This window comes from Erithacus rubecula, assembly GCF_903797595.1.
Source record: "Erithacus rubecula genome assembly, chromosome: 4".
Lineage (NCBI taxonomy): Eukaryota > Metazoa > Chordata > Aves > Passeriformes > Muscicapidae > Erithacus > Erithacus rubecula.
In genome coordinates, this window is record NC_136686.1 from 56,087,203 (window position 1) to 56,211,159 (window position 123,957).

The 123,957-nt window shown below is 37.7% G+C and overlaps 1 protein-coding gene across 8 annotated transcripts; it reads left to right on the plus strand.

Moving 5' to 3' along the window:
- Positions 1-5,903: 5,903 nt before the first annotated feature.
- ATXN7L1 (ataxin 7 like 1) lies at positions 5,904-117,633 on the plus strand. 8 transcript variants are annotated; one of them, XM_079303715.1, is made up of 12 exons: positions 5,920-6,213; positions 6,707-6,775; positions 43,645-43,749; positions 85,745-85,967; positions 93,566-93,849; positions 98,668-98,750; positions 99,607-99,863; positions 101,817-102,009; positions 104,332-104,453; positions 106,951-107,902; positions 111,776-111,850; positions 114,523-117,633. In XM_079303715.1, exons 1-12 carry the CDS (start codon positions 6,099-6,101, stop codon positions 114,529-114,531), a joined length of 2,487 nt encoding a protein of 828 aa, XP_079159841.1. In that variant the 5' UTR covers positions 5,920-6,098; the 3' UTR covers positions 114,532-117,633. The 8 variants fall into 8 exon arrangements, with proteins under 8 accessions (XP_079159842.1, XP_079159841.1, XP_079159840.1 ...); XM_079303714.1 differs by having other exon boundaries at positions 114,970-117,633; XM_079303716.1 differs by lacking the exon at positions 43,645-43,749 and having other exon boundaries at positions 5,904-6,213; positions 114,970-117,633.
- Positions 117,634-123,957: the final 6,324 nt, after the last annotated feature.

A 123,957-nucleotide genomic window follows, 5' to 3' on the forward strand; every position in this document is an offset into this window, starting at 1 on the left:
TTTCCAGAGAGAAAATATTGGCAACTGACATGGGTCAGAAACTGAATTCTCTGCTTCTGGCTAAAACCTGAAACTGTTGCAGAAAAAAAAAAAAAACAAACCAAAACAAAACTGTTTTGCTTCTCTGAAGTAATTGTTAAGTCCTGGTTTTCAGTGAGGATACATGCCTGCACTGCACAGAGATGGCCAACAGTACACTGATAGTTACCATAGCCCCTTTTGGTATCAGAAATACTCCAGCTATGGCAATAAAGTAGAGAAGAAAACTTATCCTCTGGAAAAGACAGGACAGTAGTAGGTTAATGCATTTAGCTTACAACCAACACATGAGAAAAATTGTTTAGGCACTGGAGCAAAAGGATGTGCAAGTTTTTTCACACTGCTTGCATAACTCTCTAGGGTTTGAAATGTGCTTTAACTTTTGTTTCCATCTCTAGTTCATAGCCTTATTTTTGGTATCATTTTTTTCTTTAAACTTCCCAAAGTCCAATGTAATGTTACCTAATTGTGCATTGTCTGTTCATAAACCTGTATGGTGCACCTCTTCTTTAGACCTCCCATATCACCTGATCAGTGTTGCTGTAGTGTTTCGAGCATTGCTTTGTTTTGTGTGAAGCAATTTGCACCCCTTTTTTGAGCAACATGTTTTTGTAGGGATACAGGAGTATCTCACTTTGAATTTCTTTTTCAGTTCTCCATTTTTTCTGACTGCTTCTTTTTTAAGTGCTAGTTTCCTTGGCTAAGATGGAACCAAAAGCATAATTCAGATTTTTTTTTTTCTTGTGTTATTTCAGAGGACATTAAAAATAGATTTTTCTGCTATAAATGTCTATTTAATACCATTTTCTAGCTCAAGTCTGCTATGATGGTACTCACACAGTGTTTGAGACACCTTCTGAAATTACAGAGAAATCAGAAATAGCACAGAGACCACACTTTTGGCCAGAGTGGCTCTAGGGAGACAGGCTCATAGTGGCTTCTACATTCGGCTTGCTGAGCTGTTTTAATGGGCATCCGGTACACATCTTTCCACAGAAACCTAGATATAGGGCTTTTTAAAAAGTATCCAGTAAACTTAATGAATTCAGTTACTCTAGTTATTACAAAGCATGCTATAATGTTACATTGTATTTTTAAAAGTTTCAGAATCTGTTCTGATGGAGAAATGCAGAAAGATCCATTTGGTGGATTTTGCACCTTCTCAATACAAACTTCTCTGGTAGCCTGAGGTGTTGCTGTAGCATGAAATAGAAATTTATCCACTGTGGAAAGAGAGACTGCAAATAGATGACTACAAATAGATAATCTACAGGTTTCAAACCGGCCCGAGTGTAAAAGTCCACCATAAAAACAGTTTGCACACAAGTAAAAATACAAGTTAGTTTTGCACTCCTCAAAATGCTGAAGGATTAAAATTTCTGCACCCCTGGGATTAACAGCCAGCTACTCTGCTAGTGCTTTTCTTATGCAAACTCCATCACTGACTATCTGTAAGAAAATCTTATGATTCATTTACTGCTCCATTTGCACCAAAGTAGACACCTGAGTTCATAAAACTGTCTGCTATGTAATAATTTCTGCAATATAAAACAAAACCGCCATTGTGGTAAATCCATTGCAAAACAGGATCCTGGGAAGTGTTTATGAACCTCCTGCCAAACTGCTTAAATCATGACTTTGTCACAAGCATCATATGTTTATAATCTTGTTATGATATTGAGGCCTTATACAGCTGGTTTATTGTAATACTTTTGTAGCCAGTTTAAAGCCATCTGGTGCACGTGTTGCCAGGTATAGGTGATTTTGTTGTTGTGACTACACATGCACTCTCAAGCACTCTCATGGTATTTTCTCAGTGTATGACAGTACAGTTGAAGTTAAATCATGTCACTATTTATTTGTACATGGTGACTACATATGATGTTCCTGACAGCCACATGTGAGAATTGCTGTTTTAATTTGTCATGTCTTCACATTCAGATCCTGAAAATTATACAGAAATGTTGTATTGGTCTACAAACAAACCAAAGATTGGTATGCAGCTTTGGATCCCTTTGAATATCATAACTTTTGTTGTTCTTTTATAAAGTCCAGCACTTTAACTATAATTCTAATAAGTAGGTATAGGAACATATGATTTTAATCTTCTGGTTACTTGGCAAAAGCTTTGCATTTGGAGATCATCTTATTAAAAGACCAATGATATACGGATTAAAAAGATTAGAGTTGAGGTTTTATCTCTATTTTGCCATTTATTAATTAAAGGCCATAATTTGCTTATAGTTTACTTTTTGAATACCATGTTATGATTGGATCACTGTAGTATTTAGAAGCTGTAACCAAAATCAAGACAGCATTACCTTGAATTCTGAAAAACCACACAGGAAAACAAAGCTTCTGCTTTTCAATTGAAATTTTTAAAAAAATCCTCAGGGACCAGAGAGGGAAAGAAGGACTTTTTCTGACTGACTTAATTATTTTTCTATGGCAGAGTGACTTGTTCAAGGTCATAGAAGAATTAAATTCCTGTATTAGTGAGCAGGTGGAAAAAAAACCCAGAGGACGTTTAATCTGCACTTTCATGTGCAGGGGTTTTCTTACTATTTCCTAAGGAAATAAGTCTTCTGTGACCATGTTTGTGAGTTTCCCTCACTTTTCTTCCTCTCCAACCTTAAATTTTGGCCCAATTGATTAAGAAAAAAAATCTGAAAGATGAATGAAAGTCTTAAATAGGTTTGTCTTTGTATGAATTTTGTGGAAGCAGATGCCAGGATAAGGGAGAAGAACCCAGCTAAATGGTCTTGGTACAGTAAAGCTGCACCTCGAGTTCACATTCACAAGACAGAACTACATACAGTCCTAATAATGAGAAAACCTATTTTGCTCTAAGGCTCTGGAGCACAATCACAGCTGTTTATGCAACAGACACTAGTTTATTTGACACCAGTGTGGTGTGAAATAAGAGGTGTTCCTGGGAAGAAGTTCTGGTGCAGAAGTGAGGATACTTTTCTGCATCTTCAGGACTTGCACCCTACAAGACAATGGAGACAAACAGATGGCTGGTTTGCTCAGGGATGGTGTTATTTCTTCTTGCAGATCATAAAGGCAGCATAGATGTAATCAAAGCAGAAAGATGTAATCAAAGCACTACTCACACTCTTTAAACAAAAGATGCTGATCACAGGAAAGCTAGACATTCTTGTAGATATGTCAGGTAGGGACATGTTTCAATGATGGAATTAGAATTAATGGTTGGACCCAATCTTAAAGGTCTTTTCCAATGTAAATGATCCTATGATTCTGATTGTGGAACCATTTAATGATAATGTTGTTCTTGTATATACATATGGCAGGGAGGAGAAATTCCTTGGGGAGGGCTTTGGAAACCTTTCTCTCAAACTGTAAGTCACTGGATTGTTTCTTTTTAGGAAGGGATTGGTACATCTTGAATCTTTGATTTTATGCTAATTTTCCTTCATATGGTCTGTTTCTGTTAAAAACGTAGACTGTAGTTCTGCAGTGTGTCATGGTAAGCAGCATGTAGATCAGTGCCATGTGTTAAAGCTGGAAAGTTTATTCACTTTTCTTTTTTTTAATTTTTCCCCCCTTGGTTCGAGGCAGCTTGAGGCAGCAGAATTAAATACTTTACCCCATCCCTTTCTTCTCAGTTGTATGGTTAGGAATTGCTTTACTACTTGTGTATCCTGTGTCAGTGTTTAATATTAGTTAGACCTTTGGCCATCCATACTTCCCTGAAATCTAATGTTGGTTTTCATTGATGGGGATTTCCTGGGTGCTCACGTGCTTTCTTTTGTATCTTCTCTCCAGATACACATCTTGGGTAATCACACCGGTGTTATGGTATAAACTGTGCAGTTTAACTCCTCTAATTATGAGACTATTTGGCCACTGTCAAGCCATTTGTTCAATTACCTTGCAGTGAATTTGAACACAAGTGTCAAACATGGTAGGCAATATTAAGTTAAATGTATCATTCCTTCTAAGGAATTCTATGTTGCTACTCTTGACCAAAGACTTTTTCAGTTTAGTGGGCAGAGTTTCAACCTCAGTATAAGCAATTTATGTCTACTCTTTATTTTTTCCTCCTCATTGATGATTAGGTGTCCTTATAATTAAAAGCATCAAACATATGTGCTACCAGCTGAATTTTGTTAGACTTAGTAAAACACTCCTCAAATGATCAAACCTTAATTCCTCTGATCTTTCTCATAATACTTTCCACACTTTCTTTTTTGTGTAGGAAGATTAATTTTAACTGGTGGATGGAACTGCACATAATATTCCTGAATAGATCTGGGCTTTGTATTACATCACAACTACTCTTTCTCCTTCTGGAAATTCCACATGTAATCTAGGAAAGGTCATGCAGCCTATGTCTGCTTCACAATGGTTGCTAACAAGCCTGCTGTGATTGCCTTGTTTTATTTGAAGGGTATTTTGGTGAGCTTTCTGCTTCTTTGATGCTGTTGCTGATGTTTCTTGTAGCTAATGTTTACTTGACTGGAGGCACTCTGGCTAGGCCATATGGAATGAAAGCTTTTAGGCTCACCTCTGGGTGTTAGGGATGGGACTCTATATCCCAGCTACTTTTCAGAAGAGGTGGACTGTGTTGGCAGTGTACATAAGGCAAAGAGTGCCCTTTGCCCCAAATCTTTAACCATTTTTGCACTGTAAAGAGCTTAGTCCTAATGAAGTTGTGGGAAACTTACTTAAATCTAATCTAGACTGCAGCACCATACACCCTTCAACAGGCAGAAGTGCTGACTTCAGCAACTCCTGTCCTGATCCTCTGGCCACAGATCCAACTTTTGAGCAGGCCTGAAATGTTTTGGTTTGGTTTTGGTGGATTTGTTTTGTTTTGTTTTCTGTTGTTGTGTTTCTTTGGGGACTGAGGGTTGTTGTTTTTTGTTTCTTTGAGTCCAAAATAATTCCATGGTCTATTTCAGTATTGCCTCCCAATGGTTTGAACTAGCAAATAGTGAACGAGTGTCTGGGAAAAGATGCAGGACGGGAATGGGATCACGGAAAGTTCACATCACTACTCTAAGAAGTGTCTGTTGAACCATTAACTTCAGTCATCACCACCCCTAATGGGGCTGCAGAGCTGTATGAAAGACACTACATGAGAGATACGTGAGGCTGCTTAAATGAAACCAAGTCCTTCATTGGGAGCATTTATATTTGGCTTCAGAGACGTGAGCTGAAGCAACAGGTTTATGCTGAAACTCCTAATCCAGAGCAGGTATATCGAGTATAAACATTTCCACGGTTATTTTCTACTCTTACCTCAATGTTGAAATACGCAAAAATTGTACTATCCTAAATTAAAAGCATGTACGTCCTATAGGTTATGTAGAGCGAGATGAAAACCTCGGTATTGTTTGAGAGTAGCCGGACCTGCGAGTTTAGAGCTGTTGTGCCTTCCTAGAACACCAAAACGAGAAAAATCCCATTTGCAGACAAACGAAGCCTACTACAGAGCAGGCAGTATTTGGACAACAAAATGGCTGTGGTTGTGGCTATAGGTGATCCACAGGAGCGCAGCTGGGAGCAGGGAGCGGGTGAGCCGCAGCCCCGCACTCCGGGTCCGCCCGGCGGCCGCGCCGGGCGCGGAGGGGCCGCGCCGCAGCTACCGAGAGCCCGTCCCGGGGACTTACTGCGGGGCGCTGCGAGACGCGGGGCGCGCAGCCCCGAGCGCACACGGCCGGCGGCTGCGCCTTCCCGGCGGGGCTCCTCGGCCGCCGGCCCCGCTCCAATCCGCTCCGCTCCGCCGCACCGCACCGGGCCGGGCCGGAGGGCAGCGCGGGGCTGCGCGGGTCCGGCGCCCCTCGGGGCGGGCGCGGGCCCGGTGCCGGCGGCGCGGGGCGCAGGCGCGGGGGGCGCGGGCATGCGCGCTGTGCGGCGGGGAGCCCGATCTGATAGGGAGCAGGGGCTGACACTACCCCCGTGTGGGCGGCGGAACGTCCCGAGGATGACGTGCGGCGTTCTCGAATCCCGTGTCTCGCTCGCTCGCTCGCCGCCGCCGCCGCCGAAGGAAACGGGAAAAGCAACAAGGAGGCAGGAGCAGGCGCGGCGCCATGGCGGCCCTGGAGCGGCCCGTGCCCAGTCCCGAGGCGTTCCTGGGCCAGCCCTGGGCCGCCTGGGTGCGGGAGGCCGCCCCCCCGCACGCGCACGGCGCCGCCCCCCCGCACAGTAAGGGCAGGGACCGGCCGCGGTCCGGCTCCGCACGCCGCTGCCCCCGGAGCCGGGCCGGGGTCCGGCCGGGCCGCCCCCCCCTCCGCTCCGCTCCCCTCCCTCCTCCCGCCGGGGCCGGGAGGTGCCGCCCCCCCGGGCGCTCAGCTGACGCTCGGCCGAGCCCCCGTGCCATGTGTGCGGGAGGCGCACGCCGCGCCGCGCCTGCCGTGCCGCTGCCCCGCGGCGCTGGGCCGGCGCCGCGGTGGGGGAAGGGGGCGAGGGGGAGGATGCGCGGAGGGGCCGGAGGATGCCGCGGGCGGGGAGGGAGGGCCGGGGTGCTGCCGCGGGGGGCCCGGCGGTTCCGCTCCCTGGCAGATGCTCCGACCATTGTGCTTTGGCTGTTGCAAATAGAAACACTGCTCACCTCCTCACCTCTCCTCCTCCCCTCGCCAAACAATAAATGCACACCTCGGGGCCCTCGGCGCTTCCTGACTCTGCTTCTCTTCTGCAGGTGTAGATCTGGAAGAGACTGGAAAGGAGGGTGGAAAAAGCAGGGAGGTTATGAGGCTTAATAAAGAAGGTAAGTGGATAGTGCTGGCACACCTCTTTACCTGTCTGTCTCTTGGTGGTTGTGAATGACTGTGGTTTGGCCTTGACAGGGTTGTTTGATAGCGTACGGATTTCCCTGCCGTGAAGAACGTTTCAGGGTTGGATACGTGCAGGTGACTGTCACTGTGTCAACTTCTTTTGAAGTACGGGTATAACAGGTGTATACATGAAACTGACAGACGTGGTAAAAGATAAGACAATTTTGAGGCAAAAGACAACTACACATCAGTGGCCATATTGGATTTTTTTTGTGGACCCTGTCCCTTGGTGCAACGTTCCAGTTGTTCCTGTGATGATAAGCGTATAAACTTTAAACATTATATTATTATTATCAACTTAGTGGAGATGTTTTCCATTGCAGTGAGAAAGAATTTCGTAAAATCTTTGAGTTCATTCACTTCAGCTCAAATCACATTTTATTCTTCATTTGCACTGCTGAGTGTGACCTACAGTCAACTGAACTGCCAGCATCAAATATTATCTGAAGTTACACTAACCCATGCATATTAGGCAAAAACAAATAAAATTAGTCATTTGGGCCATAAGTTCTTATGGTACCATCAGTGTGAACAGGCAAATTCCAGTTTAGTGGTATTTGCCAATATTCCAGGCCTGTCACAGCTCTGTCAGCTGCGAGAGGAGAAACATTTTGTTTGTGAAGTGTGTCATGACCATCATGCTGAGGTAGCACCTAGTGCAACTAGTGAAATGGTTCAAGAGGCTTTTCAAGTAGCTTTCTGTTTGTTTCTGTTTCCTTAAGAAAGCTCCTTACATACACAACCTCTCTGTCTTGGGAAGTCAGTTCATAATGAAAGATCCCATCATAGTGAAACTTCGGTGTGACTTACTCATATTGAGAGAAATCCTATTCTTACCTATAATATTATAATATATATTCTGAAATTATGTTAAGTTTGTCATTACAATTACAGTTGTCGCTACACGGGCGTTCGATTTTGGGCATTTTGGCAGCTCAAAGGAATCTTATGTTTTCTAAACAAGCTCTTGAAAAAAGAATGAATTAAGGAGTAATGTAGATTTGTGTGATAAACTACAAAAATTGCATGGAGTACGCATTAAAGTTATTTAAAATAGCATAAAACTTCCTTTTTGAAAGACCTTTACAGAGATGCCAAGCTTGACTGTGTTCCTATCTTGATTCTTCCATGCCTGAACCTCTCTATTTTGTCAGCCAAGGATAACTTAGCAGCAGAGCTGGGATTTTAATTTTGTTATTTATAGGTAAAAGGTTCAGGCTCTGTACATCTATCAGTAATGTTGATTCAGAAATAATTGAACTAAAATTTTGCTGCTTCAGCTGTGCCTTCATAAGGAGCTTAATTTGTTGAGATAAAATGTTTCTTGCACAGAAGTACTTGAACACAAGTTTCTATTATGAGCTTGGGACATAAAGATTGAAGCGTCTCTACTCCTTAGTTATACATAATATGCAAATTGTTTCCTAGAAAGATTCAGTGTAAATTATCAGTTGCAGTCTTGTTTTGTTTTAGGGGGGGATCAGAGACTCCATCAAAGGAGCTCTATTTAAACTCACTAAGCAGAAAAATTACTTCCAAACAGAGCGTAATGTCATTGCTGACATTATGATCATGACAGGTGTGAAGCACCTACTGGCTTTTATAGTACTTATGTCATAATACCGTGTAAAAAAACCCAAAATTGACTGTTATATTTAGAAAATAAAAAGCCTTAGGGACGTTCTTGCTTTCAAGTAGTAACTTGTGTTAGATCACTTAGAAATAACTTCCATGAAGTTTGAATAAATTAGGATGTATCGAAATATTTTTACTGTATCCACTTAGGCAGTCTGTTAATACAGGTGTTTTCACCACACCCATCTGTGTGTCTGAGCATACACTGTAAATTTTCCCTGAGCCTCACAGTCCTTATTAATAAAGATAATAAAGGTGGGGAAAATTTTCAAGATTTGATTGGTCTGCAGGAAATATTTCTCATGTATTTGCAGAAATGCTTGTGTTTTTACTCTGATCTTGCTCGCATGTTGTGTGACACATTGAATTTTTTTGCCCTCTCTATTCATAGAGGAGGGTTGTAGTTATGATAGGTCTGAATACAAAACCCAACTCCTTTTTTTACAATCTTACCAACTGGAGTAGACCTTCTTAATGGCATCTGTGGTGCCAGGAGATTGTAAGTGGTGTCTTAGAAAAATCAAATGTCACTTGTAACCTACTTGTATCAAGCAGTGGGGGGGTGGGGGTGACAGACGGACAGGATTTTAAGTATCAGAAATTAGTGTCCTATTTGATAAAGACAGTGTAAAACCTGATCTGTCTGCACTTCATCATATTTAGTTCATGGGAACAAGTTTATGCGGCCATTCCTTTGTAAGCAGTTTAGCAAAAAGACTTTTTAGATGAGTGAAACTGTGTGCTGAGCATGGTGGGAGCTCAAGAGTGGGAATATGTTGGTCTTCAGACCATGACACGGTGTTTCACTTTGGTTTTGTAGAAAAACAATGGTTTTGGGTGGCAAAAAGTGCTTCCAGTTAGCTTGATCTCTGCTTTGCTGCCTCCTTTCTGGTTGTGTACAGTGTGTTTAGAGTGGTGGGCTGCTCTTCTTCCTTGCTTTGGCCCAGCAGGGGATGAGGGAGGCAGCATTTCCTGGAGGTGGGGGGAAGGAGCACTGCCTGCCAAGTCTCTGCCTGGCTGAGGGGTCACAGTCACAGTCTGACTGTGCTGTTCATTTCTGTAGTGCAAGAGATGCACCAAGGCCATGTGCCCCATCTTAAGGGTCAAAGTAAAGACACAGAAGTATTGCTCACTGCTTTCCTTTATTCTGTAGTGTATATGTAGGCAGCATAGAGAGAGAGAAATTTCCTGAACGTTTGTTCGGTTTTCTAGACAGAATTGCTTTTTGCATACTGACACTTACTGAGTTTTCTTGTAGCAAATACAGTCTGTCCAGGGTTGACTTTTACTGGCATGTGGATTTGTAGAGAGGGGACTACAAACTTACAAGTGTTCACAGAAAATGAGAAATTTTATACATAAATATTTGTGCCCGAAAAAAATACCCAAAAATTTATCTGCTTATCTAATCAGGAAACAGAAACAATATTGTGTAACTTATCTGACAAATCACTACCAAGCAACCGGCTTAGCTAAAAGAGGGGTTATCAGAATTAGGGCAGCATTTAGAATTTATGTTGATTTTTAAAAGGTTGAATGACATATTTGAAGAATTGAAGATTTTCTTGCAGATAGCAGGCGTAGTAAAAGAAGTCTGTATTTGAGAGTTTGTGTTCTGTAAAATATCACAGTTACTGTGTGCCTGAGGCAGATACAGTGTTCTGTTATTAACAGCCATAACCTGTAAATGGTAATAGATTAATTTTGGAGGCTTGTGTTTTACATTAAACAATATTTGGGGAAATAATGGAATAATGGGATTTTTTTTAGTTTCACTACAGAACTTGTATTAATAATGGGAGTATTAAAGTGCAAGCATTGAGTGTTTGTAGGTAGATACAGGTTGTAAAGGAGCAAAAGATACCCTGTGTATCTTTGTGAATTACAGCAGTTAAATATGACCTGTGGTCATATTATGTCTGTGTCGGGATACTTGGTGTCATAGTCAACTTCAGTTTCCCAGTTCAGTGGCTTTGTATTATTGAAGTCTCAATCTAATGATGTGTGTGTTTTGTCTTAGATAATCTTTTCACTAACCATACTGATTCATAATTGTTTGACTTTAAGAATGTTATGAAAAATTCTAATTGTTTTTCTGATTTTGTATTTAGAGATTTTTATTGTTCTACCCTAAACTTGACCATTTTACTTTATGCAAACTGAGGTTTTAAATCTATTGGATAATTGTTTACAGTGTATTTTTTCCTATTTTGACTTCCCACACAAATATCTCATGGAAAATTTTTTTATAAATCCTTTGGCAACATAGGAACAAAATTAAAGGGATACTGACTAGTTTTGCTTTCAGTATATTTTTAATTCCACAGAAAAATATCTGAATGATTTTATCATTCTTCTTGGAAAAATAAGAAGTGAAAGAGGTTAGGTGGTGGTAGGGAACACCTTTGTAGGGGGAAAAAGGATGTGACATACAATATTCTACTTTATGAAAAGTAAGAGAAAGAGAACTAAAATTATTTTGGGGAGATTGTGAGAGAAGACAAAAACAGCTGGTAAACCTAAGCATAGAGATTGGAGTTAAGTTTAATTATTATTTATTTGCTTTGTTTACTAGTGGTTTGCCTGTGGTACTATTTGTTTGTTTTTAAAAAACATACTAAACAAAAAAGAATAAAACCATTCTTACTTTACTTACCACCTTCATCTTCCACCTTTGTGTAGTAGGGAATGTTAGAAAGGGCTGAGAGGGGAAGAAAATTGCAACAAAGTTTTAAACACATACTTCTAAATGAAGTGAGGTTATTAAATTTGGACCACCACAACTGGTGAATTGGGATTGGTTTTGGTTTTGCAAAATATAGGGTTGAATGTTGTATAATTTTTTGTCTCTTCTCTGTAAGCTAATACAGTCTTCCAGAGATAGTGATTCTTAAACACATGTAATATTCTGTGGTGCTTGATGAGTGAAAGAACTGAGGGCACTAAACTGGCTGTTTTCAAGAGAAACTTTCTTACCATTCTTATCTTTATGCTGGGAATAAGAAGAGTCAGCAGAGATCCCCATAGGGTATGACAGTGGGATTGAATTCTGGTGTGCACTCTGGTGTGTAAGTGACTGATCAGTTTTATATATGATGTCTGGCTCTGATATTTTTATTTTTTTTTATATGGACAGTTTCTGGAAGGGGGTGGCATGTCTCCTGGTTATGGCTGTCACCTCATTTAGTGTGTTTCAAGGAATGATGACAGAGGAAGAATGAAACATTATGCATGATAGTGCCCAGAAAATTTAGTCAGAATTGTAGTTTATCTTCATAGTTATTTTCTGAAACCTGTCCTTTAGTTCTTCATCCCACACACTGGATAAAAGGAGTGGAATAATGGTAAGCCTCTCTGATCAGACATTCTGTGTTTTGAATCAAGATGTTGATGTTTTTTGAATATGTATCTAAAACGGTTGTACTGTGTATGACTTCATTAAAAAACCTGGTTTTGTTAGGTGCACATATCTTGATGAAGTGCATTATTTGTGCATCAGTTGTTCTGAAGTGGTTAGATCTCCTGTTGTTTAAGGTACCTTTTTTTGATTATGTGTGGGGAAACCATGTGTGATTCCCTGTCAACTGCCAGCACTGTCACTAAGGATCTGTCTGACATTCCTTCTACTAGTTGTAATTTATAACCAGGCTTGAGAAAGAGGGAAATTTATGTATTTACTAGAGGGTACCCCCAAAGCCTTGCTGTCAGTACAGAAAGTAAAGGACTTTGTGTATCTAATTTTGATTTAGATATAAAAACACCTGTGTGTCTTCTTGTTGATCTGCCTCTGTATGTAGTTAATAGATGAAATACATATTTCTGTGTTTTAAAAATAGACTACACAAGGGTTGAACCATTTCCACTATGGAGTAATTTCTTTGAAACAGGCCTTTTTTTCCTAGTTAATTAAGAATTGGGACATTATCAGGTTCTGTTTTACCTTTGGGCAAAAAAATACTAGCCATTTAACCAAGGCTGAGGTGTATGAATTGGATAAAAGCAGTGGAAAATCCTATAGAAAAGTTTACAAATTACATTTTAAGTTGTGAATCATAGGCATCCTGTAGGCAGTAGGCATAAATTTCTGATAGTCAAAGTGAAAGTTTCTGGTAGTCACTGCATGCATTACTGAGAAAAATCACCTCCAGTAAAAAAAAATCTTGTTGCTATGAGTGTTTCTTAGGGTTAACTCCAATGTAAATTTATCTGAATGCTGTGACTATTCATTATTAAGAGTGATTTTGGAATAACTGGCAAGAAATATTTTTTGTTTGTGTGGGCATAGATTAAGTTACTGGAACTTTCTGTTTTCCAAGTTCAACTTGATGCATAAGTTCCTCAGCTTGTCTTTCAAAAAGCTGATTCAGGAGTTAATGGTACAGGATACCAGGGGGAGCTGGTGTCTTTAAGTAATTAATATGCAGCAAAACCCTTGGCAAATGCTGTCGTGACACAGTAAGGGTGTTTGACAGAGGTCTATCAGCAAGTCTATAGCAAGAAATCTTTGATGGTTCTCTAGATGGATTGAGAAGGGTAGATGCTATGAGAGTAAAAATGGCCCAGTTTTCTATAGCAGTGCTATGCAGCTGACTAAGCTGACTCAAAGTGAAGGAAGAATCCAGCACAGCTACTTGAAACTGGTATGGAAGAGAGGAAAATCCACTATGGCATGAATAATTTTCTCTCCTTTTCTGTGCCATTTTCTGTTGTTGATTTTAAGGGACTGGTTTTGTCATAACTTTTTGTATGGCTTATTAAAAATCATGCCTGAAAGCCACTGATGTTGCTGGGGAAGTCAGATTTCTGATTGCTCTTGATCTTGTACTCGTAGAAAGGTCTTCCTTTTTTCTGAAATGTTTTGCTTTTTATTTAGTAATTTAATTTCATATTTTACTAAGTTGTATAATAATACAGTGCTTAAGCCCAACACTATTCCTGTCTCTCTGTTTACTTGACAGCAATTAGAATTTACAATTATTTGGTCGTGCAGTTTTTTGATTTCTGTGTTCATGTGTTTACAAAGTATGTGTGTTTGGCAAAAAAGAAGGGAAGTTTTCCCAGATCAGAAAGAGCATCAGCCAGAAGTAGCAGAGCACTTGCTGATGGAAGTTCCAGGTTCTGCACAACTGCTGGTTCCAGTATCTGTCTAGTGCAGTTTCACTTAGTCCATGCCCCTCCTGAATCATCTGTGAAACGGAAGCAGTTGTATTGTGACAGAGCTGTGCGTGGTACACAGGGGGTTAGGCTGGCTTCCCTTTCCCTTCCCTGGGAGCAGGTGTTCAGCAGAAGAGACAGAAGAGCTGATGAAGTAGCATCAAGACATAAGAGTGACTGGCAGAGGGCAAGAGTTCATGGGTTTGATTCTGTGTGATCTTCTTTATGTTCTTTATTTTGTTTATATTTGTTTCTATTATACAGTGTTGTGTTTTCTGTCCAGTCATTCTTTCTCTTTTCCTACTGCAGGGGACTAGACATAGGGGGCAGGCAGAGTCTGGGAATTTGAAGTTATGTATGGGTTGAACACTGCTAATGTCATATCAGTAGTTATTGAGAAGTTTACTGGTTCAAAATTCTCTAGCAAGACAAAAGAGGATGGGACTGGACCTCTTCAGCTATAGAATAAGGTGACTTGAGCTTGCCATCATCTTGAGCTAAAATGGTCAAAATGGAAACTGAGATTCAGGGAAGTGTAAATCATTATTCACTTTTTAATCTCTGATAAGTATCCTGTCCTCAGGTGGCTTTCAGATTGGCCACTTATTATTGTCTAGATTAGGTAGATTATCATGTGATAGTATATTCAGTTGTTTTTTAAGCTGCTCTTAGTTATGTCTTACTGAGACAGGATGATACAGTGATTTACATCTGAAAAGTTTGTTGAACCATGCCAGCAAACACTGACAGAGCTAAAACCTTGTTTGTTTGGGTCTGATAATGGAGATAGATCAATTACTTATATTCTTCCAGATCATTGTCTTCTGACTTTTACTGCAATGACTGGGGAGGCAGTATAATTATTTGCATGATCCTAATGCCTAGCAGCCCCATCAGGCACTTGATGTTACTCTGCAGGGCACCAGCAAAGGGAGGAAGGGTGTGTGCTTGTATGTGTTGTGAAATTGTGCTGCAGAGAACTAATTTTTTAATGCATGACAAAGCAAGAGTTTTAATATTGACAAACAAAAGCACTTAGTTGCTCAATGTGATAGATGGTTGACTTTAGCCTAAACTGAAGGGACTCTTAGAACTGTAGCAGGGAAAGATTTAAGGTGGTATTTGGATGGCAATGAAGTAATTTTGCAAGAGCTTGGAAGGTATCCTGACTCAGGTGTGGAAATTGGCCTGAGTGAAAATACAGGCTCGTTGTTGAAAGCTTCATGAATGGATACTGACATCATGAACCAACTAGAAATGTGAGTAAATGGTGTCACAGCAAGTAGGATGTGGACAGTTTAGTGTATATAAGACAGAAGCCTGGAAAGCAAAGATGACTTGTTCCCAATATTTAAATTTGGAATGGAGGATTGTGCATAGAAGGATGCAGAGAGTAAAGCAGTATGACAGTATTCAAGAAAGAACTTTTGGAACAGTGTGAAAAAGCAGGATAATATTTGTCAGCACGAAAAATAAGAAAATACAACTAATGTGAGATGAAGGCCCACACAAACCTTTAGCACTGAAGATGTTTAGAGCAGACTGTGTCCTAGTGATGCAAGGCAGGAAGAAGCATTTAGATGTAGATGTAACCTGAATGAACAGTTTAAGAGAGAAGCTACTGGCAAAGATGACATAATAGTTTATTTTATATCCTAATGATGGACAACTTGATTATGCTGTCCAGGGTGATCAGGAGAGGAGGTGGAGAAAAGAGGGTAGGAGTAGTGAGATCTAAATTCTGTTCTGGCTGTATCGAGCTGAAGCTATCAGCTACTCAGTGGCAAGAGGTGTCAGATAGAATGGGATTTTTTGTTTAGATGTATCTGCTGTATTTGAGACCTGCTCTCAGGAACTGAATGCAAATTCTCAGACATAAAAGTTGCAGCAAAAGATACAGCTCAATGGAGACCTGCTAGAAGACTAAGGAAGAATAAGGAGCCTGCCAGTACTCTGTGAAGAGATTGGTGCAGGAAGGATGGGCAGTAGGAGAGGGGAGAGTCACGGAAGTCAGAAACTGAGAGTGAATGCTTCAGAAGGATAAAAGCATTTAATTTTTCTGAAGAATATACAGGGTTATGGGTGATGGAAATGATTAATTTGTGATGTTGCAATAGTAAAAGATTTTTAGACGTTTTAGTGAGAATAGTTTCACTATTGCAAGGGACAGATGAAGGAAACTCACGCTGAAGTTAGAGACAAAAGTGTAATTTTTTTTTTGTCAAACAGAGCATAATAAGCTTGGAGGTGAAAGAAGGACCAGAAAAGTAGTTAGAGAATCAAGGGGTCAGAAATAGATTTCCAAAAACAGAAAAGACTGATTGGCTGTCCTGCTGTCCTGTCAGAGTGGGAGGAGAAGGGAGATGTGAGGTATGGGGTGATATGAGTGAGGCAAGGAGAGAGTGGGACAGATGTGTTTTGCTTCTATTGTATGAGGGAAGAAGGGAGAGCTCTAAGGGAGAGGAAGAGAGTGGGAAGGGAGAATGTGAAATGGTTATTATGTTTTCTCGCTTTCTCTTGGAATAAATATTTGCATTCTATTGCAGAGAAAGAAATAGATACAAAAGAAAAGGTTTGAGGAGTGAGTCAAAAGTAGGAAGAAAAAAGGCTGAAATTGCAGGTGTGGGTTCAGCTCAACTGGAGGAATGGCACAGATTAGTAAGCAGCAGGAGAGAGAGAGAGAGAAAATGTGCAATAACCTCATTTTCAGACTGGTTCTCTTTTCCACTGCAAATTCTAGGACAGGCGAGAATATAGCAAAGAAAATGGATGTTTAAGACAAGTGTGAGTTCAGGATTGGTGGAATTGGACCTAGTAGTGGAAAGCAGAGCAAAAACCATCACCAAAAGAAAGCTCTTTAAGGAGAGAAGAGTGTCTGGTCATATCTATCACATAGCATGATGGACATGAAAGTAGTAGTTCATTTCCTTGCAGTGCATCACGAGTAGATAATATGTCTGCACGATTTGTTACATACTGATACTGACTTGTGCTTCCTGCTTCCAGAGCTGAGACAAGGCCACGGGATTGGTTGCATTATCGTGGACTGGGCCCGGGTAATGTCGTACTGCTCAGGGGTGTCGTGAGAGCTCGGGCGCGGTGCTGCGGGGACCATGGTCGAATGGCTTTTGCTTGTCTTGCAGGGCAAAGCAGCTTGTTCCTGTCCACATGCTACAGGCAGGCATGCTTTATGATACAGCACTTTTTTTTTTTTTTTTTTCTCTGAGAAAGCAGGACCTAGTAATTTTAGAGGGGTTACACGGAATGGCTGTCATTCATGTCATTCAGTGCGTAAGAAGTTAATCTCAGGTTTTCACATCTCTTTAGTAGATCTAAACAAGTGTTTAAAGAAGAGGAAAATGCTGTGGGAGAGATTTGTTCCTTGACACGCAGAGCATTGAGCTGATCCTTTGACTTGGAAGGCTTTATTCATTACCTTGCCTGCCTTTCCCAAGCAACTTTCTGCATGTCCCTGTATGTTATCAATGTTCAGTCATCCCAGCAGCTTATACACGTCACCATGCAGAGGTGCTGAGAAAAACAGGGAAAGAAAAAGTCTTCAGATTTTCTCTTCAGGGTCTCTCAGGTGGTTGTTTTTTTTTTGTGCACTATCATGAAGTTTTGTGGTTCTGATTGTATTCATGCTTTTGCTGTATTTTTGGCTTTGTAGAAGACTTGGAGAACCTTGGGCAAATATATTAAGAAACTGAATGCATGGCAATGGAAAAACATGAGGAGAAATGGGAGGAAAAATGTTTCAGCTCTTGAAATTATGGTGAGCTGTGTGTATAGTGCTTTTAATAGAGTCTTCGAACATTCTGTGCTTGGTGTAAGTTTTCTTCAGCTTCTCTCATAACTCACAACACACTGGGTGTGAACATTACCAAGCCTTTTAGGTATTTAAATTTTGAAAGAGGTAATGCAGCTTTACATATTTTTGGGTTTCTTGCTCATCAAGAAAAATTATTCTTGACTGCATTGCTCAAGGAGGGAATGCTACGAGTTTTATTTTGTGGCATTTATTATTCTTTCCAGCTTTTCAAGATACCTGTTACTATTCTGACTGTTTGTTTTCCAAGCTTCATGGCAAATCAAAGGTATTGTAAACTTTTATCACTTTCCTGGAAGGTAAGAGTGTATCCTCTGTGGGAGTTCTTGTAGGCTTTTCATTTGTTTTGAGTTTTTTAAAATTCCTTGTAATTAAGCATGTATTTGGGAAAGTTCTAAAGGATGTCATATATATGTTCAAATGATGTAATGTATATAAGTGTTAGCTTTAAAACAGGCAGATATGGTCTCTATTTCTGAGAGCTTCCAATACATTTCAGACAAAACCATAAGTAGTGTATGTTGTGAAGATAAAAATTAGTCTATGAATGTTGAAAATTTTCATGCAGTAAGCTATTTTAAGGAGGAATTTGAAGGAGGTAGAGAATAATTAGTTGATGTGGAGGAAGGAGGCATCAAAGCTGATAGTATAGCACACAGGAAAGTAGCATACAGCACAGATTTCTAGTGAAAGCAGTTCATTTGTAAAAATAAACTCTCCCCGTTCTGTTAATATTGTCTTACTGTCTCGGCACTGGAAAGCAAAACTAATTGTAATTGCCAGACTGCAAAAATAACATAAATATTGAAAGATAAATCTTAATGTTTCTTAACTTTGTTCCCTAAACATGCCCTCTGTTCTCCAAATACTTAAACATTGCCTTTATTATTAGGCTTCAGCTTCTGTTCTCTTGAATAGTGCCCTAGTTTTGCCACTCTGCAAAAAGTGAAGAGAATCTAACACATTGTGTATGCAACATTTGTTGTTCTTTTACACTCTTGCATTCTTTTTGCTTTTTCTTCCGTATTAGTTTTTTTCTGCCTATTTGTTTGTATATTACAGGCTTGAAGGGTAAGTGACATGCAAAATTCTAAACAGTCTTGACTCTTGCTCTTCACTGTCAACCTTAGAATGAGCCTGTTGTGTCCAAATTTTTTTTTTTAGGAGAACCCCTTAGATGTGGGCTCTCCATGACAGATTTCTGACATACCATGTTGTGCCATGGAAATACACAGAACAAGTGTATTTGAAAGCTTGCTCATTTTAGTACTGTGAGGTTATGAGAGAGACTTTCCCTGTGTTCAAAATCATTATATTGAAGCTGCTTTGAGTAATAATCAGGACATTGGGTATATATCTAGAAATATATGGGTATGAAATAGGATTCACATCAAGGAAATGCAGAGAGAATGAGTGGATGGGAAGAAGTCATGAGAAGAAGTAAGTTTATAGATCACCTCTCTGTAAAGTGGCCCAAGGTGTCCTACCAGCTATATGTAGAAATGTTTTTGTCACTGAAATAGGATAGGCAAACATGGCTGCTGCTCTGAAAGACCAAACATACCTGCACTGGAATTAACTGAGAGAGCACTCTCCACTGATGGGGTATAATCCAGTCCTCACTGAAGTATGTTATTGCATAACAGTTTCAAAAGGAAAGGAACAATGCCTTATTTCTACATTAAAAAGAGAACACAGGTACATAGAATGTATTTATTTATGGGGGAAAAAGAAAAAGCAAAGTACCTGAGCACATTATCTTACCCTATGACAGGCTTTATTGACTAGCACTCTGTTTACTGTTTTCTCTTAAAGAACAGTTACCCAAGCCACACTTAGAAGAATAGGTCAGTTCTTATTACAGCAAAAAGCTGCAGTACTTCATTATATTTTAGCAAGTCACCATATATTCTAGTATGGTGCTTTTCAATAATTTCTAAATTACTTAGACAGAATTTGATGTTACTACTACTTTTCTGTGCAAACATTACCATCATCTTTTCTGCACCTGCTCTACCAGTGAGGACCATGGACTTTAGCAGATATGATAGGATATGATCTTGTAATCTCTAATTGGATTTTTTTTTGCACTTTTCTTTTTATTATGTTGTGAAAATGGTCATCCTAGATAGTTCATGATTTTACTCAACTTTCTTTTTCATCCAGGATAGGAAGGGGAACTAGCTGGTGATACAGTAATAATTGAAGATTATAACTGGCAATTAATTTTCACTACATGGGTAGATTTATAACATTAGGAAATCCTCCATGACTAGCTTGCAGCTCTGCCTTTTGTCTGGAAGAACACTGGCTTTAGCCTGAAGCAATTTTTTGTTGTGCCCACCAGATTTTGCTGAGAATAAAACCTGCTGTGACCACCCAAGCACCTCAAGAGGTGAATATTCAGAGCACCATAGTGCAAAATAGGCTGGGAATGTTGAGTTTATTGAATGAAATAGTAGTTTAAAGAGGGAGCTTTAAATTGTGTAACTATTACATGATTGCAGTGTAATCTTTCTCTCTGCAGTTTTTCTCTTGTAAAATGCAGACACTGAATTTATATGTTTCATCATACTTGGAGCTTATGCAATTGGGGTTAAGAATACATATACTTTTCTTTACAGCAAACAAGTAAACTTGGTCATGATCCATTCTGAATTTTTTGTATTTGAAACAACTAGATTGAATATAAGTAGAGATGGAAGAATTGCTTTTGAGGGTTGATTCATGAAGTGTTACTCCTTGTGCAAAGCAGTCTTGAAGGAGGCTGAAAGTGCATGACTGGGAGAGTAGGGGGAGGTGAATACTACTGTCTTTTATACAGCTTTACTCAAGTGTTGTATCCCAGTTCTCATGTCCACATCTGCTGCTGGAAAAACTGGAAGGAGTTCAGAAAAAAATCTACATTAATTTGAGGCCTGGATAATCAGCTTAAAATGAAAGATTTAAGAAGCTCAATCTATTTAGTTTATCAACAGAGAGTAGAGGCTACCTGATAAGTCTGTAAGTACTTAGACAGGGTAAAGGTGTCTGACAGTTAGAGGGTTCTTTGTCAGGTAGATTAAGGGGATTCTCATGGCTGAAAGCTGAAGCTAGATCAGTTCAGACTAGAAATAAGATGCAGTTTTCTAATGATACAATTAAATAAGAGCAGCTTTTCAAGGGGTGTAGTAAACTCTGTCACACAAAATCCTCACACAAGGCCCTGGTGTTTTCAGTGGAACCACACAGGGCTTTAGCCAGCCATTGGGCTTTAGGCTAAAACAGTGTGATTAATTTATGTGGCCTGTTTTAACATAGAAAATCAGTGCAAATCTTAAGAATTATTTTTGTTCCAACTTCCTAAAATTTCATACATTGTTTCTGCTGCTTTTATTAAAAAAAGAAATTCATGGGAAAGATGAGGTGATAAAAGCAAAAAGAAGCTTTCAAATGTTGTGAGTGAGAAGGGACTGTCCTTTAACAGCAGATAAAAGAGGAAGTAACATTGTTTTGTGTTTTTCTGGTAATCAAAACCACTAATATCCCTCCAGTCATTAATTCTAAGCATAACTTAATCATGTACCAATGTAATTGTTGGCCTTTTCAGAAGCATTGCAGATAATTTGTTCCTTCTCATTGTAAGGTCGGGTAATTGACAGCTGGACTCAAACACCTTCTTCAACTTTGTTTGTGAAGCAAAGCAATCTTCAGCAGGTTTTCCCTGGTGCTGCCTGCTTGGCTGTAGGTTTATGAGAATATTGGTGGTAGAGTAAAAAGCTCTGTAATTTCTAGTGAATTGTATGAGAACTCATTCTATCCTAATTTTTCAAAAGAGACAGTAGGAGTTGTTGGAAGGATATTGGTATTTGTATTTAGTTTGCCTCTTTTTTCTAAAATCACCACCAGTATGAGTGAAAGTGGCACATTTTCCTTGCTGACAGCAGGGCCAATCAGTTCTGATTTAAGGTAGATTCAATTTAGATGGGAAATGTATGTGGGGTTAAAAGAAGCACCTAACCTGTTTTTAAATGTTTTCCCAGTACCAGTGGTCCTATAACTCTTGTAAACACTGTATACAAAATAAGTGGAGAGCAAATGTGCTGCATCTCAAATTTATAAATTCTTCACCCTCATCCCCTTACCAGTATTGCTGCCTCTAAAAGCTGTAAAAAAAGACAGTGTGAATTAGTCTTATAAATAAAATAGGCAATATTGAATTTCTTTGTATTAAATATCAGGGTTTGGGGCTTACATACCCAAAAAAAAAAAAAAAAAAAGAATTTCAGCACTGTGGAATAGACTTTGTTGTTGGTTTTGCTGCAGTTGGAAGGGCTAACACAAACTGTGAATTGGACAATGAGATTTTCTCCAAATACGTGTTAGTGTGTGTTCTGTTGTAGAGCCATGTCAACTTTGAAGCCCTGTGTGGGCGTTTTCTGGTTAAGAGTATACAGGGTCACACATATCCTGTTCTACCTTGTAGTGATACCATGAGATTCTACAGGTTCAGGAAATCTGAGTCTTCTCATTTCCTGGTTGTTGCCTGTGACAGTGTTGCACAGCTTGATGGGTATCTGATCCATCAGTTTTTGGCTGAGTAATTGCAAAATATTTAGAAGTTTATGTTTGGAGTCACCTTTAATGTTACTTTATAGTGAGGCGGACTGAGTGTTTGGGCCTTGTCATGGTCTCCTTAATAGATATATCCTGTTATCCAACAAATGTTGGGTTAGGTCAGAATCTGCTGTAAGGCTGTGATATACTAATAGCCATGATCATCAGTCAGATGATGTTCCCAGCATCATTTAATCCATACCTGCATTCAGGTAAAATGTATTTGGGACTGTGGCAAATATGACAACAGAAGATGATTCTTGCTTTCACATAAGGCACTAAAAGGGGTAATTTCTAATATGAAAGCAAGAATTCAAGAAAGAGACTTGAAACCCTGCAGGAGGGAGAGATTCATTAAAAATTGGAGGAAATAGTCAGATGAAGTTACTCTGCTGGCACAGTGTGTCCAGCCAAGGCACTGTTTTGCTGGACTGTGTATGAGGCAGATCTGTATCATTATTGCTGTTGGATAAAGATCTTTAAAAGGTATGGAACCTCAGTGGTTCTGTGGAAAGCTTAAGGCCTCAGTTTCCTGTGAGGTACTGTTACTCAAGCTGGAGTTAAGAGCAGCAGAGTTCTTCTCATTTGCTTTCTACAGGATCAGAATACTTACTGAAAAAATCGTGCTCTACATTGTCATGCCACAGTCTCAAAGTTTAAATGGATTAGGACTGTCATCTTATAAAAGTTGTGCTTGCTTTGGAAGAAATAAAATGCAGAGCTTCAGAACCTCATATAGTGCATGACAGCACCAAATTATTCAGGGCATTTTCTTGGCTTTTTTTTATCAGTGTCCTACCTACAAAAAGCAAGGCATCTTGAGCCATGTGTTTCCATCTGATGTCTATTAATTACAAACAAGCCCTTCCTCTCTTCCCCACTCTGCTTGCCAAAATGTCACTGCATGTTTCTGCAAGAGACAAGTGGCAGCAGTCATACCAGAGGAGTTTCTGTCCTGAAATGTGCAGAAGCCTGCTAACTTGCTAAACACTATATTCTTGATATGGCACATAGGTCTGGCTCCAGAAGAGAGGTATGTCCATCTCTGTGCATCTGATGGAACTGAAACTCTGCTTTCTTACTGCCTGTCACCTGCTGAGAGAGAGCCACACTGACCTGCAGGAGGAAAAAATGTTATTTTTACCACAATGACTCCTCAGGATGCTACAGACAGGATAGGTTCTGCAGTGTGGATATGGAAGTGTGTAATTGAAACACTTTGAGCTGATGTGGGAGCTTAAGGATGTAGAGAGCTAGTGTAGAATCCTGACAGTTGCATCAAGCCATCTTTTAAATTGTATGCTGGATACACTAGCAGCAAAGTGTGGTACAAATTTATATTTGCAGTCTGAAAAAGAAATAAAGCACAAAGCTGGATTAAAATGAGGGATGGCACCAGAGCATTGCTATATGCTGAAAATCTGCTGGCAGATTTCCTGAAAATATATGCATATGTGTACACATATATTCACATATCTATAAAATTGTCTGGAATCATGTTTGTTCTTGGGTTTCAAGATTTTTGTTATGTATCTGGTGATTCAAAATTGCCCTCTTTCAGGGTATCACTTGTGCTCCTTGATCTAATGTTGCAACTTTTATACAGAGTGCTGAGGCTCTTTTGCCTAAAGGAAGACTGTTTTTAATATGTGATACATTTGATATTGTTTGTCTTACTTAGCTAGTCATATTTTTATAATTTTAAAAATTGCAAGAAATTGTGCTATTAATTTGTTTCTCTTTTGAGTTTCTTATTTTGCTTCAGCTGCTTCTTTTAGATGATTTTAGCTATAAAAGTATATATTATATACCCTAAAGTGGAAGCAATTTTTGAGAGCTGCTCAGTATGTGTCTATATTTTATATAGCTGGTATTTTAGACAATCTTTGTCCATTGTCAATATTTTTAGGTGAACTGTTTTTCTTGCCAGAAATGGCTTCCTGAGAATTCTTTCAGTGATACTGCAGTAAAAACAACAATTGAAAAAGAGCAAAAGCCTATACCTGGAGTTTGTAGTGATACAAAACTTTCACATGAGATACTGGCTTGAAAAACATCTAAGGCTTAAATATGTTTACTGTCAGTATTTATTATATTGTCCTCCAGGTGTTGGGAAGAGTTTGCCCTTGTCTTTATGAACATCTGAACTGTTTCCTGCCCTGCTCAGGTGACCTGTAGCTGACATCTGCTGTCAGTTAAACATTGTTGATTCCTTAGTGGAGGTCTTTCCCTGTGGCCTCTGGACAGTGAGTCTGGCTGGGCGTGTGTCACTTTGATTTGGCATTGCTGGTCTGTTTCTCTGCTTATCACCTCCTTTGGGAGTGTAACAGTAAATGGATGGAAAGGAGGTTCAGAAGAAAATCAGATCTCCTGATGTCCTAATGTAATAAAATACCTGAAGTCTGGAGGCTTTTTTTCTATAAAGGCAAATAAGGTAAAAATTATGCATCTGATTTAAAAAGTGCAGCCACCTTTTAAGGATATTGTTGGTTTCATTTTGGTTTGGTTAATGATTTACCCTTTCAGAACCAACAAACACAGTTTAAATGCTTTAGTAACACACTTCTCTGAAGCACTTGGCAGGCTGCATAATAAATTAAGCCTCTCAAGCTTTCTGTGAAGCATCACAGATGGAGAAACAGAGAAACATGGAGAGGCCAAGTGACTATCTCCAGACATATAAGATAAATCTCTAGTTGTGTTGCTGGAGTTCTGTGGTTAAATACACCTGCATATGCAGATTGTGTGAGGCTGAGGTGAATAAAAATAAATAAGTTGCTGCATATAATTGCAATGCATGACATGCTTTCAACAATATTCACCTTAGACATAGATCTTGTTATTTACACATCCTAGCTGGTTGTATCTGCATAGAAGCTACATCCTTCTTACCACTGATATTTTTATGAAATGTGATGGAGGACCAGGTATGGATGTGGGAACTTGGAGACTGACCAGCCACAGCTTTACACTGCTACAGTCAAGTTAAGTTTTAATTTTACTTTATTTGAGGAGAGAAAAAATGCTTTTTGGTCTCTCCAAAAAGAGCCTGTCTTAAGGACTGTCTTATAGAAGAGATTTTGTGATCAGAATGTGTGTACTTTATTTCTCATTGTTCTTGTTTTGTTTAATGTACTTGCAGTCAAATGTAGGTACTTGGAAAGATCCAGGTCTCTTGTTAGACAGCACTGGCAATCCTTGCCTTGGAGTATACAGTGTATACAGGAATATCTGTGGACTGCACTCCAGTAAACTGCATACTGAAACCTCAGCTGACTTTGAAATGTGGGGTTCTTTTTCTTCAGAATCTAAACAGATGAAAGGAGTTGGCAGCAATTTGATGCTACAGTGTGTGTTCCATAGCTTGAAGGAGCCTTTCTTTCTCTTTAGCAAGTATCAGTTAATTATTTTTTTTTAAGAAGGCAAATTGACTCACAGTGCTCCTATGGAGTTGATTCATTCACAGACATGTTGCAGCAAGGAACTTGCTTGTTGTGTTGTATGTGATATCTTCTTTTACATAGTTTTGAGTTTCTCCTGGCTTTTTCTTTTGTTTTGTTTTGGTTTTTGGCCATAGCTTTATTTTAATTAGAGATGTTTGAGCAAGTGAAAGGTTGGAGGGGCTACAGGTGAGTGGAAATTACCAGGGAGTAGGATAGGCAAGAGGAGCTGGGGGAATTCATACCAGCAGGGTCTGGGAATGTATAATCTGAACTTTCAGGGCTTGTGTCCTGCCCAGCAGTGTGACCTCTTGCCTAATTTGCTTTGTCTAAGTGCTTCAGATATGCCTAATGTGAAGATGGTGGGAGCTTGCAAATCATCAGAATCTGTTTGAAGGAGTCAAGAAGTGTGGTAAATGATTAAGGTTTCGTTTGCCTAAAGTGTCCTGAGTTTTGATGTGTCTGGGCTACTGACTGCTTTGGTATGTGTTCAGCACTCTGCATGGGCAGATAAAGGGCAAAGTTTTCACTAACAGCAGCATAGCTCTCATTGTGAATGGTCTTGCTCACCTTACACATCCAAAATCTTTCTTAAAATTTCAGAATATTGGCTGTTTTAAAATGGGAACATTTATTGTTCATGTAAGTCTGGAGGTTGTAAAATCCAGCTGTCTTCTGAATGTAACTGAGAGCCATGCAGTCGAATCTGTGCATGTCACCTGAGGAGATCCTTATATTTTTGTATGCATAAGTCATGGTGATAACATAGTAATTCAGTCATTGAAATGTAATTTCTTCTGTAACTTCTAATGAAGTGAAATGCAATTTAAATCTGTGAAATAGCAGCTGACAATAGAACTGGGGGAGGTATATTGTGGGGTTTTTTGGGCGGGGGGGGGTGTTTGTTTTGGTTTTGTGGGTTTTTTTCAAAGGAGAAATACTCACCTGGAAGGAGTGCTTTAGGTTTTTTTGGGATTTTTTAGTATATTATATCCTTTTGGTGGAATTTTAGTAGAGGTGATTTTATTCATAATTTCATCCACGGTTTTGCAACAAGTTTGACATTTTGTAATGCTCTGTTTCCACAGAGGAATAAGTCCTTGTAAGGTTATTGAAACATGGAGTTGTAAAGCACTTGGAATGTAAACAGTGATTGTGAGCTAGCTGTGAGTATGTTATTTTAAAAAGAATTAGGGCATGTTTTGATAATTAACTGGGCATGAATGATTAGTAGTGATTTTTATGATATTAAATTTTATTTTTCATTATTGCTCTATTTTTTTTCTCCTTTTTTGACAAGGGCAGTTATCTGTTAATTTCTGGTAGCTACCCTGTTGATACTAAACCAAAACAAATTAATTGAGAATGGTCAAGTGATCAGTGTCTAAACTGTAAGTGGTAAATAGTTGAAATATTCTCCTTGCTGTAAAATGTAATTTTGAGATGAAATTCAGTATTCCTATTTTGTGTATGTGGAGATATAGACAAAAGTTTTGAATCCAGGATTAAATCTTGTTATGCCCGAAAATGTTAGTGTGCTGCTGTTGAATTCAATAGCTGATGACTTTGCTGGTGCTAGCTGTAAAATTCAGCTGTAAAATTCAGCATGAAAAAGAAACAACTTTCACTTAAATAATGAAAGAATAGCAAAGTAGTAATTAGCAAGTTCAAATTTGTGTTTATGAGGAGTTTAGGATGATACAATCAGGAAAAAACCCCAAATTTTTCACTAACATGAAGCTGTAATATTATAAGACTTTGAGTAGTTAAAATGCTGTTGCAAGTATCCTTCAAGTATTGCAAATATAGGTAGAATGACTAAGTTTAAAAATAAATTTTCAACTAATAGAAACATATTAAATCAGTAAAGAAATGTACAGGTGAGGTGTCCAAACTACCTAATTCTATTATATCATCATGTAACCATGCAGTAACTATGTATCCTAGTAACTTACTCAGAGAATATGCTTCTTTGTAGTTAGTGCTTTCTTTTTCACACTCCTTGCAGGCTTTTTGCATTGCAGAAACATGTTATAATCAAAATAAAAATAGTTCAGTTTTATGAACTACAAGGGTTCTTTAATCTTCAATGCTTGCAATTGAGAGACAAGTTTTAAACAGAGTCAAATGAGCACATTTTAGATATCAAATTATGTACTGTGCTTGAATGTGGAGACTTAAAATAACAAATGTGGTATGAAACTAATTTAAGAAGCATTGAAGATGCTTTGTATTTTAACACACTGGAAGAAAGTGTATTTGGGACTGAAGAGTTCTCCTTAGGCAGAGGCTTCCTATGATGAATGCTTGAAAACAAATGCACTGTTCAACCTTTCTGCTCAGAATATCCTTTCTGTTGAAAAGTTATTGGAAAAAATATTTGTTATCTTCTTGGGAACTAGATGGTATTTAATTGCAGAGTGGTTGGATAGATCATTTACAGAAGCTTTGTTAACAGGGAGTTTACATTAACAAGTTGTGTCTGCTATTCAGATACACAGTTCAACAGAACTCACTCTGTCCAAGATGGGATTGTTGAAGAAGTGCACATCACTGACTTGCAGGTTTTGTGAATGATCCTCCAGAAATGCACTCTACAGACACATATGGTAATTCTTTGTGCTATGCTGAGTGGGGTGTTAGTGCTAGTTAGTGTTAGTTTTTTCTATACTTAGGTATTTAGACTCTTTAACAAAGAATTTTACAGGCTCTTTTGATTAAAATAATGATTCTGTCTGGTGTTGCATTACCCTTCATTACCTTTCATTAAATCTGTGCACCACATTAATCTCTCACCAACCTGCTGGCAAGATTCCTGAGGCTGGTACCTTCTACAGCTCTGGTGCTGCAATAGCACACTCAGTGCAGTCCTGTGCTGAGATGTGTTGCATCCCTCAAAACGTGTATGTACATCTTCACACTGAAGCAGCTTCAGCTCGTGCAAGCTCAGGCTACTTTCTGTTGCTTTATTTTTTTGAGGGTTTTTTTTTTTTTTTTTTTTGAGTTTTTTTTTCAGAAGCTGAATTTTGTTGAATTCAGTCTTTTGGAAAAGTGTTAATATCAGTGGTTTTTTTCCAGCTGAAATGCTGTGATAGAAATTAGCTGTCACTTATGCCATTGTAATTATCACATAAAGTTGCAGATGAGTTGTTAGCATTTATTCAAATGTGCATAATAATGGATATGCTTCTTTTCTTGTGCGATGCTTTTCATTCGTAAATTTGGAAGTGTTTAATTATAAGTTACAAATGTACGTAATTCCTATTGATGTACAGCAAAAGACACTAAGCATTCAAGAAATTTGTCTGAAAGCTTTCCCCATAGGGGATGAAGGAATGCAGGGTTTGACTCTTCCTTTGTCCACTGTCCTGTCTGTTGGATTATGCAGTAATTAGTAACAGCCCTCTAAGGATCTGTACTGTTAAAAGTAAATAGGGGTAAGGCTTGTTCCTTGTGACAATGTGGAAGACATTTTTGTTAAATGGGATTGGTGAAAAAGTCTCCTAAGTGGTCTCTGTCCATGCATCCTGATGACTTTTTATTGCTTTGTGATGCTGGAGTGTAGTTTAAATCCATGAGACAAGGCAGTGTATTTTTGCTCCTCTATCTCCTTTTTCTTTTGTCAGTTCAAGACACTATCACTGCTGAAGCCAGATATGTGCCAGAGAACTGAGTGTATCTGAAAAGCTGTGTCTTGAACTTTATCTAGGAAACCTCTTGTTCCAATGACCCTACAATTAGATAAATTATGGAGTACTAGGGGGCACAGCAGACTTGAGGAAAAAATTGTGGATTCTAAACACGTGAAGAATCAGTCTTTAAACAGAACTGGTTGGTTGATATTTTTTAAGTTGTTGAAAAGCTAGCACAACACTCTCAATACTGGGTGAAATTAATTAGCAGCTGCTTCCCTACACCCCAGTCCTCAGAAATAAATGAGCAATTGTTTTGCTGCACCCAAATCCTCAGCAGAGTACAATGCTGGAAGGGAGATTGCTTCTAAGCAAAGTTGACAGGCATCAGACTGCAGCATGAGAAGTGTTAAGTGGTCTGCTCATGTCAGTGAGCTGTTAGGTGGATGAGATGAATGTGGGAAGCTGGTGCTGGTGAAAGCATCACTTTGGGACCAGGTCATGTCAGCAAAGGTTCCTTACCTATTGCACGTTTGTGCCAAGAACCTGAGACAGAGCCATTTTCAGCAGCTTGCTTTAATCTTGGTGAAGTTTTCTTTGTGTGTGTTCTTAGGATGTTCTTAGCGGCCCAGTTAAAATGTCTGAGCCTTTCATATCCTAATTTCTGTTAAGTGTCAGCAGCAATGAAGCTGCAGTGTACCTCCTGCAAGGAGTGGTGACTCAGGGTTGTGCTGACAAGGAGGCTCACTACCTTCCTGGTCAAATGGGTCTGAAATATTCGTATCTTTTTCATCAGTGTAGCACATCTCAACTCAGCCTGCTGATACTTGATCACCTGCTGTGGTCTTCCTTTAACGAGAAAGACTTCTGAAGGCTTAGAAATGCTACTTCGTGGTATTTGAAGAAGAAATGCTACTTTGTGGTACTTTTCCCCTTGAAGTACCAATCAAGTACTAGTAAGCCATTGCTGCTGCCAAGTAGTGGAAAGCGATCTACTATTGTGAAGAACAGTGAGCTGGAAAGATTCTTTTAGTAGCCATGTCTTTAAGAGTAACATTAGGAAAAACTGTTCTCCCCCCATATATTGAGTAGTTTATTTCGCAAAAGCTTCCTTTTTATCCTGTCCAGGAAACAAAAGAGCTCCAGAGACATCTGAAGCTTTCCCAAGTCTCTGTTTGAGAACACAAAAACAAAATTGTTGCTTTTTTTTTGTTTGCTAGACAGTATTACATATGTGCAGGTGAGAATATGACTTGTGCAGTTATTCAGTGTAGCAGAAATTAAAACACAACAATAACGTGATTGAGCTAATAAACTGCTTCTTTCTTTCATTAAAAAGAAAGAGTCCCCATTAATAGCTTTTATTATATTTATCAAAGGCATACATGCCTTTGAGTGACAATATTAAACCAATTATTTGTCTAAGGAGTAGGTACTGTGCAACATAAGAAGTTGATGACAAATATGATGCCTTCCATTGCTTTTAATTTCTTTCTTTTGCTTCTTCAGTACTGCTAGATGGGCAGGCTACTTTAGACTTGCCCTGTAAATGTTTTGATAATATCTTGATACTTCAGGGGGAAAATACTTTGAGTTTCTTCTGCTCATTCTTTAGTTGATAAAATCTCCTCAAGTTTCTTATGGCCTTTTTTTGCATGATGTAGGAACAAAAAAAAAATATTTTTAACTCTCATTTAATGGCAACAAATTTCATTAGCTTGTCTTGCTAGTGGATTTGCTCCTTTACATGGTGGTCACTTTAACTGCAAAACTTTGTTTTGTGGCTTTAATTTGTGGTTGATCCTGTACCTTTAAGAAACTCTTAGGAAGGAGGGAGGCAGAAGGAACAAATCTGAATGCAGTGTGTATATATTCTTTAATATGTTCATACTGAAGATCTGATGGCCACTTTAGTGGCATACAGACTTGGATTGACCTGAGCCCTTCATGACCATGTTCTTTAAGGGTTGTGTCCATTAGAGGTAAGAACATTGCCTGAGGTGAGCAGCAGGCTCTCATCCTGGACTTGGTTAGTCCAGCAGAACTGATGCTTTTGTCTTCTGCAATAAGGACAAGATTACTGTAGCAGCACAGAGTGCTGCATTGCCTGACTTGTTTGAACCATGTAGGGCCATATTCCTATGCTGGGAAATGTTTGTTGTGTGCATGGAAGTGTACTGTATAAATCTCAGTGTAACAGTTGTTGATGCATGTGTGCTTTTTCAGACAGTACAAGTATTTGACTGATTGCACTTGCAAAGATAATTATTCTCTTGAGACCAGAATTCTTAGAATGAGAGCTGTTTTTTGGAGTTGTATGATAGTGGAACTATAGGCTGCTCTTCAATCTGTTGGATTTTTTTTTTTACTGTTTTGTCTAAGTGGCCTTGGGGTAGATATTTTGTATGTTTGGACTTTGGTAAGAAAGTTTCACATTCATCTTTCCACCTTCTGTTATTCATTAATATTTTTTCTCATGTATTTTTCCTTGGCATAAAGTCCTCTAACTGAAGAAACCCTAGAGTTGAACACTTCAGGCAGTAGCTTGATGTGTATGCCAACAAGAAACAGAACTAAAACTATTTCATTTGGAACTGTGTGAAGGAAAAAGATGATGTTACTGGAAGTCTATCTGAAAGTAACTTTCTTCAGAGAATTGAGTTACATAAGAAGCAATATTCCTGAAAAGAGATGCTGTTATAGGTGTAGGAGGCAATACAGAAAAAGCTCAGAGAATTGGCTTAAGAATTATTTGTGTCCTTTTAGACAGTACATTCAGACAATACATTTCCATTTAATATCCAACTGTTGATTAAAAATGAGCAGACACTTTCTACCTTGGATGAGAAGAGAGTTGAGTTAAAAGATGTACTTGACCTTGACTCTTGTTATAGGGGGAAGTGAAGATCAATGAAATATTTATCATTTTGTAAAATTATGCAGATAAGATTAAAGATTTTAATTTTTTCAATTTATTTTGTCATTTACTCATAGTTTTCCCTGCTATGAAAATTGGTTATTTTCTGAGAGATATTTTTCTGATAATGCTGTTTTATTTTTAATAATACTAATAATAATAATATTATTAAAATGGTGACCTAGAAAGCTGTGAAAATTTCATTTTTATTAGACTTTTATTAATCCTTAACTTATGTCCTTAAAAAAAAAAAAAACCAGAATTTCTGTCAAGATTGTCACACACTGCTTCTAAAACACACTGCAAGTTATCTTATTCGTTGCTTTTTCTATTGTCATAGTAAAGTCCCAGCCAAAATGAAGGGCCCCATTGTGGTCCCAGTGTATGGACAAATAGTAAGAGAATACTGAAAGGCTGCAATCTAAACAGACAGGGCAGACAAAGAGCATATTATCCTGATTTTAGAGATGGGATACTGAGGCACAGAAAAATCTAATCAGGGTCATGCAAGAATGTTGTTTGGGAGCCAGGAATTAAGCCAGCTCTCTCCTTCAGTCCAGTTGTACTGCCTTAAACCAGAGTCACTCTTTTGCAGAAGATAATACAGCTTTGCAGGAGAGCATGTGAGTGCCAGTTGTGTCTTGCTGAGTGTTTATGAAGAAAACACCACTTGGAGGATTAAAGTCTATTTCATGGCAGTCTGCACAGAAGAAATAGGAATGAAGGGGTTTTTTTTGGCCATGGGATTTTTCTCCGTAGGACTGCACAGATAACTTTTTCTTAGTGTGCATTGACAAGGAAATGAAAGAGGAAAACCTGCTATCCTTGTGGTATTTCATTGCTAGCACTCCAAATGTTGGATATAGTAAAAGTATTGCCAACTAATTGCATTTAAAACATCTGTCATGTTACTGCAAATTCAGTAATCCCTAGTATGACTATTAGTAGTCCCTAATATGACATACTCAACATTTCCTTAAAAAAATCCCCCAAAACAAAAGAAAATGTCAGTAAATGTCAGAGAAGTTATTTTCTTTTCCTTTATTTTTCAGATCACTAGTGTTTGTTCACTTAATAAAGGATCATTGAAACTGTGAGGGAAATGGGGAGAAATAAAGGAAAGACACTTTAGTACTCATTGTGACTCACTCTAAAGATGTGTAGTGCAGAAGTACTGTTGTGAAGTTTACAGATAGGTCATTAAATTATTTTGATTCTTTGTCAACCAGCATTTGGTAGCTCCAGATCTTCATCTTACTGCTTCTGCAGGACCAGTATGTTCATGATGCTTCCATACCTGTTTAGTTTATTTGGCTGTGTATCAGAAAGCTTAATCATCTTCATGCAGAAAAATCAAAAGCTGAAACACTGTATTTGTATGAGTTACTCTAGTTAAGTTGCACATGACATCTTTCTGTGTCAGGATGTGTTTTCCCAGCATAGAAGTTGTCAGAGTCCACCTGCTGCAGAAAGTATGGATGTGCTGCAGCCCTCTTAACTGTTGCTAAAGGTCAAATGTCTGATTTTGGAGAGCTATACATCAATCTGAGCTGAAATTTAGTGCCATCATCCATGAAGGATACTACTTGTGCTGACAAATCTCATTTGCAGTGAGACTCTTCTTGATACATATTTGAGAAAGAAAGAATTGTTCTGTTGCTATGTGTTTTGTGGAGACTGCCCAGTCAAGGTGCATGATGTTTGCTTTGAATTTTGAGAGAAATGAAGATGATTTCCAGCCATTCCTCCCCTTATGTCTGCCCGTGGGATGCTAAGAAATCAGAATTCTAATGTAGAGATTGATGATTTTCCTGCACATTCCCTATCTGTTGCTTGCACACCTGTGTGCAGCCATGCTCACTTTCTGATTTTTGATAGTGATATGTGTGTGATCTAAGACAAATCCACTGTACCTGCAGGGTTAAAAGTCTCTGATCAGCTCTTTGCCATGCTTTCCAAATCAGGAGTCTGGGGAGAGTTATGCTTTGTGTTCTACAGAGGGAATGTCACCTCTTCTTCTGGATTTGGAGCACATAGTTTGGATCCTTATAAATAATGTGTCTTTTTTTTTCCTTGCCCTGAGTAATTTAATTTTTGCTGTCATTTAATAATACTATTGCTGTCCTGATGATTTCCAGACATAAGCAAGATGAAATTTGTAGCTGGAGGTGATATCTTTAATTAAACTAAATGTATCTGGTTGAGAAAATAGAGATATTTGGTGGCACACATCTCCTTAAATCCCAAGAGCCAGATCTAAATGTTAACCTGTTGTTTGAAGATACTGTTTACATTTACATTACTCTTCTAGCTTGCTTTTGACCACATTAAAAACCTATTTCTTTCTTGTATTTTGCACACCTGGATTTTTGAGTCATATTTAGTAACTGATCTGTGGAAAAATTGTGGTTTTTTTCGAGATTTTTGTTTGTGGATTTTTTTTTTTCATTTGTACATGTCTTTGGATCTTAGTATGTTTAACTGGTATCTATTTTACAATGTAGCAGGATTTTCTTCAGGTATTGACTTTGTACAGTTTTATAATATAAACTTCATAAGCAGTTGCTACAGTTCCTGAAATATGTTGTTGTATGTAAAATGGACGGCAATTCAAAATCCAGGTCCTCAAGGAAGAAGCTCCTTTAGATAATTCCCCTGAAGTAGAATCTAATAATTAAAGAAAAATGTAAGAACAATTTACAATTTTGTAGATGTTACTGGAGTTATTATGGCTGCCTCCTGTTCTTATGTTATTATTACACTTACCTTACTGAAAATAAGGTATTGTGTAATTGACTGATGTTCATTTCAATTACAAACATTGGTTTTATTGTCTTTTACCCTGCTAAACTGTATTTTGTCCTGCTTTGCAGTCTTGTTCCACTCCAAATTCTTCCATGCAGACTTGCAAGAGAAGGGTCAGTGCAGAGTATTGCCACGTTGGTGGATGGGCTGTCTTTGCTCTAGCTGATCCTTCCCAGTGCCATCCCCTGTCACTCCAGCCCTGAGCTGCAGTGTTCACTAATATTTATTAATATATTTTAGCAACTTTTGTTGTTGTATTTGCCCTTAGTTTAAACTCTGATGGTAAAAAAGTAAAGTGTTAACCAAATTTTTCATAGTCATCCAAACAGTGGTTTATAACCTCCTCTCTTAGATGTACATTGGTTTCTGAGTACCTGCACCCTTTGTGTCTGAAATGGGGAGGCTCTTTAACTGAAGAGCAAGCAGGAAAGTCACTTTGTTCAGAAACTGTTAAGGTAAAAGTTACCCTGTCTGGTTACTTTCTGCAAAATAACTGAAAAGTTAACTGGCAAAATGGGAATCTGGTTTTAAAGATTAGTTCAATAATAGAAAGTATTAGAAACATTGGGAATTATGTCAAAGGAGGTGATAGACTTGTGGTGTTTGGACTCTAGCTGGAAACCAAAGCCACCCTATCACTACCCTTCTCAGCTGGACAGGGGAGAGAAAATGTAACCAAAGGCTCATGGGTTGAGATAAGGGCAGAGAGAGGTCACTCACCAATTACTATCACAGTTAAGAGACTTGACTTAGGGAAATTAACTGAATTTATTACCAGTCAAAATCAGAGCAGGATAGTGAGAAGTAAAACAAATCCTAAAAATACCTTCCCCCTACTTCTCCCTGCTTCCCAGGTTTAACTTTATGACCAATTCTCTACCTCCTCTCCACCCAGCAGCATAGGGAGACAAAGAGTGGGGGCTATGGTTCATTGCATGTTGCTTCTGCCACTGTTGCTTCCTCAAGTAGAGAAGTCCTTCCCCTGCTCCAATGCAGGTCCTTCCCATTGGAGTCAGTCTTCCACACCCTTTTCCCAGTTGAATCCTTCCTGCAGGCTACAGTTCTTCATGAGCTGCTCCAGTGTGGTCCCTTTCCACTGGGTGCAATCCTTTAAGAACTTGATGCTCCAGTGTGGGTCCCCCAGGGGGTCACAAACCCAGCCAGCAAACCTGCTCTGGCACAGGCTCCTCTTTCCATGGGGCCACAGATCCTGCCAGGAGCCTGCTGCAGCACAGCTTCTCCATGGAGTCACAGCCTCCTTTTGGGCAGGTACCTGCTCCAGTGTGGGGTCCTCCATGGGCTTCAGGTGGAGCTCTTCTCCCCAATGGACCTCCGTGGTGAAACATGGACTGCAGAGGAATCTCAGCTCCAGTGCTTGGAGCACCTCTTCCCCCTCCTTCACTGACCCTGATGTCTGCAGGGCTATTTCTCTCACTTATTCTCTGCATCTTTATTCTCTGTCCACAATTACTTCTGCACAGTAACTTATTTTTCTTCTTAAATATGTTATTACAGAGGTATTGATGTGCTGATGGGCTCAGCTCTGTCCAGTGGCAGGTCTGACTTGGAGCTGGCTGACACTGGCTCTGTCAGACATGGGAGAATCTTTGGGCAGATTGTCATAGAGGTCACCTCTCTAGCTGCCCCCACTACCAAAACCTTGCCACAGAGGCACAATGCAATGTTTCTGCATCTTTTTATATGTTACTACTTAATAAATACCTTTAGTTTGTTTTTAAAACTGAGAGGCAAGTATTTTTACAAAGTTTTTGGAGCCAAGTGTCTTCCTTTAGTATTGCACAGATAGCTGTTTGATAGCATAATATAGAGAGGCACCACTGATCCACTGCAGTTTGTACTAATCTTGGTCCTGTTGGCCCTCCTGCTTTCCAGTTCTGGGCTCTGCATTTCATTCCCTCATGCTGATGAGGGGAATTCTGCTTTCATGAGGTTCTGCAGTGGGGCAGCTTGTGGAATCAAACTGTCAGAAAACCTTTTCCTGTTTTGTTCTGTCCTCCTTCGTATTACTTTATTACTTATTATCCTGATTCAGAGTTGGCTTGAATTTGACTCCTTGTGTAATCAGTTAATTGATGGTACAAGCACATGGGAGGGGCAGGAATATAAAGCTGGGAGTCCAAAAGGACTGTACCAAGTGTTGTCCCAAGTCAGTGCCAAGCATTGATCGATTTCAATTCTGAGTTGTATAGAAAGTGAAATAAAGATTCCATAAGATGACCTGCCTACCCCAGGAGCTAAGGGCCCCTGTGCCTCTATAGAAGGAAGTTTTTAAAAGCAGGTTTTTCAAGGAGGAAAAACTTACTTTAGGTATTGTCTTAAACTCTAGATGTCTCAAGACATGAAAAACTGAGATTTCTTGGTGTCACAGGTATGCAGCATGCTTTTTGGAGTGTGAGTTTTGTCTTTTCCAGTATTCTTGTGAAGTGTTAATCTAGTAGTCTTGGCAATTCTTGTCCTCTATTGCCAAATTACTTTATATTGGAGTGGCAAATAGCCTGCAAAAATTCCACAAAAGCCTCCAGAATTATGGAAGAACAACATTCTCATATTTTCCTGTGCTTATTTCGTTCTTCTGTTTGTTGATATGTTGTGTCTTGTGCAAAATAGTATTGTCAGTGATGCATAGTTTACTTTATAATCCCTTCCAGACAAAGGTTGTTACAAAAGATATGCAGACATGGTTAATCCACAATATTTGTTTAGATTGTTGGTTCCCAACTGTGAACATTTGTTTTTTCTTTTGTTATGGATCTTTGGGAATGGAAGGCACCGTTTCCATCTTCAGTACCATTTCATAATGCCTAGATAAGGCAGTGCAGTACAAAGTCTTTCTGTGTCATTGAGGGTGGTATTTACTGTTTACACTATAATTAATGAACTATTCCCAGCATTCTTTAGGATTGCCACTGTCCTCATGATTGCTCTAACCTGGCAGACAGCATACCATTCAGCCACACTGGACTGGTTTAAAGGTGTCATGACCTTGACTCTTTACCACACTGGTACTTAAGTCTATTTGCTGCTTTTTCCCTGCATTCTTTTTTTTCTTGATCACAGTCATGTTTCATTTATTATTTCTGTTCCTGAGAAGGCCAGTATTTCTATTTTCTTCTCATTGATTTTCTTTCTCACTTGATTTTTTAGCATGCAGAATCTTAAGTTCCTTGTATTAGCACCTGAAGGGCATCAGTTGGGATTTTGGGCAGTTGTGTTTGGTCCTGTGTTAGTTCTGTCATTAATATTTAATTTTTATTTTTTCCTCAACTTTATGATTACTTTAACCATGACCTGCATTTTTTCCATCAGAAAAGAAATTATCTTGAGCATTACTTTGTGATTCTGACCTTAAAGTTAGCCACAGTTTCAGCAGGATCTTGGAGTAAATTGACATCCAGCAATCTCTTTCAGCTTAAATCTTTCTGTGATTAATTTGCAACTGTGACTGACATTTTCAGGGGTAAAATGCAATTTATACTCGTGAACTAATTACTGAAGTGACTTACTGGTTTTTGTGTAAGAAAGAAAAACTACACTCAGGAGAGAATAAGCTCATGTTAAATGGAAAGAGTGTGACATTTATTTCTATGATAAGACCAACCTGTCTTGTTTTACTGCTGTCTGAATAATGTCCTGAAGATTGTCTTTTTATTGTTTCATGTTTCAATTCACCATTCAAATTACTTAGTTTTTTAAGTAATCTACTGCACTGAAATACTCTGTATGTTACTCCAGTTCTTGAATGATGTACTGATTTGTCACTTCTGTGGAACAAGAGAGAAATATTTGGCACAATTCTAGACATAGAGTTTAAAAATGTGTAGCTCCAGGAGCTGGAAGAATCACATGTATTTAGTTTTGTCCATTGCTATTCTTACTGTTACTTTTTTTTTTTTTTTTTTAAGCTTTTATCTTTTAGTTTTAAACCAGTGTACAGTGTGTCTTGAATAGTCTTTCTCTTCCTCTCCTTGCTCCCTTTCTCTCTCTTGGCACATAAGCATCACTAATATTTTTCAAAGCAGGCTTTGTGGGTATATTTAGTGGAGCAACAGATATATAAGTGAACATTTAAAGTGTCTGTAATTTATAGCAAAAGATCATCACTAAAACCTGATTTCCCACGCAATACTCTGAGGTCTTACTGTTTGACAACCTTAATTCTGCAGTGGAAGAATGTTTTAGATTATTTCTAGCATGTGTTTTATTATACAGTGGGATGTAAATGATTATGAATTATATAGTAATAGAGAAGGAACTTCATAAAAGTCATCTGCCTTTGATTGTTGTTACTAAAAATAGTTCCTTTCTTTGTGTTATTGAAGAAGATTAAAAAGTTGTATCTGACACCTGCATTTTTGTATTTGTGCCACAATTTGCAGAAGCAACATTTTCTATTTTTTCTATTATATTTGTACTCTCAATGCACATTTCACTAAATTGATGGCTTACAAAACTATGCCTTATGGCTACAGCTCTCTTTTTATTTGCAAGTGTTAGTAATATAAAACCTACAGGCAAAAGTTGTAATCATTTTTCAAGTGCCATAGCAAAGTATACACAAAGTAATATTTTAAGATTTTAATCTATGAAAGTAATTTCGAGCAGTCAGCATTCACTGTCTCAGATTTCCACCTATATAGAATATCTTTCTCATGATATGGGCCACTTTTGCATCCTGTTAGTTCAGTAGCTCATTTTCAAGCAGGGTACAGTATCAATGGGCATGGCTGTATCAGTTGCTTCATTTTGAGAGGATGGTGATTCAACTCTGGAAGGGGTGAGGTATATGTCATGGTCCTTTTGGAAAGTATGTGGGTACTGAAAAATAAGTTATCACTTCTTTTTGCCATTGAGAGTCTACTTTGAATCTGGAAGTATCTTCCTGTAAAATGAGGTGGCTGTGATGGGGGCTGTGGAGTGCTTTTACCTTGCAGAAGGGCTGGGCAGCCCTTTCTGTCTCCCACTTGTGGCTGTCTGTATTGACACAGAGGGAACAAGCAGGTTGCCATGCCAGTGCGTGGTTAGTCATGAGCACTGTGGTCACCTTGTTTCACTTTTAGGGGGTAGGTAGTTTTTGGTAGAACATAAATACTCTTTACAGTTGCTTTTCTGTCTCCTTATTCTTTTGATCATTATTTCAGTACCATTTAATAGTCACTCACCTTATTCAATAATTATCGCCTGTCTTTTTCAGTGGTCTTGCCTCTTTGCATGAAAGAGTTTTTCCTGAGCTGGCTTTAGAGACATGTTTTCTCTTCCAAAAGTGATCTTTTCTGAAAAGCTTATCACCATTGTTTCTGACTAAGCAGGCAGAGAGATGTGATTATTGCCTTTAGAAGACAGTTTTTTGTTTGGAGAGGCCACTGTCTTTTTTTGTTGCACACAGAAGGTCTGAATTGTCAAATGGCTGCAATCTGATCTAAGAATGATACCAGTGTCTAAAATAATCTTTCAGTCTTGGTTACTTTGAGTAGGACATGGTAGCATTGAGCTGCTCTTACTGAAAATGGAAAAACCTGTATGAAAAGATATATAGCTGTTTATCTTTTCTACTTTCTTTTAAATTTCAAATGTTCCTTACTTTATTCATTGTAATTTCTCTGATTTGGATTGCATTAGTAGTATTATTGCATCTAATGAAGTGTATCCCCAGTTGGACTTTGTAGTGAGGCAATATTAATATATTGTGCAATTTCAATTGAAAAGTTATTTATATAATTGCAAGTCATGAATTTACTAATGAAAACAGATTTATGCCAGTCTGGTTACCATGAATAAACTAAGAGACATAGTTGAACCTGCTTAGACCTAAGGAATTTTCCTTTCTTAAAAGCTGCTGCATAGTGAGAGTTTTAAGGGGTTTTAAAAGCCTGAAAGATGGTGTTTAGTTTAAGTTTGTTATCTATTCTGATTCAATACTGACAGTATATTTGTGTGCCACAATTCTTAATTTCAACCTGCAGTCTTATGTCCTTGAGATTCTTGGATTATTTTAAGTGATTTTTGAGAGGGGGCTGATAGCTTCGTACAGAAGACTCATATTTACAATGGATAGTTGCACCTCCACTGGGTTATTGCACCTGCAAAATGAAAAAAAACTTCCAAAATGCTGCTTCAGGATGTCACTTACTCTGTATCTGTGCATCTTTTTGATACTGTGTATCTCACAGCATCATTTTGGTGCGTTCTCCTACATGTCTGTGCAGTTTCTTTGTATTAACAAAAATCAAACCTCAAATGGTTCTGTTTACCCGTTAGGTGCAGTGGTGTTTGCTAGGGTGGTAGAGCAAACTCTCAGGACTTTTCCTACACTGCTCTGTCTCCTTGCCAGTGCCTGATGCAAAGGTAGATGGCTTTGTGAACCTGTGAACTAACCTGATTCCTTTTCCCACCTGTCTCCTTGAATGGTTTTTGCCAGTATTAATACCTTATGTTTTTTATAAGTTACCCCTTGCAGCCAGAAATCATAAAAAGTCAGGATCAGACCCAGCCAAACTTTAGATACCTTTGAGCTGGATGCATTTTAAAGGTTAGGATACAGACCTGTGAAGGTTAAATGAACTGAAGGAATTTAAACTGGAAAACAGTTGTAACTTTTCTATTTGTGAAGGGCAAAGTCTTTATGTTTTCATAAGATTGTCACCTTTCAAACAACAGAAAAAATACTTTGAGATGTTTTAACCATTTAAAAAATATTTCATAACTGTAATTAAATGCATATTTTGGAGCTGAGACTTTGTGTCAAATAATACCCAGAAGAAATACTCCTTTTGTGGAACTTACAGTGCTGTTATTGGAAGTCTGTAGTTTCTGATCCAAACTATTCAGCTAAGAATTGTCACTGTAAAATAATTTTAAAGGTCATTGAATTATCATATTAAAACAATAAATAGATTTAAAAAGCCTGTTTTAGTGCCTGCTTAGGGTTTTGTTTATTTGTTTTACCAGTAAGGAAGATTTGATCAAACCTAACTTTGCACTTCTGGCTATACCAGTGCTAACACTAATTACACCAAAGAGGTTTATACCTCACCACTGGCATTCTTTTAGATTTAGGCTGGATGTGTTGATTGCATTCATCTGACTGCACTGCATTTGAAGGCCTGGTTAGTGCAAGACCAGCACTGCAAAGGTGCCATGTCTGCTTAACCTTTCAACTGGATTTCCTAGCCTGGTACAAACAGTAACAGAAAGAAAGGATTTTGGTTTTCAGTGAATAAAGAAGTAATGCACATCATATCATACTATGAAATACCTGCAGGTTGATGGGACTGATTTGTGCCCAAGAATTCTTGAATGGGCCTCTTTGGATATATTTGTGTTACTGCCTATATTACTGTGAAAGTGATGCCTTGTTCCTCTGGGCTTTTTGGGATCTGAAGACATTTTACACTTCATCATGCCAAGCACTGCCATAATCAGCAGTGATATTGCCTACAATGCCAGAGGCCAGGGCAGAATTATTTATGAAAGTATTTCTAGGGTCAAAATAATTGCTTTAGTTAGGAACTAGTGAACTAAAATACCTGCTTGAGTTAGTTTTCGAAAGAAACTGCTGTTTTTTAGAAATATGTGACTTAAGAAGTAGGATTTAGTTGTTGATGTTTATCAACAGCTACTGTTGTACATTTTTTATCTTGATTTTTCCTACTGTTTAAAAGGCACCAGTTTAATATTTCAGTCTACATGTGTAAGTCCTGTGATAGATTTCAGATGCTCCTGAATAACACTTGAATTTACAAGGTTTTTATTTTTATAATTTGAGAGGTAATGTGGTCTGTGGGGTCACTACTTGGCATGGGGTTACTCATGGAGCAACACATTCATTAGCAGCACTGGCTGTAGTGACATGATCCACTGAAATGCCTTAAAGTGACTGGGGCTTCTGTCCTCCAAGCTGAGCTGTGCTGGATGAGTATGTGTGCTTGTTCTTAAGTTATAGCAATGAAGAGTAGAATAAGCTACCTCACTTTTAATGTTAGAGTTCTGAGGCCTTCACTTGGTAATTTAAGCCCATTTTACTCTGTTTGTAATGGCTAAAGAATGCAGGTATTGCATTATGTGTTTCATCTGAGAGGACAAGTGCCTGTCATCATCTGACTGTACCTGTCTGGATTTCATTGAATTCCTCATACCATCACCAAGAAGTACCTCATTAATCAACTTTGTCTCTTGCCACAGTATTTGATGGGAACAAACAGCAGGTGTTGGAACTAGGGAAGGGCATTTGCACAGAATCTGGAATTTCATATGGCATGGCATTCCTGGCTGTATTTTAAGCTACAGGATCCTTGACCTTGGTTACTATAACTAGCTTTTAAGCAGGAGCTTTTCTCAAGCAACTTAGTCAAGCTTAGAATATTGTAACATAGAGTATAACCTATACAACGTGTTTTCTGTTAGGATCTTTAGGCAGAGATTTAAAAAAATATTTCATTTATAATTAATAAATTATTCCTTTACTGTTTCAACATTTGACCAGTACAAAAATGCTAATTCCACTTCTTGGCAGTGAGTGTTAAGAGAAGGTGTTGCATTCTGTATTCTGACTCAGACTGAGGGATGAAACTACAGCATTAGTACAGAACTTTGAAACCCAAAAGATGGAGAAAATCTCTTTAACATAGTAAGAAGCTCTTATGGAGCAATGTATACCTTTGCTTTGTGTAAATTAATATAACAGTAATGGCCCTACAGTATTTTCGATTTTTTTTTTCTTAATATATATTTAAAGCATAACTTCTAATTCTTGTATATATTTTTAACTTTCCCACAGATATGCACTTATTTGGCCATTATCCAGCTCATGATGATTTCTATCTTGTAGTGTGCAATATCTGCAATCAGGTAGTCAAGCCACAGGTTTTCCAGTCACACTGCGGTAAGTGAATGTTTTCTTTCCTGAATTACAGTGCCAAAGTGGCGTATGGCTCTCGTAAGAATCATTGCATACAATCATAACAGAGGCCTTGCAACAGACTTTTCTGGTTATCTTGTGTTTTTTCCACAGAAAATACCAGCAATGCTTTCAAATAAGCATATTTCCTGTAGAGGAAGTTAAATCAGTTGTTCTGGAAGCTGAGCTTTTCAAGTTGAACTTGTTAAATTAAATTAACCTGTTACAACAAATAAATCCTGTTAGTTAGAGACTAGTTAGGTTAAAACTATTATGACCTAACATTGGATTGTCTTTTATCAAAGCTGCAAAGTGAGGTATATGGTACTGATCTACATTAACTAGAAGATGGATTTTATGGATTGTTTTCTGATGGGATTCATGCGTAACTATATATAGGATATATTTTTGTATTTATCCTAAGGTTTAATTTTTTACAAAAGTGGCATTTTGAGACATTTCTTAAATTAACATTTTTCAAGAGAGTCTTGAGAAGCATATGCATATATTAATTTCTCAGTATGACAACAACAAGATGATGATTTCTGTGTTGACTAATTGAAAGCAGAATTACTCCAGTTAGAATTTTTTTGGTATTGATTAACAAACTCTTTTCAGTTATTTCTGAAAAAATTCATCTGAAGGTGTGGTTTATTTATTACTTATCTAGTGGTTTGTTTGTTATTTGTCCAGTGATTTGTTTCTGTGCTGATTTTTTTTGTTGTTTTGTTGTTTTTAAAGCCATGCAAAGAGTGACTGGAATGGCTAGCTTTATATGAGGTTTAATAAAATTTAGTTAATCAAAATAATTTGGAGGTAGTTGCACAATAATGAAAGGCAGCTACTACTGAGGGTGGAATCAGTTAAATATCTTAAGAAAAAGAATAGCCCAGCAATATTTTGTCTAAATACAAGGAAACTTCACAAATCCTGTACTTCTTATAGTCTTTTTGGCAACAAAGCAACTCGGTAGTGCAAAAATGGAAGTGGGATGGACAGAAAAATAGTTTATTTACTTTTAAAGATGTATTACCAAAATACTGTGTTGTGTTTGTACAGATAGACTGCTAACAACACACTAGGAGCAACTGCATTTGTGTTGGGAGGCAGTTGTAAGACTTGACACCAGCTTTGACCTAGATTGAACTAATTGAAAAACTGGTTATAGTGAAATACAGCTTTCTATCCAGTGAATGGGAAAAGATCTAGAATGTTTTCTAGGGTGAGAAGAGCTTATTAATTTAATGGTGGGGGCAGGGGTTGGTATTAATGTGTTAACAAGCCATCCTGCTTGGTTGGTTTTTTTTTTCCAAAGTTTGTTTCTTGCCCTTAGTCTTATATGTTTCCTTTCTGCCCAGCTCAGGTATCTTATGATTCTTTCAGTGAGTAACTAAAAAGCTGCTCTGCACGTGGTTGTAGGTACAATGGGTACATAAACACAGAACTTGTGCATCAATAAAATGTGCTTCAGGAGAAAACCTGTGGGTGGCCTTGCTGTAGCCTTCCACAGCTGTGCTCTTTCCTGGGCATTAACCTGGTTTGGTGAGCAGTGTGAAAGTTGGTCCTGTTTTCAGGTAGTAGGCACACAGAATGGTGTTACTTCTAGATGAGAGTCAATTCCTCTGTGTTAGAGTGTTTGAGCTATTTGTAAGTAATGCATTATCATCAGTGTTAGTGTAATGCATGTAAACTACAAAGATCTCATGAGTTTACTGTCTGTTTTTCTCTTTTCTCCATCACTCCATTATTTTTGCCATTCCCCTTACTTCTTTATAGCAATCCTTTTACACTGGGTAATTGAATGTTAAGTTCTGAATTGCTTAAGAGCCTAAGATCAGTAAAGACTTGGGAAAAAACTGGACTGTGTTAAAAAACCCCCAGAGAATACTGAAAATAATTGACCAAAGGTCTTGAAGGTTGTACTTAATCCAGTCAGACTTGTTTCAGGAAAGGTATAGTGGAATATTGCTGAAAGGCCTGTGAAAGGACTTTAAATATATAAATCAATTATTTTGTCTTAAAGAAGAAACAGCAAATGCAATGTACAAAAACCATATAAATGAAGTTTTAGAAGATAGAAGGTTTCTTCAAAGTCTCCATAATTGTTGTAAAATACTAATAATTTATTTTCGAAAAAATTAGTCTGTTAAAAATATGCCATATTATATATGTGAAATGCATTTAATAATTTATCATTATTTTAATTAGAAACAAGTAAGATTTTAAAAAGTTCTACACAGAGATGTTACTAATTGATCTGTAGTTGTATTGTTTGATTAGAAAATTATAGAAATCTCCCATTAGAAAAAGATAGAAAGCTCCCATTAGAAAGCACATCAACCATGAACTGCTTGTGGTTGAATAATTTTTTGTTGGATGTGTTATGATTCCAGCAGTCCATTGAAAAAGTTCTGGACAAGGCCTCATTTGAGACATTGTCTCTGGCTGCACAGAGGTCTTCTGTGAAGCAGGAATATTTAATATTCTGTTCTTTTTAGAGTTGTATCACCTTCAGACACATTCATTTTGGTGGATTGGACTTTCTTTAATTAGTGGATGCAGCAGGATGCTTGTAAATTCAGTGATGCCAGGCATGTCTGTCAGTAGACTTTGAGGTGTTTCAGACTATCATATTTACCACAAAATGCATTATTATATGGGTATTGAATTGCAGCTTCAAAGTTGTAACACACAATGGAATGAGAAAGCATTAGAAGGCACTACTGGTTTTTTGGCTCTTGTAGGTTGTATCATGGGGAGTCTTTATTGCTACTGACAAGGGCTTGTAGAGATCTATCCCAGAATCTCCCACAAAGTGTGGTTTGTTGCTAATATCCCTAGTAAGATCCAATCCATATCCTCTCAGTAAGAAATTAGGTCCATGCCAGGCACATGCTTTATGTTCCTAGGTTCCCTGCTTTGTAATGTGAAGGTCTTGGCTTTGGAGCAGCACTGGAATGCTTTAGTTTAGAAAAGTTTTTTGTAACACTTCTCTTGAGCCCTTGCTGGCATCTGCTTTTCTCTAGTGTAAGAAGACCCACTGTTTTATTTGCCTCTGATTTCAGAGAAGTGGCAGCAATCCTTGTTGATGGCTCTGGGAAGTTGTGAAGATTATAGAGGCAGATGTTATTTAGCTTTTAAGGGTTTGATTCCTGAAATATCAAGCAGGAATAAAAAGAAAAATCTGGTTGTGGTTCAAGCTATTTTTAATGGCAGGCAGTGCATCATAGAACCTTAGGCAGCAGAAATCAGGCAGGTAAAAGAAGAAATCTGGCTAATTAGAGGACCAGCTTGCTGGGCTTGAGAGTATGTGTAGTGAACATAACATAAAGCTTGGTATTGCAAGGTAACAGATCTGTTCTAGCCTGTAAGTCAGAGAAATATTGAGCTGTTTTTAAGAGCAGTTTCACATCCTTGCATCTACAAGATAAACATATCCATTTGTAAGCATTAAACCATTCATTTATATATGATGTAAGCCTACCTGGAAGAGACATGCTGTTATAGGCTGCTTGATAAACCATGTAAATCAAATAATTCCTTGAAGTTATTTGGTATTATTGTGCACCTAAAAAATAGTACATCGTAATGTCATCAGCAATAGGGCTGAAATAGTGGTGTTTGCTTCTGAAGCCGTTTCTTTTGAGTAACTTACTGTAGTGTTACAGTATCTTGGATTTACTTTTTTTTTTTTTTTTTTAGTGTGTTAACATGTAGTTGTATTTATTCATCCACACAGTAGTTTGGAATAAGAAGTCAGTCTGGATATGCAGCTTGTAGGCATTCCTAAGTGTACTTGGCATATGAGGAATTGTAGTTTTGATTTTCAGAAAATTTTAATTTGTTCTCAAATGCCAACCTCAATTAAGATTACTTCTTGGAACATCAAAATATTGTGCCATAGTAAAATACTGAAGTATGATAATGTTCTTGCTGTTTGTTTAGGGTTTTTTGTCCCTCTGTTTTCTAGGAGACTTTTAGGCTGTCAGTCTATGCTTAACTCTGTCCTTTTGACTTCTCTTAACTCCAGTTTTGTGTCATTGTTAAACACTGGTGAAGATGGCACCCTGTACCATTTCCCAGAAAAAATTTCCATTTTTCTTTGGTGCCAGAAAGATTAAAGCTTCATGTTCCTATTCTGCATTGTCCTTTACTAGACTGAAGAGCATCAGATACAGTTCTGATTATTTTAAAAAATATTTTGTACATTAATTGTCATGTTAACTTTGGTCTTTCCCAGTTAAAAGGAAAACCTCTCATAAAAGGTAGCTCTGGCACAGTGAGGGTCAAGCAGTGTACATTTAGAGAGCTTGTCAAGACATCTTAACTTCTATTGTGAGGAAACTAATTAATGATGGAAAAGTGTTAAAAAAAAAGGAAAAAGTTGGGGGGTTGAGGGAGGAAGAGGTGAGTTAGCACAGCTAAATAATGCAGCTTGGTTAAACAAGAGCAGCAGTATAACCATCAAAGAAATCTTTCACACATGCTCTGGTGCAGTTTCCAAAGCCATGGATGGTATCTTAATGAATTGAATAGTTAAAATCCTCATTTGATGAAGTTGTAGCATACAGAAGAAACCAATTTGGCTTCATCAAGGAGAAATTACAAAAAAAACAACTATTTTTTGCTAATTTCTTTACTTAGAGGCTCATTGACATCTATCCTGACTGCCTATAGAGTTCTTCTAACATGTTTCAAATTAAGAAGTAGAAATTCTTATTCCTTAAAAAAAAAAGAAAAAAACCCTGCACTTTGTTTTCATTACCTCTGATTTATAAATCCTTGGGTTGGTATCTTCATGTCCTCATGAAAGTTGCAAAAGGATATTTCCTTCTTATCCTTCTGTTTGGCTGTGTAAGTGTCATTTAAAAGAAAAGCAAACTGAAGAGTAATAGAGCACTGAAGAATATAAATTAATTATTTTGCCTTCCATATCATAATTATTTTCCTGAGAGAGGTTATATATTTTTAATTACTCAGACTAGCTATTTTACATTGTGCTAGTAGTGTGTTACAATTTAATGAACTGTGATTAAAGACAAGAAGGCTTAACTTAATGTATGAATAAGAATGATTGGCTTGTTTAACACTGGCTTGAGCATTACTAGTTAGTTGGCACCTTTCTTGCATAGGGATTTTGATCCAGGTGTCAGTGTCATATTTGACAAATTATTCTGTCTTTATCTTTTTGATGATTCAGTACCTTGCCTTTTGTTAAACACAACTGTTTGGGGGCTTGTAATTGTTAATATTTTATTCTCTGCATTATCAGAGACACTTTTGTGCCCTTAAAGGGCAGTGACATTTTGAGTGGTTCTCCCGTTACTGTGATTTTCTTTATTTATAGCCTCAAAACTTGTTCTGTCATACCATTATTGATTAAATAACTTTCTACTTATCATGTGTTTAGGTTTCACTACATCAAAGAATTAAAATAATAAAATTTGGTCTCATCCCTATGGCTTTTTTTTCAAAATGGAAAGAGTAGCAGCTAGACTGACAAGATTCAAGTTTTTCTTTTGGTAGGGCTAGAGAAAAAAGGAAGATGGATTTAAATGTTTCATGTATGTGTATTTTTATTTATGTGACTACCTAGGATACAATGATTTTGTCTGACATTCTAATTTCAATTGCTCTAAATCAGAAACCCCTTTTTCCAAAAAAAGTTTTGATAGCTTTGCAGTCTTTCTATGAGAAATCTTGTTCTCAAGACAGAAGTACAGCCAGTAGCATAAACCTCTATCTTCTGTCAGTGATGAAAATCTCAACTGTAGTTCCTGCAGTGGTATGTGTGGGTCTGTCATGTCCTTGTCCTTGTAAGATTTCCAAACCCAGCATAATGGCAGATACTGAAACTGGGGTCATCAGCCATCTTTTGCACCATTCCTGGAGTAGTTAAATACATACCTGCATGGACCATCCAGGGCAAGCAAGTATTACCCTTGAAGAGGAAAAACTAAACCAGCACTCCTTTGAATTAATCTTTTTCCTTATGTATTCTTGTAGTGAAATATTTTTAGACTGTCAGCAATTCTTGAGGCTCTGGATAGGTACAAAAATACAAATTTCTGGCTTTATTTATTCTGTTTCAAAATCTTACTTTGTTTATATGCTAACTGCTGATAGAGTCTGGCCAGAAAAGCACTTAGCTGCATAAAAGGCAACCAACTGACATTTCAATACTGATTCAAGTGATAAAATTAAGAAAAATCCCTCATATCTGCTTGTATGTGTGAGAGTGTTGGTCACCTCTGTATTGGCTACTTTGCTCATTCAGGACTGCAAATAGTCCTGTGCTTCTTTTTATATTTTCACTGAAAGGTGCATTGACAAAACCATGTTCATTCAAGAAAAATGACATCACAATTCTATCTTCTCTGTACTTACTTGTCCAGGAAGCAAGAGATTTGGATTTAGTAACCTTAGCACCTGGAAGCTATTGTCTCACCTTCCACCTAAGAGAGGAAAACACACCCACCATAACACAGGCTAAAGTAAGACAACACATGCTTTTTTCAGCAAAGGTGTATCAGACAAAGGGAGCCTGAATGTAAAGAGTAACACCTAGGTCAAAGAGAAGGACTGTGATGGGGCTGAAAAATGTGCATCTGATGTTCAGAGCAACAGCAACATAAATCTTCACCTGGAAGGTTGCTGAGACCTGCTCAAGGCTTGGAGGAGTTTGCTTTGCTTTACTTAGTCTAACATGTGGATTAGAAGTGGAGCTGTGTTCAGACCTGCTGACCTGTTTCCTTAGAAACAAGGAGCATAATAGTGGATAGGGTTGGCTTTTTTTTTTGTATTTTCTGTTACTAATTCATCATCAGTGACAGAGCCTGAAACAGGGAAGTTCAGATATAGAAGCAGATATGATACATGAAGAGTTACAAGGTCAATGAGTAGTTTAAGTAGGAAGCCAACAACTTCTCACAGATAACTTGGCCTTAGGTTGATGTGCCAATAATTAAAAATTTCTTCATTCAAAAGGTTCTTTGAATGAGAAAGCAGGAACAGTATGGAGTGTTGAATCTCAAAGGGCTATGCATTGGAAAGCAATAAGTATTCAACAGGAGAAAACATTCAGCAGTGAACAGAATGCCACACATGCTGTTCAGCATACTAACCTACACACACCCTCCCCATATTTCTGGTTCTGTCCATGAAATTGAAGTCTGGAAGTGAAACATCAATTTATTGTCTTTTCCCCTGATGTTTTCTATTAAGTTCTTTATGGTGCCTTGACTGTGCTGAAATTTTGCAAAGCTGATCATAAATAAATCCACATAGGAAGGAGATTGAAAGAATAAAAATTACACTGGACTTTTCAGTGCACTGGAAGTCTTATTATTCTAGTTTACACATAATCCCTGCCATTATAAATTAACTGATCTCTTTCACATTGTTTATTCATTGATAGTATTTGATTAGTCAGCCCTTTTGTATTTTTTACTTTGGATAAATAAACAATGCAGTACATACTTGAACTGGGTGTTGTCATAGCAGTGATGGGCAATATGTATCACATGTAATTTCTTTCAGTCAAGATTTTAATAGAGTTGTAGTTTTAAATAGTAACCAGTAAGAATTTCTTTTATGGAGTGTCTATTAATAGAACTCAGCTGTTGAAGGTTGACTGTAGTATTAGGCTTAAGTTTAATCTCCTACATACTATAATTTACAGGGCTGTGTTTAGTGCATCCATCTTTTGACTGCTTCATTGGTGGGGAGATGAGGGTTGTGATAGTGGGAGAGAGGGGAGAAGTGTAGTAAAAATTTTTTATCATAATCTGTAAAAACCTGACAAAATCAAAATTTGGAGGATTTGGCATGAAATTTTCCATAGCATGTTTTACTGAGTAAGGTGGATACTTTCTATCTTAAAGAAGAAATTTTTAAAAAATAATTTCAAAAAGACTTTATAGTCCTATTCTTAGACAAAGTCCAAAACAGAATTAAAAGGTTTTTGAAGTCATTATTTGGAAGGGTTTTGGTGAGTAAAAGATAAACAAGATCAAATTCCTTCTTATATCAAAGAATGGTGTTTCTCTAAATAGAGAACATTTGAAGTGGAACCTGAATTTGCCAAATACCCAAATAAGAAGCCATTGCTTCTCCACTGCATTCAGAAGTACAGAGGTGTTGAGAGCAAGTCTTGTCTCTCTGTTATCTCTTCGTACTTCCTGCATGTGAGTAGACAAAGAAGATATGATGGAGTTCTTTTGTATTGGGTGTAGGATTTTTTTGTAATAGTGTTTCACTTTACATATGTTACAGAAGGTAATTAACATTTGAATTAGCCACTATTAAATATTTCAAGTCTGTAGAAGTCATGTCTACATATAGCCCTCCCCATTCACCATGACTTTAAGTAGTTGTCTGAGTATTTTGGGTTTAGTTTATTTTCTGAATGTAACGATTTCTACTGTGTTATCATTTAGCATTTTCTTGCAAAGCATATCACAAGTCTAGTAATTTCTTACTGTCCTTGTATTAAACTTTTTCTGTAAACTGGTTCATGAAGTTGATTCCTGTCTATTAATTATTGGGCTTTTCCTTGCATAAACAGTAGCACTTTTCTGGGGTAGTGTCTTCCCTGGCAGCTGAACATCTCCTGTGCCATGAGTTGTGGTTGCTGAGCCTGCAGGTGAGCTGGCAGGTGGGGCTGGAGTCACAACTTGTCTTGGGAGTTTAAGGGCTTCTTTCAGAGCTGGAGAACTGAGCCTGGGAGAGGTTGGATGACCCCAGAATGCAGCTGTGGCCCTCACAGCTGCCTTGTTATGCACACTGGTGAGTGGGCAGAGAACTGGAATGGCAGTGTCTTAGGTTCTGCAAGTTCTGCTTCTGAGAGGCTGAAGTGCTTCTTTCCAGAAATGTTTGTGTTGCCTTTCTAACATCTACAGGCCACTTGGGGTGTGGTGAGGAATGCAAAAATTCCACTGGCATGCAGGCAGAGGACAGGGTAGTCTTATGTCCTTGTTCATAGATGTGCAATGGAGAGCAATTAAATTAAATACTGGGCTGTATTTCAAGAGTTTTCTTAGTTTTTTTTTTTTTCAAGCTGGAAGTAGTTACATTATATGTCTTTCATGAATAAATATTTTTTTTTATTTGGTGTTTGAAAGAAAAAACCCTTATTTTTGGTAGAGGGAAATCTCAGCTGTGATAAACATACTAGACTTGCAAATTACTTTTCCCATAGTTTTCTGTAGTAACATGTATCCTAGATTTTGTATACCTGTTTAATTTTTAAAAATATTTCTTCTTGTTTATTTTAATATTATTTTTTTCATCTAGTATGCAAGCATGTTTGTCACATCCCCATGTTTAAAATCTATTGAGTTCTGTTTATTTCATTATAATAATAGTACACAACCTCTTGGTACCTGACTAGTGCCAAATCTATTCAAAACATTTTATTTGTGGGTATACAGTACTGTACTTAAAGTTCTCATTATTTCAAATAAATCTGAGGCTCCTTGTGTTTCCCATTTCATACCCCTGTAGTGATTCATGTAATTATCTTAATGGCTTATTACATTTATATTTAACTGCTGATATTAATGTAATAATTGTCACATTAAAATGTAAAATATTGAATTAGGCCTTGTTCTATTACTACAGGTAGGTTAGACACATGGTAGGCTTCTGTTTTCAAAATAATTTTTTTTGTACTCATTTAGTGGGATTAAAAATGATATTACTCATGATACAGTGAAAGAAATGTTTAAAATGTTACACAAATGATGATGGACTATTGTTTCACTTTAATGTGTGCATATTTTCATTATGATCAATTTTCAAATACTTGATTTAGCTTTCTGTAGCAAAACCTACCTAATGTTAAGATGCCTAAAAAAAAAATTAGAAAACTTGCCTTGTTAACTATTTGTGTTTGTGAGATTAGTGATGCTGTTAACTAGGAGCATTTTCTTTGGCTGGTGTTCTGGGAAATAACATATTTTTCCACTTGGTTTTTTTTTTTGGGCAGACTTCTTTCTGTGAAATACTCTTTTATCATGCCTAGCATCTGCTCTGCAGCTAGTGAAGTATAACTAATAGCATACTTACATAAAATATCAAGCATTGCATGTGAGAAATGTGTTAGTTTATCATTATTTGATACATGTGGTTTCAGTTAATACCCTCTATCTTACAAGGTGTTCTTTTCATGAGTATGTCATCAATGTTGTGCTTTACTTATTGGGTAACTAGAGAATTTTGATTTTTATTTTTTTTTAAATTAAATGTAGTTTAATGTTTTAGTTTTCTATTTCACTTATTAATTCAGTTGGTTAGAATTGTCAGGACTGCAGAAACTGTGGAGACCAGTGCATCCTTGTGTGCTCTTTAGGCTTTCTCTATGGAAGTATCTTGTGGAAGTATTGTGCTTGTCCTAATGAGTCTGAAAACTAGTGTTTCTCATTCTGTGACTCTAGACAGTTGAAGACTGTAAAATGTGAGTGGAAATTAATACTTTTGAATCTGGCTAGGACAACGAAGGATTCGTTTGCAGTTTAAATAAATCTTTATGTCACTGTCTAATACCAGATGTACATATCAAGAATGCTGAAAGGAGCAGTAAAAGTAAAAGTTACAGCATTTTGCTTGAGTGGGAAAGGCATAGTCAAGACCAGACAGATAAGCCTGTGAAGAAGAGCACAGTTCAGAGCTGCATATTTAGTTAAATGGGTACAGAAATGGTGCAGCAAAAAGGGGAATCTTGAAAAGAAAAATCTGGTATTTGTCACTGTGCTGCTACACAACTCTGTTGATACAGTGGGTTTTTTGAAGTTAAAGGGAATTGAGACCATGTGGTCCCTTGGAAAGGATTCTTAGCTGTACACTGTGTGAAGGAATACCTTGCTTTTTGGTTTGTTTTTGAACCAGCAGCAAATGATCATTTCCTGTCCATGTTTATAATAAATGTACACCATAACCCTCCTCTGTCATCACTCTTCCAGTTTGACAAGTCCAAATTGGTCTAATTGTCACTTGTGGAAACTCCCAGTGTCTTTCCTATGTGTTTTTATATCTTGCCTAACTCTTCTAAACCATTTTTGAAGGGAGGGAAGCAGTGGCATAACATTCTGTATTCCTTGCCTAATATTTCTTTTGTCTTTGTGACCACCATAGGTCATTGAGATGATAATTTCATAGAACTGTTACAAGACCAGGGTTTCATTACTGTGTAATAATAATTGAAAGACCATAATTTTTTATATAAAAAGTGAAGATAGTATTCTTCTTCTGTGCCTGTCACTTTACATTTCTCTACATTTAATTTAATTTACTATTTTATTACACTGGTCAGTATTAAGTCTTTCTGCAATCTGTTGATTTTCATCTTCAGTATTCTAAATACTTATATACCAAAAATCTTGTTCTCTCACTTGCCACCACCTGTTTTAAATCATTTTTGGATATGCTGAGTAGTTTGGGCACTAATACAGGCTCTTGCTGTATGCCATTGCTAAATTCTTTCTTTGAGGACCATTTTTATCCTCATTTCCTTGGCTTTTCAGTAGTTCTGTAGCCTTTGGCTGAGGGTTGAACCCTCCATTCTGTCTCTACAGCAGGTGTCTTTAAGAAATGTGTATACATGGCCACGTTTCACTTAGAGGTTTAGTAGACTGTGTCAGTTGGATTTCCCTTGTGTCAAATCACTAGTTCAGTTGGAGATGGGTTTTCTAAGTCCTTTGGGACATCTAGACCATAAAGATATTTTTTGTTATGACTATAAACAAAACAAAGTTTTATTTGTGCATAAATGTCTATGTGTATGCATTTCTGTATGTATTCACACATATTGCCTGACCTGTCCATTGCACTGCAAATGCAGTTGTAGCCTTAATTCTGGTAATAACTACTAGGGAGTGGTTTATTGCCACATCCTGAGTAGATATAACTGGTAAAAGAACAGGGATTTTTCCCCTATAGCTTGCTGAAGAAGAAAACACAGAGGTTTTTCACATTAAAAAGCGGCTTGAGAGTAACTGATCTTTCTCTCATTTTCTTACCAAAATAATTTCCATGCCCATAGAGGTGAAGTGTTGCACTTGGCCTGAGGTAAAATCTCTTTTAAGAGACTGGGAAAAAAAAAACCCAGAGGAAATTAAATTCTAAGTCTGCAAAATTATTTCTGTTCTTTTAGCAACTAGTCTGCAAAATTATTTCTGTTCTTTTAGCAACTAGCATGGTGGTTAGAACAGTTAATGTGCAATTTGGGACATTCTCTTTACACTTCTCTTCCCAAATCTGAGGAGACTTCAATTAAGCACACCTTAAGTGAGCTACCTGGTGTTGACTGGCTTTTTTTTCTGCTTTCCATAAAGAAATGCTAATGAGAATTGGGGTATCTCATCTGCCAAGGTGTGGTGGAACAATTCCGCTTGTGAGGCTTTGCCTGCTTCTCCTGTTGCATGTTTTATATGGAAAAGGAATTCAAATGATGGAGAGGAACAGAATTACCTGCAGACTGATGGCTTCTAAAACACAGCAAACAGAATTATCCTTCTGAGAGCTATTGGAAAACACAAGTTCCAGTTCACACGGATTTCTTCTTTCCTTTTGGTGTTTTTATTTTGCATAAAATAACAGCAGTTGAACAGTATAAGGGGGAATTCATCCCTAACTTTGACAAGTAAGATACTTGGCATCCAATCTGTGGTTCAGGAAATGTGTTTATAAAAGACTGAAATAATTTCAGCAGGATGGAGAGAGAACAACTCCTTAACACCCTTCACAAGGCTTTATCCTTGTCATAGGCCCTTTACGAAGAGGGGAAGATTCCAGAAAGGTGAGTGCTTTATTCAGGGAAATAGTCATCTCCCTTTCACCAACTTTATTTTGTTTAAAGACCTGGCATTAAATGGGTTTCTAATAAAAAATATATTTATAAATACTTACTCTATCAGAATTGTAGATACTAATCCACTCTCTGAACCAAGCCAAAGTAGCTGATTGTAAATTAGAAATAAAGGCAGTTACAGAATTGTGAGAAGATCAAGAGTATATTGATATTTGAGGGGAAAAGCCATATTATATCAGCTGTTGTGTTTGCTGGTCCAGTGATAACTACTGATGTGTTGTGAATAAAAAGTATTTTTGAGGGCAGGCCAAATACCCAAGCAGCTGTTACCAGCAGTGAGCTGGTTGGCAAAGCCTGAGGGTTCCCTTTCAATTCCATGACACTGTTCATGTCCAGTTGATCCAGTAGAGAGCTATAGGCTATACATACACTGAGTTAAATATTCCCTGATGTATGGCATGATAATACTACAGGTGCCCTTTAATATTTGCCCTGTTGAGGTCAGTCTTTTTTTTTGCAGAGGTGGAAGGGGTGTGGAGGTGGGTAAAAAACAAACCACAAGGAAAAACTAAAAACTCTTTATATTGTCTCCCAAAAGCAGAACAACGAGGTGCATACGTTTGTTACACCCAATCCCAGTATCAGAGTTCACATGTTCTAGCCTGGAATCCTGGGAGTCATGAAAACTTCAACTGGTGTTTGTTATTCAGCCATAGGAAAAACAGGAGTATTTCAGCCTTTCTTCCATGTCCCAGATCCCTACTGCTCCATAAACATTATCTGGAAGACTGGAAATGAAGTAGCTCAAAATTAACCTGTCTTTGCACTTGAAAAGGGACAAGAATGAAAGGTCAATCAATTCTGCAGCAAGAACACGCTTAGCAGGGTTTGGGTTTTTTGTTGGAACTAGGAAGAGGGACAGGTCAAGATATTTGCATATCCAGCCCATGTTACATTCACAGCTTTCACTTTAGTTTATTTTCATAAATTAGAGAAACAAAACCACATAGACTGAACTACTATGTCTCACAATCATTAGTACTTTTAAGATTACTATTATAGTTATTCAGCCATCTTCCAATTTAGAAGTTCTTAGAAACAGACAATTGAAAAGATTTTATCTTATGGTTAGTATGGGTCGAGTGATGATGCTTGCCTATGCATGCTCTGAGTTTGTTCCTCTTCCACACTTCGTGCCAGTATTTATCCATGTGCTTTCCTGCCTTCTCATGGTGATTTTCTTAGCACTCAGAGCAAATAGGTGGAGGGAGGCATATGGGAACAAAGCTGAATTTTTGCTTCTGCCCTAATTTGAGGATGCCCAGTCATCTTGAATTTGTGAGTCGTCTGTTCGCTCTCTGTGTGATAAAAAGTCAAAGTACAAAGGTAGATGTTGGAAATGCAGGCAGGAATTGTCTTTCTTCTTTGCATGTTGAGATCTGTGTCAGTGAAACCTGGCAAAGCTGACTTCAGCCTCTGCTTTGCTTTCATCTGCAGAGGGATCTGAGGTACTCAGTATCCCCTGCACTAGGACAGTTTTATTTCCAGTTGCTTATCATGTGATGCGGTTGTATGAAGGGATGATAAAGTTGTTGCCAGCATTTGTACCACAAGCACTCAGTAAGAAAATAACTGGCATTTAATTTTGTATTTTAACTCACAGGTTTGAAAGTGACACTTCTAGCAAGATAGTATCGCTGAGATGAAACAAAGTTCAAATGAATGATACATAGAGCTTCAAGTACCACACTTTAAAAAGAGAGCTATAGAAAGAAATTCATTCCACTAAACACTTAAAGCCAGCTAGTTTAATGCAATACTTTAACTGTTATTCATTGGCATTTTGCTCCATGATTGCCTTTTATAAAACAGAAATATTTTCAGTTTTTAAACTTAGTTTAATGTCATTTTAGAATTGCCTACTGTCTTGATTTTGTTGTTTTGGACTTCAATGTTTAATTTAGGGTTAGACTGACCTTTTTTTGCTTCCCAAAAACGTACATATAACACAGAAAAGAAAATACAATGTAATTGTTTTCTTTAACACATAGAGTTAGACTTATCTGTTGGAAAACTCTGACTAATGGGAAGAGAATATATGAGTACCAGCTGACTCTCTGCAGTCAGAGTTGCATAATATCAACTGTTAAACAGGTAAAACAGGTGGTGTTTTTATGTATGATCTAACACAACTGTTTCCCCTGCTGCAGCAGCACATCATACCTTCACTTTGCAGCCTTTTCTTCTTTAGCTTTGGCAGATTGCAAACTGTGCTTCACTCAGATCCGTCCAGACAGGATTTTGAGGGTCCACTGCTACTTTCATTTTTTTGAAAAAGTATTACAGCCTTCATAGCTTCAATTAACATAATCATCTGAAACTTGTGGGTGTCTCTGTAAGAGTCAGCTAGCTCAGATCTAACCAGGGCATTTTATGTCTCTGAAGGAAATTAATGCATGAAGTGTAGCTTAACTCAGCATTATAAGGCATACTATGGACTTGCATGAGTTGCCAAGGTACCATTTTCTCCATGATCATCTTGTGTCTTGCTTGTAAATTTTGTAGCAGTCATTTTATGTTCTTAGGTTATTACAGTATCTGCTTAAAGTACTGAAGGTAATATTTATGAAGTCCAAGTTATGACTTATTTCATCACAAGTAATGTTATGGAGCAGTTCAGACAAAAAACATCTGAAGATGTTCATTCAAAGACATCTTGCATCTCTTCCAAAACTGGATGGAATACAGTATGGTGTCTTTTTTGATATGCACATGTCTGTAAAGCTGATAGAATTGATATTTGTTTTGCTGCCAGGAGAAAACATATTAAATAATTGCAGGGACTTGTGACACAGGAAGGGGTCAGACCCTTGCTTCATTCAAAGAGGAAGCTGCTTGCTCCTCAGTATTTGTGTTGCAAATTGTTCTGAGCTTTTAAAGGCTCTCTTTCACCCTGTCTGACCCTTCTTTTTTTTCTTTTTTTTTTTTTTTTTCCCATTTTACCCTTTCAAGTAGGATTCTTTTTTTAATGCAATTCACATAAGACATTTGCACTGGATGAAACAGCATCATTGTTGACCTAAGCTGGTTTTACTTGTTATGCTTTGCCTTTCTCATTTTTCTGATGTGTTTCACTTTAAAGCTCAGCTTCAGCTGAACCATACAGATCAGTCCCAATTGTGTTTGAAAATACTCCATTTAATGGTTACTTTTAGGAATGGCAGTTTATTCCTAAATAATCGAACCATCCAAGTGGTTCAACCATGGTTATAGCACAGACATTACCTTGTGCAGGTATAGCTGATTTCTTTGAGATCCCCTTGGTTAGCAGGATGTGTACTGTTCTTATTTGGGAGAAATGACTTGGGGATTCCAAGTATGCAAAGTTTCTGCCAAGAACCTCCATGTAACTTCTCTAAAATTTGAGAGGATAAAGTGTGGTCAACATAACATTAACTAATTCTACTTTTTACACAATTATAGAAACTGCAGTAGGATGTATTAAGTATATCATTCAGTTCTCCTGAAGATATTCTTGGAAATTTTGAAACATCTATTTTTGTTGTTATTTTTTTGAAAAGTATACCTATTTAAAGAACTTAAATTCTGTTTTTTAAACTAAGAACAAGAAGTTTATTTACATCATCTAGAAATATTCATGAGAAGTGTTGCTGGGTAAAGCTGTAATAGTTAATAACATGTTTAACTTGAAGAATGATAGCTATGGTAACTATTGTATAGGAAGCTGTACTGTGGCTTAACATGTTTGATTTTCATGTAAAAAGGAAGAATGATGAAAGTTTGAGAATAAATATTATTACAAAATTTAAGATTTTATCATGTGGGCTTTGCACATATTATTGTGTGTAATGGACATGGAGACCTGGGCTTAATTTTATTTAGGTGAATACACTATAGACATCTATATTAAAAAACCCTTTCAGTATTAGCTTTACATATGGAAATGAAAGGAATTTTCATAATATGACACTGACATTTAGCAGTTTATTTTAATTATATTTTAAAAATACTACAGGAGGAAAGGCTGAGAGCTTTATTTGTCTTAGTACTCTGTTTATTTCCCTGCGATACAAGAGTATCTGCTTCACATTCCCTGCCAGCGTTCCCTGGCATGCAGTGCCTCCCCCACACTGTGGGACTGAGCTGGCCAAGCAGTGCCTCTCCCCATTAGTCATCACTGCTGTCCCTGCTGCTGTGTGCAGGAAAGTCATTCTTTAAAGCAGTTGCTCCTAGTTCATTTTTTTCAAAGATTATTTCATAATACATCATTGCAGTAGTATCTTCTTGTAAGTATGGACCAAATCTTGGTCACTAAGCACATGCATTTTTATGTGGAATGAAGAGATGCACTGCAAATAAATCACTGCTTATTTCTTTTAATCTTGTTTCCAAATTGTTTGACTTCTGCCTTTCAAACACAGCTTCCATTCATGTGTATGGGAAGCTTTTGAAAGCATATGAATGGTAATTTTCCCAGTTTTTCTGGAACTTTAGTTCCAGCAATGTCTGCAGCTGGCTGCCTAATAAAAATGACTTGCATTCCTAGAAACATTGCATTGTGCTGATGGCTAAAATGACTAAACTGTTTTAAAATGTAATCCATGCTGTTACATTAAAATAGGTTTTGGCTTAAGTGATATTAATCTAAAGTAAATTGTTACCTGCAGTGATGTTTAGAAGTGGTTTTATTAATGTGGATTTGCCATTTTACAGAAAAGTCTCATCTTTTCTAGTAGTTTGCTTTTTTAACACTGATTGTAATCCATCTATTCTAACATTGTCAGAAGGTTTCTTCATGTCTCTTGCTTTTATGGTTTTTCTTTTCCTGATGTGTGGAATATTCAGTGTGTTGTTAGAAATGCAGTAATCATATTGTGCTGCATATGAACATTACTAACAGTTGTACACAGTCTTGCACTGTGATTTTTCTTTTGATGGGCAACCTGTGTTTTATTTATTACATGTAATCAATTTTGGTATTGGGAAACTTTATTTTAATGTAGAACTTAATTTTAGTGTAGTGAGATTATTTCTCTTAATTGTTTTCTTTTTAAAATTATTTAAACAAAAAAACTCATTAAGTAAGAGAAAATAAATAGTAAAACAGTTGTATTTCTGGTTTATCTTTTATTTGAAAACTTTGGGGCAAATAAAATATACAAAATGCTTTTATTTATGCTATAGAGAATTTTTTTTCTATTTTTTAAATGAACTGTGTTAGTCTCTCAAGGAAAGTACTAATATTATAATAGTGTTGAGTCCCAAGTCATGGAGAACCATTACAGCAAATTCCTCGTACTCTTTATTAATTCTCAATTAATTAATTATCTCTTATTAATTCTCTTTTCTTACATATGTGGAAGTCACTGATGAAGTAGGTCTGCAGTGTCCAGTAGGTTCAGCAGGTCTAAGTTTTTCTAGTGTTTTGCTCTTGAAAATGAGGTGTGGTTTTTCTTGATGATACACAGTGATAGTGAGTGAAATTTCTCCCTGTTTTTTATCCAGTTCTTTACAGACCTCTAATCATAATTCTCAAAATATTAAGACTTAGTTACTCCTTCTTACTGTATTTGTCATGTCCTCTCTGTTGCCATAACTGAAGGCAGATAAATTAACTAAGACCAGTCAATGTGGTACAAGTATCACTCAGTTGATTCCAGACTACCACACTTGCCATTGTTTCCCAGAATAACACTGTTTGAAATAGTACAGTGGTCAGTGATGTTTTGTGAGAAAAAACTCTTACCTCCATTGGTAGGGACTGGAGGAAGAGAAGATGGGTTGGAGCTGTGAGAGCAGCCACGGGTCACAAGATGCAGCAAGTGCTCTTTTACAGCAAGGACTGATAACCAAGTGGCAACCATGGTCCTTGTAAAATAAGGAAGAACCTGTTTCAACAGCAACAAAACCTCCAGTAGCTTTAAAACATGATCGTCTCTCTGGGATGTTTTCTCTGTTGGTCACATCCGTGCCCTTTCTACAGCTCTGGTGACTGTCACTGCCAGGATGTCCCAAATGGGTCTGAAGGCACACTGCTGCAGAGAGCAGAGCACACTCTACACACCTCACCCTTCCTACCCAGCCCAGGGACCCTTGTCCTTCCCTGCTGCTCCTTCACCCTGTAGTGACCATTCAACTTATTATTGAGTAATAGGAGAAAGCTATTCACTTTGGTTTAGCAAGTTTCCCCCCCCTTTCTTTGGTTACTTTTCTGTTGGTTTTGCAAGCTAAGCTCACCTATCAGGGCAACAGGTGAATGCAAGAGATGGTGCAAGGCAAAAGCAGAGAGAATTCATGGTTCAGAGTGGCAGTTGCACAGGGAGCAACAGCCTCAATTAATTATTAATTCAGCTGTGCCTGTCTTCTCTAAACTGCTATCTTAAAAGCATATCTTTTGAAAAGGACACCTGACCTTGAAGATGAAAGATTTACCATTTGAATTTATCTTAAAGTAGTCTTTGGTTGTGTCTGTTTAAATTTGAGGGCTGGTTTTTTTGGTCCAAGTTGCTACCTACAGACTGTTGACATATCTAGATTGCTGTATTGCAATATCCTTGGCTGCATCAAAAGCAGCATGGGCATCTGGTTAAGGAAGGTGATTCTCCCCCTTTATGCTGCTCTCAGGAGACCCCACCTGGAGTACAGCATCCAGAATCTGAGTCCCTCAATATAATGAGAACATGGACCTATAGGGACAAATCCAGAGAAGGGCCACAAAGAATGGTCAGAAGGCTGAGGTGCCTCTGCTGTGTAGATGGACTGAAAAAGCTCAGGGGCTGTTCAACCTGGAGAACAGAAGGTTCTGGCAACACTTTGGAGCACTTTCCAGTACCAAGGGAGGCTACAGGAAAGCTGGAGAGGGACATTTTACAAGATCATGTAGAACAGAACAGGGAGCTTCAAACTAAAAGAGGGCTGGTTAAGATTAGCTATTAGAATAAATTCTATACTGTAAGTAAGAGTGGTGAGACACTGGCTCAGGTTGTCCAGAGAAGCTGTGGCTGCCCCTTCCCTGGAAGTGTTCCAGGTCAGGTTGGGTGGGGCTTTGAGCAACCTGGTCTAGTGAAAGGTATCACTGCCCATGTCAAGTGAGTTGGAACTGGATGACTTTTACAGTCCTTCCAACCCAAACCATTCAGCAATTCTGTGCTTTAAGAATTGGTGGCAATGTGCCTTTTTTTCCCCCAAAAGCGCTCTTGACAGAATTCACAATTCACAGCCCTTAAGAGGGAAGTGGTGGTGAAGAGTAGGTTTTAATGTGTGAAATAAGCCTGTTAAAGTTACTAAAAGACATAGAAAGCCTAGAGGATAACTCTAAAACTTTACTGACTGATTAGGATTAAAGTAAAAATTGTAAATTACAGAAAATGAGATTTAAGTGGAGTAAAAGTGGTGAGGACTGCTGGACTACATGTCCAGAATATTGCCTTCTGCAGTAGCAAATCCAGGAGAGAAGAGATAACAGATTGAATACAAGTTTCTGCAAAAGCTTTGTGAACTTTACACATTACTTGTGGATTGCTTTTCTTGTACATTATCTGAGCAAATGTATTTAATGAGACTGCACAGATGTTACGGTTTTTCAAAGGCCGGAGATCAGAACAATAGAAGTAAGGAAATTTTTACGTTTAAAACATTTTTTAAATATTTGTTTAATTTTGGAAGTATTATTTTATAATATCCAGTATATGGAAGAAAGAATTCTCAAAGTTTGAGGTGATGCATGTAGTGTTTGATTCAGGAATTAAAAATGTAGCAATAAAACCTGTATTTCTCCAATACATGGAGATGACTTTACAATGTGTTTTGTGCATGTCCTTTTGTATGTTCAGATAAATCCACCCTGGACTATTTTTGAGATACATGTCAGCAAGCAATTAAATACTGGTTTGACGGCTTCAATCAACTTCTATGCAACTTGCAGCACATTTTTGCAGTACTGTCAAAACATGCATACCCACAGGATGTGGAAATGATGTGAATTTGATTTAAATCTAAATCACTGATTCTAATGTGAGACTAATTGAAATAAACCCTTTATTATCAGTTGAATTAAGTCAGAGATACCAACCAGTACCCGTGATTGTGGAATTTCACAGCTAAGAAATATAATGTTGGAGTGCTTGTGAAGGTGTGTGCAGCATTGCATGCATCAAGCAACAGATTTGTTCTTGTTTGCTATAGGTAGCTAAAGGATACTTTTGAGGCCCTGTACCACCTTAAGGAGGCTCTGTGTATATGAGGACAAAAGTAATAAATTTGAGAAACCACTTCAAGGTACAGCAGCATTGCCCCTATGAGAAATACTATTTTTGTGCATTTTACTTGTGAATTCATTAACTATTTGTATATCATTTAGCATTATTATCAATAATTTATATTAGTAAATATTATTTTAAAATACTAAAAAACTTCTAGAGGCATAAAGCAGTGGAAAAATTTGTATGACAGAAGCACTGAAAGATGTGTTGTATCCATGAGCTCACTTGAAGAATTCAGGTTTAAGTGTAGGAGGAGGGATGTATGTTCCTTGTTGGGTTGGTTTCATTGGTTGTCCTTGAAGTATTTAAGGATGATGTGTACCTAAGCAAAGTACTCGAGCCACCTGCAGGGGTTCTGCTGAATCCATGGCACTGGTGACCTGCCCAAGTGTTTGAAGTCATTTATAAGCAGTTGAGAACAAAGACTGGGCTTTACATGATTGTGCAATATTAACTCTATTTTGGAAAGGCAGTGGGATCACTTCTTGGGTCTTCAGTTTGCCTAGATAGTTCAGGTTTGAAGGTTTTTGGCAAGAAAGCTGTGTCCAACTCAAAATGGAAACAGAACTTACTCTTAATTTTGTTGTTATGATATTTCATCTTTAATAGGACAAACTGGCCTTTAGGAACCCCTAGGAGATCTGGCCAAGAAACAAGAAATCCCATGCTAGACATTACATAAACACTTTCTGAAAAGATTATGTTTTCTTAGGAAAGCAGAGGGTTGGTTGTCTTTTCTTATGCTGTTAGAAGCTGATTTTAAAATGTGATTGTCATAAATCTCTGTATGAGTAGAATGGAGGAAATTTCATGCAAGGACTGACTGAAATCAAGTGAAAAGGAGTGGAGTAACTGTTCCCTGCCTCAAATATGGATAAATTCTGATACATGGAGGGGACAAGCAAGGAAAAAAAAAAGAAACAAAAAAACCCCACTATCTCAGGGTATGGATATATCTCAGTCTTTTTAGGATTACAAAAATACCAGTCTAATTTATAGATTTAGAAGGGGATTGTGTAGGACTAAGATGCTCCTCAGGTAAATCAGTGTTCCTCATTTTTCCAAGAATTAAACAAGAATCCAGAATCCCATGGGGTTTTTGGAGGAGCTGTGAAAAATTTGGATTGTTGAGGCATTAGTCTCATCTGTAAGGTAATGTAAGCACAACCCAGTGTCTGTCAAGCACCACTTGTTAGTTGGAGCTTCATACTCTTCGTCAGTACAACAGTTTGATTTGTTTATGAAGCCTGTAATGCTTTAAGAGTTAAAGGATTGTCTTATAGGCCACAAACACAGCTTTGTAGAGTGTGGTTCTGAAAATGGATCAGATGCTTCATTTGTTGGAGGAGTTGAGTCAGGATAATTGGAATTCATAGAAGTCTGGGTTTGCTGTCTCCTTTTCTGCTAAATGTGGTTTAGATAAGATGTCAGCAGAAATAATCAGCTAGAGGTTCAGAGATTCTTCTGAAATAATCTCCACATGCAAAATCAGTACAATTTTGGCTTTCTCAAGCACTCTGACTTGCATTTCTGTAACTCCCCTCTTCTGTCCTTTGGTGCTGAAATATCCATGGTACTGAAACAAAAGAAACCTGATTTGGGTTCAGAGTGAAATTAATGTACAGATGTAGAAAAACCTGAAACACTTCATACAGCTGCCACTTAAATATACATGGTGGTGCTTTATTGGGTTAAAGTTTTTTGCCTGAAGTCTCTTCTGGTTTTGCTGGAGCTGAATTGCCAAAGCTGTAGCCTTGTTTCTAGGTGGGAAAAAAACCCTGCATGTTGACCTACCTAGCAGTACAAGGAAACAAAATTAATTTTAGCACTATTTTAGGCCTGCACAGCTTTATCAAGAAACATGTACACTCCCAGCAGATTGGACTCTTGTTTCTGCATTTTAAAGTTTTGGTCCCAATGCACATTCCAGACTAGGCATTCTCCATGTGCTGGCTACTAAGAAATGTTTCTGGGTTCAAGTAGCTTAAATGTGCAAGCTGTCTGATAATGCCAGTATCCATCAAGAAAGCACTTAATATTTAAATTTTGGGCCTTATGTTAAAAATTCTATGGGAGTATTCTGATGTACAGCAAGAAAGAGTCACCATAAAGTGCTACTGGCATATCACTTTTTTTCTTCTATACACACAAACCAAATTTCACCAGTCCAAAACTAACTGCAGAGATCAGATGTTTTCTTTTCAAGAGAGACCTAAAAACACCTTGATATCTAACTTCAGGCTGACATCAGGCAAATTAATGTCTGTATCTAGGCTTTGGTAAGTAGGCAGCTTTATTAATGGTTTTGTATGTAGTATTACTATAACCAAAAACACATTTCTAGCCTGAAAAAAAAGTTACAGAATAATCAATCTTAGCTACTCCTTATTTCATAACCACTTAATTAAAGCTTGCAAGATGAGCAAAGAAAGTGATCCTTCACCAAAAAAATCCTTTCCCCCATATTACCTACAATTAATAGTTATTTTAATTACTGACTAGTTTTTTTCTCAGCCTTTCTGCAGATTGTGGATTCTGTGTAAAAATTTCTGTATTAAGATTCTAGAGTTAGAAAATAATTATTTCCTGTGCACTATTTTCTCAATATGATAGAATATAGAATTTGTCAATTAGCACAAACTATCTCTATTAGTATCATGTTGTATAAAGATAATTATTTACAGAAGTTAATCTATAAGGTAAATGCCTGTGGTCTTCAGCTCAACTGTAGTTCTTTCCTATTAAATATGTGTCTTAATATTGCTGATAAATTTCCCATTTTAGATTGAAAACTAAAGTATTGGATATCACTGCCTGAAACATTTGGTTTAGTCATCTATTGATGGATCACTTGATATGCCCAATATTAAGATACTGAAAACTGTCAACATCCTGACTGTATCTTAAAAAAAAGCTGACATTAGTCTTGGTTTTCAGAAGATGGATTTTTATTCTCAGATTGTGAAAGCATTGCTTTGAGTTTACTTCTGATAGATTGATTGCATGGTTACCATGCATATTCTCCATCCCTCCCTGCCCCCCCCCAAATCTGATGTATTGTTTTGTTTCTTTATAAAAGTTAATCCTCCCTTAATGTTACCATGTGTTATATTCTAAATATTCATGATCATTCACTGCCTTACTGGCTGTTCAAGACCTCTGATATGACCTTTATCACATGCAGACATGAGGCAGCAATCACCATTGACTGTGCAGCAGCCTTGCAGCCCCGTGGTTCCCCAGGATTATGTGTTACAGCTGCTCCACAGGCATCAATCTGAGATATACAAATAGGTATTAGCAGTGTGTAATGTCCTTGCCATAAAGTGATGGAGGTATACAACACAACCAGTAGTCCCTTTCAACCATCTATTTCTCAGCTTAGCTGGAGCTTTTTACAAGCATATATTTTTGCTGGCTTTTTTTTTTTTTTTCCTAGTCAGTTTTAAATATTTTATCTGTTTGTCTTACTATTTATTTGCATGTTGATGCTATTTGCCTATTTCTATACCTATTATTGCTTTTTCTGCTTATTGTATTTCTGTGGTTTATTGTGTCTATTCCTTGGCTTTAGTGATTGCTTCTTCTGTGAGGCATGTACACCTGCAGTGAATGATTTCCTAAACAGGAATCCCAGAAGCATTCAGGGCTATTTTGTTTAGCTAGGTTTATGCCTCAAAAATACAGTGTTTCAATTTTACTACAAGTGCCATGTTCAAATTAAATTAAAAACAAAGCCACAAACGAACTGGTTATGCACCTTCAATGATCTGTTGGCTAAATTTGTTGGGCTTCACTTTTGGGTCTCCAGTGGGTCAGGATGTCTAGAATCCAGTTCTCTCTTCAGTCCAATAGAAATCACTGCCAGGAGGAGCACACTGCCTTCTGAAGAGTTTACTTACTGTAAGTAATCTTTGAGAGTTCTGGTTCTCACTCCCCGTTTTCTTCCAAAGCCTCGGGCAGAAGATTCTGTGATTAAGATAGAAGAAACTTGAATAAATTGGGGCCATTCCTGCTCCTGCCCCATTGGGATCCCTGCATAGGGTGTGCAGCCAGGGGATACAGCACTCTAGAGAGCATCTTCCATCCTAATTTCCCAGGGAACACCACTCCATGTGTTCAGATGTATGGAATTTAATTCTGAAACATTGTAAAATACCTTGCAGTGTGAGCTCTCATTTGTAGGTGTGTTTCATGTTGGATGCAGCTGTGAGAATAGATTTGCATTTAAACTCGAGTCCCATGCTGGTCTGCTGCAAACTGCTGGGTTTGGCTGGGTTTAGTGGACAAGCCAACAACTCCTTGGCTGCAAGAGGAGTTGCAAGTATGTGGGAAGAGCTGAGTAGCTGCCCATTTAAATATAGTTGAAACAAATTACTTGTAATGGTATCAGGTAAACATTAAACATAGTGCCATTCCAAATCTTGAGTTATGCCAAAGGAAGTATTTCTGGTTAATGGGGAACCCACCATTTCCAGCAGCAGTCAGCTGGCTGAGGGTTTGGCACGGGGCTGCCTTGACACGCAGAGCTGTGCCACAGCAAAGCTCAGCTTGTTGACTGAACTTTTTATTTTGGGTGGTGACACCATAGCTCTGATATCTGCATACTTGTGAGTATGGAGTACTTGTAAGAAGAAAAATGGGTGATAAAGACCTTTGTGTTTATCCAGCAGCTGACTGTAACAGGATCTTAATCCTTGTAAAAATGAAAGATAATCAGATCCTCAGAAGGTTAATTTTTTTATTGCCGGTTACCATACATTATTGTGAAGCACAGAACCTGAATTTGGAGTTAATGTGGACGGCGTGTGTATCCTTGCCGGCAGTGGCTGAAGCTGTGGCACTGTTTGTCGAAGGACTGACTGTCTCTAAGCCTTCCAAAACTAAATTAGAAATTTGATGAGTTTTCAGGAGAAAAAAAATCGTGTGATAAGTGAAAGGAATTTTGCATTGAGCTCTGCTGATGGCGACCGTTCCGTGTCGGGGCTTTCCGTGCTCGTCGCGTGAGCAGGGAGCGGACAGGCAGCGGAGCGGGCGGCGGCTCCGGGAGGGGGAGCTGCCGCCCGCCGCGCTCCGTCCCGGCTCTGCGCTCGCTCCTCCCGGCCCCGCTCCCGGCAGCCTCCGGCCGCTGACGGCGCCTGCGGCCCGCGGCCCCGCCGAGGGACGGCGCGGAGCCCCAGGCGGAGCTGTCAGCGCGCCGGGGCGAGGTGCCGCTGCTGGGGTTTGCGGCGCCGGGCTGAATGTGAGTGAGGGTGGCTACGGATCCTGCCTTGCTTGGTTACTGCTGCGGCCGAGCGGCGTGAGAATCCTGCTCCAGGAGCCGCACGAGGTTGTAGGACGCAGCTGTTGCTGGAGAAAAACATGCCCAGCCTGGCGTTCCTGCGCGGTGCGGAGGGAGGTGACACGTGTCTGAGGGCTGTCGCAGCTCCTGCGGTCTCGGAGGTGGCCGAGGCGGTGCAGGGATGGCTCAGCCCCCGCCCCGCTCCTGGCGGAGCCTGTGCTGGAGCCTGAGCGCAGCCCCGGCCTGCGCGACCGAGGGTGGCGATGCCTCTTGTGCGCCGAGACATTTAAAACTGGCCTCATGGCGCTCAGCAATGTGAGCAGCAAACCGAGTACAGGTATATCAAGCAGGAGCAAGAGTAGCAGTTCATTACTTTAGCAAAGAAGGACAAACTAGATTAAATTATGAGTATTTTAGACTGAGAACAGGAAGTGCCAATACTGAAACTTCATGCATAACCAGAACTTTGACCCTTGGTTATCTGCACTGTGATTATTTTTACTTTTTTTCCCAACTACATCGGCATGCTGTTGTGCAGATATGATAGTTCGTGTTGCTTACAGTCTTGGGATCTAATATAGTCTGTGATTTTTATTTTTATCTGCACAAATCTACACAAATTATTGCAAAGATTTTTAGCCTTGAGAGCAGACGCTAAGCTCAATTTTGCTGCAGCCTCAGAAAGGTTAAAGAAAAATGAGTGCAGGTAACTAGAAACTTAGCAAGACCCATATTTTCAAGAACTCACCTTGATTTCTCTCTTAAGTATGTGTTTCTGCATTCTATGTTTTGTTTTGCCATCTTTTGGGTATATTTCACATGTGGCAATGTGGTTAAAAAATAATGCAAACTGTGATTACATTGGTAATGGGTAGTATTTTAGAAATGCATAATTCATGGAGGGTTTTTTAAAAATTTGATGAATAACATGACTGTGGTACCAAAGTAGTTTAAACAAAATATGCCAGTGGGAAACTGCTGACTCTTGAATTGGCAGCTGTCAACTTTTCTATGCTCTGTTTTATATTTATTCCATAGAGCTTTTTAAATAAAGAGCAAGGCAGTTGCTGAGTGCATTTGGAAGCCTTGATATGGCTTTAGATTTCTAAGCTCAATTTAAATTATTTAATTTTAAAAATTCAGTGTCATTTAAAACTTTCATTATACTGAAATATTTTTTTAAAAATATCTGATTTCTCTCCGTGTGCATTTCTTGGAAAGAGAGGGATTACCTGCAAGCTTTAAGGGCTAAATAGTATCAGGTTTAATGTCGGCATTACCGCTTTACCTCTGCTATGCTGTGGTATGAATTACAGCTGGATTACTTGCTGTGTGCATGGATTACATTCTCCCTCTATTTGTTCTAATGAACTTAAAAGGAAAAAAACATGAAGTTCTATATCTCTGTTACGTTTTTCTAAATGGTTATAAATCTAAGTGACTCTAGAAAACTTCATTAGACTGTTCAGGGGAAAAAATAAAACCTACTTGTTTACTTGAAACCAGTGTTATCTGATAGAGGTATCTGTCTAAGTGTGTGAAATATATGGCTCTTAAATGAGCTCTGATTTCTGTAAAGTGAGAAATGTCCCGAGGTATCTAACTAGAGTTGCTTTATATTTAATTAAAATACAAAACCAGTGTAGAATGATTTGTTTAAAACTCACTATGTACTAGATTTTGACAGGTGATTATGAAGAGGAAGACAGAAGTCCTACAAAAGTAGTCCATGTATCTCTGGCGTTCAATAATTTTACAGTTAGCCAGGAAGGGGTAGGAGAGCATGTAATAATTGTAACTCCTAAATTGGCATAAAATTACTAACAAGAAAGAGGTCCCTGATAGAGGATGAATCAGGATTGCTTGTGAAAGTCCTTTTCCAGTATATTGACTCTATGAGACTACATCTGAAGACAACAATACCCACTGTACTAGCAGGGCAAGAGCAGCCTATTCTAGGAAGCAAATGCTGAAAGACTCAAGGTTGTGTTATACAGTGCACCCTGTCTCCATCCATACACTGTAATTCAGCCATGGATTAATACCAGATTGAAGCCAAAGGTGTGCCAGGAGTGTTCTGAAAGGGAGGAAGAGCAGAAAAAGAAATTGCATCTCTTTTTGATTCATGGTACGACTCCAGCTGTAACATGCAATGCCCAGTGCCAGCTGCCACACTTTGCTCTGGGGCCTTCAGGCCATAAAAGTTCACTGTCCTTTTGTTAGTGCCACCTCTGATGTTCTCTGAAAGTGTTTCATAGTCTGTTGCTAATCAATTCTTGGCTAGAATTGGTATCTTGGAGTGGGAGGAGCAGTACGGGAGCAGAAAGTTTATGTAAGTGTGGTTTGCATGTATGTGCTTGACAGATATGCAGGTGATTAGCTGGAAGTTGCAGGCTGAAGTTTACTGTGGCAGTAGCCTCCAATACTTTGGTATCTTTCAGATACTTTGGGCAGGGCAGTGAGTTTTTTCAGTGAGTGATTTAGTGCAGTGGTTTTGTTTTTATGGTCTTCCCTAGTTTGATGAGGCTAAGAGGCAGAGGGGAGGGTTGACCTAATCTTGTTACAGTAAACAAGAGGTAAAGTCTTCTAAACCTTCTGTTGATGTGATTCTTGAATGTTTAACAGTCTTTTGTTCCCAGTTGTTTACAGTAATTGAGTCTTTTCCCTTCTAGTGCTTGTGTTACTGTCCTCATTAGTGTGTATTCTAAGATAAATACCCTGCATGAGTCTTGCAAATACTGTGCAGCAGAAGATCTGTTCTCTGGTTTTGTTTGCTGAATATTATACCTTCCAAAATATGTTAGTCCCCAGTACTGAGAATAGACCTCATGTCCTTAGGTAAAGCAGCAAAGACAGACAGCAGAGCTTTTGTAACTGCCACTACTATCACCTTTTAGGCAGTAGGCATTGAAGGACCTGAAATGTAAGGAGAAATAAGAACAAATAAAACTGGTAGAATTCTCTTATAAGTAATATCTATCATAGTGACTGTAGCTTTTGAACTTTTTTTTTCCCTTGAATTTCTGTTTTCTTCAGATGTTAAGCAACTTGGAAAGTCAAGGAATTTGGGATTAGGGAAGAGGAAAGGAAGGGGTAATAAGGTTGTAGATTTAGAACCTGCAGATTTCCTCAAGTGCTACAATGATTTTCTGATGGGCTAGATAACCCTCTTCCTCTCTCTCATCCTGGACTCAGTGATCATCTCTTTCTAGCTATCTTTTGAAACTACTTGAGCAGTTCAATGTAAATAAACATTTTTCCCTCAGTATTTAGATACAGTAGGCAAATCCCAGGGATGATAGCTCAGGCATGGTTAGTTTTGGTTCACTTGTTAGCCATTGCTGGTTAAATCTGCTGTACTGTCTAGCTAACAATTGGCAGACTCAGCAAAAAGCTTTAGAAAAGACTTGCTCTGTGATCCATTTGCCAAATACAGAGTTTAGTTCCTCCTCTGTAATCAAGCTGGAGTCAGTTGATTATAGCTGAGATTTATCGTGCCAGTATCCTGCTTGTTGTCCTTTCCCTGTCTCTTTGGTCAAGTGACTCCCATTGCTGGAAAAAAATAAATTGAATCTCAAATTCCTCAAATTTGGAAGTATATCTTGTTATCTCTAAACAGTAGGATTTCTTTCAGCTATAGAACATGAATTTGATGAGAAGGGACAACTTCCAGAAGATCGTAGTCTCTTCTGGAGTTTGCTGTCTCCTGACAGATGGAGAAAGGTTTCAGTCCTTGAGCAAGAGCACAGATAGTCTGATTCAGAGGAAGCAATTGATAGGTAAGAAATGTCATGTTGGATTTTTTCCATTTCCTTCCCCTTTTTTAATCTACCTTTGTATTTGACTGTCAGTTACACTTTTGGCATTGTGGCCAGGAAAACAGCTTCAAGCTGGGTTGATATTGCCATGGCTGTGTTTTTCTTGAAGTTAGACAAGTACTTGTTTTAATTTTTCCCTCATTTAGAATATCTGGTTTAAATTACTTAGCTTTAAATTGTATTCTCAAGTGATCTCACAGCTCAGTCCCTCTGTGCAGAGGCCACCCCAGCTGTATTTGAGGTGCCTGCTGTTTGCCATGCTGGCTGGCTGGCTCCTGCCTTGTCACAAGTATCTGGTGCCTGTCTGCACCCAGCTCCCCGGCAGAGGCTGCAGCCCTGACACGGAGTGCAGGAATGCACACAGCCAGCTCGGGCTTGACACTGTGCCTGAGTTAATAACATTTCTTGGGACCCAGAGCATGGGGGTAACACTGCCAGGCTGTGCCTTTGAAGTCTTTGCCATTTTCCCCAGTGCTCTTGCCTTTGGAAATGCTAAACAGAAACAACCAAAGTGACTCACTTTCAAAAAAGGACTTCAGTCTTATGCTGAAAAAAGGATGCTGTGTAATTTTTAGACCCACAATGTCCCTAGAAGTGTAGGGACATTTGCACTGAGATGCACCTCTGCTAATAAGTCCAGCTGGAGCTGATTTGTTTCTGCATCTCTGGTACAGATAATCTGTCCATGGATAATTGAGTGTTGACTCTATAAATAACCCACTTTGAAATCCTTGTCTTAAAATTGTTTTCTCTTCTTCCTGTTAGCTTCCAAGCTTACTCTCTTAGTCATTTCTTGGCTGACCAAGGGTTACTCTCATCTATTGGCAAACATATATCCTATTCATCTCTTCCCACCTGAAGTGAAATGTTACACCAAGCATGGATGAAACCAGGTTCTAGCCCTATAAAAAGCCACCTAAGTTCTGCTAGGAAATAATCATCCTAATGTTTTACATGTGCTCCAGTTGACTCTTGTGGTGCCTGACACACATTAAACATTTGATAACTTGGAAAGATACTTGTTGCATGCTTCTTCTCAGAGACATCCTGTTACATGTATAATAGTTAAATGTCTTCAGGTAAAACAAATTCATTTGTATGCACTTGCTTCAATTTGGACTTCTAATCATCTTGGTTTGTTTGCTTACTGTCCTTGTTAAAACTCACAAGAATTGTTCTGAGTTGAGCTATGCCTTGATTTAATGATATTTTTTTTCTATTAGCTTATAGAAGTAATTCTAGAAAGTAATTAGAATGCCTTGTAGAAAAAATATCTTGTGTCTTCAGCTGGTGAGCACCTACACTTTTTTTTTTTTTAACCAAAAATTTTTCTAAAGTATGGTATGTGTGTGCTTCTGAGAAGATCCATGGAAAGTTGGAACCACCTGCACTGGATGACAGCTTGTTCAGGACATTGGAAGTGGGAGAAGGGAAAACAGAATTGCACAGCTGTGCTGTCACAGCTGTTCATGTATCTTGGTATATAGTTTTACTGGAAATCACCTATCCCTGTTCTCTGTATCATTCCTGCCACATTATTCTAACAGAGACAACATTGGTGGGTGAATAAACTTGGAATGCTTTAAATTAAGATCTTCACTCCAGTGGCTGTGTGGCCTTGGAAAATGCCTTTCTTCACACAGCATTTGAAACACTCACCATGCTTCAACAAACTTTGGAAGACTCAACTTGAGAAAAGTGAGCAAATACCTATTGGAGAAAAAAATCTTGTATTTATATATATATATATATATATATAGGTGTAGCACTTAATGTTGTAGATATAAAAAATTTAATTACAAGAGCAATTATGGGAATTTTTTTAATTATTAATAGAGAAATAGTTTATCCAAAGAAGTAATTTGTAGTATAAGAAGTTCATTGCAGTGATGAATAGTCAAGAGGTGCATGAAGAGACTGAATATGAAGTAGTTGTCACTTGGACTCTCAGAGGGTGATTTGCATTTATTTCATTCATGTGCAGTTAGGTCTGAGTTTCTTTAGTTTGAACAGTTAGAAGTCATAAATGATGCAAGTTAAAGTGAAAACCATCTTTAGAATTAACAAGCTGCATGTAAATACAGAACTGAAGAGTTTTTTAAAGAGTTTTTAAAACAGATTAAGAATGCCCTACAAACCCACTTTTGTTTTTGGATATGTTTTTCAGTGTTGTCTCTTGAGTTTTTTTCTGTAGAAGGTTAAGAGTCTGGTTCTGGTTTCTTGTTTGTACCAGCTATTGTATGTAATGAGAGAAACATGAACAAGTGACCTCTTCAGGAACTGTTTTGCACATTCACTTCAGAGGTTGTGTATTAAGGGGTTATCACTTGTGGTTATTCATGCAGCATTATAAATAATGGATTTTCTTACCTCCGGCTAATAACGTGCTTGAAAGATGAGTGAACTGATTTATCTAAAATACCTGGAATGAGGAAATACTCTGAACTGACAGTTGTGCTGCTTTTGTAGTTGGTTTTGATAAAGCCAATTGGAACTTAAATGTAGGCTCATTCAATTTTCAAAACAAAACAGTGTCCCTAACTGGGCAGCTCTGTATGGTTACCTGGATTTTGAAATGATGTCAGAATATTCCAAGGGAATTTATTTGATGCCTGGGAATACCCATGAGGAGTGGCAAACACAGAAGAGCAAGTAAATAGAAAATCATATATAGATTTCCTAAAATATTATAATTATTGTAATAATTCTACTAGTAATAAAAATAATGATAGTAATAAACCTTATGTGATTGTATATATTTTCTATTTTGTCTGAGAATTTTTAGCTCTTTGCTGATTAGGTTCAAAAATCCAAAGTTTCAGCAGTCTTGTGAAAATCAGCGTGTGTAAGGAGAGAGCTTAAATAATGAGGCCCAGAGAACAGGATTCCATGTGGCAGTAGCACATTTGCAGCTTGGTCTGACAGCTGGCACATGTTTACCTGCAGACCAAACAGAGCTTATCCCATATCTTTGGGGGAAGGGACAAAGGACCATGGACACAGGATGGAATGATGAGGCTGCTAGGGGGCGAAGAAGCTCAAGGTAACAAGATGGAGCAATTTACCATTCAAACCTGCATATTCTTAGGAAAAAAATTCCATTATTTCTCTGCTTAAGAAACAGCTTGTTAAGAAATACATTGATTCACTAGATGCTGGGTTTGGATCCCAAGTAACAGAAAAAGCCAGAAGGTTTAAACAACAGATTCTATGCAAGTCCTGCAAAGATGTTATTCTGGGCTAATTTCAGTGAAGTTACTGTTTCTCTTAGAAGTTATTTGTATGGAATGATAAAATGAGATAGTGATATGTGATCTTAATATTGAATAAAATCTGGTGTTGTGTTTTTCACAGAGCCAGATGAAGAACATGTCACCTAGAAATGATAGTCTGTTTTCTTGGAGTCATAGTACAGCATAATTTTTTTCAAAACCACCTCAGTAGTCCCATCTCACTCTGCAATGGCTTATCTTTTCTTAACAATAAAAAGAAATGACATTGTATATTTTTGGATTAAGTAGACATTAAAGAAACATTGAACATTTCATTTATGATGGATTAGGGGAAACATTTAATTAGTTCTGAAAGTGATAATGTACATAAATTATTTTATTATTGTTATGTAAATATAATTAAAGATGGAAATAGAGATACAGTGAAATATTTTACCTCATAGGTATAAATAAATAAAAATATGTGTCATTACACAACCCTGAATGTGAAAGATCTGCCTGAGGAAACAGGTCTGTTAAGTGGTACAAAGCATGAGAGGATGACAATACTAAATTTTCCTCTATTTTGCAACAATCTGGAGTCTAGTTATCTAGGTTGAGTGTTGGAATAAATGAATAGGTGATTTGTTTATTAATTTGTACATTTAGCCAAATAAAAGAGTTCTCTTCACATATTAAATCACCCACACAATTCTGATTTGTTGGCAGTATTTACCTTTGAGAGTATGGTGGTTTAATTGCTGGAAATATTTTAGTATTTCACCTGATGTGTCTGTCCTAAGTTTAGGGCTGATAATGCATTTCCATCCTCTGAGTACAGAAATGGTGAGAATGTGGGTCAGCAGGTAGTGAGATAATAGTGCAAAAGGATGGTGAGGGCTGTCCTTGTGGTGTAAGCACTGGACACTGGACTTACCTGAGCATCTCATTCAGCAGAACATGCAACTTCTGTGCATAAGCTTTCCTTGCTTTTCTTAGGTAGACTGTCACTCAAAAAAGCTCTTTGCTTGCTCCGTTACTTCTTTTTTGCCTGGGGGTTTTTGGCCTTGCTGAGCTGAGAAATACAGAGTTGAAAATTGTCCTTTTTTTTCAATAGCAATGCAGATTGTCAGGTGGCAAGTGCTGGTTACACGTGTGGAATTGTGTCATTACAGGAGTGATGAATTCCTACTAAAGCCTTCAATTCCTTTTTAAATCAAGTTAATATCCTAAATCATTAATATTCCCTTCCATAGCTGTAGAAACAGGCCTTGACACTGCGATTAAATCTAGGTCTTCCTGCTCAATGATGTGAAGACTGACATTGTTACCAGGGCAGGGTATTCACACTTCTGTTGTTTTCCTGTCTGATACTTCAGTGATATCCTTCATATTTATATCTCAAAATCCTTATAAAAGAAGCAGGCAAGTAACCAGAAGCTTCAGTTTACATTTAGGATCATTAATTGCATTATTTGAAGCATTTTTTGGAGTTGCATTTGACTCTTCTTTTTTTTTTTCATGCTTTTTAATCAAGAGGAATATTAGTGCTCTGGAAGTGCTGTGTGTGTCTCTTATGGAATTTTGCCATTTTTAAGATATTCGGCCACGTAAATGTCAAGCAGTGATAGTCTAGAGATTATTTCTCATGTCTTTCATAATAATCCTATAAATAAAAGAATTTCCAGAAAAACATCAGGTTCATCCTAATGTGTTATACACAAACACTCTGCTTCTTTCCTTGATCAAGGAAGTAAAAATTCAGTATCTTTTTCTAAATATACACTTGTGGGTTTTTCTGCTTTTAGTTTTGTACTTTGGTTCATTTCTGCAGTTACTTGAGTTGTATCAACAATTACAAAAAATAAAAAAAAAAGAATAAAAAAAACCCCTGCAGCCGTTTTCAGCTCGTGTTGTTCTTGGCATGGATTCAGTTCTGGTGTCCAACTGGTAGGACCGAAACTTGGTGCTTAACAAGTGCCTGTAGTCAAAACAGTTGGTGTGTGCGAGCACAGATCTGGTATTTGCTGCGGCAGGTCATCTGCCGGATTTTTCCCCGTGTGCAGAATACCTAATCACGTTGCTATGTTTCTCTGACGGCATCTGTGGCAATGTGAATCGCTTCACGTTCCAAAAGTACATGTTTACAGTCGTCGTAGAATCAGATTAAGTTGGCAGCCTGCTCCTCTCTGTAAGTGGCTCAGTTTACATTTCTTCTTCTAGCAGGATGTTTTGCATAATTTTGCTGATCCTACTCACTTGTAGACTTTGTGAAATGGAGAATCGTTTTAGTGGGTTTCTGTCAGAAAGCGAAGCTTGTGTTTATTGTAAATAAACACCAGCAGAATGGTGGTTATTTTAGCACTTGATAATTTCCCAATTATGTCATTTGACCTGGAATGAAGCTTGTGATTGTTGAGCAGTGTTTTATGCAGCAGATCAGTCCGGGGGTTGGAGCTGGCAGTTTATTTCCTTTGTCAGTTTACAAGAAGTATCAAAATGAAACCGACTGTGCTGTTTCCTTTCCAGTGCGCAGTGCAAGAAGGGTGGAACGGTTTGCGGATATTATTTCCAAACTTTTTCAGCTGGACTTGGAATAGTGTTTTGTCAAAAAAGCTGGTAAAGTTATCCTTCAATCTTGCAACATTATGCTGTAGTTTGCTGACATCAAATACAATTTTATTTTTGTTTTACCTCACGTACTGGTTTTGCTAGTGTTTTTTCAGACTGTGGCTGCAAAATGAAAGTGCTTACAAGGTGTTTATGAATTCTTGTTATGAACCAGCTGCCAGTTCCTGCAGGATGACACATTTCTGCAAGAGTCTAGGTTGTTCATTTTCTGGTTGCTGGCTGTTGCTTTTTGGGCATGTGTGGGGTTTTTTTCTGTTTTGGTTTTATTAGGATTAATGCCAAGTGCATTTGCAAACTTTGAACTGGGATCAGTACAATGTGGTAGGTTTCATTTACCGTTTATTGAAATTTAAAGTATACATTGCTCAACTTTGCACAGTGAAAGGCTGTAATGTAAATATAAAAACTGTAACTTGTGCATAGGTGGTATATGAGTTACCATGAGTAACATCTTCATCAGTAAGACTGAGATACTAAATTTCATTACCATCTGCTTAAGTATTGTAAATGGGGAGTAACAGTATTCATATTTTAAGGGCAGTTGGATCAGTTACTTTATGCTATTCCAAGTAAAAGGATCTCAAGTGTTGTGAGGAATACAAGCTTAAAAAGGAGTTTTATTATTCTGTAAATGTTTACTAGCAGTAAGTAATTCTCTTAATTTTAGCAATTAAATTTTGTTTTTACCTAGTGATATACCAAAATATAATCCATAATATTTGGTCTCTGAATTATTCATGGGTCAACTAAAACTGATTTTTGCTTTAGGCCTCTTGCATACAGGAAGTCAGATCATGCTAAACAAGAGTAATGTTTCAGAATGACTCGTGCTGACAAAGTTTTAGTCGTCTAACAACATGAAGGGTTTTTTTTCTTGCTTTGTTTCAATTATCTGAGGAAAAAAAGCACTGAAAGAAAAATTACATTTTTCCTCCATGATTGTCTGTCATATTGATGGAGAAGGCACTAACTGGGCAAAAACTTTTCACTTGATTTGATTAATTTTGAGTAGCTCATATTGGGTGAGAATGTGAATTCAGGTGGGGTATACTAAGAAATGGCTTTTTCTTCTAGTCCAGATTAGAGATATCTGCAGTTTCAGGATCACATAAAGATCTTTTTTGGTAGGAAACTTCAATGTTTGGCATCTTTTACTGACGTCATATTTGCTGTAGTGTCATTGTAAGGTTTGCTGTGAGCTAAGTGAATGCTTGATCTAGTGTATAAGATTTGAGGCAAAAATTTGAAAAGAGATTTTCTACTCAGAATGTGGTTTTGCCTCATTTTCCCACACGCTGTGCTTGTGGCTCTGAAGCTCATGTTGCCCCTCTATTGCTTTGCTTTTTTTACTTATGATTAGAAGGAGATGTGGCGTTTCCTGCAAAACAGCTGCTAGTATTCCCTAGTGACCCATCAGAAAGGATCCAGTGGAATTACAGATTTAAAGGCAGACCTAGAGGACTTTGGCAGCTGCAGCAGAGATTTGGGGAAAGGCAGGGCGTTGCATTGTGCAGGAGGCAGGAAGGAGGATTAAAAATGGAGTATAAGGGCATAGGAGAGAAGCTCTGGAGATTCAGGGACAGCTAGGTCTCCAACAACATAAGGACTTCACATCTACAAACAATTCAGATTTGGCTGAGAAAGTTGGACTATATCCATGTTTCCATAGGACATGGAGAATCTCCTGGAATAGTTTAAGATCATTTGCAATGTTACTAATGCAGAGTTTGCAATGCGCCTTAGAACTTTATGGGAGCTCTGGCCCTTCAGACACTTGACACTGAATAGGAAAAGTAACAGATATTCAGCTGAAATTGATTCTATAGAAAATGAGGAAATTCTTCTGAGATTAATGCCATTAATATGTTAACTGTTTGACAGCAGAAGTCACATGTTGCTTGTCGCTTGCAGTGGCTGCACTGAGACAGCTGAGAGTTTGCAGAAGGATTAATGTGGTAAATAGGATTGTAACTTTGATTGTGTTCCTTTGCTCTTGGATATGACAGCACTTGATATTTAGAAGCCAAACAGAATATGTGTTGTTATTTATGGAGAATGTAAGCATCCATTTGGAAGTTTTTAAATGAACATGAAAAATTTTTGAACTGGAGCACATATCCATTGCATTGCTGAAAAGTGTGCAGAATTTAGGTTAGTATCTTATTGGTGATGATAACTGGTTTTCTAGTTGCCTTGCTACATTTTATCATTCCTAGGGGCAAAAAATTTCATTCTTTAGTTTCATCAATGTCCACTGTATCACTGGTGTGTGTGAACAGGGACAGCCATGCCCACAGCTGTGTGAATACAAGTTCACCTGCTCTACTAGATCTAATCTGCCTACATATGAATGGCAGATGAGCATAGAAACTGCTACACAGATAGCTGATTGTCTCCTGAATATGTTACTATGTGAATATTTATTTTTATCACAACTATTTGATGTGCAAATGTCACTTATTTGCACATGAATTTATTGTATAGGCTGTATAATAGTAGATTTGTACATTATGTGTTATTTCTTGTATATATTTAAAATAGGAACAGACAAATTGGTAAACAGATTTAAAAATGTTTAAAACAGATGTGACCAGAGAAGCCAGTTTGATAGAGGAGGCCACCACCATCCTGGCTTAAGCAGTTAATTCTGATAGCTAGTGACCTTTTTTTGTCGTATATTCCCATTATTTCTCTGAAACATATTACCAGTGTCTAAGGGTGATTGACTACCACAAATATTGTAAGGAATGAAGAATTGAGAGGCAACTTGGTAGTTCTTGAGAAGGACTATACCAATATTTAGTTACAATTTATGCCCTCACCATTGAGATTTGTCTGGGAATTCACACCTTTGTCAAATGCAGCCTCTTGCAACCATGCTCAAATGGGATTTTCTGCCCCTGTGGAGGGAATTACTCTTCCAGCTCTCCACTGCCCTACTGCAAGGTGTTGCTGTTATCTTCTTCTGCTGACGTTGAAGCATCTTTAACTTCTGTGAATAAATGTACAGGTTTTACCCATCCAAGCAGTGTCTCAGAACACCTCTGGCTGTGTGGCACTGGCTATTTACATCATTTCTCCTGTATGACTTTACTGAGGCCACAGTTTCCATTTCCACTCTAAGAAATTTGAAGAAAAGCTGGGTAGCACTGATGTTACTCAAATGTGTATTGGAGTCTGTCTAAAAGGTGGAAGACTTTCTGTAGCAGTTGGTTCTGATCACAAGGATGACCACCAATCTGGCACACTCAGCTAAAATAAGCATTTTTTTCCTTCCCTATCTTTTAAGTAAACATCTGCTGCCTAAAATAGTGGGATGCACTAATGTCTAATTACAACAGTGCCTCTTCCACCATATTCTATGTTAGAGTAAAAAATCCAAGGTTAATGTACTGATTTGCTTTTGGGAACTAATAAATTGAGAAAGTTGTCTTTGGAAAAGCACCAAACATACAGCTTCACTAAAAATCCAGTACAAAAACACTGTTCTAAAATAACTTGCTATGGCATATGATATTTAATGACTTTAAAATATAAATTTAGATAATCAGTATCTTGAATGTTCATCTTTCCAGAAGATTGATTTTCGGAAGAGTAATATATTTCATTTCCAAACATATCCATAGGGCTGATATTGATGGCACAGTTTACTAGAAAGCAGTCAGGCTTAAGAAAACCAGTAGCTGTGGTGAAAATTGGAGTAATTAATCCTAAGTTTATATAGTATGTGTGTGGAAAACATGTTTTCTCCCAAGTTTTACTTTATTTATAGCTTGATTTTATTGGTAGCATAGCAGTTCCTTTTCATCAGTCCTCAAGTAATTAATGGGAAAGTTACAAATTTTGATTAGCCTACATAAAATTTATTAAACAGGTGCTGAGAAGGTTGGTGAATCTTGAAACAATAACTATTATTTAATAAAATAAATAGTCCATGAATGGAACTGTGCATTTCAGAATCAGATGTGTAGCTTGCTCAGATGTTACCACAAATGAGAGGTGAAATGAGTGTAAATCCACTACATCCTGCAAAGGACTTTTAAAAGCAGAGGCTGCACACTGAAGTGTGTGGTGGGGTGAAAACTGGCAAATGGTAGGGAACATTTTGGGAGTGAGGATAGATACTTTTGTATTGGAACAAAAATTGAGACTGGTTTGTTCTTCAGTTGCAGGAGAATCTGGAGGGAATTCCAGCAGTGATAATTAAAACTGTGAATGTGAAGATATAGGAATGCTTGATCTTAAATAAAAAATGTCTTTATTTAGTCATTTGAGATCTAATAGAAACATTTTGGATTTTTTTTAAGCATTTCTCTTTGTTCTTGAGGTATTTTCCTATTGCAAGTTAATCATGGTTGAATCCTTCTGCTACTGGCAAGTTTTTACTTGTGAGGATGCCAGACAAATTGTCATGTTTTGATTCTCTGTGGGAAAATTTTTCTTAGTTGTCCTTGAAATATCAAACTGTCGAGTGCAGGGTTGATGATAAAAATACAAAACCTTCCCATGTATTAGCAGGTCATTGGTGCTTCCTTAACCTGCCCTTGGTTGACTAGGTGATGCTGGTCAAGCTCAAAGGGTAGCACCCACTTGGATTCTTCAGGTTAAGTGCTTAAGGCTTTAGGCAAGGGAAAATTGCTGCATGTTGAGTGATCAACTCCATCTTGTCCAAAGTACTTGGTCTGTAATTACATTCTGCTTGCTACATTTGATCACCATGTTGGTTGTGGGGGTTCCTGCCTGATCCCTGCTGTGATCAGGCTCCTGGTGTTTGGGCACCAGCAAGCTGGAGTCAGTGCCAAGAGCCAGGCTGTGCTGCTGGTTCATCTCCTCTTCCCCCAGCCCACCCGTGGCACCCACTGCTGCCTTTGGCTGGGGAGCACCAGGGCTGGCTCACTGCAGGGTCACTGGGCTGGGGAAAGAGGGGCCCAACAGGACTGTTCAGGATTTATAGCACCCCTAAAAATCTTATAGCAGAGATCAGCTCCTGTCTCTTGTAGTATTTTGTAGTTGTGCTGAAGTTCACAGCACAAGCCTGTTGCTTACTGCACACTGATGCAGCCAGCTGGCTGAGCACTGGCACTTCTGCCCTGAAGAAAGAGATGATTTGTAAAGAATGGCCAAAACAGTCTATTTACTTAACAGTATGATGGATAGGACATTTATGTTTTAAAAGATACTAATAACGACCCAACCAAAACAATTTCACTGAAGCCTGTCTGTCTTGTGTGGGGTCAGCCAGGCCTTGCTTTTTTGCAAAATGTCTTGAGAGGCATCTGGTATGAGCATGAGAAGTGCTGACCTCCAGATGCCACATTTGTTTCTGAGACATAAACTTCCTGGATTTTTTGCACATGCCATTTGCTCTGTGTGGAAAAAAACACCCAACTTTTACCTTGAATGTTGCTTGGAGATAACCAAGTGAACCAGGCAGAGCCTGCCTTTCTGGAAGGGCTGGGAGCAGTAGGCCTTTTGCTACTTTTCAGTCTTCCTGTTGTTTTCCTTACAGTTTCTCATTAAAATTGAAATAAGATAGTCATAAAGTAAACTGTCCAATAACCAGGTCAGATGAATTCATCATAAACCATTATAGGAGCAATAGCATATCTGTCACAGAGCATTTTATTGATCATCTTAGCTGTTACATACTCTCCTTTCTTCTTGGCATGAAAGAACTGGGACACCAAGTTCACCTCACACAGATTTTCTGGTAGATTATTGCCATTTATTTTACTATTTTTACTTTTTTTTTCAGAGCACCTCATGAAGCTGATTTTGTCTAATTATCATATGGCTTGATTGCATTCACAACAATAATGAACTAATGTTCTTTAGAGTGATGAAAATCATTGAAACTAGCATAGAGAAGAACAATTTCCTCCTTCCTGACTTGTATTTTTAATTTTAGCCTATGACACGTTGTAAAATTCATTCCTTTTCTGTTACAGAACGAAGACACAGTTCAATGTGTAAACCTTCCCCTTCTCCAGCTTCTCCAGCCTGTAATTCCAGGACATCCCTAGTACAGATGAAACCGAAATCCTGTATCAGCGGCCATAACCCTGTCAGCAGCAACTCAAAGCCATTCAAAACGCCCAAAGACAATCTACTTACCTCCAGTAGCAAACAGCACACAGTCTTTCCTTCAAAAGTATCACGGGATAAACCATGGTAAGTACCAAAGTAATAGTTACCAAAGGTGCTGGTGTTCAAAGTATCTATATCTATATATATATATATATATATATATATCTATCACAATCATCAAAAAAATCCTTTTTTTTTTTTACCATTTGAACTTCTGTATTTCTAAGGGAGGAAACTGGGATATTTTTTAAATGAAGAAAAAAAGTTATATATAGGAAGAGCAGGAAGGACTGGATTACTTTTTTCCATGTTCCATCAAATGTGTTTTTCTAAGAGGCATATAGTAAGTGAGATATTGACCCACTTTGCTATCTTTAGGGTCCATCTTCCATTACACTATCAGCCCTTAGAACTGATGCTTTTAAACAGTTTTAACAGGATAATTTTTGCGGAATTCTTAATAACGGCTTAACTGATGTTCATGAAAACTTACTGGCTGTAGTTAATTATCCTCAATAGCAGCTGCTGTTGGAGTTCATTTTGTATTTTGATAATGTTTGATGCCTTGTAAGATGAGAAGAAAATTCTGGCTGCAAAAATCACTATTTTGGGGATGTCTTACATCATGTGCTGTGATATATGTACACATAACAGGCTTTGAGACTGCTGTGCCCATCCTCCCGTGACTGTGGTGATAGCAGCACAGTTGCAAAAATATAAATGACAGCAGAACTGGGTCACTATTTTATTCCTTAAGAAACTGTTTTGTCTTCATTATCTACAGGAAAGATGCTTTGTGATTAGGCCACTAGGTTAGTGACTTGAGGTCTGGATTCAGTTCCTGATTCTGTTATGCCTTGGTCTCTTCAGCTTCAGGTCTTCAACTGCTTGAAATAGTGAGACTTCCTTTGTGTTAAGATTTATCTACTTACTTTATAAAGATCCTTCTAGCATAAGAAGGTCATGATTTTAGGTAGGGTTTCTGGACACAACTGCCTTAAAACAGTAAATCATTTAATGCAAACCATTCACTCATGAGACAAAGAATAAGCTCAAATTATGTTAAAGGCATAACTCATGCTTTCTGCCTGAAATGTGCACAAGTTGGCATGATTTCAAAGACAGAAGCTTCTGCCTAGCTGTAAAATTTACCTCACCCTGGAAAAACATATTCTTCTTATAAATCTGGACCCACTGTCTTTTTAAGCATGATGAGCATTATGGGCAATTACAGGCTAAAATTCTTAAAGTAGGAAATCTGATTGGTTAGACTATGCACTCACATGTTAACTAGAATAGCAGAATAGCCTCTGTCTCATCTGATTGTAAGTACCTCATTTACTACTTGAAACCAAATATTATTAACTGAAAAGTGGCTTTTTCTTCTGAATGTTGGGGTGGAATTTTATGCAAGAGAGAATTCTTTTAGAAGTCTAATTAAAAAATATCAGAAAGGACTTCAGAGTATTAACACTACTGACTATAAACCTATTTCTCCTCCTGTTACAGACAGCAACTTATATATCCACATTTCAGGAGACTCACTGAATCTATAAACAATATCTTCCGTTCTGGCAACAGATGTCATTCTGGCAGTCAGTAAAAGCTGGAAGGGAACAAAATAACTGAGCATTTCCACCAGTCCCTTTTCCCTTTATTGGGAACATCCTAAATATTAGCTGATGATTAACAAGGTAGATTTAACCATTTAAAAGGGTTGCACTGCTCTGTTGATTGTTTGGCAATGAATGTGACAGTAGTTGTACCCAAGAATTATGTAATTCCTGCAGCCGTGCTGGGAGATCGTACTGCAGTTTTGTTTTGTTTTGTTTTGGAGAAAAATGAGGCATATAGTAGTTAAAGATACTGTAATTACCACATAGCAAATCACAAACCATCTGAAGTGAAGATCAATGAAATTCTCTTGCAAAATATAGTGTTAAGTGCCTTAGATTACATGACTTGTTAAAGAATAAAATCTGTCTGCTAATCATCGCAGGTTATAGAGAGCTGACAGCTGTTACAGAAGAAAATATTTGTTCCTATTCCATTAGAGGGTTATAATATTTATTTAGAATACTAGAAAATATTCAGCAGATCTTATTTAAGGTGAAATTATTCATAAAATGTATTAATTTTTAAGATTCTGTCTTCCATTCAGCTGCTGCACAAGCCATAGAATTTCTTATCTTAGCTTTTAGAAAGAATTAGAATTACTCAATTGACACAGAAACATGTGTCTCAAAAATGCAAATAGAATTCTTGGTGTAGTCAAGTGTGTGGTGGTTTATCATCCTCAGAAGCTTCCAGTCTTCAATGCTTTTGTCTGTTATGTTATAATTTCATGCCAAGCATTTATTTGACCTAAGTTCTTCCAGATAGTTGTCAAATCAGCTTAATTCAGGAATTGTATCACTTCAATGATTGCTTTTCAGACCTGGAACAACCTTTGTTCGACTTGCCTGATTCTTTTGTACTGCATCTCCTTTAAATTCTAGTTGTTACAATTAGAATTTTGGGAATGGTGTCTGCAGGAGCATAGCCCAGTAGATCTATCTGTTGCTGTGCCTGCCTTCATGTAGATCTAACTTCTGTTGTTAAATTTGTTATAATTTTGGTTGAGGCATCATCTCACCCATTGACCAAGTAGCTCTTTCTCTTGTTCATGTCCTGTGTTTTTCTAAGATGTGCCTCAGAGGTTCAGGTTGCTCCATGGCTAATGCTTTAAAAATCATCATTGGAATGATCAGATAAAAGAGGTCTGGAACTGTTCCATTTTTTAGCTGCTGTTTTAATACTTCCTTTCTTGTAGTTGGAATATAAAGTATTATTGTGAATACATCATCTAGAAATATCTGTCAGTTCTGATTTCTTCCCCTCTGTGTCTACCATCGTTGCTATTAATACAGCAGTGCTTAGAGATAGAGCAGAACTGGAGCACCACTGCACTGTGCACAAGATAAGTGCAAACCATCATTTTCTGCAGCTTGCAGTCAAGATTGGTGAGAGGTATAGCAGAAGGGTAGAAACTGAGGAGAAAAGGGCAAAGAATTGGTGTAAATAACAATAATAATGGACAAGTGATCATAATTAGTAAGCTTAGTTCAGATGCTTAACCCTTTATGAAAGGCATTCCTGCAGCCAGGAGCTCCCTTCCTCATTGCTGACCTGCCCAGAGGATGCTGCTTTGCTTATGTGCCTCAGCACAGCTTCTGGGTGCTGCCATGGAAGGTTTAGGTGCTGTGATGCTACAGGGTGTTCATTTTCACCTATCCATGATCCTAAAGCAGCATAAAATTGAGGTAAAGTGTTGAAGTAAGCTAGCATTGAGAAACCAGCTGAAGCAGATCTCCTTGGCCTTCCTCCACAAAGTTTAGTCTGCCAGAAGTTCTGAAAATGAAAAAAAGCGAGATGGAAATTATGTGGTTTTCATCAACACAGAGAAAACAGAAAAAGGATCCCAAAGGTATACCTGTGGGCAATCCTTTAAAATTTATAATGTCACTTTTCAAAGTGTTTTTTAATCATCTCTTAGCCTTTATTTCTTTGTGTTAGGAAATACAGTTGTTCATACTGAGGCTGCAGAAGTGAAGATAGTCATGATTTAGGGATATTCCTATTGCAGCGTGGAAGCAAAACTCAGCAGGTTTAATTTAGACTATATAATCTAGCATTAAATCACAAACATTTTGTACATTATAGAGGCAATCCCAGCAATGTAGGATAGAGCAATGCTTTATGTTTTTAAATGTTTGTGAATTTCTTTTTTCACAAATTTGGAGAGTTGAATGAGTGGCTGAGCTTTTAAAATGCATATAATTATAAATGACCAAAATATAAACTGAGAAAAATTATGTGATATGAGGGAGAAATAATTTTTAAAAGCCAAGAGAAAGGAAAACAGAAGTAAAAGGAGCTACAGATATGAAAAGTGGTGTGACATACTACAGTTTATTTTCTTGCTTGCTGGAAGGGACCTACAGTATCATCTACTCCTACTGCCTGACAAGGCATGAGAAAACAGAAGGAAATGTTACCTTATTTGAAAAAGAGAATGAGCTTCTAAAGCCTGTAGTGACCATGCACTTTGTGTAGTCCTCATATTTGAGCCTTTTTCTGCTAATTCATCAGCATTGGTATTGTACCACTGGTCTGCAACACTGGAAGCCATATTCCAATACCAGTATAACCAGGGACATGTGAAAACTGTTTCTTACTTGTCATATCCCATTTTTGATACAAGCACAACAATACAATAAAACCTCATATTGCTTATTCACTGTGACCATTAAATGTTTCTGTCACTATTTTCCAGTGTGTTGTTTCCCTGTATTTCACTGCAGACTGAACAGCCTGTTATTCCATGTGTAACTTTATATTCATTTGTATTAAAATGTCTCTTTGAGTTAATGAATATTACCAAACACTCCAAACACACTGCTTTTTATAACTTTGTCTCTTCATTATTTAGTTCCCCTCCATCCTGATTGCATCAGCAAATGTTATCACCAGTAATCTCATCTTTATTTCTCAAGTCCACTGAAGTTTTTGGCCATGTCAGACTTGGTAATGATTGCTAAAAATGCCCCTAGCAAAACACCCCCAATGAATCATAAATCTCTGAAAAACTAGATTTGATTTTCATATTGTTTAACATTTGCTTTTAAATCATTCTTATTTGTGTTTTGTAATTCCTTTCAAAAACTGTAATGTTTTCATAGTTATCTTTGTCAGTTTAACTGGTAACCTCATCAAAAAGTGAAACCATATTTCTTTGCCAGAATCTGATCCTCAGCAAAACTATGTCAACTTACTGTTTATCAGATTATTTTTATTAGCTTTTCCAATATTTCTTCCAAGACACTTTGGTTTGGGTTTTCAGCATGGATGCAAGGCTAGCTCCTCTAAGATTCCAACATTCAATTACAAATTAATATGCTGAGATCCAATATTGCTCCAACTCTTTTGGAACCCTTGGCCACATTATGCAGATTCCCTTATGTAAAAAGAAAACAAGCAATGATTACTTTTCAACTGGCACTTTGCACTTACTGAAGAAATCAAAAAGTGTTTTTTATCTGACTGGAGCGAGTTATCCTATTTCCTTCTTAGTGCAGAAGAAATAATGAACATTTCTGATGTGCTTGCTTTGGTAGCATGCAAACTGACTGCCTTTTAGGTAGATACTGCTATTCTTACTAGAGTCTATTTTGTCAAGAAAAGTAAATTTATCTTTACTGAATAGATTTTTTTCCTCACTTTCTATGTTTGTTGCATGTTGTTTTTCTAATTGTCCCTTTCAACAGCTGTCTTTAAAAAGTCTAAACAAGCTTATTGATAAAAAATTATTTTTAAAATACAGTAAATAAGATTAAAAACCTGGATTTTTTTTTTTTAATAAACTTTTGAAATAAGTCCTCAATTTTTTACTCAAAAAACTCTATTTGGAAAAAATCTTTCTAACCATTAAATACAAATATAAACATTTGTGTTTTATTTACTTTTTAAGACTGTAGTAGTTGGTTGCAGTCATTGGTCCTGTGGAACTTCCAGTTTACTGTTTGGTTATAAATTCATCTTTCTTTGTTATGCTGAGACTAAACTAGAGATCCTCACTGTTGAATGCAGTAAAAGAGAGAGAGAAATTATAATCTGTAGCTTCTGAAATCATAAATAATTTACTGTAGAGTACCAGGAACCTTATAGAATGTGTATGTCCACAAATAATGGAGTATTTTTCTTTTTTTGTACACTACAACTAAATGCATAATGAAGGTTGACTTGTTGGTCTGTAACAAAGCAAAGCAAAAATATTCCCTCCCCTGGGCATTTTTCATTATCACAGTGATCCATCCATATGTGCTCTATGATCTGAGATTCTGAGCACTGCAAAACAGAAAAACCCTGTTTATTTTTATTAACAATATTTCACTATTAAACCAGATAATACATTTGATTTTTTTCACTGAATATTAGTATTTAGAATTAAGATAGTTCTTAGAAAACTGGGCATGAAGATTTGCTCATATGTTTTTATACTGTAAAACTCTTCTATTTTCAGAAAATGTAATTGCCATCTGTTTATAAACAAAAACAAAATAATTCCTATGCTGACATGTTACAATTTTTAACTGCCATTTAACTTAATAAATTCAGAGAGTTTAAAAAAGGAGAGGATCAAATCCTCCCTTTCATAGCTACATGTTTGCATTCACTGAAATACTTAATGCAGTTCTGATTTTGTAAGGTGCATTTTTTGCTTAATTACTGGCCAGTGCTCTACACTTTACTGCAGTTGCATCTGTATTCTGACAAACTGCTACATTTATAGTACCACAGGAGATAGAAGTTTTATATTATTTAATTCCAGCACAAGAAGATGTCTTGGTGCCTAAATCTTCTTCATAGCTGTGTATAGTTATTGGTGATATCAATGTTTGTACATTTTCCCATGTTAAAATCCCCTTAGAATAAGGTAAGGCTTATTGTCTTCAGCAGCTACAGAGAAACAGAGGTTGGTAGGAGCCCAGGAAAGTCAAGACTTGAGTTATTTTGGACCCTGCTTCGATGTTTCCAAAGTGTGTCCCATGGAGAATGCCATCTCAAAGTCATCTTTTTCTGATTGTGAAAACTCCACACCTGTAAAACATTCCTTCTGTAGAAAGGTGCAGCAAAGGTGCCATTTTTGAGACACAAAAGAGTGAAATTATTTGCGAGTTGTGAATGGGGGGATGCCCCTAACCATATATGCATTATGTTATATTTTTAATCTGGGTTTGTTTCAATAGGGAGGGGTTTGTAATTTATATATTAACTGGTGGTCATAAGATACCCAGTTTTGGAGTTGTTGAGTAGATAAAGAGCTATCATTGGTTATTTCCTCATGCAGATAGAACCCAGAAATATTAAAGTACTGTTGCAGCTGTAAATCATTTATCTCAATCTGTTTTGCTGCCAAATTAAGAAGGTAACATTTGTTAGTGTCAGAAATATGCAGTGGTGGTAGTTAAGTTAGAGTAAGTTAGTTACTACAAATTTTACTCTAAAAAGGACCAAGTGAGTTAATAATTATACTGAGAATTTTTATTTTTAAGTCCCTAAGATCTTATTAAAATACATTGTAGTAATGCTCATGTCATCAAGAATTTTACTACTTGTAAAGGGACAACTGTTAAGATTTCTATGCTTAAAAATCTCTTTTCTCCTTGTTTCCAGAACTTGTATGTCATTCAGACACATCTGAGCAAATGAATTATTTTTGTGTTTGTTTAAAAATATTAATATTATTAGCAAACTGCTTCGTTATCATGGTGAGTTTAGTACAGCATACACATATCTGGTATGTGTTTGTGTTAAAGGCATGAGTCTGTATTTGTAAGGGGTATGTTTTGCTTAGTACCAAATACTGATTTTGCTTATGAATAGTAGGGGAGTGGATCTTAAAAAAATACAAAGGTTCATTTTCATAATTCTCTACATTGCCAGGCTTTACAGATGCCTGGCTTTGTAAATGCTTGATTGAATAAAAATAGTCAATACTGGTACCAAGTATTTCATTTTAGTCTAGTCTTAAGATACTGTGTCACTTGCATTGACATTTTTTTATCTGTGGAAAGGGATTAAGTAACCATCAATCTTTGGTGCAGAAAATACCACATGAATATTTTTCTTTGATCTTGCAGCGTTCCTGTTCCAGTAGTCAGTCTAGAGAAAATTCCTAACCTAGTGAAGGCAGATGGTGCCAATGTTAAAATGAATTCTGCAACCACTACCACCATCACTTCCTCCTCAGCTTCTTCATCCACCATACCTGCTCCAACTTTGGTTAAATCTGGTTTGACATCCAAGTCAGTGCCACCATCACCAGAAAAGATTCTGAACGGCAAAGGAATTGTAGCTCCATCAATAGACAAGAAGCACCAAAATGGCACTAAAAGCAGTAACAAGCCTTACAAAAGGCTTTCAGGTAAGTGATGTTGTAATTCACCTTTTGTGGTAGTCTGTTTTTCTTTGTTAATGCTTCTATAGCTCATAATGCAGCTAATAAAATGCTGGATTTGGTTTGATTTTTTTTTTTTTTTTCTGTGAAATGCCGGGTTGCACGTATGAAAATGAAAGCTTTCACACTTTCAGTATGTGTAAAGTATTTTCAAAGTACACATTCTGTTTAGCTTGAAATTGCTGATCAACAGGCCAAATACAAATTTTTAAGGAAGCAAATTCATTAAAATGGAAAGGCAGAAGACTTCTTCGTGCCGTTATGGGATTTGAGTCTGTTTACAACAAAGGAAAATGAGCCTTGGTTGGGTGACTTTAGTTCGTCATGATCAGGTTGAACAGGTTTAAGACATTGGTTTATCCTCCAAGTCATGATTTTTTAAAAGACTTTTTTGTTTTGTTTTGTTTGTTTTAGATATGAGAAAATTCTTAAGGAGATATGGGAAATGCTGGAGAGGTGTTAAAGTCATAATTTCCCTTAACCCCTCTCTGCCTGCAATTCACATGAGTTTCTAGCATGAGGATCTTGATCTTTCTCAGGAAGACAGGACAGTGGAGTTGAGAAAATTGCATTAAATGGGAAATGCCCTGGATGGCCTTAGGCAGAGTAATTTTGAGGATGTAGGTCCCTGTCCAAACCTGCCACCAAAGCACAGAACACCACATTGTGGGAGGACAGAGGCTCTGTTAGAAAGATTGCCATCCACTGGGAGAAAGAATTATTTTCCATGAAGTTCTCTAGAGGTGACCCATGCCAGCAGTTGGGCAGCAAGGAGAGAATTTGCCCCTAAAAGCAGAAAGCAGATTTTTGCTTTGAATGAAAGGAAACAAAGTGTTTTGAGGGTTTTTATTTTATGTTTTTTTTAAAGCAAAAGTAACTGACTCAAGTTTACGGCTGAAGAAGCTGTGCAGGGTCTATTCATCAGCTGGCAGTACTTTGTGACTCGGGCAGGAACTTCTTGTGTGTGCTGAAAGGCTAATTTTGCTAATGGCAGCATGATCCGCATTAGATCGTCATTTTGGCACAAAGTTAGTTCACATGATTTCTGAATGTGCACTATGAACCAGTATAACTTGTACAAGATAAATGCTTTCATTTCCAGTTAAAGACTGTGTCCTATTTTTTGCCTGAATATCAGGTTTATTTTTTTCATTTTCTCAGATTTGGCAATTGGCCTATGGTACTGCTCCCTTGGCTGGATTTCAGACCAGTGTGAGGTGTTTGCTAGGGCTGTGTGGGGCATGGAATAATGCCATTGCCTGAAAGGATTCAGTACACTGATTGCTTTCTTAACTACTTAAAGGTGGCATATAAGAAAACAGAATCGTTGTTCATTTATAGCTTTTCACAACATGAAAAAATGTTACAAGAAAGTCTCTAAAGATTAGGCTTTAACCCTTACATTTCATTTTTTAAGTAATTTAATTTATCAAGATCCAATACATTATTCTAATAAAAACTCTCTACATTTTACAGTTAATTTAGAATATTGCTTCCTTTTAACCTATTATTTCCTGCAATGGTTTAGATACTGAATTTAGCTAATTTAGTTAATAAAAATTCCTCCTTGAGCAGTTGAAGCTTTTAGTGGTTTTCCTCATGTTACCACTTACCACTGCAGGGCTGTGGGTGATACTTGTACAATTTTGTGCAAGTGCTTGCAGAAATGTGTTCATAAAGGAGAATTAGTTCTGTAGAGCCTTCCTACAGCTTGCTGTGTTTTTTTGTGGAGGTGGCTCTGGCATTATTCTTTCTCTAAGCTCTGACTTGCAGTGTCTTCTAGGCTAGAGAACATGGTAGAAATTTCTGCACAAGACCGAGTACCTGGATAGGCATATGTTTACTTTTATATAGTTAACGAATACACAGAACTGAGACCTTTTTTTACAGCTCCTCTATCATGATCAGATTTGTGGTCTGTTCTGTCTTACTTCCACTGCCTTAAGTATTGATGCAGCAACACAATAATTTAGGGATTATGCAAATCATAGAAGTCCTGAGAGCATTGGAGATGAATTGCCTGTAGATTGTGTGTCACTATGATGTATTCCTCTCCATTATTATACAGGACTGTGCAAAGGCTGAGAAGAGGATTTTGGAAGGTCAATGAGATGATTATTTGAGATATCCCATAATTTCATTCATTTCACATGAAAAGGATGAAAATGCAGCTAAGGGATTTAGGTTTCCCTCAGTCTGCTGCCCTAGAGCTGAACGGGTGTTAATTTTTGAAGCTCCCTAATAAGTTTGGCCAGTTTGCATCTGTTTCCTTCCCTTTTTAGCAACCTCTGCTGTCTCTCACACCATTTCCCTGATTGTGATTGAAGTTTGTTTTTTTCTTTGCTGAGAGCTGGTGTTTGTTTGTGTGATGAATGAACCTGCCCTCTTTTCAGGAGCACTGTCCTTGTTGAAAGAGAGGAAACAGCTTGCAGAACCACAAAAGACAGTCTGTAGCTGCCCAGCATAAGTGGATCAGTGTTTCCTAGTAGCAAATTTATTTTTTTTTCCTAAATCTTCCTTGGTTCTTGTTCTCTTTGGGATGACATTAAAGAATACAGATGTCCAGCTTATGCCAAGAAAAAACTTGCAATCAGAAGTTTATGACAGTTCAGTTTTGGCCCTTGCTCTTCCCTTGGTGAGGTTATAGCAAATGCTCTTCACTTTGTCCACTGAGCATGGGGAAGTGGAATCCATTCCAGAAAAACAGCTTTCTTAAGCTGTGCCTGTGCACAGGGGGCACACACACTCCACATTTCCTAACACAATATTCAAAAGCTGCATTTTGTTATTGATAAGAATGTGGTAAGTTTCATGTAGTGTGTTACCCAAACAAGGCATGTCTGTAGCTGGCAATTAGATGTTCATGATTTCTCTGGAGCAGCCATAGATGCTTCAGCCAGGAGAAGTGGTTTCCTCTTTGTTCAGTATTTTCTGTTTCTCAAATTCTCTATTCCCAAAATAATATGGGAAACCATATTATTTTGTTGTTCAGTCAATGGCAGAGGCTTCCACTCTTTCCTCTTACAACTCCTTATGTTGATTTTATCTGTATGTGTTTTCCTAATAGCTGGCTTTGCTATAATCAGTCCTACGAGTCTTGGGTGGTTGGGCCACTTACTGACAAGTACCAATCTGGAGCACTTTTGATTTTTGAAGTGTTTCCCTGTTGGTCCAAAACAGTCCTTGCTTGGTGACTTTCAGAACACATTCCCAAGCCTCATAATTGCCTTTAGGACTTTCTTTGAAGGTGTATTTATTAGCCCATATTGTCTCTTTAGTTTGTTTTTTCAATTTGCATTGAAGGTTTTAGGTGGGTCCTTCAGGAAACAATATGAGGAATATCTGACAGTCAAACACTAGGAGTAACTAGCTCCTTTAGTTCATGAACATGTGTTTTTGTCTATTGAGTAGAAAAAAATAATTATTGAGTCATACACAGCTACTTTTGTATTTCTGTTGTGTTGTAAATACCAAAGAAACTACAACTACCTATAACATATTTCAGTCCCTTTATAGATTTCACCAAAAAAAATCTGTGCCACCTGTTTTTTCCAAGCTCACTTTTTTTGTGTGGCTCTGCTTATAGGTTCATAATATAACCATTTAATGTTTGCATAAGCATTTTTAGGTCCAGATAACAGAATACATAGAACTGCTAGAAATTGTGGTATCTGGAGGCTGGTTGCTGTCTAACATTATCTACTGTCCTTACTTTTCTTTTTCCAGCTGTTTTACTTGCTGTGATGCTGTCATAACAGTGTTACACAGCTGTGAATCACTGTCTTCCTCTTAGCTCCATTTTTGTTTATAAAGAATTTTTAAATCCTCTGATTAAATGTTGTATTTGAGTACAGGATGTTTGTTGTATCTGAATGTAACACCACTGTAAGTTAAAACAGGATTTGGCAAATAGTTTGTATTCTGCTACCAAACAAAAGCAAACCAGTCTGCCAATTGCACCATAATTCATCAAGGTGTATGAAGGTAATTGTAGAGGGTTTTGAAGTCATGAGCTAAAAGGTGTATATTCATAGTTTTGTTACATCTCTTAGTGCAAACCCAAAAATCATAGTAACATAACCTAAAGGAGGTGATGGTATCTGTGGTATAGAAATACTAAAATATTAATAAAATTAAATATGCAGATACAGCATATTAAATATTAATGCTCTTTTAATGTTAATCATGAGTAGAACTCATGTAAATGCCTCTTTATATAATCTCAGCAAACTTTAAATTCCATCCCTTCCTTCATGTGGGGAAATAAAAACTAACATGCATGTTTTTTTTATAAAAATTTGGGAGACAGATTTAGATAAATTTTATTTTTAAAATGCCACCAGTAATCAACCATGGGTTCTTTTCTAGAATTTCTAAGTATTTCAGAGAAATGATGTTTAAAGCACTTGTGATACCATTTTTGTCTGAGCCCAGCTCTGGAGCCTGAACTGCAAATGCTGGCCTTGGAGGAAGCCAGAATTAGAGAGGGAATTGAAGTCACAGGGATTTGGCTTGGTCCTTTGTTTGGGCCACTCCACTGTAAGCAGACTGATTTCCATGAAGTCTTTGGCTGAAATTCTGCTCTAAATGGTTTTAAACATGCAAGGACCAGAAAATGCACATCTATGAGTGATGAGTGATCTCATAGCAGTTATGAGATGCTGGGGTTGGGATCAGTGGTTCAGGTTAAACCTGATTAAATTAAATTCTAGCATTATGAGCTACTCCAGTTAAAACTTCTGTAATAATCTATTTTTTCTCATTTCCCATTCTCCCATCAAACAGAAAGAGAATTTGACCCAAATAAGCACTGTGGAGTACTGGATCCTGAAACAAAGAAACCTTGCACAAGATCACTCACCTGCAAGGTATTTTTCTTAGAAGATAAAATATCAGATGCTTTGTTATAGTTTAAATCCTACCACAGTAGTTTGAGAGGTCATACCTGCTCCTGTCTTACAGACAATGGGTATGGTATTCAGGCGCTGTCTTCAGGTAATTCTTTTGTGTAATTCTGTTTCTTTGAATCAGAGCATCTGCATTATTCTACTGATATTTCTAAAAAGATTTTTTTTTCTTATCATTTTATTATGCAAAAAGCATTAATGTTTCATGTAGAAGCCCAAGTGTTATTTTAAATGCTTCTTTTTTGGTTCATGTGTGCAACAATGTTGAAGTATAGTCAGTTTTTAGTAAAAAAAATTACCATATTTTTGTATAATAAATTACTTGGAGGCTGCCCTTGTGATAGTAATAACTCCCGTGTCAAAAAGTAGCTGCAATGTGAGACATTTCTAATGAACATTTGTATGTGTATGTTCTGCCTGTCAGTAGAGATGATCAGCTAAATTTGCTTTTAAATGTATTCATGTTTTTCAATCCAATGAAATCAGCTTTTCATTGTAAGCTAAAAGCTACAATGATTTTCCTAATATCTTAAAATCACTAGAATTCTATTTTCCATCTCAGAAAAGGTAAGTCAATAGTCTCTTTTATATAAAAAATTGTTGCAAATAGTAATTTTAGCCTTGTTGTTGGCATTTCTTAAGAATGACTTTATAAATTATCAAAGATAATGTGGAATAGCAGCTTTATTTCCATAACTGTGGCTAAAGTTGTTTGAAGTAGATTTTTATCTTTTAGAGTAGTGGTGTATCAGAAGTATAGAGGACTCATAAACAATGTCATGCACACACAAATGCTTTTTAACCACCCTATTTTTAGACTCATTCACTTAATCATCGACGAGCAGTTCCAGGCCGTAAAAAACAGTTTGACATCCTTCTAGCTGAACACAAAGCTCGATCCAGGGAAAAAGAAGTTGCAAAAGACAAAGAGCATCCACCATCTGCAAGGGAAAGCTATCAGAGCCAGCCCACACCAGCACAAGACTCTCTGTCAGGATCCTCAGTGAACTCTGGGCAAGAATCTAAAGTAACATCTCCTGCAAAATCTAGACCACCAAATTCTGTACTTCCAAGGTAAGCAGTTCTCCAGTATAGAATGTTGCATTCTGAAGGTGTTTTAAGAAATTTCTTAGACTTTCACACAGCTCTTTTTTGTAAGTATCTAATGCTTTAGGCTATTGCACAATAAAACATATTAATATAAGAATTTCTACTAGGTTATGTTAATGGAACTCTGTCCATGGTAGCCTCTGATCTAACTAGGAATGAGGAAAGGAACAGTGTCCACCTTTGGCTCAGAATCTCAGACTAACAGCATTTTTTTGCTAAAATGATCAGTAATAATAAGGAAAGATTATATTCAAGTCATTCAGTCGCATTTGAGAATAAAAATCTGTTTGCATCCATCAGTGTAGGTATTAGAATTCTGCACATTTATATAGAATTTTTCTCCAGAAATACTTTGCCAATTACATTAATGGGATTGTCATAAAAAGGTGTAATTTAGTGTTGATTTAAAACTACTGATATGAAACAATCCATAGCATATCTTTACTTGTTTTGAAGATTTTTCTTAGAAAGGACAAAAACAGTCTTCAGAAAGACAATAAAAACTTCTGAAGGCATCCTTTTGCAAAAAACAATGTGAGGTATTTGATCTACTGAATTCTAGTTACCCTCTGGAAAATTTCACATATGTTTTGTTTATTTGTAGGATTTTTTGTTACTAATTTTGGCTAGTGTGCATAGACCTAAATTAGTTGGCTCTGTTCATATTTATACTTTTACATCATTCATTTCTTTGCAGAAACCTTGGTCCAGATTGGGTGGTCATTTTGGGACTTTTCTATTACAATAGTCCCTGTTTCAAAGAGATATTTCTTGTATTTGATATCTCAGATCTTACAGAGACAGCTGTTTCTAATGTTTTCTGTGGGGGCACCAAGCCTGAATGAAGTTTCATTCCTACTGTGGCAGAGGTGGGAGGGTTTGAATGAAAAGAAAATTAAAAGATACCCACTGATGAATTGGTGCTTCTCTCCCTAATATTTTAAAAGCAGTGACCTTACACCATCCTTCCATAGAGAGGAGCACAGGCAGACAGGTAGAGATGGGGTTTAGTAGGTGTTACAGTCAAAGTAGCTAAACTGAAGTGTAATTCCACGAGAGTCAGCTGCAGAAGTTGCAGAGGTAGCAGTACTGGAGGAGGAGGATTTGAGCAGTCAGACACAGTGTGAGTCCTGTGCTGATGCCATTGGTGAGCAATCCCTGTGCAGGTCAGGAGAGGGCTCCTGTCTGCAGGCTTGGGACTGCTCTGTCCTGAGTGCATGAATTTGTGAGGCTGAAGAAGGTCATCTACAGATTTTGCCCAGTGTGGACATCTGCAGCCTCAGAGCTCTCCAAACATACCTGGTTGTGCAGATTGTAATTGAGAGCCTTTTCCACCCCCACTTCTAATCTAATTGTTTTCAAACTACTTTTGAAAGGCAAGGCACCATCATATCCTGTGATGCAAAGATGTTCCTACTTTGTTTTTTTGCATTTTAGACAAAGGTAGAGAAAACCTATATGATGTGAGGAGTTCTCCCAGTTACTTCACTCACTAATCTGCCTCTAGAAGGGGGTCAACTAAGCACTCCTGTATTTAGTAAACTCATTTAGCAGGATTTTTGTAACTGGATCCTTAGGATTAATCAAGTAGTGGAGTAGTGGTTCTGTGTAAGAAGATTTTATATACCTGATTTTTATTTGTGTTTTAAATATACTTTGTCTCTCTCAAGATCTGAAGTCCAACTTCATGACAAATATAAAATTTCAGGCAATAGAAGGGTGCTTCTGTTGACATTAACTTGATGACAACTTCACAGTATAATTCTGACAAGACCAAATGTCACCTGTTTAGTGTCTTTTACTGTCCTTGTTTACATTTGATCATTTCTGCCATCATTTGCTTTGATGCTTGATGCCAGCAGGTAGGTTTATAGAGCCTTTGAATGCTGGTGATTTAAATGTATATTCTCCTTCTAGACCATCATCTGCAAATAGCATAAACAGCAACAGTTCTTCAAACCACAGTGGGTACGTACCAGAACTGCCACTGCCTTCCATGGGAGGAGATATCACAAGCAGATTGTCCAGTGATGAAGGAGAAGTGGATGGAGCTGAAGAATCTGAGAAATTAGACTGTCATTTTTCTGGACATCATCCCAGACCTCTTGGGGTATGTGTCAGTCTCTGGCATGCCTTGCCATTGTTCTTGCATAATTAGGGAGGGGAGAACAAATAAGTGATTTAATAAGAAGGTAAGGAATGAAGATCTTACATTCTGAGAACTGTTTCTAAAGAGCAAAAATACATTCAACAGAAAGGGGTGAGGATGTGATAAGGTAGGAGGAGACCACTGGTCAGTAAACATGATACATTGTTGTTGGACAAGATGAGCAGCAGAAAATCAGAAGTTCTGTTTTTAGATTGTCCTCTCAGGAACCTCAAATTTGGTGTAGTTCTGCTAAACTGAGGAAAGTTGCATTGCTTTAAATGTGACATGAGCAGATATTCTTGGTTGTTGCAGCTCTTACAAAACTGTACCTTGCAGTTGGTGGCAGAAGGCTATACAGTCCTCCATTCATTTCTGTAGTCTGATTTAAAGCAGTAATTAAATGTCATTTATGTGAGTGTATGTGGACTTAGAAACTATTGCTTCATTCATCTCAAAATGGAAAGGCTTTGGTGGTGGCTCAAGGATGTTTGAGCAGCTGGTTTTGTCTTTCTCCTGTGTTAATGAGAAATTTCATTGTAAGTAGTAAAAGCTGCTTTGTGATATTATCTCTGCAGTGTGAATTTGTTTACACTGTTCAAACCAAAAAGCAGTGGAACTTGAAGTTCTTAGGAGTTGGTTCTCATAAAAATCGAGCCAAGGAATACATTTATGTGTTTTCCACGTGATATGCAGAATAAAACAAACATTTTGTTAACTGGTAGCATTGTTTGTATTCTCTAGAGCAAAGGAGAACTTGTTAATGTCGGAGACCAGGAAAAAGTATGACCCAAACATGAAATGACTGTCAGATAAAATCCTGCATTTGGTTCTTGCAGAGAAAATGAGAATTACCACAGTCCACATAATACTAGGATATGCAGAAACCTTCTATTTCCTTGGTACTATTGTATGCTACTTTGGTTTTGCTGACTGCTTCTCTGTGAATTAAAAACTAAAGGTTTCCTGCATGGGTGTCCACACAATTAAAAAATAATGTAAGTGCAGCCAATTCTTGTACTTGCCTCAGCAGAGAGGCATGGCTGTCAATAGCCATTTTGATTTAGGATCCTAGTTCTGTTCAAGGCAAACCCACTGACTCATCTGTTCTCTGAAATCTCAGCATCTCTCAACTGAAGCAGTTACTGGTAGTGAGACCAGCTCTTAGTCCATATCAGTGTGAAGTGAGAAAAGATAGTGAAAATCACCTCCAGTTCATGCTAAATTGCTGAATTTCATATTCAAGTAGAGTGTTTTCCTTGTAAAGACCCTCTCCCAGCCAGGTGGAAATAATTGCTCGGGGGAAAGTCAGTAGCTACATAAATTACCTCTTGGTGGTACTTGATGTTAGCAGTAGCTCACTGGGACGTGAGGCTAGTTTATCAACTTAGGTGGTGGCTTTAATTAACCTGTTTAACCTTGTCATGAAACAGACTCAAAATGAACAATTGCAGTCACCACTGGCTGTCCAGTGAACTGACAAGTGCTTTGAACAGATGCTCTTTCACCACATCAGTGTTTCTGCTGTCAGCCAGAATCCGTGGGACTGGGTCCCTTGTGTGATGGAGAGTTGTGTTTTGAGGATGATTTGTAACAGATTTCTCTACTACAAACATGCATTGCAGCAGTTCTCTGCATCATGTAGATGAGTAAGACTGAGCTGAAGCAAGAGCAGATTCCTGATTGTAACATTTCAGTGTAGTAGGACTTTTCAGGAAGTTCTCCAGAGGAAGTGGTGCAAGTACTGAGCTGTGCAGAATTCTCTAAAACTACTCCTACAGTTGATTTGCATGCACTGTGAAGAGTGTATCCCATGTTCTATTGTAACACAGATTCCATGGATGAAAATTTACTTTTTTTGCTGAAATATCAGGGGTTTGTTTATTAAGTGGATACTAAAGATGTTCCCATTGCACTTTTTTCCTCTTCAGTTACATTTTTATTGCTGTCATGCAATTATGCAATTTAAGACACACACAACAGTGTAACCTGCCTTTTTGAGAGAATAAGAATTTTTTCTTTGAAATTACCTCAGCAGTTATATTCTCTTTCTGGCACTGATTTGTTAATGAAGTATGAAATATACTTTACACTAAGCTGAAAATTATGCACATATTTCATAATTTAAAAAAAATATTTATGCTGTAGATAATGAAAACCACACTTTAAAACTTTAAAAGAAGTTTTATATGCATGATACAAATTACAGCAGTGTTCCTTGACCTATCAATAAATGTTTCATAATGTAGAAATACATTTTTATAAGCAACATACCTTTTCTTTCAGTTCTGTTCGTATGGCAGTCGCTTAATGGGAAGAGGGTACTATGTCTTTGACAGAAGATGGGACCATTTCCGATTCGCACTCAACTCCATGGTAGAAAAACACTTGAACTCACAGATGTGGAAGTAAGTGGGATTTTTATACTTGGTGGGTAATTTACATTTTTAATTCTGTAAAATTTCTAAATTAAACACTCCATGGCCATTGTTTGTAAAATTACCTCGGTATTAAGGTATAGCAGTAACGTGTACAAATCTTCTCTCCTCTGTTGAGGAATATACAGCCCATTCTCCTAGTCCAATGTGAATTTCTGCCAGAGATTTTTGCTTAGAATGTTATGCCTTTATCATGCTCCTGTATTACTCATTCAGGCTTTCCTGTGCAAGACTTTTGAGTTGTAAGATAAGGAACCTGGTGCACATCTTCTGTGTGTAAGATGGAATATGATAAGTTTTTAATCCATAATGCCCCTACTACCTTTGGGATCTTAAAATTCTGATTGTTACTCACCGTTGAAGTACCTCTCCATCACATATGCAGGTTCCAAGCACTATAGGCTTTGACTATAACATAGATGTTAATTCTTTTTTAAAAAAGTAATTATAAGTTCGTGGCACCTGCAGATAGGATGGATTTTTGGGGGTATTCTGCTACAGAATATGCATTCTTCTTCCAATGCAATGATGCTAAAGTACAGTGTTTCATGTCACTGTTTATTATCAGGACTGTGTTATATTCATTGGATGCCAGCCATTAGATAAACAAGGTCTGATTTTTATTTAAATATATATTTTTAAGTATTAATGCTTGGCTTGTCTGACTAACTTGGTAACTTAATGATAACGGTGCCATTGTGCTAGGAGATACAGTTTGGAAATGATTGGTTCTGCCATAAAAGGGCCAGTTTCATGTCTGTTCAGACTGATCATGCTCAATCTGCTTTGTAAATCCATAAACTAGTGTTTGTCCCCTTCCACAAATAATAATATTTTAGTTTCCTTATATAGGAAGATTAATATTTGTTACCTATTGGCTTTATTTGTCAGGAGAAAAGATGCTTGGGTATCTGAAAAAACATATGCCACAACTACTACACACTAGTACAGAAAACAAAACTTCTATAGTAGTTATTTGATACCAGAAGCAAACAAGCCTTATCCTGCTCCCACTAAATCTGATTTTAGAAGTTTTCCTAAATTTTAGCTGTTTATGTAATCTCTAATACTTTAATGAGCTCCAGCCATACTCACTTGTCTGTATAACACAGGAAGCTGACAGTGCCTAACCCCTGTTTTATTCCTCTCATCTGGCCTGACCTTTCCCTGTGCTCCCCAAGCAGAGCTGGGTGTGAGGCTGCTGTGCTACAGCTCTGCAGCTGTGGCCAGAGGTACAGGGGTGCAGGGCCATGTTCTCAGAAATGTAGCATTAACAAAGTATTTTCATCCCTGCTTCTCAAAGTACTTTGCAAAGTGGGTACAAATTGTTGACCTGTCTTTAAAGGAAACCTGGAGGACAGCTCTGATAAGCAGCTTGGTTTGCATTGCAAGTGGTAGGACTTCCTCCTTTCTGGTGGCATGGACTGTATGTCATCTCTTATGTAATTGTGCCATAGAGAGTGTTGTGTCCAACAGTTTCCATAGGAAGAATACCTGGAGAGAGCACTTGTAATTAGGATTTCATTTATGATAAAACAGCACAACCAGGGCTGCTCTTTTATCTGTGAGGGCAAGAGTATGCCTTTAAAAATGGGAAAAGTGAGTAGTGAGGGTAAAAAGGGCAGAGTTATGGGGCTGTGCAGCTTCTTAGAAAAGAGAAATAGGATTAAACTGTGCTATAAATTTAAGTCTAAATAATGGGAAAAGCTCCCATAATAGTTTTTCAAGAGACATTATGAAGGTCTGGTTCTTTGATAATACCAGATTAGATAAAATAATAGATGATAACTGAATGGAAAGGAATTTGAATACATACTGCTAATTTCACAGGTAATATTATTATACTTTCTTCTCAAAGGAGTGTTCAGCTGTTTATAAAGCTTATCAAGCTGTGTTGAATATTTTGTCAATTTTTCAGTATCAGTGAAAATTAATCAATAACTTACCTGTTTAATCCAATCTAACCAGCTCTTAAATGAGCTGTTGGGAATAGCAGTGCAATTGGAAAGGGATGATCTTTCCTCTTTATGCTTAATGATAAAGTGCTTCACAGCCCTGCAGACTGGCTCATTAACTACTTAAACTCATAGGTTAGATTTCATTAAGGTTAATATTGAAACTGTTCTACAACTTGAACTTTGAAGCAAAACATATGCAATTAATGAAACTTATTGACTAGGATAAGTATAGGTGCCAATGTCAGGCATTTTATTTGCCTTTTTTCATTGTTTGGTAAAATAAGAAAAGGAAAAAGAAAATGAAATTTGTAATAATGTGTTTTAATTGTAATACTGTACACTTAATTGCTGTATATGATTAATAGAATACAATAGGAATCAAAATTATAATGAACTAGGTTTGCCTTTTTGAATAAGTTAATGGAAATTATTTCCTGTCTGCATTGTTTGGATTAAATTTTTTATGTATCTCTCTTCTTATTTTTTTCCTTTCTTTCTTTTCTATTTAGGAAAATTCCTCCTGCGGCAGACAGTCCCATGCCTTCTCCAGCAGCACATGTCTCCACTCCTTTTCCAGCATCAGTCTTACAGCCCTTCAGCAACCCCAGTGCAGTGTATATTCCTTCAACACCTATCAGTTCAAGAATCACTTCTTCTTACATAATGACATCAGCCATGTTATCAAATGCAGCCTTTGTGACAACAGCAGAGACAAATTCCATTATGTCACACACCACGGCTTTTCCTCACGTGGCTGCCAGCCTAAGTATCATGGACTCAACTTTTAAGGCGCCATCAGCTGTGTCACCAGTGCCAGCAGTCATCCCTTCCCCATCCCACAAGCCATCCAAAACAAAAACCAGCAAATCCTCAAAAGTGAAAGACCTGTCATCTCGGAGTGATGAGTCTTCAAGTAACAAAAAGAAAAAGCCGCAGTCGTCGTCTTCATCGTCGTCATCATCCTCATTATCTTTGCAGACATCTTCCTCATCTTCATTTTCAGGGTCCCACAAAAAGAACTGTGTCCTGAACCCCAGTTCAACGTTGAACTCCTATCAGGCGACATCCTCCTATAACAGTGTGTCTGTGCACAATACCAATAATGGAACAAGCCCACTCAGTGCCAAATCGGAGCCCTCAGGACGGACTTCATTGTCAAGTAGTTCAACAGACTCAGTGAAACACATGAGCATGGTAGTGAGCAGTATTGACTCTTCTAATCTGTCTGTATCTTCTCTCGTGCACCACTCAGGGGACCACTCCCTGGGAGCACATAATGCAGTGTCTTCTCTACCCCTTTCTTTTGACAAATCAGAAGGAAAAAAACGTAAAAACTCTAGTTCTAGTAGCAAAGCCTGTAAAATCACTAAAATGCCTGGTATGAATAGTGTTCATAGAAAGAGCACTGCCAACCTTATTTCTGCGGTGCCAGATCCTACAAGCAGCTCCATCTCTCGGCAGGTAAGGGACTCTTCCAGTTACTTTTTTGCAGATCATGTGTGACTTCCTTGAAATATTTCGTGCTGAAAAGAAAATACCACATGTGCTTCAGATGGGTTTTCATCACGCAACTTACTTTCTAGGTTAATACAGAAACAGATTTGTATTTGTTTTGTACTCGTCATTGAAAGATGTTTTGAGAGTTAAAAAAATTATATATATACTTTCTCAAAATATTTTTATGAGATTTTTTATTCAATTATTAAAATAGCTATTTGTATCTCTGAAAATAAAACTGAATGTCCAGAATGGATAAATAATTTTTAGGAAAAAAAAAAATTTCTTAATTCTCATCTCTCTGAAATAAATTGTGTTATTGAAACAGGAAGATGAGAGTCAGAATTTCTGTTTATTTATTTATTTATTTCCAAACTTGTTGCTGGTTCATTTCCTAATGTTATGCAAGTCTCTTGATATCTCTTCTATAAAATGCATCTACCTTTATCCTGGGGAGAGTCTGAGCTGCCTGACCTCAGATGCTGTTTCCTGCTTGAAACTGCAGAAATTAAGAAATCAGGGTCTTAACCAGATGACCTTTAGTGGACATTTGGTTACTTTTTTCAGAGTACATGTGTTCACAGAATATTGAAGTCAGTGGTGCAGCTTAAGGTTAGATACACTTGTTTCATTGATAGCAACAGAGCTTTGGCTCCTCTTGCAGTGGTGCTATGTAAGGATAAAAGTGTATGTGGAGTAAGATCTGGTAGGAAAACTGCCAATACAATCTTTATAATGTCCTATTGTTCCATTCTGCTGCTGTGTGCAGTGCTGTGCAGTGCTTGGCCCTGGCATCTGAAAGACAAAGCCATAGAAATTTGGATAACTCAGAGAGAATCCAGAGAAGGTAGTTTAGGAGATTTTTTTGTTGTTGTTGTTTTTTGGTGACACTCATTTCCTACGGATATAAAAACTAGTGTAATTTAGAAAGGATGATGATAAGGGTAAAGCAATCCATAAATAATAATGGCAGAAGTGGGAGAGGAAGAAAGGAATAAATGAATCCTAAAGCTGGTATAGGAGACAGAATGAAGGTCTCAAAGAATGGCCTAGCTGTTGTATTTTCTCTTTCCTACTTCCAGCAGAGGTGCAACAGAGATGACTTGTTTGGCTTTTTAAAATGGGGAGTGGCATTGCCTTTGTATTGTAAGCCTCTTAAATGTGTCCTGCAATCAGAACTGATCTTCAAGTAACTGAAGTCAGCAGAGGTTGCTGTAAATTCTTCCTTCTATCACCAAATCCGAATTTTGAAATGTGCCCAAAAAGATTAAATTGCCCCAAGGTTTAAAGTGTCAAAGGGAAAGAAAAAGTAAGTAAGTACAAATTTGTACTTTGGTACAAAAATGGGTAATAGGAGATGGATTGTATCATCTTTTCACAGGACATAGACTGTATCTGTAGCTAGTGCAGTATGAGGAAATCTTACAGAGGAGATTCTGAGTTCAAATTCTGAGCTCCCTCAGGATCAAATCTGTTCCTGTGTGTCATTCCTTTTTTCAATTTAAGATATATTTCATGGTGCTGCACAGCAAGAGAAGTAAATAAACCATTAGAAATTAATCAGAGGTCTTTGCTGAATATTTGTAAAAATGAAATTCGGACTAATATTTTTAAAGTAAGAGGCTAAATATTTGTAATGAGTGTTACAATATAGAAATATTTTAATATGTTATACATATATATATGTTATGAATATATATGTATTTGACCAGGTGCATACATACGTGTATATATATGCATATATGTGTATGTATATATGTAAAAGTTGGTCACGCTTTCCTCTTATACTGCTGGTTTTTGGAGCTACAGCAGTAGTCAAAAATAGGAGATAAAATGGAGTTAATTGTATTTCAGAAGTCAGTCTGGCAGCTAATTGTCTTTGGAACAAGAATACTGTATGCATGTATGATACTGTATAAATGGAATTTGTACCCATTTAAGCATATGGGTTAAATATACATACTCTACATGTGTTTATTGAAGCTCTGGAGTATAAAATACTTAAATTCCCTTTTAAGCTATGCTGTTTGACTTGCTGTGTTCTAGTAATGCAATTACAGTAAAAATCCCACCCAAAAAATGGTGTGGCTTAAAATCTTGCTCTTGTTCCTTCATGTAATAGGGCAAATTGAAGAAACAAAGAACATAGCAACGGGTGATAGGCTCAGGTACAGTTTTCTTATTTAATTCAACTCTAGACTGGATAGATAGTAACTGGAAGTGTTAACCATTGGGTTTTGAAGTACACTTCATTTTTAAAAGACAGTGGGGGAAAAAAAAAAGGATTTTAATTTTGGCCTCCCACTTATACTTTTGAAATGGTTTCCCATCATTAAAGACCCAAGATATCTGGGAACCTTTCTCTAGTTTCAGAGTGCTGTACCTGTACAGCCTGTGTGACTATTTCTCCATTTAAAAGGAGGAGATGTATTTATTATAAAGGGGTTTATGAATGCTGTAAAGGTGTATGTAGGGAATAAAGATTTGCAGGTGTGTCCCAATGTTCTGAAGGACCAGGAAAGATAGAAGGTTGTGTCTTTAGTCAGGATTTATAGTTAAAGACTGTTATGCTCCAAAAAACAGCTGTGACAGGCAAAACAAGCTGAAGGGAGCAGGACAGGCAAAGACCCATCCTTTTAATCTTCAAGCCCATGGGAGCACCTTCTAAACTGCTTGTAAATAAAAACTTCACACATTTATTCTGGATAGAATAGAGAACACTGTTCAAAACAATCTCTGAGAAAGGGCATCTGTGGAGAGGAAGAGAGAGGTTACCTTTCACTCTGAATGTGAAATGGCAGAATAATAAACAATGCTGTGGAAGGGAAGGAGAAAGCTGCTCCTGTGAAGGCCCTGCCAGCCAATGCCACAGCCCCACCAAGTCAGTAAGAAACTGGCTACTGCATTTCTCAGTGTTCAGGAGACAGGTCCTTGCTATGTCTCCATCAAAGGATTAATGCTATGCTACTTGAAGTCAGTGATTGTAAACAGCTACTCACTCTGCAGTCATCTCCATTTGCAGACAGGTGTCCATGGTTAATTTCTATGTTTTGTAACCCCTGAGGAACTACTCCTCTGACTCAACAGCTGTGTCCCTTCTTGTGTCACAACAGAAATACTTGCACCATTTTTACAGGTCATTGTAGAAAAACCTATGACAGGCTGCTCTTGCAGAGTGCTGTAAACTCACAGACATTGAAACAAGCAGTTGGAATATTGCAGTATTATAACTAAGTACTTTTAAAATGTATGCATATGTACTACAATTTACACTCATTCTCAAAGAAATTCTCTGATGCAGTAAATGGATACAAGTGCAAATTTGAATCTCTGGAGTTTGGTTCTTGTGATTAATATTTTCTTTACTGATTAATGATATATGGAAAGAAATGGAATAACTTAGGGTGTGCTCTGGTGCTTGGCAACTTGGTTTAAGCTCCCCAGGAGTGGAGAAGGTCCCCTGGGGAGGATCCCATGACCTGGAGCACTCTGTGCTCTGTGAATAGCTGCTCTAAGTGACTCCAGTAACTAGAAAAACCAGTATTACAGTCTAGGGAGGTGAGGGGGTTACAGTTTATATTCCCTCAGCAACTGTTTTGTATGTTATTTTCTGACCTGTAACAGTATTTATGTGCCTTTGAAGACTCTTTAAAGTATACAGGCTCTGAGAGATAATGATGATTCTATCTGAAGAGTATCTTTTGCAATGGCAAAATACCTGTGTTCCAAATACAACATGATTAGTACCACATTACACAGGGAAGGGAAGGTCATTGCCAGCATCTGAATTCAACTGACAAATATGTCTCTCAATGCTGCTCAATTAATGTTTTTCAGATTGGGAAAAATAGCAGTGTAGCTTTGTCACAATCCAGTCCTTCGAGTACATCAAACCCAGTACACAACAGACAAGTAAGTTGCTTTTAAAGACGTGTACTTAAGTAGTTTGTAAGCAGTTTTGAAGCATTTTATACTATAAAACCTTAAAATACAATTTCTTTATGAATACAGTTCTTTATAGAAGCTGCCATTCGGTGAACTAATACTGAATTTCTCCTCTCATGTAATTTTTTTCCAGCTATTTTCCTCTCAAAGAATTATGAATTACAAATTTTTTGCTTGTTTTTCACCACCTGTATTACAGCTCAGGTTGGCTCATGGCTCAGCCAGCTGCTCACTGGCTGTTGCTCTGGTGATAGAGGCTCAGCAGCAGCAGCAGCAGATCTCTGTTGGTTTTTCTATCCAACTTCTCATGCTGAGCAAGATGGCACAGCAGAGTCCCCAGACTGGCACAGGAGGGACAGCATTTAAAAATAGGCCAGAAGTAAAGCAGCAAAGGGAGAGCAGAAACAGGCACTTGGCTATTCAGAGAAACTAATCTGAAAGCATGACTAACCCATGTATAATATGAGCTCTTCTTAAACAGGCTATAATAAATGCTGTAACTCAGCTTTTTTGATCCAGCCTTCATCTGTCTGGAGGACTGCTACACTGGTTTATTTTAATATGGCCCCTACTATTTGGCTCTCCAAATTGAGTACTTTGTCAAGAATTTAATATTGTTCTTTAGTGTGAAAACATTTCCCACCTCAGCAAGGTACAGTCACAAATAATCCAGAGGATTTTTCTGTACAGCAAGTGTCTTAGAATTCTGTTATGTATTCTGGCCAAATTGTGCATGAATAGTTGTTCCAAATGGTTGTGCTGCTTAGTTTCTGCTGTGTAGACACAGGAAAAGAATAGTATGATATGATAGCCCACTACTGTATGCCCATTCAAAAGACTCTGAATCACTCGTTTATTGAGATTACCTGCCAAACAGTAATTTATTTTTTTTCTCTCACGGCTGAATGCAAAATAATATATGTATAGAAGAACTACTCTGAAAGGAAAAAAGTGGAAAGTTTCTTCATACTTCTAAGGAGTGGCATTTTCCTCTATGACACTCATCCAACTGCCAGTGACAAACTGTTCCGAAGTTCAAAACTGTTTTTGTTTTAATATCTTGCTCCTGTGTTAGTATAAAATACAATTACCCAGGGAGCAGAACTTGTTGGGATCTGTTGCCTGGATCCCATGGGGAAAACCTGAGAGTACAAAACATTAATTTTGTGTCAGCTCTATGTAAACTGAGATTATTGCAGAGCTTTTCAGCTGTCTGTTTTCATAACTTTATCAAAAATAGAAGTGTTTGCTTGTTTTAAGCCCCACAAACTCTTTGTTTTAAAAAATATATTTTTTTCAGTTTGGTAGTTGAATGTGAAGCTCAAAGTACAAATCAAAAAAGAAATCAACCTGATACTAAGTTTTATTATGCTTTTTCTTTTCTAAACTTACACAAGATTTTAGTATTTGGAACCATGAATGATGATTCCCTATTTAATGAATGCTTGTCACTGTCAAATCTGAGCTGCTTTGTTGGCAGCTTTTATCTCCAATCTAGCAATTGAAGAGTCTCTAAATAAAATTTCTTTCTTAAACTATGCTGTAATATTTCATTGTGAAGGTGCTAATAATTAGGTAACAATAAGTGGATCTGCAAGTATATGCTGTGTCAGTAAAGGTATTACTGAGCTGAGCTCTCTTGTTTTGAATGTTAGTGTTGCCATAACCATGATAGATAATCAGGGAGTCCAAGTGAAGCAAGGTCTGTAGGCAGAGACAATCTCTGCTATACACCAGGGTTTATAGTTGGAAAAATCTGGCAAGTTTTCATGAATACATCACAACAACAGGCTTCTAACAATGCATTTGGAAGCAGAGTTGCAGCTGCTGAGCTAAATGTGCATATGGAGCAGTTCCTCTGGACTGCCTCCACTGTGTCCTGGCCAGGCAACCTGGCGGAGCTGTCTGCTGGTGCAGAGGGGGAGCCAAAGGCAGGACAAGATTGCTGTTCTCAGGAGAAGGGAGAGGGCTCCATAACTCATCACAGGATTGAGTGGCTGGGTGAGAATGTGGCATTTGGAAAACTGTGTTGGGCTGTAAACCCAGTCTTGTCTGCACCTGTGACCGCCCGGGCACAGTCCAGCTGGGAGAGCTTCCCGCTGGCCTTCCCAAAGCAGCTGGTCAGAGTGAGAGGACACGTGGCAGTGCTGTGAAAGTCACCTGCCACCCATAACTGAGAGTTTCTCTTTATTGAGTTGTGAGCTGAAGGTGGCCTGTAGTTGTTTTGATGTCACAGGAGTAGCTCCTTTTGATCATTAGCTCCATGTGTTGAAGTTCACTCGGGTACTCCCGTGGGACTGATCATGAGAATTGTTGTGGCCCTGTCAGTTCTCTCCCTTTGCATTAAACACCATCAGGCTAAACTCAAATGGATTCTTCTTAATTAATGTGTAATATGAATAGTGCTGCCCCTCTTTGAGAGCTAGAGATTGTATACATAAAAACGTGCCTGTTTTTCCAACTATTGTTGCTTTTAGTAAAACTTTTCCCTACAAAAGCTACTTGGTCTTTAACAAAAATTAATGGAATGGTAGTTTTACAGTCAAATTATTTGTGCCTGTATGTATTAAAAGTGTATTTTCTCCAGATTTTATTCCTGTTCTAGGTTTTTAACTAATCAAGTCTTTTTGTCTTCATAGTGCTTTTAGGTGCCTGAAAGTGTTAACACTTCAAGACCTCAGTATGCGGTGGTTTTTAAATACTGAATAACTAGATCATTTTATTAAGGGAAGGTGACAACGTGTGTGCTGTGTGAGGATTCCTTGTGCATGAAAACATGCTGTGTAGAGGAAAAGATTCTTCAGAGTTGTCGTCTAATTGCTGCTCTTTATTTGTAACAATAACCAAGTTAATGAACATGAGATTCACCAAAGCTTACTAAAATCAGACCGTCCCAAAAGGAAATATGCCATTTATTCAAAGCAGTTCCTTTTCTTAAAGGTCTCATGTATTCAGTAAACAGGGAGGAAATTTAGTTCAGGGACTTGAAATAAATTCCTGCTTTGAGTCAGCCACAGACATTATTGAAGTGTTTTATACCAAAAGACATTGTGTGATTTTGAACCTGGCTCTGGTTTCTCTTTTAGAAGACATCAAACCGGACTGGTAGAATAAGGACTCTTCCATAACAAGGAAAAGGAACCAGCCTATAATCTCTAGCTCTCAGCAGCCCTACTCCACAGGGTTTTTCTTTTCTATGTCCTGCAGATGGATTTAATCTTTTATGAATTTGTGGTTTTAAAGAGAATTAAATTTACAGAAAACTGTAATAGTGATTTGTTTAGTTTTTCCACTTGTATTTGCCACTGATCTGTGCGTTCTGCTTGGTTATGTTTCATGCCTTTTAAAGCTGTTAGCGTTGCAATGCTCCCTTTGTTTCCTAACCAGAACACAATGGACATTCCAAAAAAAACAAAAAAAAAAATCCAGATCATTATTTGAATTTATTTAAAGGATATCCAAATTTTTTCATTAAATAAAAATTACAGTAATTCTGTATTTAAGCTTGTCCTATGGATAAAAATTGAGTGCATTTCTTAGTAATTTGCAAACAGCTGGGGCACTGCAACTTTAGGGACTAATCCTGATTGGTGCTTTGTACCTACAGCATTTAATAATTTAAGTGGGAATTCTGAGTGTTCAGCCTCTTCCAGGATCAGGCTCGTAAGGAATCTATCTTCAATCAATGCATAGCAGAATTTTGCACCAAACTGTAATTACTGTTTATCAGGGGGGCCCAATGTGTAAAATCCCCATATCTTGGGGGATTTTCAGACCCTTAAGAACACAGCACTTGATAACTTCAGTGAGCAGTTTGGGTTTGTGAGGACAGGAGTTGAGCAGATTGGCTTGCATTAATAGAATTGCACTGACAGTGTTTCTTATAGGATTACTGAATAATTTTTTAATAAAATATAGATTTTATAATCAGGAAGCCAATACTAGGTACTGGAACAATAGTACAGAGGAGTTAATTTTTATTTCTACAGTGTTAAAAGTGCACTTATATGCTGGTTTATTTACATCTTGGGGAAAGGCGAGAGACTGCAAATAGGGAGATTATTACTACTTTCTTTTTTAAAAAAAGAAGGGTTAAGGCAAATTTTAAGACTAAAAATGTTTAAGCAATTATAAACAAGGCTAGACCCTTTGAAAAAAAAGTTTAGAAATATTCTTAAAATAAATTTTTATAGTGTTAATTTTGTAATAATTTATGTTTTGCTATACTTCAGAGCTAACTGACCAGTATAGTTTCAGAAACAGTATGAAACTTAGGAAAGTTTAAGCAATGTTTATATTTTTAAAATGTTCTTTGAATTATGTTTTTATTGTACATTTCTTCAGACTGAAAAATGTGTACATATCTTTGTTATTTTTGCACAATTTTTGTCTTGTTCAGTTTTAGGAGCAGTACTATGTTGATTTTTTTTAATTTATTTTGAGTTATAAAACTGCAGGATTTAAAAAATCTCAGTAACAAAGTCATCCTCTGTAATCAATGAACTGCTATTTCTAGTTGTTGAGGGAAAACAGTGGTTGTGAGATTCAGTGGTTGCTTCTGAGAAACAATGCTAATCAGTGACTGAAGGAGCAATTTTGTAGTTTTAGGAAGCTTTAGCTGTTTCCATGCATCTTTTAATTGGAAAGCTGAATTAGGGAGCCTGTCCTTTGAATGCTGCTTAAATTTTATTTTCAACTGGCTTACACCTGACAGCATTTCAGGAAAGTTAAGCACGAAGTAAAAATCCCGTGGTGTTCATTCATCATCAAAGAATCATTATTTAATTAAATGTATTGGAAATTTTAGCCTGCAAAATGAAATGGAAGTAAACTTTTTGGATAAAAGTGGATACAAACTGGACCAGCCTATAATGCATTCTTAGTGTAGCATTCACTCGTAGTTCTTTTTCTTCCCCATTTGCCTGAAAACCTTGTGATTTGTTTCCAGCAATAGAGGCTCAGAAGCTTTGGTTGTTACACATTCGCAATGCATAGGCCCGTCAGCCATAAAAAGCGACTTGGATAACTTGTATGCCTTCTTTTGTATCGATGTAACAATTGTAAATAGTGCTGATCGACCTTTGTAGAGAATAGTTTATACAGCATATTCTATAATTGCTGATTCTCAGTGAACTATTGTTTTAAAAAAAAAGAAGAAAAAAAGAAATTTTTCTATTTACACCTTATATTTTGTTATGCTGTTGACCCATGGCACTTTAACAAAACTCTGTGGGTTTTGCATAGCTGGTCAGTCATGGGATATATTAAATAACTGTTGTTGCACAGAAATGAATTTGCACCTGCTATATTGTGCTTTCCTACTACAGATTTTAGAACCTTTTCCAGAAGACTTTTGACGAAAGCATGTCCAATCATTCTAAGAAAAAAAAAAAAATGCCATACTTGTACAGCCAATTTCTTTTCTACAATCCATATTTTGTAACACTAAGTATTTTCATTCTTTGTCCTGCACCTTTATGTATTAGCAGTATCAAATAGAATTCATTCCATGCTTGTGATAATTGTAAGCAGAATAAATGTCTAAAGTAGGTGTAAATAGTAAATTCTATGGCTTACAGTTTAAAAAAGGAAAACCAGAACAAACATGTATCTGATTGATACTGCCATGGTTCAACACCGGGCCTGGAGATATTCTCTAGTGAGCGATTGTATTTTTGTTTTTTGCTTTATTATTATTTTTTTTTGTAACATGGCTTTGTAAATAAAATAATTTATATGTTTGTAAGAAACAGATGGGATTTGTCTTTATTTCTCTTTGCTAAGCAAAAATGGTGTGTATTGCAAGACTGCCCTTTCTCTTCCCAGAGGCTGAAATACACTTTGCAGATGCCCTGCACTGAGGATTCCACGGTAGTTCAAAGGATCTGCCCAGCTTTCTGTACAGGGCTGAATTGCCCTGGGATTATTTTTGGCATTCATGTCTAAAATATTTCTGTGTTTACATGTCAAGACACGTGCAGCGATCAGCTACTGAGTTTTTTTGCACTGATAGACCATTTTAAAATTCCTTTGCTTAGCTGGCTCCATTTTCTCATTCCTTATCAGTGTAAGAATTAACTCTGTTACAGCTGCTAGATTTAGGAATTCTCACTTCAATGGGCAGTACAAATTTATAACCAGTCATTTTGTGGTCATTAATACTAAAACAGCAGCTCTTATCTAGGCGTTAAGATTCTTGTTCTCTGCAAAGCCTGTTCCAATTACAGATCAAATGAGACTTAAATTGTTCATTGGCTCGACAGCTCTGCAGAGAGGATTGCAGGTTTTTTCTCTTGCAGCTACCCTCTTCTGCAAATCTAGGGAAGATGTACATTTTTATGCTCCTTTTATGAAGTATCTGGAAACTGTCTTGGAGATACTGTAGGGAAGATGCTCATTTTAGGGAAGATGCTTTATTTTAAAAGCAAGCAATTTGAACTGCAAACTGCATTTTTGTGTGCATACAGTCAGAACTGGCAGAGGAGATACAAAGCTGGGCTGCCTTGCAGGAAAAGGGAATTGAAGGAGGGAAATTTTACCTTCTAGGTAAACAGCTCTGTGTGTGATGTCTTGGAATTTCTGATACCTGTCATGAAAGTGAATCCTGAATTTCCTCTCTACTGTTTAATTAATGCCTTGATCTGAGATACTCTGAGCGACTTGTATTTTGAAAGCTCTTTTTTTTTTTATGTTTAGTTTATCTTTTCCACTACAGAAATAATGAGTATCATGAAGTAGCAGTAGATGCTGAATTTTCATCTGATAAAAGTGGTTCCCATGTATGGCTAAAGAGTAACACTCTGTTTATAAGATGCATTGCTATTTCTTGCAGCTGTTAGAAATCAAAACTACAGCCAAGAAAATAGAATGGGAGTGATGTATAAGTTGCTTGCCATCATTGCCTATGGCCAGCAAATGTTGAAGACCACTGACTTTACTTCCCAAAAAATGAATCAGTACTTTTTTTAGCTCTTGTCAGCTTGTTGGAATGATCTATAAGCTGTTCACATATTTGGAGTTGGGTTTTCCCTCCATTTTTTGGTTATGCACAAGTATTTTGCTTGTAGCACTCCTCTCCTTCTTGTATTCTCTAACATGTGCTAAATACCAGCAATTTTAGAGGGAAGCAGATCACACTGTAACTTCTTTCTTCATTGCACTCTTGTTTTTATGCTTGTTTTTACCATGGAACTATTTATTTTAGAAGAAAGTCATTGCTGTGTGCAACCAAGATCTGTTTTATTTTTCTGAATCTGTCAGGATTCACAATTGGAAAAAATGCCAAATACTGATTCCAGAAATATTTGGAGGGGAGTCATACAACACATTCAGACTTCAGAACACAAGAATGTTTATTTCATGCAAATTTTTCTATACTGTTTTTTGCTCCTTGAATACTTCCTCAAAGCAACTATTCAAAGCAAATACAGATCTCTTTTAAAAGATTCTTTCCTAAGTAGAAGAAAGCTAAAGCTGATCATTCAGCAGCAGGTCCCAGTCTGCCCTTTGACTGGAGGATCCACAGCAGACAGTGCTGAGCTCTTGTTTTCATTTCGTGATGCACCACAAATGACACAGGCTGGATTCTTTTGTGTGGGGGTTTTATTGTTTATGGCTAACCCAAATATCTTTAGCTCTAATCTGTGATCTGTTGTCCCTCCAGAAAGGAGAAGAGAAGCTTTAGGGGAAGTTTGTCAGCAATTATAATCAGAATCCAGGAGAACTTGATTTGAGGGTAAGGACACCAGTAGGGATTTGAGATGGGCTGCCACCTTCAGCTGCTCCCTTTGCTGATTTCCCAAATGTGACATATTAAGCTCTGAAATTCAGTCTGGGTTTGATTAACTTGGAGCAGTTACTAACATGGTTGATGTGACACCACAAGGGCAGTTTTTCAGAAAAGCTGTCTATTGTGGACAAGTGCACTTACAGGATCCACAGGTGTGAAGGCCTTTTGGTGTGAGTACAAATGGCCTGATGACCACGAGTACAGCCCTGGGAGTCCTGTGTCTGTGTCAGCACATTTCCAGCCTGGCCCTACTGAGGCAGCAGGTGAAATCAGGATGGAGGAGACATCACTGCAGAAGAAAAACCATCATCCCTTCCCAGTGGGAAATTTCCTCAGTGCTGATTTGGTGAGCTGTGGCACAGGTGAGTGAGATAGGTCACTACTGAGAAATGACTACACAGGCTCAACCTCTTTGCCTTTCCCACCACAGGTGCAATATATATATATGTGATTTAATATAAACATACAGGTATCTTCCCTCAGGTATCTTCCCTCAGCTCTAAGCTGTTCTCAACATCCTATACAAGAAACCTTCCTCTCTGGTCAGCTCTGCTCTTAAATTGCAATTATTTGCCTTCCTTTTCTTTAGTTTCTCTTGTTTTGACCAATAATCAGTTGAAGGGTTTTGTGGTATGGTTTCTTGGAAATTTGGGGTTTTTGTTGTTTTTATAATCTTGCTTTGAGCTACTCCTTCTGTGTTACTCTTCTTTAGGATTTGTGTTTGTACTTCCTGTTAACTCTGCTTTTACAAACACTGACTGAAGAGACTACAGTTAGAGCAGATATGTGGATTTGCAATCAAGTACAGGAAAAGTCAGGGAACATGAACCTTTGGAGATGCACAAGCCATATTTCTGCTTTCTAACTGCATGCCACCTTTTTGTTGCTCAAAATATCTGTTTGAGCTGTGGAGTGTCAGAGACACTGAGGCGATGGAGATGGACTTGTGATCCCTCCCACCCTGTGTAGTGTGAACTCATTCTACAGATACTGCTGGAATAAAATCTGTGCTTTGAGGAGCTATGGGCTTAGAGCCATACTTATACAGCAAAATATACTGTATATCTCAAAGATGCAGGCTTCTGCTCAAATAACTATTTTTCTTCCCTTTGCCTTCAGCAGGAGTCCAACTATAATTCCAGGAAATCAGTTTCATGGCTTTTCAGCTAACTGAGAAGTGGACAGTTCTGTGACAGTAAAGTCTTCTGATATCAAACTAGGCATTGTGTGACTTATTCTTACTTTTCCTTGACTCATGAACAAGAAGTATTTTTGTAATTCCTGATTTATTTTTCCCACTACATGATTTCTGGTGACAGGTTGAGCCTTTATTTTGCAGCTGACTGGGGGGAAGGAAAAAAAAAGCCAGCATTCACAGCTTAGACTGATGACTATGAGCTCTTGTGGAGGAATGGCACTGGGATGGCACAAGTGGTGATCCAGCTACTTCTGTAGTACATCAAGGACAATTTTTTGACAGGCTCAGCAAGCTGAGTGGGGCTATGCTAGACATGCTGCTCACACACCAGGAAGGGCTGCTGGGAGCACTGACACTGGTGGCAGCCTTGGCAGCAGTGACTACAGTATAGCAAAGCTTTTGATTCTGAGGAAGATAAATAGTTGAATTGCAACCCTGGAATTTATGAGAGCAGACTTTATGTCCTGCAGACATTTTGTTGTCAGAATCCCACAGAAGCCTGACCTAACAGGCCCAGGAGAGCTAGCTGAAGCACAGCAACAGTCCATTCTGATCTGCAGGAAGCTGAGCAGACATGGGAGAGGGCCAGAATGGCTGAATGGACAGAGGCAAAAGGCAAGTACACAGACTGTGGAAGCAGGGGTGGACTACCCTAGAGGAATAAACACTGCCTGGGCATGCTGAAACACAACCAGGAAAGCCAAAGCTCAGCTGGAGTTGGAATTAGTGAGGATGTGAAGGACACTTCCAGTACATTAACATGGAAGGAAAAGTAAGTAAAATGTGGTAGGTGACCCAGTGACAGAGGACAGGGAAGAGACAAGGTAGACCCATGGCTGCCTTTGCTTCAGGTTTTAACTGGAGAGGTCTGTGCTCAGAGCTTTGGTATGTTTTGGGCACTGAGGTGCTATCCCCAAGATGTGTGAGTGAAGGATTCCTTATTCTGCATCTCTAGAAGCCTATGGGGAAAGCTGGGCTTGATTCAGGGATACAGGCTGATAACATTCCTGTGTAGCTGAGCACTGGAACACAGAGCAAATGATGTTGTGGAACAGTAAAATCTTGACAAGGCTGTGGACAACTTGAGCTGGTCTTTGAAATTAGCCCAGTTTGAGGAGAAAAGTGTTATCTCCTGAGGACAATTTCAACTTAATTATTCTGCTGTTCTGTACAGTAAAAACAACCAAAAAACTGGTTCTGGCTGTTGTGATAATTAATACTTGGAAGCTCAGTATTTCTGTAGTTAAGCACTTTCCTCTGTAAATGTATAGTATAAAATCCCCTGGTGAAGAACTCACCTGTATGTTGGAGGTCCTTGGGGACACACAGAGGGAAGGTGGTGGAGCTCTTCCAAAGCAGTTACAGGAATGGCAGGACCAATCCCTTTGCTCCCTAGCAGAGTGCTGTCTAATGTCCATGAGGAGCAGCAGAGGCAGGTAAAGCCTCAAAAGAGCTGCTCCCAGCAGCTGTGTGCACAGGAAGCCTGTGGCACATCTAGGGATCTTTCCCAGCCCATACTCCTGTCTTTTCCCACAGCCCTGGGCTTCAGTCTGCTGACACTTATTGAAAGAACGTGTCCCTCTGCCTGTTCTGCCCTGCAAGACAAATGGTAGTTCTGGAACCAGCTGCATATCTGACCTGCAGTCCCTGTTTCTCTTCATTACAACTCTTAAAGGCCCATTGTAGTCTGTTTAGCCCTATTAAATTAAATAAAAGGCTTAAATTACTAGTGATATTCTGTAGAAGGCTCAGCTTCTGTCACAACAGGTATTAAGCCTTTTAAACAAATCTAATTTATATAACCACTTTAAATAGATGAAAATAATTTAGTCCTTTAGTTCTTTATTAAAGCTCATTTAGCAGCATCTCTATAATGGAACCAGAATACTTTCAGATGTTTGTAAATCCTGTTTTTCTTAACTATCAGAAGTTCAATTTCCCTTACAATAGCCCAGGTGAGTTCCTTACAAATTATCCTGAACTATCATACTTTTAGGATCCATATATACAGCTGGTACTATCATTATATAAACTGAGGATAATAATTTATTACATAAATAATAAACATATTATTCATTCCTAATAGTCAGAATATTTTCAGAATATATCAGAATATTTTTTCAAGTAAATAAATTATGCTTCCTTAACAGTGAAATAGAATTTTAAAAAAGACATTTCTAATTGTAAATAAAATAGGGATTTGTTCTGTTTACTGATTTTTTTTTTTTAAACATTCCTCAGGGAGACACTCTTAAATCTGTAATTCCTGTGCTTATTCCTAAAATTGTAGCCTTAAAGTTTATTTTATACTGGTTATCTTTGTTGACTACTAAAGGAGAAACATCCTTTGCCAAATGCTGGTTTCCTTGACCTACTTACCTACCAGTATTTCACTTGCTTCTTCTTTTCCTGTCAATCTTCTTATCCTTAGGTTCTCATTTTCAAGAATGTATTTTCCACATCTTTGTTTCTCCTCCGCTGACCAGCTCTTCTCCTGTTTGTACTTTTCCACATTTCAACCTACACTTTCTCCTATGGCTGTTTTTTAATGAAATTGTTTTGCTGATGTGTTGCAAACTCCACAGAAAGGAGGAGAAAAACATACAGGAATTGACTGAGTGACTATGGAATGTTTTACTTAGGAACAGGAGGTTTCCATCACTGTCTGTCCACTGTCATAAAGGCAACTGTGAGAAACCTACAGTGCTTCTAGCCCTAATTGAGACTCAAAGCAGGTAGCATAGTCAGTTTAAAATAACAGAAAATACAGACAGCACATGGTTGTATAGTCTCTGCAGCTTTGCATGCTGCCTTTCTCCCACTTTAAGAAAAAATAAGTGAATTCTAGTAATGTCTTGTGACAGTTTTGCAAAGAGTTAAATATATTTATATATTAAAAATATATTTAGTGCTTTAGACCTTTCACAGGAATACTAATCTTTCCTGTATGCTTATTTATCATTGTCTGATTTTATTTGATAGCAGATAGTTATATCTTTGTAGATGTCCTTAATTTTTTTTTAGTGGGATGCTCTACTTGATTATGGTTCTCCTATCAACAGTGGGTAGTACAGTCAAAAGCTTCTT

What these genes read in the sequence shown, in the direction of transcription:
- ATXN7L1 (XM_079303714.1), top strand. Translation starts at nt 6,099, where the DNA reads ATGGCGGCCCTGGAGCGGCCCGTGCCCAGTCCCGAGGCGTTCCTGGGC. An exon ending in TATGAGGCTTAATAAAGAAG is followed by an intron (nt 6,776 to 43,644) that starts GTAAGTGGATAG and finishes ACTTTCCCACAG; the next exon opens with ATATGCACTTATTTGGCCAT. An exon ending in ACCCAGTACACAACAGACAA is followed by an intron (nt 111,851 to 114,969) that starts GTAAGTTGCTTT and finishes TTTCTCTTTTAG; the next exon opens with AAGACATCAAACCGGACTGG.